The 144,179-nt window shown below is 48.0% G+C and overlaps 2 protein-coding genes across 4 annotated transcripts in view; both read right to left on the reverse strand.

Annotated features, from left to right (window-relative positions):
• Positions 1-22,233: 22,233 nt before the first annotated feature.
• stt3a (STT3 oligosaccharyltransferase complex catalytic subunit A) lies at positions 22,234-92,874 on the reverse strand. The gene is made up of 18 exons (XM_038778967.1): positions 92,709-92,874; positions 84,703-84,826; positions 75,438-75,498; positions 72,932-73,053; positions 71,589-71,734; positions 68,737-68,827; positions 66,982-67,088; positions 59,108-59,272; positions 57,727-57,907; positions 56,373-56,528; positions 54,534-54,625; positions 49,598-49,753; positions 43,389-43,577; positions 41,759-41,875; positions 38,859-38,961; positions 34,877-35,065; positions 32,110-32,225; positions 22,234-22,533 (listed from the first exon to the last, which is right to left on the reverse strand). The coding sequence occupies exons 2-18, from the start codon at positions 84,788-84,790 to the stop codon at positions 22,495-22,497; spliced, it is 2,118 nt and encodes a 705-aa protein (XP_038634895.1). The 5' UTR covers positions 84,791-84,826; positions 92,709-92,874; the 3' UTR covers positions 22,234-22,494.
• A 15,910-nt stretch (positions 92,875-108,784) lies between these two features.
• Positions 108,785-144,179, reverse strand: part of ei24 (EI24 autophagy associated transmembrane protein) — a 59,283-nt gene continuing 23,888 nt past the window's right edge. Inside the window, exons 7-11 of one of the 3 annotated variants that reach the window (XR_005458137.1) lie at positions 138,635-138,746; positions 133,406-133,517; positions 117,444-117,518; positions 116,263-116,506; positions 108,785-109,064 (exon numbers count right to left, since the gene is read on the reverse strand). Coding sequence is in view for 2 of the 3 variants with exons in the window: in XM_038778564.1 (XP_038634492.1) it covers positions 116,344-116,506; positions 117,444-117,518; positions 133,406-133,517; positions 138,635-138,746 (462 nt within the window). In the remaining variant the exon portion in view is untranslated. Of the gene's footprint in view, positions 109,065-115,449; positions 116,507-117,443; positions 117,519-133,405; positions 133,518-138,634; positions 138,747-144,179 lie in introns of those variants that run through there. The other 2 variants (XM_038778565.1, XM_038778564.1) reach the window with 2 other exon arrangements.

A 144,179-nucleotide genomic window follows, 5' to 3' on the forward strand; every position in this document is an offset into this window, starting at 1 on the left:
ATTGGAGGTGTTACATGACAAGAGTTGGTGGAGCAGAATGAAAGAGAGTGGTAAATCCCACTTGGAATTCCCTTGCTTGCAATTGTCCAGCAGAACTGGCTCACTAGATGGCACTCAGAGAGAAGGCGGGATAGGTAAAGGTGGGGGAGGCTTGGGGAATTCGAGAGAGCTGGGGTGGAAGCCCGAACTGATTGTCGGTCTCTCCACATCTCCAATTCCTTACGGATAGCAGAAACAGGGTGGCCCGTCTCGCCTCCACAGCGTCCAGTAGCCTGGCCAGGGTGGCATCCCCGGATCATGGTGCAGGTCTATGTGGTGCTATGGTTGTGTGCTCCCTGGAAGTTAGAGGGAGCGTTTATGAGCTGCTCGCCCTTGTTAGCAGGGAGTTGCCAGGTGCGGTTCCAGCGAATCAGCTGGCAGGACAGTCAGTTCCACCATGAAGCTCATGGGCGATAATATCTGGCACTAAGTGCCGTTAACCATGGGCCGTGGTCTCGCCGGTTCGGCCATCGGGAAGCACCCAGGAAGTCGCACCCAATATGAAACATAGAACTTGCCCATTAAATAGCGCCCCACAGAGAGAAATCTCTCATCATTCACCAAATCAACAAAAGGTAACTCATTTCACATTGTGGAAATTCCTATTCTCTGCAAACAATATAAATCCTGTTCCAGATACCGTGAGAAAAAAATGGCTGAGAATTCTTGCTAGTTATACACGTGTGGTATCTTAGAATTTGTCGGGTGTGATTTTAAAAACAAATATGACAGAATTCTGTCATTCATCAAGTATCTCTTTTTTTTTTTTAAATTTAGATTACCCAATTATTTTTTCCAATTAAGGGGCAATTTAGCGTGGCCAATCCACCTACTCTGCACATTTTTGGGTTGTGGGGGCGAAACCCACGCAGACACGGGGAGAATGTGCAAACTCCACACAGACAGTGACCCAGAGCCGGGATCGAACCTGGGACCTCAGCGCCGTGAGGCGGTTGCGCTAACCACTAGGCCACCGTGCTGCCCTTCATCGAGTATCTCTATTGGAAGATCAAAAAAGAAAGGTTTGGGGCAGCACAGTGGTGCAGTGGTTAGCACTGTTGCCTCACGGCGCCGAGGTCCCAGGTTTGATTCCCGGCTTAGGTCACTGCCTGTGCACAGTCTGCACGTTCTCCCCATGTCTGCGTGGGTTTTCTCCGGGTGCTCCAGTTTCCTCCCACATGTCCCGAAAGACGTGCTGTTAGGTGATTTGGACATTCTGAATTCTCCCTCGGTGTACCCGAACAGGCGCTGGAGTGTGGCGACTAGGAGCTTTTCATAGTAACTTCATTGCAGTGTTAATGTAAGCCTACTTGTGACAATAATAAAGATTAGTATTATTAATAATAGAAGCCGGTCGGCTGTTTCCACTGGTGAGTGAAACTGGAACTAGTGAGCATAGCCTCAAAATAAGGGCGAGCAGATTTTGGACTGAGTTGAGGAGGAACTTCTCAGTGAAGCAGTTGAGGCTACCTTGTTAAATGTTTTTAAGGCAAAGATAGATAGATTTTTGAACAGCAAAGGAATTATGGTGAGCGGGCGGGTAAGTGTAGATGAGTCCACAAAAAAGATCAGCCATGATCTTATTGAATGGCGGAGCAGGCTTGAGAGGCCAGATGGCCTACTCCTGCTCCTAATTCTTATGTTCTTATAATGTCTGCCTCCTGGCCATTAAAGCGGGCTAAGGGAAAGGAAGAATTCTCAGCACAAGACCACAGTAAAGGTACAACTTGGGTTTTTTGTGTATCCAGAGTCTGGAATCGGAAGTCTAATGGGATGTTCCTTCAGAGGAGAGGTTGACTGTTGCAGGGTGACCCATCTTTCCAGAAATTAGACCTCTACAAAGAAATAATGCCCATAGAGGTAATTTAATCTTGAAGATACCAGATCAACTGTTCCAGTAATTCACAGTTTAGATAACGACCAGGCATTTGTACCTGAACAGAGCTCTGTTCAATGTAAAGGTGGTGGATAGCAACAGTCTGTTGCCTGGAGTTACACTTTTGGAGGTCAAACAGCGACTCGGGGTAACTTCCAAAGGCTTTGTAATTAAAGAAATTCAAATAGCTCATAGAAGAATCACTACAGCGCAGAAAGAGGCCATTCGGGGGGGGGGGGGGGGGGGGGGGATGTGATACATGCGTCGATACGGTCTGGAGGTGTTACAGTTATTATGGGTTATTTTGTTGCATTTCATTGTTTGTCATTATGTTTTATATTTTCTGTAAAAAATTCCAATAAAAATTATATTTAAAAAAAAAGAAAGAGGCCATTCAGACCATCAAGTCTGCACTGACCCTCTGAAAGAGCCCCATGGCCTCACCCTATCCCAGTAACCCCACCTAACCTTTTTGGACACTAAGGGCCAATTTAGCATGGCAATCCACCTAACCTGCACATCTTTAGACTCTGGGAGGAAACTGGAGTACCTGGAGGAAACCACCGCAGACACGGGGAGAAAATGCAATCTCCACACAGTCACCCGCACGGCCAGAATTGAACCCGGGTCCCTGGCGCTGTGAAGCAGCAATGTTAGCCACTGTATCACCATGCCACCACCACTGTGCCACCATGCCGCCTCAAGTCTCGATCATGTGATACTGGTTTCAGGTTGACTACAATGGGATAATTTCAAACAATAAAACAGACAACAAGAACGTCACCTAGAAATACACTTAACTACCTTAATGGCTTCATACCATGGGCGGATTCTCCTTCCCACCAGCCCGGTTTGTCGGCGCGGCACGCCCCCACCAGTAGCGGGATTCTCCATTCCTGCAGCCGGCCATTGGTGTTCCCATTATGGCCACCCCATGCCATCGGGAAACCTGCGGGCATGTGTACGCTGCCAGCAAAACGGAGAATCCAGCCGACAGAGAATCCCACAGGCTATCTTTAAATTTATCCAGTTTCAAAAACTTTATTTTCCTACCTTCAGAGCTAAACCTCCCCAAACAACATCCCATAGGTTTTAAAACTACAGGCAAAATCCAGCAAGAGCTATCATACTAGGTCCTTATATCTTTAGGGATTGATTCTGACTTAGCATCAAACAACTGGCTTTTTAAACAGGTTTTGTTTTCACCAAGCACAGTTTGTTGGGAGTTGACAGGCTGATGGTTGTGGTTGTTGGAGGTCAATCATCTCAGCTGCAGAACATCGCTGTAGGTGTTCCTCAAGGTAGTGTTCTAAGTCCAGCCATCTTCAACTGCTTCATTAATGACCTCCCATCCATCATAAGACATAGGAGCAGAATGAGGCCACTCGGCCCATCGAGTCTGCTCCGCCATTCAATCATTGCTGATATTTTCTCATCCCCATTTTCCTGCCTTCTCCCCATAACCCCTGATCCCCTTATTAATCAAGAACCTATCCATCTCTGTCTTAAAGACACTCAGTGATTTGGCCTCCAGTCTTCTGCGGCAAAGAGTTCCACAGATTCACCACCCTCTGGCTGAAGAAATTCCTCCTCACCTCGGTTTTAAAGAATCGTTCCTATAAGGTCAGAAGTGGGGATGTTTACTTTGGTGGCGGCCATGGAGTGAGTGGTCGCACATTTGGTGGCTCTTGTTCGAGGTGGAATTGTTTGGTCTTTTTCACCCATTATAGGGGGTGTTTGCTTGTGCAAAGTGCATGAACAGCGAGGGATAGAAATTCTCCCCTGGTAGGGCCTGTTTATGGCTTATCAAATGAGGAGTGTAACGAGCAAGGGGCAGCAATCTGGCCAGGAGGACCTTTTAAATGCGACAGAGGGAAAGATGGCGAAGAGCTTTGAACACCAAGTTCCAACAGCAGAGGCTAGAGGCCTCGGAGGACCCGGCTAAGGTGGGGGAGCCGATCCGGACATCTGTTGAGAAAGTGAAGCAAAGGCTGGAGACACAGAGTTCAGCCCTCGAGAAAGTAGAGGAAGTGGTGGTGGACCATGAGGCCCAGTTGATGTCGTTGGAAGCAGAGATTGTGTGCCTAGCGGAGGGCCTATGCTTGTGGAATTGTGGGTAAGCGGTGGTGGGGGGGAAAGGGGTAGGCACGTTGCTAGCAGGTAGGCTAGTTGACAGGAGTGAAGTGGGGGTTCGATTCGTGAGAGGAGTAGAGTGGGGTGGGTTGGTTTTCTTTTTCTTTGTTTATGGGGGGGAGTGCAGTGGGGGGGGGGGAATGCTGACGTGCATGGAGTTGGTGTGGCACAATTGGTTAAGGGGAAATTACGGTGGACATCTAGGGGAGGCACCGAGGGTGAATGAGGCATAGTTCTGGGGGAGCTGGTAAAAGAGAGGCTCTGGCTGAATGGAGAATGTGCAAACTCCACACAGAGAATAACCCAGAGCCAGGATCGAACCTGGGACCTCGGCACCATGAGGCAGCAGTGCTAACTACTGTGCCACCGTGCTGCCTAGGGGTAGCAATGTTGATCAATAGAACGGTGGCTTTTGAGGTGGGGAGTATAGTGACAGACCCTGCGGGTAGATTTGTGATGGTGAGTGGGAGGTTGGTGGGGACGCCTGTGAATGTATATGCACAAATTGGGACGATGTAGAGTTTTTAAGTCGGGTTTTGGCAAATTTCCCAGACCTGGACATGCACCGGCTGATTATGGAGGGAAATTTTAATACTCTGCTGAACCCTAGGTTGGACCAGTCATGTCTCAAGTCCCTGAAGGTGTCGGCCATGGCAAAGGACGCATGGGAGGGGCAGACCTGTAGCGGTTTGAGAGGCTGGGGGCGAAGGAATTTTCATACTTCTGGCACATTCAATCGGTGTACTCCCAGATTAATTTCTTTGTCCTGGACAAGGTGCTGTTGGTGGGGATGGATGGATCGGAGTATTTGGCGATCATGGTGTCTGACCATGTCCACATTGGATGGAATTGCGGGCGTCCAACAGCCGCAGCGAAGGTTGGATGTGGGGTTATTGGTGGATAAGGAGATTTGCGGAAAGATAGGGGTGGCTACCCAGAACTACACAGAGCAGAATAAGGTGGGGAAGGTCTCTGCCTCCACCTTGTGGGAGACGCTGAAAGCAGTGGTAAGGGCGCACAAAGAGAAGGGTGGGGTGGGCTGAGAGGTTGAGGTTGGTGGAGACAATTCTGACAGTTGACCAGATACTTGGCGGCGCCTGAGAAGGTGCTGTTTATGAAGAGACAACCTCCAGGTGGAGTTTAGACTTCTGTCCATGGGAAAGGCAATGGGGCAATTGCGCAGGGCCAGAGGGGCAGTATATGAATATGTGGAGAAAGCCAGCAGCATGTTTGCACATCAGCTGAGGAGGCGGGTGGCGGCGAAGGAAATTGGGAGGATGAGAGATGGTGGGGGTACGGTGGTAGCGGAGGTGAATGGGGTGTTTGAGGTTTTTTACCGTAGATTGCATAGCTTGGAGACTCCGGTGACGGATGAGGGTATGGGGCAGTTTTTGGATGGGCTGGAGTCCCAGAGGGTGGCGGAGGCGAAGGTGCAGGGATTAGGGGCCCCGATCGGACTAAGGGAGATAATGGATTATGTGGGGACGATGCAGACAGTGAAGGCCCCAGGTCTGGATGGGTTCCCAGCCGCGTTCTACAAGAGTTCCGGGTTGGCGCTGGTTGAGATGTATAATGAGTCGGTGGAGAGGGGACAGCTCCTCCCACAGTGTCTCAGGGCCTCGATACCCCTCATTTTAAAGAAAGACTAGGACCTGGAGAAGTGTGGGCCGTACCTCCCGAATTTTGCTGTTGAATGTAGATTTGAAGCTATTGGTGAAGGTACTGGCGATGCAGATAGAGTACTGTGTGCCAGGGGTGATAGGTGAGGAGTAGACGGGCTTTGTGAAGGGGCGGCAGCTGTAGACGAATGTCTAGAGGTTACTGAATGTAATTACGATGCCCTCAGAGGGCCGAAGGAGCAAATGGTCATAATGAAGGATGCAGAGAAAGCTTTCGATTGGGTTGAGTGGGTGTACTGATTCAAGGTGCTGGGGCGGTTTGGGTTTGGGTCAGGATTTGTGGACTGGGTTTGGCTGTTCTATAAGGTGCCTCAAGTGAGTGTTCAGACTAACAAGGTCAGCTTGGAGTATTTTGGGTTACATTGGGGGACAAGGCAGGGGTGGCTGCCTGCTCTCCCACTGCTCTTTGCCCCAGCGAATGAGCTGCTGGCCATGGTACTTAGGGTCTCAAGGCAGTGGAGGGGTATTGAGCTGGGGGGGGGGGGGGGGGGGGGCACTGGAGCACTGAGATTCTCTGAACGCAGATGATCCAAAATCGTATATTTCAGACCCAGTCGGGAGCTTCAACAGGATCATGCGGAGTTTGGGGGAGTTTGGTCTCTTTTCGGGGTATAAACTTCAACATGGAGAAAAGTGAGATATTCCCAATTAATGCCCGGGACAGGGGAGGAGTTTGGGGGGGGGGGTGGGGGAGGGGGGTGCTGCTGCTTTGGCTGGTAGGGGTGAGTTTCCGTTATCTCGGGATACAAGTGGTCCAGCTGCATAAGTTAAATTTGGCGCGGTTGGTGGAGAGAATGAAGACCATAAGACAGAGGAGCAGAATTAGGCCACTTGGCTCATCGAGTCTGCTCCGCCATTCAATCATGGCTGATATTTTTCTCATCTCCATTCTCCTGCCTTCTCCCCATAACCCCTGATCCCCTTAGTTATCACGAACCTATCTATCTCTGCCTTAAAGACACTCAGTGAATTGGCCTCCGCAGCCTTCTGCGGCCAAGAGTTCCACAGATTCACTACCTTCTGGCTGAAAAAATTCCTCCACATCACTGTTTTAAAGGTTTGTCCCTTTAATCTGAGATGGTGTCCTCTCTAGTTCTAGTTTTTCCTACAAGTGGAAACATCCTCTCCACGTCCACTCTATCCAGGCCTCGCAGTATCTTGTACCTTTCAATAAGATCCCCTCTCATCCTTCTAAACTCCAACAAGTACAGACCCAGAGTCCTCAACCGTTCCTCATACGACAAGTTCTTCATTCCAGGGATCATTCTTGTCAACCTCCTCTGGACCCTTTCCAAGGCCAGCACATCCTTCCTTAAACATAGGGCCCAAAAACTGCTCACAATACTCCAAATGGGGTCTGACCAGAGCCTTATACAGCCTCAGAAGTACATCCCTGCTCTTGTATTCTGAAGGTAGGCTTTAAGAGGTGGGATGTGCTGCCATGGTTGTTGGCTGGTCGGGTCCAGACGGTAAAATGACGATGCTGCCAAAGTTTTTGTTTGCATTTCAGAACTTCCTGATCTTTGTGCCTGAATCGTTTTCAGGAATGTTAATGAGATGATTTTGAGGTTTGTGTGGACGGGTAAGGCTCCGTGAGCTAGAAGGGTATTCTTGGAGAGGGATCGGCGGGGGGCAGGGGTGAGAGGGTTTAGCATTGCCGAACTTACAAAACTATTATTGGGCAGCAAACATTGCAATGGTTAAGAAATGGCCGGAGGAGGGGCGGTCGGTGTGGGGCAGATGGAGGAGGCCTTGTGTAAAGGGACCAATTTGAGGGCACTATTGCTGGCGCCACTTCCATTCTCAGTGGCCAGTTACTTCATAAGCCCAGTGGTGGAGGTGTAGAACCAGTGCCGGTCGCATTTTAGAAAGGCAGGTATGTCGCTATGGGCGCCGATTTGCGACAATCATAGGTTTTCCCCGGCAGGGTTAGATGTGAGGATCTGGGAGTGGTGGAAGGTGGAAATTTTATGGATTTGTTTGTTGGACAGGATTTGTAGATATGGGGTGGGATTCTCCCATTCGGCGGCAGAGTGTCCACGCCGTTGGAAACACCGCCGCGTTTCATGACGGCGTGAACGGGCCGCTAGGAGTACCGATTCTGGCCCCTATGGGGGGCCAGCACGGTGCTGGAGCGGTTCACGCTGCACCAGCCTCCCATCGCAAACTGTGCCGATCCACGCATGCGCAGTGGCACCAGCGTGGAAGTTCAGGGGCCGGCGCGGAATAAAATAGGCCCAGGGAGCGAGTGGCCGGCCCGCCGATCAGTGGGCCCTGATCTCGTGGGCCAGGCCCCATCGGAGCCCCCCCCCCCCCTCCACAGACCACCCCCTCGATCCATCCCGGGCCGTGACCGGCTCCATGCCAAACGCATCTGGGGGCATGGCCCGGTTGTGGGGACTCTCCGGCTCGGCCCCGGAGAATCCCGCCCATGATTTTTGAAGATTTTGGGAGTAACAGTAGCTCCGAGTCAGGAGGTGACAATATTTGGAATGTGGAAGGCTTCAGGCATACAGATGGGGCAAGAGCCTGATCTGTTGGCCTTTGCCTCCCTGATAGCCTGGAGTCGGATTTTGTTGTGCTGGTGGGACTCGGAGCTGCCGAGCGTAGGGGTATGGGTGAGGGATTTGGCAAAGTCCCTGCACCTAGAGTTTGCCATCAGAGGTGCGGAGAAGGGTTCACCTCGAGGTGGACGCTGTTTATCAGCTCCTTTAAGGAGTACTCAGTGATTGAGGGGAGGGGGGGGGTTCTGTTTTTGTTTGGGCCAAGGGTTTGGGTTAAAAGTTTAAAATGGGGGCGGGGCAGTTGCCGGAGTGGCAGTGGGTAGAGCGGGGGGGGGGGGGGGGGGGGGGGGGGGGGGGGGAGAGTTTTGGCGGTTGTGTAAGGATGTTGTAGCTGTTGGTCCTGCTGGGTTGGTTTTTGTATTTTCTTCTTTGTTATGTATTTATTTGAAAATGCCTCCAATAAAATATTTTTCAAAAAAGAAGTGGGGATGTTCGGAGATGAGTGCACAATATTCCTCGCCATTCGTGTCTCCTCAAGCAGTCCATGTCCAAATGCAGCAAGCCCTGGACAATATTCAAGCCTGAGGTAAACACCGGTTTACAGTTTTGCTGGGCTTATCCACATATCGGAACACAAGGGCCGGGATTCTCCATTGCGGGTCAACCTCACTACCCCTGTGAGCCAGGACGGAGAATTTGGCGCTCAGCCAAATCTCCCTTTCACTGCAGCGGGACTGGAGACAAATGGCTCGATTCTCCCCCACCTCGCCTGCAGCAAGGACGCCACAGGCAAGCCGTGGAGAACTCCATTGACCTCGGGTGGGATTCTCCAGTTGCCGGCGGACGCGGGCGGAGAATGCCGCCCAGAAAATCACCCCCGAGTTCTACCAACTCAGCCAACCTGTCTACTACAGTTTCCGATTTTAAATAGTTTGTTCTTTTAAACATGCAACCAACAGAACACATTCCCAATTCCCAGATTTCCTTGTTTTTCATTTTATCACAATTTCCTAACAATGGTTACTGCACAAGAAGGAGACCATTCATTCCGATTCTAGCTTTGGGGAGACAGTGTGCGGGGGGGGGGGGGGGGAGACAGTGTGCGGGGGGGGAGACAGTGTGCGGGGGGGGAGACAGTGTGCGGGGGGGGGAGACAGTGTGCGGGGGGGGGGAGACAGTGTGCGGGGGGGGGGGGGAGACAGTGTGCGGGGGGTCAGAACCCAAAATCTTCTGTACCACATGACCCCCACCATCCTTTTTTCAATCAGGCATACAACAGTGGACTAGTGGTAATGTCGTTAGGCTAGTAATCCAGAGGCCCAGGCTAATGTCCTAAGGACAAGGGTTCAAATCCCACCACTGCAACTCGGGAATTTGAAATCAATTAATAATCTGGAATTGGAAAAGTTAGTCTCAGTAATGGTGTTGATTGTTGTAAAAACCGATCTTGTGTGCTAATGCCTCTTTAGGGAAGGAAATCTGTTGTCCTGGTCTGGCCTCCAACAATGTGGTTGACTCTCAACTGTCCCCTGAAATGGTGTCATTTGGTTCAAGGGCAACTTGGGATGGGCCTTGGCAGTGATGGAACCATCAATTCACCAGACACGTGTTTCCGATGTGAATCTAGGCTTTAATCGACTTACTTCAGAGCCAGCCTGTTACCTGTCGATGAACTCAGGCTGACTCTGGACACGGGTATTTATACAGCTGCAGTAGGGGGAGGAGTCATGGGCGGAGCCAAGGGTGGAGGCCAGTACAAGTTCCTGAGTGCTCCCAGCGCTACTCCCCCTGGTGGTAGGATAGCGCTACTGCGCTTACAAAGACAGTGTGAATTAACATATATACATCTATATTACATTTCCCACAATAAGTAACAAAAAGACTACTCTGAGCAGTGCTGCATTATCAGTGGTGCAGATGAAATGTGAAGCTTGTACAATTGGAAGGCAATGTTTTCTGGTCACCATCCAAAGTTCTCCTGATGTCTCATCCAGAAACACCACCGGAAATGGATCATACCTTTTCTGCTTGCGAGATCTTGCTCTATGCCATTAATTGAGCGCAAAGGGGTTCAGGATATCCCAAGGATGTGAATGGCACTATACAAATGCAAATTTGAGCTTACCACTCATTGAAGGACTGCTCAAGATCAACAAGAAACAAGTGAAAATTAATATAAAATTATATTTTATTTTAATCACCTTAAAGAAGAATAAGTCTTGGGTGGCATGGTGGCGCAGTGATTAGCACTGCTGCCTACGGCGCTGAGGACCCGGGTTCAACCCCGTCCCCGGGTCACTGTCTATGTGGAGTTTGCACATTCTCCCCGTGCCTGCGTGGGTCTCACCCAACAACCCAAAGATGCGCAGGGTGGCTGGATTGGCCACGCTAAATTGCCCCTTAATTGGAAAAAAACAGGAAGAGTCCAGACGATCAAAATGAACGTATTGCCCAGGTTCCTCTTCCTGTTTAGATCCATTCCGATCTACATCCCCAAGGCCTTCTTCATAGCGCTGGACAAACTTATCATGGCATTCGTATGGGGGGGTAAAAATGCTAGGATCCCAAAGAAGGTCCTACAGAAAACAAAATCCAGGGGGGGCTAGCCCTCCCGAATCTACAATTCTACCACTGGGCGGCAACAGCCGAGCGAGTAAGGGGATGGATCCAGGAGCCAGAAGCCGAGTGGGTGCGTGCGGAGGAGGCCTCCTGCATGGGGACCTCCCTCCGGGCCCTCGCCACGGCAGCACTCCCATCCCCACCCAAAAAACACTCCAGCAGCCCAGTGGTGACAGCCACCCTCCAATCCTGGAACCAACTGCGGCAGCAATTTGGCCTGAACAAAATGTCGGACAAGGCTCCCATCTGCAACAACCATAGGTTCAAACCAGCACTGACTGACGCCACCTTCAAAAGGTGGAGACAGGACGGGGGGACACTGACAGTCAGGGACCTATACACGGACGACAGGATCGCAACACTGGTCGAACTGACAGAGAAATTTCAGCTAGCTGGGGGGAACGAGCTACGGTACCTGCAGCTCAAAAACTTCCTACGAAAGGAGACAAGGACGTACCCACAACCGCCACGACAGACACTACTGGAAGACCTACTGGACGCAAGTATCCTAGAGAAAGGGAACTGTAGCGACATGTATGACCGACTGGTAGAAAGGGACGACACCGTACTGGACGCAACAAGAAGGAAATGGGAGGACGACCTGGGGATGGAGATAGGGTGGGGACTCTGGAGCGAAGCACTGCATAGGGTCAACTCCACCTCCACGTGCGCAAGGCTCAGCCTGACGCAACTAAAAGTGGTACATAGAGCCCACTTAACGGGAAACCGTATGAGTAGGTTCTTCCCGGAGGTGGAGGACAGATGTGAGCGGTGCCAAAGAGGCCCGGCCAACCATGCCCACATGTTCTGGTCTTGCCCCAGACTTGTGGAGTACTGGACAGCCTTCTTCGAGGCTATGTCCAAAGTGGTGGGGGTGAGGGTGGAGCCATGCCCGATAGTAGCGGTCTTCGGGGTTTCAGACCAGCCAGATCTATTCCTGGGGAGGAGGGCGGACGCCCTTGCCTTTGCCTCCCTGATCGCCCGCCGTAGAATCCTGTTTGGCTGGCGGTCAGCAGCACCGCCCAGAGCTGCAGACTGGCTGTCCGACCTCTCGGATTCTCTCCAAATGGAGAAAATCAAATTCGCCATCCGAGGGTCGGACGACGGCTTCCACAGAACGTGGGAGCCATTCATGCAATTGTTCCGGGACCTGTTTGTGGCCAACGGACAAGAGGAAGAATTGTCGGGGGAAGGTAGCCGGCGGGGAGGGGGGGGGGGGGGGGGGGGGGGGGGGGGGGGGGCTACGGGCTCGTTACGGGGGTTTGATGGCTAGCTAAGGCCCAAAACCAAACTAAATAAATGCCAATAAACATGTTGGGGAATGTAAAATATGTATGCCGGCGAAAAGGGGGCGGCCACAGTTATTACTACGAAGATGCTCACCTGTAAATATATATGTTAATTTTTGCGTGTTCTTTTTTTTTCCTCTCTCTCTAACAATTTGTAATTTGTTCAATATAAAACATGAAAACTGAATAAAAAACATTTATAATTGGAAAAAAAAAATTGTGTGCTCTTAATTTATTAAAGAAAAGAAGGATAGGGCAGCATGGTAGCGCAGTGGTTAGCACCGCTGTCTCACGGTGCCGAGGTGCCAGGCTCGATCCCGGCTCTGGGTCATTGTCCGTGTGGAGTTTGCACATTCTCCCCGTGTTTGCGTGGGTTCCGCCCCCACAACCCAAAGATGTGCAGGGTAGGTGGATTGGCCACGCAAAATTGCCCTTTGGAAAAAAAACAATTGACTACTCTAAATTTATTTTAAAAAAGGATAAGGTCTCATTACAGTCACCGTTAAATGGTAACTTTTTAAAACAAGTTTGAAGCAGCATTTATTCGAATAGCATAAAAGTGGGTTTTTGACAAAGGCAGCATTTAAGTTGCATAAAATGTTCGTAACTTGACCCCGCAGATGCATCCTGCCAGTCTCCTGTAGCATTCAGTTCTGACTTCATTTTGTCGTGGCTGTGCCAAGATTCTGATGACGCAGCCAGCAAGAGAGAGAGAGAGAGAGCTGGAAGCACGGCAAGAGGAGGATCGTGGGGCATGGTTAAAGTGAGTTCATTGCCTGACTTCACCAGGGTGAAGGGAGTTCATTCCCTCAGTCGAACCCAGCACAGCACCGCCGAGCGCTTCTGTCACTCGCAGCAGGGGAGGCCGAGCGAGTTCAAGAGGAAGTGCTGCATTCTGGGGAACGAGTTCCTTGAGTGCAACCACTTGTCAGAAGGGGGTGAAGTGAGTTCATCTCGTTTTACTGAGATGCTGTTTGCTGAGCCAGGCCAGAGAAAGCCAAGCAGAGCTGGTGAAATTGGCAGAGAGCCGGCGACGGAATTTGACACCACGCACAGCCCCCGACTGTAAAACAATTTTGAGAGTGTTACACAAAATACGTCAGCAAAAGTTGCCTGAACATTTCATTTACATTTTTCCACTAAGATCAACGGATCTTTAATCTTCTTAATAGATAGTTCGCAATCTGAGTGGCTGATTGATCCTTTCCCTGAGTGAGCCCAGCATTGGTGAACTTTACCCAGTGACAGAACCTTCCGACAGTGTATTTACCGCCACGTCTCAACAACTGCAACTTGCATTTATTTAATGCCTTTAACATTATAAAATATTCCAGGACTCTTCACCAGGGCGTTGTGAAAGGTTGACAAGTCACAGGAGGAGATATTTAGACAGGTGGCGGGGTTGATTTTAGCACAGTAGCACAGTGGTTAGCACTGTTGCTTCACAGCTCCAGGGACCTGGGTTCGATTCCCGGCCTGGGACACTGTGCAGAGTCTGCACGTTCTCCCCGTGTCTGCGTGGGTTTCCTCCGGGTGCTCCAGTTTCCTCCCACAAGTCCCGAAAGACGTGCTGTTAGGTAATTTGGACATTCTGAATTCTCCTTCCGTGTACCCCAACAGGCGCCGGAATGTGCCGACTAGGGGATTTTCAGAGTAACTTCATTGCAGTGTTAATGTAAGCCTACTTGTGACACTAGTAAAGATTAGTATTAAAAGGGGAGAGATGCAGAGAGGCTGTAAAGAGGGAATTGCGGAGCATAGGGCGTGGTTTAAGGCAATAGTGGAGCGATCAAAGTTAAGCATGCTCAAAATAATAATAATATTCTTTATTGTCACAAGTGTAGCGTTGTAGCAGGCACGTGTTTCCATCTGGTTGTTGATGGGGTTTACTCTGCATTTGGTCAATCCTGTAACTATCTGACAGAGCGCTGTAGTGGGATCTTTCACTTCTATCTGACACAATCCTGTCAAAGATAAAACTTTTCCAATGGTAATACCGACATACGTAATTTATTCACATTATGGGCGGCTGTGTGGTGCAGTGATTAGCACTGCTGCCTCACGGCGCTGAGGACCCGGGTTTGATCCCAGCCCTGGGTCACTGTCCGTGTGGAGTTTGCACATTCTCCCCGTGTCTGCGTGGGTCTCACCCCCACAGCTCAAAAGATGTGCAGGATAGGTGAACTGGCCACGCTAAATTGTCCCTTAATTGGAAAAAAAAATGAATTGGTACTTTTAAATTTAAAAAACTGTTCCACCTCCTTAGGTCCTGCACAAGAAAAACATGAGGAGCCAAGATCGTAAATGGCACATCTCCTCACTTACAAGAAAAATGAACACAGGAATGGCATAACAGTGATTGGGTTTTCCTTGCTGCTGCTTGCCATCCATTTAAAATGAGTTAATTCCCTCGCTCCACCCCCTGACACTCACACTATCCGGAGTGTCACTGAGTTTATGAGGATCCCCACTGCATTCTGGGATGAGTTCGGCTGGTTCATCTAGTGCAGCTGACAGCAGGGGAGAAAGTGAATTGAGTTCATGCTCCATCTGATACACAAGTCACGGATATTAGAATGTGGGCTGTGAATGAGAGGCAGGAACAAGAATCCCCCTGACTCCCTCTTAATGACAAAAACAGTTTATGGCTGAGCGCTGTCGGCTCTTAGGTTTGGAGTACGACACCGTAACTGATATTTAAAGCAGAGAGTTGTTAAAGTGCAGTCATGAAGGATGTTGAACATACCACAAACACAAAGCGGTAATGATCTTATTCTGATGAGTACTCTCCATTAATAGGCATGTTTGTCTTTTCTCAAGATTATTAATGATCAAAATAGTCATTTTGAACCTCCCGTTGAATCTTGTCTGGTGACTGCATATGGGTCGCTTGATTCCTGATTGACAGCTGAGAATTACCCAGCAAGGCTTTTCTATGAATTAATTCTCAGGGTGTGAGTGTTGCTGGAAAGACGATCATTTATGAGCTGTCTGCAATGGAGAAAATGGTGGTTTGCCTTGTGCCTACTGAATGGATAAACATCAAAGCACCAACCACACAAAAAACACTTGGGTTCATTTATTAAGGATTTGATAGCGGTATTACACAGTTGGAGGACTTGAACACACATTGGAATTGGGAGCTTCCTGGGAACAAACAGTCTGAATCACATCATAGGGCAGCACGGTAGCATTGTGGGTAGCACAATTGCTTCACAGCTCCAGGGTCCCAGGTTCGATTCCGGCTTGGGTCACTGTCTGTGCGGAGTCTGCACATTCTCCCAGTGTGTGCGTGGGTTTCCTCCGGGTGCTCTGGTTTCCTCCCACAGTCCAAAGATATGCAGGTTAGGTGGATTGGCCATGATAAATTGCCCTTAGTGTCCAAAATTGCCCTTAGTGTTGGGTGGGGTTCCTGGATTATGGGGATAGGGTGGCGGTATTGACCCTGGGTAGGGTGCTCTTTCCAAGAGCCGGTGCAGACTCGATGGACCGAATGGCCTCCTTCTGCACTGTAAATTCTATGATAATCATTTCCCCTCTTGCAATGTAAACAGAAAGCATAACCGTAATCACTGAAAGGTGTACCACATCATCAGATCACTTAAAGGTGTACCACAACAATGGTGAGCCGCCCTCTTGAACTGCTATTTGTGGTGAAGGTAGGCCCACAATGTAGTTAGGCAAACAGGCCATCCCAGATAGATACTTTTTACACGCCAAGAGTCTCATCCCATCTGCACACTGCCCTCGAGGTGACTGGTGGGGAAGAGACTGTTGTCCACATCCTCATGGAATGTGCCTTTGCGCAGAAGGTGTGGACAGAGACGAGATAGTTTTTGTCGAGATTTGTCCCGAGCAGCTCTGTGATGCAGGACTCTGCGCTCTATGGTCTATTCCCAGGGACACACATCAAGACAAACACCTGGAGGATCATCAACTCAGTGAAATACGCTCTTTGGTCTGCCTGAAGCCTGTTGGTCTTCCAGCACAAAGAGTCATCCCTGATTGAGTGTTGCAGATGGGCACATTCCAAAGCCTAGGCCTACGAGGGATGCATTAAAGGTTGGGCAGCTGCCGCAGAGGCGCAATGGCAGAAGGTCGCTGTCTCTGTAGACAACTTAAATATCTTTGCACCATTATTAAGACCACTTTGAAATGTCTCTAATGTTTCTCTGACTGTATTGAAGCACCTCAGAGTGCAACATGATGAATGTAGAAAACCTGAATATTATTGCACTTTGTGTGATGGCCATTTTGAAATGTCTGTAATGTTCTTTCAGATGTTTTACAACTAAAGTATATTTTTGTAAAAAACAGTTCCAGGATTTTGATCCAGCGATGACAAAGGAATGACCACACATTTCCAACAAACTGTAAGGGTGTCCCCAGGCCAATCCCAACTCATGTAAGGGTGTCCCCGGGACCCCCTCCCCTCACCCCCCACACCCATCCAAGGCCCCCCCACCAATCACTGCCACACAAAAGTGCCAGTTTGACACCTTTGCAGTGCCAGACTGGCACCCTGGCAGTGCTCCTGTCAGCTGGCAGTGCCACCTCGTCACCTTAGTGTGTCAGGTTGGCACGCTGTGGCACTGCCAGGGTGCCAGGGTGTTCAGGTGGCACTAGCAGTGCCAGGGTACACCTTGCCCAAGGGCATGCACCTGGTGGCCTTTGATCCCCTGGGTGCTGTTTCGCCTGGTCCCTGTTTGTGGAGACCTGCACTGAACGGCGTTCTCCCGAGGTCTCCATGGGGAAGGGGATGGATCCCAATCAGGGAATTGTATCCCAATCAGGGAAATGTATGTTAAAGTGAGACTAGCTGTCTCGTTCTAATATGCAGATTTGCCAAAAAGTGACCCCACCCACAATGGGCGGGCTTCACATCTCGATGTCTTGCAAGCTCGCATTAGATCATGTGAGGCGTGGCGAGCTGGGTAGATCCCGAGAGCGGGTCTTCTGTCCCTTACCAGCCATGTTGCACCATGGCATGCTGCTTTTTGGGCACAGTGTGGCCAATAGATTGCACCCTTTATGTCTGCTAAAGCTGAGATTAAGGCATTAAGAGCTAGGCAGGCTGTGATGTCACTCATGTGAGGGACTGGTTTTTAGTTTCATTTTCAGCCCTGCCCTGTGTCTGTTGTTTTTAGTTTCATTTTGAGAGTTCTGAGGAAAGGAGATGTGTTTCCAAGTCTGACTTCTGAAAGATTCTCTCCCAAGAGCTTTGTGAATAAATCTGTAAGCCACTGAGTGTTAACTTTATTAATAAGCAAGGCAGCACGGTGGCATAGTGGGTTAGCTCTGCTGCCTCATGGTGCCGAGGTCCCAGGTTCAATCCCGGCTCTGGGTCACTGTCTGTGTGGAGTTTGCACATTCTCTCTGTGTCTGTGTGGGTTTCACCCCCACAATCCAAAAATGTGCAGGCGAAGTGGATTGCCTATGCTAAATTGCCCCTTAATTGGAAAAAATGAATTGGGTACTCTCAATTTATATTAAAAAACTTTATTAATAAGTGGCATTTGGCCTGTGTGTGAAGTTTGCTTTATTGAAATTTTAGCAGCAGATAGGAAAGCTAAAGGACCTTTATTTTTTTTAGAACTACTTAACTGTTAATTGAAAAGCCATTTTTCTTTGACGTTAATGGGATGAATCCTGCGTTTCTTTTTTAAATTTAGAGTACCCAATTATTTTTTTTCCAATTAAGGGGCAATTTAGCATGGCCAATCCACCTAACCTGCACATCTTTGGGTTGTGGGGGTGAAACCCACGGAGACACGGGGAGAATGTGCACACAGTGACCCAGGGCTGGGATTCGAACCCGGGTCCTCAGCGCCGTAGTCTCAATCCTATGCTGCCCCCCTGGATGAATCCTCTGTTAATAATAAAGTCTGTTCAAATATACACAATCCCTATTTGTCAGTGGGATCACACCTCGAGCGAAGTATCATTTCCTCAGTTTACAAATTGAAAAATTGTTGGGGTCTCGTCTCGTTTACTCATATAAATTGGGGTCTGATCCAGGTACCGTCACAAGTTCACACTGTACATAAAGTGACTACAGTACACCAGTGATGGAGGAAGTGGATGATTCAGCTAGTGGATGAAGTGAGTTCTTTGCTCTGGATGGTGAAAGGCTGAGAATGGTTATTGTTCGACGACTCTGGTAGGGGTAGCTATGGTGTTAGCATTTTTGTCTCTGATTCAGAAGGTGTGTGTTCACGTCCCTCTCCAGGAACTTGAGCAGCTGTGTCGGGGGAGTGTAGCATGATTTAAAAAAAATATGTTTCTGAAAAAGTTCACAATAATCACTACAAACCAGAACAAAAGAATAAAAAAGAAAAACACGCCACAGTCAAATATAAAGGGGAAACACATAATCCATAATTAACTTGAATATTAAACCTAACCTAAAGCCACTAACTGGCCGTGACTGACTCCTTAAAAAAGGAAATAAATAGTTGCCATCTTAGGTAGAACCTCTCTGCCGACCCCCTGATGGTGAATTTGACCTTCTCCAAATGCAGAAATGACATCAAGTCACCCAACCAAAGAGAGGCACTGGGCAGAGTGGGAGACCTCCAACCAAGCAATAGCCTTTGGGCTATCAGCGAGGCAAAGGCGACAACATCCGCCTCTACCCCGGACTGAGTCATCGGCGAATCCAACACCCCAAATATGGCCACCAGGAGACACGAGTCCAAATCCACTTGGAGTATCTCCAACATGGCATTAAAGAACAAAGTCCAGAAACCTACGAATTTGGGGTAGGACCAGAACATATGCATGTGGATAGCTGAGCCAAGAGAACAGTGATCACCCCTATCCTCAACTTTTGGGAAAAAAGACACTCATCCTTGCCCTGTGCGTCCTGTTAAACTGAATCAGACTCAGCTGGGCACATGATGACGTGGAGTTAACCCTGTGAAGGACCTCACTCCAGATCCCATCAGTAAGAATGGGGCCCAATTCACTTTTCCATTCTGCCCTCAAACTGCTTAGCAGAGCAGAATCCGATTAAATCTAAAAATACCAAAACCGGCTGCAGTTGGGCAGCTGGAATTTATCAGCGAACGCCCAAGAACTGGCAAACCTCCCCTCCACTTACCAAGATTTAAATGTTGGGTCCAATCCAGACGGTAGGAAAAGGTGATTGTTGCAAATAGGGCTAATGAAGAAAGGGAAAGAGCTTAAAATGCTGTCAAAACTGTTTCCAAATCCTAACCCCCCTCGTCTTCATGTCCAGACCCGAATGGAACACCCCCCCCCACCCATCCTTTCCTCTATTTGGTCATTACCATATACTGTTTGTATGACCTTGCTGTGGGTAATTTTGCTCCTGTATTTCCTATGTTGCAAGTGATGACACTTCAAAAACATTTCTGATAAGAGACATGCAGTCAAAGCTTATTGTCTTGCATTCATCAGGACAAATGCAGTAATGCCAAATTTCAAAGGTGTGATGGTGTGCCCCTTGTTGGGGGTGGAATTATCAGATCACATGACCCATCAGGCCAATCCGGGGAAGGGGGAGGGAGGGGGTTGTTTAACAGTTGGGAGTCCACGAGACGTTGAGTTAACAAACTTTCTTATCCTGGCCCTATGTGTCCAGTTGTTTGTTCCCAAATAAACCTCTTGTTAATTTACCTGCCTTGTTGGTTAAGAATCACACGGACAACCAATTTAAGATTAACAATGGAACTCACAATGGGGCCCACTTAAAACTTGCTGAAAGCTACATTCATATGCAGGATCCTGTCATATGCAGGATCCTGCCCTCTGCAGGCAAATTGAATATGCCCAGACATTAAATAAACCCAAGCTGATAGGTGAGTTAGTTACAAAATTGTAACAATGATGCCGCTGGACTAGACCTCCGATTTGAGAATTTAAAAAAAATCTGTAAATAAATCAGTAAAGTGACAAATTAGCTACTGGATTACTGTAAAGATCGGTCAGTGAGAATGCTATTGGCAGACAAATTGTTGGAAATATGCCCTTCTTTGTTTTTTCTCCCAACTTCATTGATGTATTAGAAATCTGGGTCAGGGGTTCACCCCCACAACCCAAAGATGTGCAGTGTAGGTGGATTGGCCACGCTAAATTGTCCCTTCATTGGAAAAATGCATTGGGTACTTTAAATTTATTAAAAAGAGAAAAGAAATCTGGTCCAGAATATTCTGTTCCGGAGTTTAGGTTCAGTGGGCGAGAGAATGGGAATGATTTCCTAGAGTTATAGGACAGCTGGCCATGCACGATCTTGTGTCTATTTGGAGGTACAGAGCAGTTAGACACCATGCCCCAGCCTGGTTACTGGCAGAGACTCCCTCCTCTTTTATTCGCAGATTATTTTTCTTATTTGTCTCAAGTGCAGCTGAAACGTTCCTGCATGGTGGCTGCTTGAACGACCAGGTGTCTTGCTTCACATCCCTGTTGCTCCTCCAATCATGGACTCGGTCTCTTGAAGAGCATCAAAAATGGGAAAGCCAAGAGGGAGAGAGAGAAATGAGAGAACACGCAGCAGTGACCAAAGCAGATGGCAAGGGTTTGGAGGGGGAGGGGGTGGGGAGGAGAAAGCTAGAAGACAGGTGGAAAAGAGGGGGAGGGGTGGGTGGGAAAGAGAGCGGTGGGCAGGGGGGGCAAGGAGGAAAGGGAGAGATGGGCAGAGAGAGGGTAAAAGGGAGAGAGGTGGGGAAAGAGAAGGTGCAAGAGGAGAAGAGAGAGATGAAAAGAGGGGGGAAGACATGCGGAGTCTGTACATGCACCCGGTGGCTTGTGTGGGTTTCCTCCAGGTGCTCCGCTTTCTTCCCACAAGTCCCAAAAGGCGTGCTTGTTAGGTGAATTCTTCCTCAGTGTACCTGAAGAGGCGCCAGAATGTGGCAACGAGGGGATTTTCACAGTAACTTCATTGCACTGTTAATGTAAGCCTACTTGCAACACTAATAAAGATAATTTATTATTAAGAGAAAGGGGTGAAAGAGGTGAGGGAAGAGAAGGGGGATAAGAGGTGGGAAGACAGCAGAGCGGGAGATAGGGAAGGAGAGGGGGGAGGAGGGAAGAGACAGCGAGGGGAAGGTGGAAGAAAAGGGGAGAAAGAAAGAAGAGGGAGAGAAAGAGGGAAGGGAGAGAGAGATAGTACAGGTGAGAGGGGGGAGCTAGGAGGGAGGCGGCGACAGTAAGAGAATAAGGGAGAGGTGAAGGTGGAAGAAAGGGAGGGGGATGGGGAGAGAGAGGTGAGAGAGGAGAAGCTGAGAGGAGGCGGCGACAGAGGAAGAGAACGAGGGAGAGAGGGAGAGAGATGAAGGTGGAAGAAAGGGAGAGGGGGAAGAGAGCAAAAGCCAAAGCGAACGAGATAGAGAGGGGAGAAACACACATTTACTTGGACAGCTATACTAGTTTTAAAGACTCAAATGTCTTTATCCAACAGGAAATTGAAGCTCTTAACCTGAACTGAAAACATTTCCCTGAAGTTAATCCAAAGTTTCTGCTCGTAATGAACGGGAAACTGATTTAATTGCCAAACATTAAACATTTCCTGTCGTAAAACCAAAGTTTAAAAAAGCAAAACAAGATTATTAAAGAATAACTCTGTGTAATTGCATTTCTCCATGTGTAGCAGTGAGTCAGAGATGGGGGGCCTCAAGCTTGATCTCTGTTAATGCAGGCAACTGTGATGTGGGTGGTATTAGCAGTGTTACATCCCTGGGCTGGAGTTAGCGGACAGACCAAGGATTTATAAAATAGAACGATACAAACAGGAGTAGGCCAATTTGGTTACTGTGCCTGTGGCAGTTCCATAGTGGGAAATCTTGGTGTCTGATTCAGTGACCCTCCACAGGGGAGGACGGGATCAAACTTAGTTGTGATGCCCTCTGTGGCCAAATAGGTTATGGTTATTCACTAAATACACATGAAAAATGACCACTTGAGCACAGATAACACCAATTAAACTATGCCAGCGAATTGCAAGCTTTGCGTGGGGCAGGAGTAAAGAAGATATTTTGATAAGAGGACGACATTAGAATCCACACCCCTCAGAACCAAGCTTCATACAGTGCATCGCAGCCACCTTTGAAAGAGAATCACACCAGTCCACATCATTCTTCGGTGTCCATTTGAACCCTTTATTTGACCAGGGTAGAACATTAAGCCCAGCATAATAATGTTTTGGTCACTTGCCACGAATCATTCATCAACCAGTTGGACATTTCAGACAGATTGCCGGAGATAGGACACAACATGTAAACAAACTCCCGTCAGCTCTTCCTTTATTCCCAAACTAGTGTGTATAAAAAAAATACAGCTCTTCTTCACAGGACAAGGCCTCAGTACTGCTATCAATTGTAGCTGCTGTGTGTCTTTTACGTTCGTGAGAGCCCTCGGTTATCCAAATCTTTCACCTGTGGAGATATAACAGAATGTGGAAGAGTCTGAATGTTAATCAATCTTTAACGTTTAACAAAAAAAAACCAGCTCAGTTCCGCAGAAGATGAAGTGGACAAATCTCAAATACTGAACTGGACTGTTAACTTAATATGAGTAGACACTGCCCATCGAGTCTTTTCTCTCAGTGGAGAAATTTCTCCTACTCTCAACCCTAAACGTTCGGCCCCTTACCCAGAGACTACGTCAGAAGATTTCATTGCCCGTGTAACAACCTCTCAGCAGCTGTATGCCTGAATGCGATCACATCTCACTCTCTGGAGTTTGGAATTCAAGGAATCCTCATTCAAAGTTGTGTTTGCGTTTCTGAAAATTGCGGCTAAGTGGAACAGGCGATTGTCCCAAAGGAATCCATGTGTAAACCGGAGTTCGATTCCTTCGGACATTTCTAGCCTGGGAAAACTGATGGAAACTGTAGTTGAAGCACTACACCACACATGTGCAAGCAATGTATCTGAAACAACTTGCAAGATAAAGTATATTACTAAATATAAACAAATATAATATACAAAACAATATTTTAAAAATGCATTCACTGATAATACAGGTTTTAGCACTTTTAGCTTGATGAGGCTCCATCCTGTGGCTTGAATCGGCCAGTACAGGTAGCCAGCAGTTCATGTCTCAGCCCTACCTGCACCAAACAACTCTGCCACTAGATGGAGGCGTTCAGAGCAAGTTCAGAATGGGAGACAGGGAAGGAATACTGGGAGGCAAGGGTGGCAGCTGAGGGAAAGAGGGGTGACTGAGGTTGCGGGCAGAGGCATTGCGAGAAAGGTCCTGTGCACAGGTAGGGAACAGAAGATGAAGTCTGTAGCAAACTACGTTAAGTGAAACAATGTTAAATGGGTCAAGGTTAAGCAGGGACTTACCATATAAGCCCAAATTACTCAGCCTTTCATTATTTCTTCCCCCCCCCCCAATTCAGGGGCAATTTAGCATGGACAATCCACCTACCCTGCACATAATTGAGTTTTGGGGGCAAGACCCAGCAGACACGGAACAATGTGGAAAATCCACATGGACAGTGACCAAGGGCCGGGATCAAACCCGGGTTCTCGATGCCCCGAGGCAACAGTGCTAACCACTGTGTCACCGTGTAGCCCTTAGCCTTTCATCATCGGACAACATTTTCAGATCCAAGAGAGTATATCCTTCAAGATGGAGACCAAAACTGCCCAGTGTTCCAGATGTGGTCTCAACAAAGCCCCTTACAATTTCAGCAAGACTTATTCCTGCACTCCAATCCCCATGCAATAAAAACTAATCATAGAATCACAGAATTCCCACAACCCTATCAAAGGCCTTCTCCGCATCCAATGCCACCACAATCTCCGCCTCTCCTTCTGCCGCCGGCATCATTATCACATTTAACAGCCTTCGCACGTTAGTGTTCAGCTGCCTCCCCATCACAAAATCCATCTGATCTTCATGTATCACCCCCGGCACACAGTCCTCTATTCTAGTGGCCAAGATCTTTGCCAACAACTTGGCGTCCACATTCAGCAGTGAAATTGGTCTATATGATCCACTCTGCAAGGGGTCCTTATCTCGCTTCAGGATCAGGAAAATCAGCGCCCGTGACATGGGGGCAAAACACCCCCTCCCATGCCTCGTTAAAGGTCTGAACCAACAGGGGGCCCAACAGGTCTGCGTATTTCTTATAAAATTCAACCGGGAACCCATCCGGTCCCGGCGCCTTCCCCGACTGCATGTGGCCAATCCCTCTGACCAGCTCCTCCAACTCGATCGGCGCCCCCAGTCCCTCCACCTGCTCCTCCTGCACCCTTGGAAATCGCAGCCTGTCCAAAAAGCTCTCCATTCCCCCTCCAACCACCGACGGCTCCGACCGGTACAGTTCCCTGTAGAAGTCCCTAAAGACCCCATTGACCTCTGCCCCCTGCCGCACCACATTCCCACCCCTATCCTTCACTCCACCAATCTCCCTAGCCGCGTCCCGCTTGCGAAGCTGATGCGCCAGCATCCTGCTCGCCTTCTCTCCATACTCGTAGACCGCTCCCTGCGCCTTCCTCCACTGTGTCTCCGCCTTTCTGGTGGTCAATAAATCAAACTTGGCCTGCAGGCTACGCCGCTCCCCCAACAATCCCTCCTCCGGGGCCTCCGCATACCTCCTATCTACACTCAGCAGCTCCTCCACCAGTCTCCCTCTTCCTCCTCTCCCCATGGGCTCGGATGGAGATCAGGTCCCCCCGAATCACTGCCTTCAGAGCCTCCCACACCATCCCAACCCAGACCTCCCCAGTATCAGTGACCTCGAGGTACCTGTCGATACATCCCCGGACCCTCCTACACACCTCCTCATCAGCCAACAACCCCACGTCCAAACGCCAAACCGGCGCTGGTCCCGCACCTCCCCCATCTCCAGATCCACCCAATGCGGAGCATGATCCGAAATCACTATAGCCGAATATTCGGCCTCCTCCACCCTCGGGACCAGTCCCCCACTCAGGACAAAGAAATCAGTACGGGAGAAAAAAAAAAAAGTACTCCCGAGCCCTCGGCCTCCCAAACCTCCAGGGATCCACTCCTCCCACCTGGTCCATAAACCCCCTCAACACCTTGGCCGCCGCAGGCCTCCTGCCTGTCCTTGAACTAGAACGATCCAGTAGGGGATCCAGCACCGTATTGGTGTCTCTCTCCCCCCCCCCCCCCCCCCCCCCCAATGATCAGGCCCCCCACCTCCAGGTCAGGAATGCGGCCCAACATACGCCTCATGAAACCACCCTCATCCCAATTTGGGGCGTACACATTTACCAACACCACCCTCTCCCCCTGCAGCTTACCGCTCACCATCACATATCTGCCGCCACTATCAGCCACCACCTCAGACGCCACCCTCTTCCCCACCAGGATCGCCACCCCCCGGTTCTTCGCGTCGAGCCCCGAATGGAAAACCTGCCCCACCCACCCCTTCCTCAGACGGAGTGTCTCCTGGAGCATGGCCACGTCCACCTTCAGCCCCTTCAGATGCGAAAACACCCGGGCCCGCTTAACCGGCCCATTCAACCCCCTCATGTTCCACGTGATCAGCCGGATCAGGGGGCACCCCGCGCCCCTCGACTAGCCATAGCCCATCGACTGCTCGCCCCTGGCCAGCACCCATTCGGCCCGTTTCCCACGTCGATAGAACCTTACCCCGGACCCGACCCACACCAGCTCCCCCGACCCACACCAGCCACTCCCTGGCCAATCCAGCAGCAACCCGGTATCTCCCCCCCCCTTCCAGGCTAGAACCCCTCCTAGCCGCGATGCTCCCTCCATAGTACTCCCGTGAGCCAGCTGACTTCTGCTGACCCCGGCAGCTCCCGCCCTAACTCCGACCCCTCCCGATATGGGGTCACCCCTCCCCCCCCCTGCATCAGCTCCTTGGCACCGCTTAAGCGCGGGAAAACGGATCTGATATCCACGCCCCTTGCCATCAGCTCCACCCCCCTCGTCCCGCAGCGCGGGAAACCAGAGGAAAGCCCGCGCTTTCACACTGCCCCACCCCCCCAATGCAGCTCCCAAATAGCAGTCCCAACCCATCCACCAACCCCGTACAAACAAAAACAGATCAACCACAAACCCTGATACCCCCCTTAAGACACAAAACCATAACCAATATCATCCGAAAGCGAGAGAAAAAAAACCAAACAGAATAACCAGCAACAGAATAAATAGTGATACAAAAAAAAACTCCCATAGTCCCCAATCCCTAGTTCGAGTCCAACTTTTCAGCCTGCACAAAGGCCCACGCCTCCTCCGAGGACTCAAAATAGTAATGTCGGTCCTTGTAGGTGACCCACAGGCGCGCAGGCGGCAGCATGCCGAACTTCACCTGCTTGCCGTGGAGCACCGCTTTCGTCTGGTTGAACCCGGCCCTCCACTGAGCCACCTCTGCACTCCAGTCCTGGTGGACGTGCACTACCGAATTCTCCCACTTGCTGCTCCTCACCTTCTTGGCCCATCGCAGCACACACTCCCGGTCACTGAACCGATGGAACCGCACCAGCACCGCCCGCGGGGGTTCATTCGCCTTAAGCCGCCTGGCCAATACTCTGTGGGCCCCCTCCAGCTCCAGGGGCAGATGGAAGGATCCTGCCCCCACCAGCGAGTTCAGCATCACGGCCACATAGGCCGGCAGGTCCGACCCCTGCGCGAGGCCCAGGATCCGCAAGTTCTTCCTCCTTGATCGAAACTCCATCTCCTCGAAACGATCTTGCCACTTTTTGTGGAGCGCCTCGTGCATCTCCACCTTCCCCACGAGGGCCGAAACCTCATCCTCGCGCTCAGAGGCCTGCTGCTGCAACTCAAGTATCGCTGCACCCAGAGTTGTCTGGGTCTCCAGCAGCTTACTTGTCGTTACCTTCAGGGATTCCAGCAACTCTCCTTTCAGCTCCGTAAAATAGCGCAGAAGGGCCGCCTGCTGCTCTTCCGCCCACTGCCTCCACTCCTCAGGGGCTCCACCGGCTGCCATTTTGTCCACCTTCCCCTGCTTTTCCAGGGGAGCTGCCGCCGTTTTTCTCCTCGCCCCACTCCGGGTCCGCACCATAAATCCCGGGAGGTTTTGCTCCAGACCCCTTTATCCACCGGGAATCGTTGCATCAGTGCCGTTTGGGGCCCTTAAAAGAGCCCACAAGTCCTATTTAAAGCAGGAGCTGCCGAACGTGCAGCTTAGCTCCGCATAGCCGCAACCGAAAGTCCGCTTTTTTATTCCTACATGCAGAGTGAGTAACCTCCCGCTTCCTTACATTCTACTACTCCACCTGCCAGTTTGTTACCGATTCACTTGACCTGTCTATCTCTTTGCAACCTGTGTCCTCCTCACATCTTACATCTCCACCTGTATCATGTGTATTCCCACTTTGTGTTCTCTGCAAACTTGGATCATATTACTTGAAATCTGTTTGTCCAAGTCATGAATATAGATTGTAAATAGCTGAGGGCCCAACACCAACCCTTGCGACACTTCACCAGTCACAGCCTGCCAACCTGAAGATGCCCTGTCTACCACGACTCTTTACTTCCTGTTCATTAGCCAATCCATGCTAATATATCACTCCCAACACCATGCGCCCTAATCTTGCCTATTAACCTATAATGCGGAATCTTATTGAATAAGTTTTGGAAATCTGAGGATACAGTACCTACTGGTTCCCCTTTATCTATGCTACTAGTTACATCCTGAAAAAACTCAAATAAATATGTCAAACATGATTTCCCTTTTGTAACATCAGATTGACTTTGTATGATTTTATAAGTGCTTTATTGGACTTATCAGATTCCATCATTTTTCCGATGCCTAATGTCGGGTCAACTGGCCTGTAATTCTCCTTTTGGGAGAACGGAATTCCATTTGCTCACCTCCCATCAGCTTGGACTATTCTAATATCTAGGAAGTTTTGGAAAATCATAGCTAGTTCATCCATTATCTGTGGCTACCCCCCTTTAGAACTGTAGGAAGTAGGGCATATGGTCCTGGGGATTTTTCAGATTTTAGCCGCATGTGTTGCTCCAGTACTTTTACTCTGCTGATACTTAACTCTAATCTACTCAATCTTGTCAGCACCTAAGTTACCTTTTCACGTTCTGTGAATTGTCTCTTCTAATGTGGAGAATAATGTTGAATACCTCTGCCAATTCCCCATTGATAATTGCTGCTTTATCAGCCTCTAAGGGACCAATATTAATTTTAGCTGTCCAATTGTCCTCATTTGCCACTCCACAGCTATTTTCTCCAACTCCAACATGTTGCCACCACAAAACACATCTTCCCCTCATTCCAACACCACCATCCCACCCCCCTCCCCTCCAGAGACTGTTCCCCGTGAGACATTCTGGTCCACTCCTCTATCACCCCCAATTCCTCATCCCCTTTGCACAGCGCCTTCCCAGGAGGTGTAACCCTGTTACCTCCTCCTCCTCCTTCACTGTCCAAGGTCCCAAATGATCCTTCCAGGCGAAGCAGTGATTTACTTGCACTTCTTTCAATTTAGTCCAATGTTCTTGTTGCTCACAGTGTGGTTTCCTCTACACAGGGGAGACCTAATGTAGACTGGATGATCACTTTGCAGAACACATTCACTAATCCTGAAAGCGCGAATCTGACCTTCTGGTCACTTGCCAGTTCAATTCACCATATCTTGCTCTCATGCTCACATTTCTGTCCTCGGCCTGCTGCAATGTTCCAAAGAAGCCCATTGCAAGCTGGCAGAACAGCACTTCATCTTCGGATTGGGCATTTTACAGTCCCTAATGGATCAAAGAAGGAATTCATAAGAAACTTTACCCAGAAAGCAGAACTTGCTACAAATGGTCAGGTGAATAGTACACATGCTTTTTAGCAGGAGCTAGGTATGTACATGAGGAGAAAGGAATAAGACACACTGAAAGGGTGAGAGGAGGCTCTCATTGAGCACAAACACTGGACTAACCTGTTGAACATAATGGCCTGAATATGTGTCCTGAATTTATTTGTAATTATCTTTTTATCCAAGTTTGGTTTATACTTGAAGAGGACATTCTGAGCTGCATAACACTAGGCATGAAGTATTCATCATTCATGGCTGGTGACAGCGATGGAAAGAGCATGAAATGTTAAGACGCAGTGTACCTACAGCGCTACAATGTACTAGTCAAGTTTGATTCTTTCAACTGAATGATCCCAATCTTAAAATAACTCAGCTATTCAGATAAACTAATTGACATGGTACTGTTTACTTTAGAGCGCGTCACGTGAGAGCCCCTTTAAGAAAAGTATGTCTTCTCAAGGAGCTGCAGTGATGTCATTGTGTGAGTGGAGCTGAGCTCCGTTTCTGCTGTTTACTTTTGTTTTGAGCTGGAAGCTCTTTTTGGCTCTGTGTTTAAGTTTTGCTTGCAGTTGGAGAGCTGCATTCAAACCAAGCAGATGTATGTTTGGTCTCTCTCTCTCTGCATGCTAAAGAATGACTCCAGATCACTTGATGACCTGTTTATGTAAGGAATGCAAACCTACTATCGTTGTTAAAAAGTGTTTTGGCTTATGGATGTTGTTAGGGAAGTTACTGAGGGTTACCTATAGAGTACTGTATCTTTTGGCAGGTTATCAGGGTTTGTAGTTGATAAGATGTTTACTGTGTGTTTATAAAATGTTAACTGGATTCATAGGATAAACATTGGTAGCACGGTGGCACAGTGGGTTAGTCCTGCTGCCTCAAGGCGCCAAGGTCCCAGGTTCGATCCTGGCTCTGGGTCACTGTCTGTGTGGAGTTTGCACATTCTCCCCGTGTTTGTGTGGGTTTCGCCCCACAACCCAAAAAGATGTGCAGGTTAGGTGGATTGGCCGCGCTAAATAGCCCCTTAATTGGAAAAAAATAATTGGGTACTCTAAAATTAAAAAAAAAAATATATATATATTATATATATATATATATATATATATATATATATAAAAGAATAAACATTGGTTTTGTTTAAAAATACTTTTAAGATCTCTGTTACATCACACCTGGAGAGTGGGCCCTTGTGCTCCCCATACCCACAATCTATTAAAAGTTGTGGGTCAGGTGAACTCCATTATATACTTTGGTGTTCTCAAAACCATGGCCCATAATAAGCTTCATAGACTTAAGAGGTCAAAACCATGGATGCTGTAAATATTCCAACTCTGGTAGTATCTGTGACGAGAGAAACAGAGTTCACGTTTCAGGTTGATGACCTTTCATCAGTATTTCCAGTCTTTTCTGTTTTTGTTTCAGATTTCAGGCATCCATAGCATTTTGCTTTTTGCAATAGATTTTGAGATGACTACAAAATAGAACAGTACAGCACAGAACAGGCCCTTCAGCCCTCGATGTTGTGCCGAGCAATGATCACCCTACTTAAACCCACGTAACCCGTAACCCAACAATCCCCCCATTAACCTTACACTACGGGCAATTTAGCATGGCCAATCCACCTAACCCGCACATCTTTGGACTGTGGGAGGAAACCGGAGCACCCGGAGGAAACCCACGCACACACGGGGAGGACGTGCAGACTCCACACAGACAGTGACCCAGCCGGGAATCGAACCTGGGACCCTTGAGCTGTGAAGCATTGATGCTAACCACCATGCTACCGTGAGGCAAAATGATGAAACAGAAGGAAAATAATGAAACTGCTAGTGTCCTTTGATAGATTATTCCAGTTCAACAGACTGGGGAAGCCTAGAAGACTATGTGGAAACGGACTGGACGTCAGGCAGTTCTTCTCACAGGGTGTAGTGAGCCTCTGGAATGCAGTGTCGACGGATGAGTTAAGTCCTGACTTTCTGCCTTCACAAGAGGGACGGACTGGTTCCTAACTGGGGCAGAAATCACACTGTATAAAAGCTAAGTGTCTTTATAGATAACACTTGGGCAACGCGGTTAGCCGAGGGGGTCAGAGAGGAATTTTCCAGAATAATAATAATTGCTTATTGTCACAAGTAGGCTTCAATGAAGTTACTGTGAAAAGCCCCTAGTCGCCACATTCCGGTGCCTGTTTGGGGAGGCCAGTACAAGAATTGAACCCGCGCTGCTGGCTTGGTTCTACATTACAAGCCAGCTGTTTAGCCCACTGTGCTAAACCAGCCCCTATGCCCCTTTAAAGGGTGAGGAGATTACACAACTGATGGAAGTGTGGGGAGGGAGGGAATGCTTCGTCATGAAGCTCCAGCCACCGGGGAAGCTGCACTTCTTCTGCCTGCAAACTCTATGTCTATCCCCATAAACCCAGCAACAGGAGAACACAGATGCAACATTGCACGAGGATCACTGCATCCCTTTTCTACCACTCCTGGGCAAAATGTCTTGTGTATAATTGACAATTAGATTTTGATAGTATTTAGTGATCCGTTTGGCAACACCTCGCCAAACTGAACACATTGCCCTGAAACAGTCATCACAAGGTGATACCTACCTGCTTGAAACATACAAATCCATCTACACGAGACTGCTTTTGGAAGGATAAACCCTTCTCTACTGAGCCAGTAGAGAAGTACAAAAATGTCAGTAGCCCATAAATGTTTGAGCATGCTGTATTTGAAAAGTAATCCTCCTATACAAATTAAACTGGGATTATATTCGCACAGCAGCCAAATGTTCTCTCGCATTGCAGTCTATCGCTCATCACTGTCAGCAGGCCCCGTAACAGCGGACGGCACTACACCCAACTTGCCCTCATTTTGACATCCGCCTACACAGACTTCCCTGCAGGCGCTGCCGAACAGCTACGATGAGGGGAAACTCTGGAAGGTTTTTCACATTCAAACTTGGAAGATTATAGCCCCGGGGCCTTGAGCAAGATGAGTGAATTCAGCAGAGACTAGGAACTGAACCTGCTGATGCCTGGGAAGTGGTGATATGCTGCTGCTTGGCAGACTGGCTTAACCCACTTGGCTACTGTTACACTCTTTATTTTACTGATGATGCCAAATCCTACAAGCTGAAACCACCAGAACGGTCAGTGAGGCCACCTTGCAACAAGACAGCCATTGCACCCCGACGTAGTATACAGTTGTTTTCAGCACTTACCTTGTATATACGGACCAGCCAGTGCTCGGTGGTGTAAGCCTCTTCAAGGACATCAAGCTCAAAGTCTTTGTTACCAATCTCAGCATTCCTTACTCTATCATATCCAGGCGGGCGTTCTGTATGGATAAACAATGGCACTGTTAATATCACCTTGTCAACTCTTTCCTCTACTCATTCCTTGGTTAAGACTATATGCAATGCCAGTCCCGAGTTATCATTCAGGGGCACAGAGCAACCAACATATTGTGAAACCAAAATATCAGAATGATGCATCTTTGGGGTTGTTTGGGGTGGGTTACAAGGCAAGAAAGAGGGGCTCCTCGGAGGGGAGATTGTGGGCACATTGAGTAAAGTGCAGGGAGATAACATTTATCGCTGAACAATTGATCTTACTCGGACATACTTGATAAGGTTGTGTTGAGGCAATTTGACATTACCTCTTATCTGTACCTGACATTGACTTTATTGAATCAGCGCTCTGCAATATCAGACCAAAAATCCTTGGTGTGGAAGTGAATGCAAAAAGTGGAGAAATATTTAATTCCCAAAACTGACAGATGAGGTTTTTATCCTGATGGTCTGTATGTATCACTTTAAAGTTATGGGAATTATTTGCTTTATTCGTTCAGGGTATATAGATGTCGCAGGCTCGGCCAGAATTTATTACTCGCCCCTGAGGGAAATTAACAACCGAATTGCTGTGGGTCTGGAGTCACATGGAGGCCAGACCAGGTAAGGACAGCAGATTTCCTTCCCGAAAAGGACATTAGTGAATCAGATTTTTTTTTTTACGACAATCAACAATAGTTTCACGGTCTTCATTACTTTTAATTCCAGATTTTTATTGAATTCAAACTCCACCATCTGCTGTGGTGGGATTCAAACCCGGGTCCCCAGAGCACTATCCAGGGTCTCTGGATTGCTAGTCCAATGACAATTCCACTAAACTGCTGCCTCCAATAATCTTAAGAGCAAAATTAAAACAATTTGTCAGGAGGCAATAATGACTGCCTCCAGATATGATTCATCTGGGGATTCATTAAACTTTGGATTCAGACTTGATGAAGTGCTCTGTTCTTTCGAAGGAGAAGGGCATTTTCTGTGCTTTACAGCAGGAGCAAGCTGCTGGGTATTAAAGCTGGAATAGAACAGCGATTCTGAATGCACTATGTGATCCGAGTGAACTTGCGTTTCAGTCCCACTCCCCATTAATTCCGTGTTATATTCAGAGTAATGGAGGAATCTGGAGCCAGTCTTTCCTTCAAAGGTTTATTCACGAAACCCAAAGACACAGGCACAGTCTCCCTTTCCTCCCCCACATAAATGGTGACCGGTTCTTGTATATACTTTAGGTATAGTTCCCTAACTTTCCCCCATTAGTAACAGGTACTCGCACTTACAACTCGAGCATACATTTCATTGACACGGTTGCAACATTTAATATTCCAGGCTTCCCTATTATTAGCAGCAGGTTTCAGGATTACATCCAGGTCCACTGGTTATTTCCACCGTAGTACATGGTAAGTGGAGTGCTTACCAGGGAAAGAACAGCTGAATTTTCAATCCTGCACTGAACCCAGTCAGTTTAAAAGCCCAGTGTGGGTATGAATCTCACCTTTCAACATCTTTTGGAATATATTTATAGCTCCACCATAGCATATTAAGGGCACAATTCCTCATATCCATATGTGCGTGCAAAATGATGTTGAGTGAAGATCAGCAATGGGTGACTCATTTTAGGATGTGCCAGTTTTTAGAATGTTATATATATATATTATATATATATATATATATATTGTGCCTGGGTGCGCCACTCTCCAACATCCTCAACACACACTGATCATCGATACTAAATGATTTGTGTTCAATGCAGGTGTCAAAGCATTGACTCTGCTAAAGAAAAAACAAGACCACTTCCTCTTCAATGGGAGTCTCACTCCTATTTGCAGATGCCAGTCTAGATCAGTGAGCATCTCTGCCATCTCCAGGTCAAAGTCGCAGGTTCAATCCTCATTAAACAGACTTAAGCACAGAATCTAAGATGACACTCCAGCTCAGCACTGAGGGAGTGCTGCCCTGTTGGAAGTGCAGTCTTTAGTACAGGACATTAAACCAAGGTCTGACTGTCCTCTTGGGTGGATGTCAAAAAAAATCCCACAACACTATTTTGAAGCAGCAGCAAATTCATCCCAGTGCCGAACCAAAATGTATCCCTCAACTGCCATCACTAAAACAGATAATCTGGTCATTATCTCATTGCTTTTGGGATCTTGCTGTGTCCAAACTGGTTGCCGTATTCCAACGTCACAATAGTGACTGCACCTGAGCAGTTTTTTTTAATGGCTGCAAAGATGGCAGGCATGCAAAGAACTATATAAACACAAGCCTTTCTCCCTTGAGACATGGAATCAAGGCCCCTACTCCTGATTCAGGTTGCGATTCCACTATGATGGCAAAGCTGTTTAATATTAGTCATCGTGGGCTTCGCTGGTTAGGCCAGCATTTCTTGCCCAAATCTAATTGCCCTCGAGAAGATGAGTGGTGTGCTGTTTTCTTGAGCTGCTGCGGTCCATGTGGTGCAGGTACACCCAGAGTGCTGTTAGGGAGGGAGTTCCAGGAGTTTAACCCAGCGATAACCGGTACATTTCTAAGTTAGGATAGTGAGTAGCTTGGAGGGAAACATGCAGGTGGTGGTGTGAACTCTGCACTGATGCTACAGTTAAACCATGTCAACGCACATTAAAGGGCACACATCTTTGGCACTCACTTGCTTCGGTGTAGACTTGGCCAAAACGATAGTAACACATTTTGTACATCATACAGTTGAGCAGGACTGGGGAGCCCTCCCTGTCGACACGGAACTCTCCTGTCGGGGTGTAGTAATCATGCTCCTTGATGTGTCTGCCCGTGTCCGTGCTTCCCCCGATTCTCACCATCCACAAGAACTTGTTTATATCTAAGGAAAAAAAGATAAATGAAAAAGATAGGCGGCACGGTGGCACAGTGGCAAGCACTGCTGTCCCACAGCGCCTAGGACCCAGATTCTGGCCTCGGCTCACTGTCTGTGTGAAGTTTGTACATTCTCCCCGTGTCTGCATGGGTTTCCACCGGGTGCTCCAGTTTCCTCCCATAATCCAAAAATGCGCAGATTAGGTGGATTGGCCATGCTAAATTGCCCCTTAGTGTCCAGGAATGTGCAGGTTAGGGTATAGAGCAGGGTGGCATGGGTACAGTGCTCATTCGAAGGGTCAGTGCAGACTCAATGGACCGAATGGCCTCCTTCTTCACTTTAGGGATTCTATGAAGTTTAAAAATAAAAGACCTGTCGAGTATTACGGATCCCTTGAATTCCACAGCCCACTAGGTAAATGGAACTGTTTGAAGCTAACTTGGAATCCATATATTTAGAACTCCAAAATTTCAATTTCTATTCTTGATGCCTGGCTCAAGCCTGGCATCAACCAGCCTGGGCAGCACGGTAGCATTGTGGTTAGCACAATTGCTTCCAGCTCCAGGGTCCCAGGTTCGATTCCCGGCTTGGGTCACTGTCTGTGCGGAGTCTGCACGTTCTCCCCGTGTGTGCGTGGGTTTCCTCCGGGTGCTCCGGTTTCCTCCCACAGTCCAAAGGTGTGCAGGTTAGGTGGATTGGCCATGCTAAATTTCCCTTAGTGTCCAAAATTGCCCTTAGTGTTGGGTGGGGTTACTGGGTTATGGGGATAGGGTGGAGGTGTGGTGCAGACTCGATGGGCCGAATGGCCTCCTTCTGCAATGTAAATTCTATGAAGCCAAGTGAAAAGCTGCGTAAAATCTCATTTATAGAACTTATAGAATTTATAGAACAGTACAGCACAGAACAGGCCCTTCGGCCCTCGATGTTGTGCCGAGCAATGATCACCCTACTTAAACCCACGTAACCCGTATACCCGTAACCCAACAATCCCCCCATTAACCTTACACTACGGGCAATTTAACATGGCCAATCCACCTAACCTGCACAACTTTGGACTGTGGGAGGAAACCGGAGCACCCGGAGGTGCTTCTTCACTTCCTTTCTTTTTCCAACACTATACAGGCTGCAGGCAAGTGGGAGAGGTTTGCCTTTCTGGACAAGTGGACCAAGATTGTAAGAATTACAATGGATTTGAGACAGTATCGTTTTGGAGTTTAAAATGCTGGTGAGTAATCAAGGATCGATGACTGTACCCATTCTGCTGATTAATCCCTTTTACTAGTTACTCTGTCTCTTAATAGCTATCAAGAGTTACAACATGACAAAGAGAAAACTGGAAAAGGCAGAGTATTATATGAGAAAAGGGAAAGGATTAGAATAAGATGCTCCAGGCAGGGAGCTAGCACTGGCACAAAGGGCTGAACGGCCTCCTTTTCTGCTCCTTTAATAATGATTCAGTGTCAAATGGGGCTTCCATGTAATAATGCATTTATAAATTCAGGTTTTTCTTATTTTTTATAATTCATGCAGTAAAGTCAACCTTCTGAAACAAAAATATTATGCACTTAAAACGGCACAAGAGATTAATTCACTCCCCGTGCAATACTGAGGCATACTGGAACAAGCACTTGCCTACAAAATAGAGAGCACATTTCAAAAACAATTCAGTAAATTGGGACCGCCCCAAGATGAGGTACCAACGAGAAGTGCTTTACATTTAAAGTTCCTTCCTCCTTTACAATGGTTGCTTCCCCAACCTGCGCTGAGTCCATTAACTTTAACCTGATCGATAGTTGGGCGGCACGGTGGTACAGTGACTAGCACTGCTGCCTCCCAGTGCCAGGGACGCGGGTTCAATTCCGGCCTTGGGTGAAGTGTGCACATTCTCCTCTTGTCTGCTTGGGTTCTCTCCGGATGCTCGAGTTTCCTCCAAATGTTCAAAGATGTGCAGGTTAGGTGGATTGGCCATTCTAAATTGCTCCTTAGTAACCAAAGGTTAGGTGGAGTTATGGGGATAGGGCGTAGAGTTAGGACGAGGTAGGGTGCTCTTTTGAAGGTCAGTGCAGATCCTATGGGCTAAATGACCTCCTTCTGCACTGTAGGGATTCTAAATAAATTTTAAAAATTACAATTGACACATTATTGCTAAAGACTGGAAGAAAATAGCTGATTTCCTATTCCTGATTCAACCGATCTTCCTGAAATATGAACATCAAGCAAGGACGGAGCTGCAATATCTCTCTTTGGTTAGAAAGTCGACAAAAGCCCACTGCCTGGTTTAATACAAAAAAGAGGGTCCAGGACTCCCAGAACATTCAGTGTTAACCGTGATTAAACATCAGCTGTAATTTTGAAGAGGGACCTCCATTAGCAGGCGTTCATTTCTAGACTCCCAGGCCGAATGGTCTCAGTTGAAGTTTTCGCAGCTCATGATACTGAGAGAAATACAGCAGCATTGGCTAACTAACAAGCAAGAGAGTCAGGATAACTAGATCATTTTAAGGTTGGCAAGTTGTAGCAAGTGGGGTGCTTCAGAGATCAGTGATGACTCCTCAACTATTTACAATCAAAATCAATGACCTGGATGAAAGAACAATGCTGATGATACAAATACAAGTAGGAAAGCAAGTTGGGAGGACATAAAGTCTGTAAGGGGTACTGGATAAGTTAAGCAAATGGGCAAAAAGAGCAGAAAAGTTAAATATTATTTAATTGGAGAGAGACTACAGAATGCTGCGTAACTGAGGGGTCTGGATGTCCTCATGCACAAGTCATAAAGCAGAAGTTACAACAAGCAATTAGGAATGTTGGCCTTTATTGGAAGTTCGCTGGAGCATAAACAGAAAAGTCTTGCTATAACTGTACGGTGTGAGACCACACATAGCTACTTTTCACTGTACCTCGGTACACGTGACGATAAATCAAATCCAATCCAAGTGTACGGTGTACTTTTATGGTCTTATTGGAATATTTGCATTATAGGCAGTTCAGAGAAGGTTCACGAGTTTTATTCCTGGAATGAAGGGATTACCTTGAGGAAAAGTTAAGCAGCTTGGGCACTACGGAGTTTTAAAAAAAAGATGATCTTATTGAAACATAAGGTTTTGAGGGGGTGGGGGTAGGCGGTTGGCAGGGTAGATGCCGAGAGGATTCCTCATGGTGTGATCTAGAACCGGGGGCACAGTTTCAAATAAGATGTTGCCCATTTAAGTCAGAGATGAGGAGGAATTTCTTCGCACGTAAGGTCATCCGTTTTTGGAACTGTCTCACTGAGAGCAGTGGAAGCTAGGTCATTAAATACATTCAAGTCAGATTTTTGATCTATCGGATAGTCCAGAATTATGGGAGGTGGGAAAGTGGAGTTAAGGCCACATCTCAACAGCGGCACGGTGGCACAGTGGTTAGCACTGCTGCCTCACGGCGCCAAGGATCTGGGTGCATTCCGGGCCCCGGGTCACTGTCTGTGTGGAGTTTGCACATTCCCCCCATGTCTGCGTGGGTCTCACCCCCACTATCTAAAAAGATCTGCAAGGTAGGTGGATTGGCCACACTAAATTGCCCCTTAATTGGAAAAAAAACAATTGGATACTCTAAATTTATATTTAAAGAAAACTGGCCACATCACAGATCAGCCACAATCTTATTGAATGGTGGACAGGCACAGGGTGCCAGATGCCCTGCTCCTTATGTTCTTATGCTCTTATGCTTTATGTTCTTATGCTTTCAAAGTGTGAAGTCGGCATCTGTGTAATTATTTAAACACTTAGTCATGGAATGTAGAAACACAAAGATACTTTACCGTCAGAGGAATATCCTGTGAGACCTCCAAAAATGACCAGTACGTAGCTAACATCCAGCTCTCTCATGATCTCGTAGGCCTTCTCCTCTGGAGAAGCCATTGCCTAGTAGTGGATAAATAAACTCAGCGTTAATGACATTTGGATGGAATGTCAATAAACTTTTCATTAATTCTGTCTGCCCTTCTCTGGCCAGAATTCTTTTTAAAAACTTTATTTTCCTCCTTTCTCACATTTTCGCCTAAATTTACACCCAACAATAAACAATAATCAGTAATGAATGCAATGTCAATCCCCATATCTTTTTTTTATTTATAAATTTAGTGTACCCAATTCATTTTCTTCCAATTAAGGGGCAATTTAGTGTGTTCAATCCACCTAGCTTGCACATCTTTGGGTTGTGGGGGCGAAACCCACGCAAACACGGGGAGAATGTGCAAACTCCACACGGACAGTGACCCAGAGCCTGGACCGAACCTGGGACCTCGGCGCTGTGAGGCAGCAGTGATAACCACTGTGCCGCCATGCTGCCCGAGTTTTTAGAAGAGTTAAGCTTAGATGCCAGGGAGTTGGAAAGATTCAATTTGGGGATCTAGTTTCATCAATGGAATAGCCAACCCATGCAAAAACAGTATCCAGCTTATTCCATTGTTACAATGCAAATGCCAATAAAGAGCTTAACATCCTAATGAATGAGGGCACGTTAAAGTACCACCCAACTCCAACATACTTTGTAGTGACCTTAGATGGCACACTGACCCTCCGGGGATATCTAAAAACAACTGCAGGCAAGGTCAATCTAACCGTCACGCGCGTGCACAAGACACACGCACACACTTCACGCTGATCTATGGTACAACTCCCATCAAGAAGGAATGAATTCGCTAAATAAATAAATGGAATAGGGCAAGGTAGGGATAGAAAAATGCAACGTTATAGAGAGGGGGAAACCTAGGAGTTTACATAGTTTTCCAAAAACATCGATTGCACTGAACCACAGAACCTGATAGAAATTTTCAAGAGGCAAGATTATTTTAGATACATGTCAAATTTTTCAGCTTCACCATCAGTTATGGTTAATTTGTCAAATAAAAATCGGAAATATGGCAATACAGCAAACTATTCCGCATCTTCTGGCTTTTCAGGCATTGAAAGGCCAGAGGATCAAATGCAGAATCTTGCATTTACTCATGAATACTGTACATGAAATCTTACTAGTTGTGAAACTTCTGCATGAGTGGCAGATTCTAATGTTAAAAAAAAACTTTGCATTTATGCAGCATCTTTCACTACCAATAGACCCACCTAAGGCATTTACAGCATGTTGCAATGTAGGAAATGTGGCAGCCAAAACAAAACCACAATTGTCACACCAAAATGAATGACTAAATTGTCTATTTCAAGTGTGGGTTGAGGGATAAATGTTGACAAGATTTCCAGGTAGAACTAACTTGCTCTTCTTTAAATATAGCCGTGCACTCTCACATCACCACCAGAGGGGGCAGACGTTCAATAATTCAACTGGAAGACAGCACCTCCAACAATGTAGCACTCCCTCAGTGCTTAACTCGAGTGCAAACCTAGATTAAGCCCTCAAGCCTAGAGGAGAATTTGAGGCCACAGCCTCCTGACTCAAGGGCAAGAATGCCACTTCCTAGACATGGTGTTTTGGGCCCAGGGTACTGGATGGCTGACAAATAGGAAGATAGTGTAAGGGTAAAGGAGATGGTAATGGCACAGGTAAAGGAACAAACAATGCATTCTAGAGAAGGGGTAAATGGCAAAAGCGGCATCATTATTAAAGTCTGCTTGAAGCAAATAGCAGTGGTGGTTATGATCTGAAATAGTTGACCTCAATGTTGAGGTTTGGAAGGCTCCAAAAGTGCCTAATCAAAAGATGAGGTGTTATTCCTAAAGCTTCCACTGACCTTCATAGAAACAGTGTAGGAGGCCAATAAGAGAAGTCAGAATTGGAGTGAGGCAGAAATTAAAACTGACAGGCAATAAGAAGTTTGGGATCACGCTTGCAGATTGAATGGCGATGTCTGCAAAGTGATTTTGGCTTCTCAGAGAGGCAGTGAAGTGTTGATGGGCTTCCTCAGCACTGTAAAGATTCTGTGATGTAGTGGACACTGCGTCGAGAGAAGCATGAAATGAAATGAAAATCGCTTATTGTCACGAGTAGGCTTCAATGAAGTTACTGTGAAAAGCCCCTAGTCGCCATATTCCGGCGCCTGTCCGGGGAGGCTGGTACGGGAATGATCCCATCTGCTGAATTTATAGGCTGGAGGGTGGAAGTGGCCACAGGTAATCCTAATCATAGTTCTGGGTGGGAGGGGAAAAAGTGAGAGCTGAGCTGCGGAGACTGGGATGAATATAGTTGCTGTCCTGTCAATTGGGATGCAGGGCAATCTTCATAAATGTTGGAAGGTAGGGGTGGCACAGTGGTTAGCACTACTGCATCACGGGACCGAGGACCCGGGTTCAGACCTGGCCCTGGGTCACTGTCTGTGCGGAGTTTGCACATTCTCCCCGTGTCTGTGTGGGTCTCAACCCCACACCTCAAAAGATGTGCGGGGTAGGTGGATTGGCTGCGCTAAATTGTCCCTTAATTGGAAAAATAAATGAAAAATGCAATTAGAGACAAACTAACGGTTGGAGGACGCAGGACACCATGAATGGGTTGGATGCTCTTTTAATTTCAGCTCGAGAGTGAGACTTCGTGTTGCATCGCTCGCTCAGGATGAGGAGGAAAAATGCATCACTATCAGACAAATTGTGAAAGTCCAGGGGTTTCACACAATCTGAAACTTGGCCTCAACAATATGCTTTTCATAGTCTCTAGTCAGTGGATGCATGATGTGGTTTCTGCTATACAACTATATTTGCTGAAGATACATACCTGCCCAACTCTGGAGATGTGAGTGTTATTCCAGGTGTTATTGTCTACTAGGATGGTTCGATTGGCCATTGCTGTAATTTGATAACCGTAATCCCACCATGACATCACCTTGGCATCCTGAAAACAGGCAGGGTCAATTTAATACAAGGCAGCACTGAAGGGAAATGGACTATTCCATTAACTCTCTTCACCAACTTTCCTGAAGCAGCACAAGATCTATCATAGTAGAAACATGAACATGTAAACAATAATGGATGGGACAATACCCACTGGTCCGTCCAGCCAGTTTCACACAAATGCAATAGCCTATTGCACAACATAGACACGCCCTACTCCAACCGGAGCTGTTTTATGCTCTGGGAAGGCAAATGCCCAGACAATTAGAGGAAATAAAATCTGGAAAATTCTGACCAGAATGAAAAAAAAGCTCTTTTAAAAATGGCTTGTTTTGTGTTCTACTTGTTAGACTAGTAAAATAATACTTAATGATCTGTATTTGCCCAGAAGACATTCGGTACCAGCCACGTCGTGGGTCTGGAGTCATTAGTAGGCCAGGCCACGATGGGCTGGCAGGTTCTGATACACAGTAACAGGTTCTAAAACAGCTTCTTCCCCGCTGTTACCAGACTCCTGAATGATCCTCTTATGGACTGGACTGATCTCGCCACACATCTTCTCTACTGCGTAGTACTACACACCGTATCCATCACCCGATGTCTGTGTCTATCTATTTACATTGTATGTCCTATGTTTTTTTCATGTATAGAATGATCTGTCTGGACAATACTTTTCACTGTACTTTGGTACACGTGACAATAAACCCAAATCCAAACTCATCCTTGAAGAATATTGATTTTTAAACAACTTGGCAGGTTACATGGTACCGGATCGTTCATTCCCAGATTCATTGAATTCAGTTTCATAACTTTCCCAAGGGGGGATCTGAACTGATAACCTCTGGGTTACGAGGCCAACACTATAATCACTGGACTACTGCACATTTGTTTTAAATTACGTTGTTTTTAAATTGCAAAAGTAAACAGGGGATAGGTATTTCTATATACTGATTCTGTATCCCTTGTCAGTGATATCACAGGAAGAGTAAAATGGGGAAGTTAGAATAAACATTGGCACAGAGGATTACTGAAACATGAAATGGTTTAGCAAAAATATCTGGCATTAAACACTATTATTCAAAGAACTCAAGCTTGGCAGATACAAATTAGATAAAGTACTAGTCCATGAGCTTGTAAAAGAAGGTGAATTGTTCTTCATTCCTACACTACAACATACAAGTTACATTTTACCCAAAGCACAATTCTGTTAAACAGGAGGGGATTCAAAGGCAGCAGGCATTTGAAAGGCAAAAGGCTGTCACAATTCACTAAGCCTCAGCCCCAGAGGAAACTCTACTGCATTTGCTTGTTCTGGAAGCATCATCGCCCACAGCATCTAGTACACAAAGACTTCAGATTTGTTTTGTGAAAGCATGAAATACCAAGCAGCTACCTGTCACACAGACAAAACATAAATGGTTTTCTCTCTTTCATTCTGCTGTTTCCCCTGCTTCACACCAGGAGAGATGTGCTTTCTGGCTTCTGCCAAGCCCAGCTGATCGGCATGCCCTTACCTCTGGGGTGTTGTGCCTGAGCCAGTAGTAAGCCTCCCTGAAGTCGTCAAAGATGATCCTGCTACCATCCCCTCCACGAGCAGACAGCACAATGGAGGGAGAGGAGTATGCCTCGCTGGTCACCCAGGTGGAATGGAATGTGTAGGTGATCAGAAAGAAGGTCATTACAAGCACCATTCCGCTCGCTACCTAAATGAGAACAGATAATATTGTGACCTGTGACAACATGATACTTCCCAGAACAAAAAGCAACAAACCGTAGATGCTGGAAATCTGAAATATAAACAGAAAATGCTGGAAATACTCAGCAGGTCAGGCGGCATCTGTAGAGAGGAAAAACAGAGTTAATTAACATTGCAGGTTGATGAACTTTCAGCAGAATCTTTCATCAGGGAAATGTTAGAAATGTTTTAAGCGAGTGAAAAGGAATTGGAGGCGGGAGGTGTGTGAGATAAAGAACAAAAGGTGTCTGATAAGGTGGAGGGAAGGAAAGATTAAATGACAAAAGGTTCATGTGGCAAGAGTAAAAGGAGTGGTAATGGGACAAGTAAATAACAAAAGGTGTGTCTACAGGATGCATACAGGATCATGTAAAGCTGTCGCTTGAAAGTAAAAATGCAAGGAGGGAAATAGAAGAGGAAAAATAAATCAAAGCAGGAATTTCTGAATCACTGCTAATCTGCACACTTCCATTTTCTCCCTTGTCCCCTATAGGTGCTATAAATGAAGTATTGCCCAATAGGTGTCGACAGCTCAGCTTTACCACCTTCAGTAGCTGTTCTCCATAGGCAGTCATAAATATTCATTGTTGGCAAGTTGCTTAATCACAGGAGACATCTCAGCCAATACACACATGCACTTTCCAGAAATGGGGCAGGAGTCCTGGCTGGTTGTTCCCTCTCTGACTCAGGGATAAGAACATAAGAACTAGGAGGAGTAGGTAATTCAGCCCCTTGAGTCCGGACCACTATTCAATATGATCATGGCTGATCTCATCTCAGCCACAACTCCACTTTCCTGCCCGTTCTCCATAACCTTTCAACCCATTACCAATTAAAAACCTGTCAATCTCCTCCTTAAATTTAATCAACCAGCACCCCCACACTCTGGGGTACAACAGTATATAAAATGGTTGGAGTCTTGGGCGGAGAAATGGCAGATAAAGTTTAATCTGGACAAGTGTGAGGTAATGCACTTTGGAAAGTCCAATGCATGTAAGAATTACACAATAAATGCTAGAACTCTTGTGAGTACTGACAGGCAGAGAGATCTGGGCATGCATGTCCACCAATCACTGAAAGTGGCAACGCATGTGGATAAGGTGGTCAAGAAGGCATTTGGCCTGTTGGTGGCCTTCATCGGTCAGGGCATGAATATAAAAATTGGCAAGTCATGTTGCACCTGTACAGGACCTTAGTTAGGCCTCATTTGGAATATTGTGTACAATTCTGATCGCCACACTATCAGAAGGCTTTGGAGAAGGTACAGAAGCGGTTTACTAAGATGTCGCCTGGTATGGGGCGCATTAGCTATGAGGAGAGGTTAGATAAACTCGGTCTGGTCTCACTGGAATGACGGAGATTGAGAGGTGACCTGATAGAGGTCTACAAGATTATGAGTGGCATGGACAGAGTGCATAGTCAGCTGCTCTTTCCTAGGGTAGGAGAGTCAAGTACTCGGGGACATAGATTTAAAGTGCGGGGGGAAAAGTTTAGAACAGATGAGCAAGGTAAGTTTTTTTTTTTTTTTTTTACACAGAGGGTGGTAACGCGTTGCCTGGAGAGGTGTTGGGAGCAGGTATGAGTGGCATTTAAGGGACATCCAGGCAAATATATGAATAGGGTGGGAATGGAAGGATACGGACTCTAAGTGCAGACAGTTTTAGTTTAGGCAGATACCATGGTCGGCGCAGGCTTGCAGGGCCGAAGGGCCTGTTCCGTGCTGTATTGTTCTTTGTAGTGAATTCCACAGATTCATGACTCTTTGATAGAAATAATTTCTCTTGATCCCAGTTTTAAATCTGCTACCCCTTATCCTAAAACTATAACCTCTCGTTCTAAAGATTGCTCCACAAGAGGAAATATCCCCTCTACGTCTACTTTGTCAATACCTTTTATCATTGTATCTACCTCAATTAGATCTCCTCTCATTCTTCTAAACTTGAGCGAGTATAGGCCTAAACTGCTCAATCTTTCTTCATAAGACAAACTTCTCAGCTCCGGAATCAATCTAGTGAACCTCCGCTGAACTGCCTCGAGGGCAACAACTCAAATAAAGGGATCAAAACTGTACACAGTATGCTGGGTACGGTCTATCAATGTCACAGGGACGCAGTTGTTAATTACCGTGGCTTCAGACTGTACCAGAGAACTTTTGGTCAGTACCTGTTCCAAACCCATGAAGCAAAGGAGAAGATGCAATGATATGGAACAGGTGACAATAGAGCTGCACAGTAACTGAACCAGGAGAAGAACGCAAATTGTTTTGGTCACTTTGTCTACTCCTAACAGGAAAACATTATTGCAAGAAAATTCTGCGCTCATGTGTTCTTGGGAACATGACAATGGTTATGTAACTAAACTGCACCAGTATTAGAGTCATAAAGTTTTGCAACACAAAAAGTGGTCCATCGTGTCTGAGACGGCCATCAAGCACCTATCTATTCGAATCCCATTTTCTTCTTTCTATAAATTTAGAGTATCTAATTCATTTTTTTCCAATTAAGGGGCAATTTAGCATGGCCAGTCCACCTACCCTGCACATCTTTGGGTTGTGATGGCGAAATGCACGCAAACATGGGGAGAATGGGCAAAGAATCCCATTTTTCAGCACTTGATCCGGAGCCCTGTGCGCAATGGAGTGCTAATCTAAATAATTCTTCAATGTTGTGAGGGTTCCCATCTCTACCACCCTTTCAAAGAGTGAGTTCCAGATTCCCAACACCCTCTGGGTGAAAAGGTTTTTCCTTAAATACCCTCTAAATCACCTGCCCATAACCATAAACCTATGCCCCCTGGTTATCATCCCCTCAACTAAAACCATTACAGACTGAAAGCAAAGACATTCACTGGAGGCCTTGATTGAAGAAAAATATAACTGGAAGACATTCATCTGAAACAGAGACTTTTATCATCTTACTTTTAGTATTTTTTTTATAACCCCACCTAAACTTTTGGACATTAAGGGGCAATTTAGCATGGTCAATCCACCTGGGTCCCTGGAGCTGTGAGGCAGCAGTGGCTAACCACTGCTCCACCGTGCCACCCATACATCTCACCAGGGCCTGGGGATTTATCCACTTTTAAGCCTGTTAGAATCGCTAACACCTCCTCTCTCAATGCGAATCTGTTCAATATCAGAGTCTCCCTCCCTACTTTCTATACCAACAGCATCCTTCTCCATAGTGAACAGAGATACAAAAAACCCCATCTAAAATCTCGCCCATGTTTTGAGCTCCCTGAATCGGTCATCAGCCTCCCTTTTTTTCCTTGTCCAATCCTGTATATCCCTTGACATCCAGAGTTCTCTAGACTTGTTGGTCCTATCCTTTACCTTTACAAGAACATGCTGATCCTGTACTCCCTCCGTTTCCTTTTTGAATGACCCCCACTGTTCTGATGTGCATTTTCCTGCAAGTGGCTTCTCTCACTCCATTTTGGCCAAATTCCGTCTCATCCCATTAAAATCGGCTTTTACCAATTCAGAAACTTTATTTCCAGTCCATCTTTATCCTTTTTCATAACTACCTTAAATGTTACCAAGTTATGGTCATTATCACAAAGATGCTCCCCGACTGATACTTCCACAACCTGCTCGGCTTCATTCCCTAAAATTATTAGGTCCAGTACTGCCCCTCTCTTGTAGGATTCTATGTATTGGTTCAAAAAGCTGTCCTTGATACACTTTTAAGAATTCAATCCCCTCAAAGCTTTCACACTTTGGCTACTCCAATTAGTATGGGGAAGTTGAAATCCCTATTGATATTACTCTATTATTTCTACACTTTTGAGATTTGTCTACATATCTGTTCTTCCTGACTGTTTGGGGGCCTATAGTACATGCCCAGCAAAGTGATTGCTCCCTTTTTGTTTTAAATTCTATCCATATGGCCTCAACTGAGGAGCTTGCTAAAATATCAACCCTCCTTACTCAAGTTCCATACACACGTGTACGGCCTCAAACGGGACCTTGGATTCATGTCACATTACATTCACCCTCCACCATCTGGTCTGGACTTGCGGAATCCTACCAACTGTCCTAGTTTGAGACAATTCACACCTCTTTAACCTGGGATTACCCCTCTCTCTGGGATCTGTCAAGACTTAATTACCTCCAAATGCTCACATTCAAAGCATCGTCTTGCATCATTGACTTTGTCTATATACATGTTTCTGGAACCTACCTCTTCATTTACCCGAGGAAGGAGCAGTGCTCCGAAAGCTAGTGATTTGAAACAAACCTGTTGGGCTTTAATCTGGTGTTGTAAGACTTCTTACTGTGCTCCTTACTGCAGTTAATTGACTCCTTGGTCAATAATGCAACACCACCTCGTCTTTTACACTCCCTGGTCTCGCCTGAAGATTCTATAGCCTGGATTATTGAGCTGTTAGTATTGCCCTCCCCTGAACCATTTCTCTGATGGCAACAATATCATCGCCCAATGTAATAATCAACACCTTCAGTTCATTGGTCTTACCCATAAGACTCTTTGCATTAAAATAAACACCATCCAGCTTTGCCATATTCACTTGTGCCTCAACATGTCTATCTTTGCGTTGTCTTCCAGACTGACATGGTTTTTCTTCTATATTTGGCTGTGCATTGTCCCCTACTGTGCCTCCATTCCTGGGGCGGCACGGTGGCACAATGGTTAACACTGCTGCCTCAGTGCTAGGTAACCAGGTTCATATCTGGCCTTGGCTGACTGTGTGTGGAGTTTGCACTTTCTCCATATCTGTGGGGGTTTCCTCTGGATGCTCCGGTTTCCACCACAGTCCAAAGATGCGTAGTTTAGGTGCATTGGCCCCTTAAGTGTCCAAAGGTCAGATGGAGTTGAGGGGGGAGTGGGCCTAGGTGGGAGGCTCTTTCGGGAGGTAAGTGCAGGCGCGATGGGCCATCTTCTGTATTATAGAGATTGTGTCCATCCACCTGCCAAATTAGTTTTCTCTTTAAAAAAAAAAGCTGCAGGTGTTGATTAATGGCAATTGAGCACTCAGCTCCAGAATGCCCATTTAAACGAGTGGGCATCACTTGGGTTTGGACAGCAGCAACTCTAGTAATGCACAAAGTACTGCTCTTGAATATGGTTAAATGATGCTGTAAGGCTCATACTCACTGACCCAGATCCACAATTACAGAGGACTGAACAAGCTAATTGCCTGGATGGTGCAAGCTTGAAGTGTTAAAAAGACTTTCTGGAATTTATACACAATCTTTCACCAAATTATATTTGTCGTATTTGGTACCTTGTTGCATTAAAAGCCAACCATCAAATTCTTTGTTACACATATCATCTGAGTCATCTAAATCATGCTGGCACTGTGTTCAGGAAGGTGGGTATGGAACTGGCAAAGCAGGTTTATGGAACTGGCAAAGCGGGTTCTTGCACCTAATTACATCACCAATCTAATAAAATAAATTTTAATTGTTAAAAAATTTAAGAGTGCCCAATTAATTTTTTCCAATTAAGGGGCAATTTTAGCGTGGCCAATCAACCTACCCTGCACATCTTTGTAGGCTGGAGGACATAGAGGGGAGTTACAAATACTATTACTGCTATCCTGCTCGATACCAGCCAACTCAGTATTGAGGTTTTGAACTAGGTACGCTTCTGATCAGTATGGTCCAGTGCAGTTAGCCACTGAATGATGCGGGTACCATGAGTTTTGCGAGTCACAACTAGCTATACTGCGCAAGTAGCTACCCTTAATGTGTGAGCCTAGACAGTGAAGACCACAGGACATCATTGTTCACTCTATCCTCAACCCATGTCACAGTTTGCAGGCATCAATGCCAGCCAGTTGCAATGCTCCACCCTGCTGCCTTGGCCAAGATCAGGTAACTCAGTGCAACCGTTGAACACGGCGCAGCAGACAATGCTTCACCCACTCGGTCATCAGAACAGTTTCTTAGTGTGACTTTAACAACACAGTTAGTGCAGCAAATGGCTCACAACCCACACAGTAGGTGAGTCCGCGAGAGGGTCATACCTCATTCTTAATCGGATAAGTGGAATCCTGCTGCTTTTTTAACTTCTTATCTGGACGGCTGATATCCAAATTCTTTATATAAGTTGACAGCACCTGAGAAACACCGATTCCAGAGAGTATACACATCACTGGGGCCAGGACCAGCATCAGCCGAACCTGTGGGGGCAAGAGAAACATGCAAATGAAACACAGAGATAAAAGATTGGCTGATACATTTCCCAGAACACTTATTCTTGGATCTGAATCCAAGATTGTTATGATGAGGATGCAGTTATGTCCTGTGTAGGTTGTTAGGATACCGGACCAGGCACTAACATTTATTTTATTTTATTTTATTTTTTTTTAAATTTAGAGTACCCAATTCATCTTTCCAATTAAGGGGCAATTTAGCGTGGCCAATCCACGTACCCTGCACATCTTTGGGTTGTGGGGGCGAAACCCACGCAAACACGGGGAGAATGTGCAAACTCCACACGGACAGTGACCCAGGGCCGGGATTCGAACCCAGGTCCTCAGCGCCGTAGGCAGCAATGCTAACCACTGTGCCACCGTGCTGCCGGCACTAACATTTATTAGGATACCAGACAAGAACTCAAAAAAATATTTTTTAATTTGTAAAACTGTGAGGAAAGGATACTTCACCCCAGGAGTAATGCCTCTGACCAATAGATATCTTTTTATGTTTAAAAAAGACTTTAATTTAAACACATAATTAACCACATTAACATCAAAGAAAATAGCTTTACAATTATCAATTGAACAGTTCTTAAAACACAAGGAAAAACTTAAAACTTGCTTTCTGTACATGCTATTAACTCCAATTAAGCACCCCAATACAGTTTAACTGCCACTTATAAATAAAGTTGACAAACAGATTGCTTGCTTAGCTGTGTAGAGGCTTTTGGAGAGAGATCCCCTTTCAGGAGCAGAACTAGTACACTTCTGCTCAACCTAGTGGCATTTGGCACAACTACTGTTCAATTTAAAATCCTATATTAAACTGCAAAGCTACAGACCTAACTCCTCCCATTAATGCCATCATCTATATCCCACAAAGTTCCATGACCTGCCCAGCTAGGACTAGACACCATTCTACCATAAATTATGTACTTTCCAGGAAATCTCCAGCAATCAGAATAATGTTCCATTAGCCCTCTATATGTAAACAAGTAAATGGCTAGAAACTATGGTTACTTTACTTTTACGACTTCTTAATTACAGCTTTAGCACACACACAGTCTGGATACCGTAACATAGGTTCTTTAATAATATCACTGAAACAAATATATACCTTAACCCTTTTAAGAATCTGGCTGCAACAGATATAGAATATAATGGGGTGAATTCTCCGCCTCCCCAGCCATGTGTTCCTCGGCAGCGCAGTCATTGGCAGCGTGATTCTCCATTCCCGCCACTGGCGAATGTGATTTCTTATTGTGGCCATCCCACGCTGCTGGGAAACTTGTGGATGGGGGTGTGCTGCCAGTGTAATGGAGATTCCCGCCGGTGGAGAATTCACCCCGCTGCCAGTGTAATGGAGATTCCCGCCGGTGGAGAATTCACCCCAATATAGAAATATATATATAGAAATATATATAGAACATAGAACAGTACAGCACAGAACAGGCCCTTCGGCCCTCAATGTTGTGCCGAGCCATGATCACCCTACTCAAACCCACGTATCCACCCTATACCCGTAACCCAACAACCCCCCCCCCCCCTTAACCTTACTTTTATTAGGACACTACGGGCAATTTAGCATGGCCAATCCACCTAACCCGCACATCTTTGGACTGTGGGAGGAAACCGGAGCACCCGGAGGAAACCCACGCACACAGGGGGAGGACGTGCAGACTCCACACAGACAGTGACCCAGCCGGGAATCGAACCTGGGACTCTGGAGCTGTGAAGCATTTATGCTAACCACCATGCTACCCTGCTGCAATATAATATATATATATATATAATATAAATATATATTGTGTATATATATATATATATATATATATATATATATATATATATATATAATATATATATTTATTTATTTCTATATACACACATACATTATGTGCCATTAGGGCAGGGCTGGATAGTCTCATTAAGAGGAATATTTGGCAGCAAGACTGTAGTTTCTATTCAATGTACTCCCTCACTTTACAGAATAAATCAGACCCACCCAGAATTTTATTCTGTAAACTGAGGTGAATAGAAACAAGGAGCATCTTAAGTCCTTCCCCATTGGTATGATTCGGTGAGATCGCTGCCACAATATTTCAAAGTACCGACACTGGTGTGGGTTGCTACTGTGGAAGAAGAAAAGTGCTGCTTTATTCCAGGATGCTGCCTATTTACTGGAGAATCAGATTGTATGTCCTCGGCTGTTTTCAAAAAGATCCTTTGGACAAAATGTAAATGAGATTTTAAAAATATATATTTCTCAGGATGTGAGCATCACTGCCCAGGCCAGCAATTTGTTGCCTTCTTCCCCTTAAGACGATGGTGAGCTGCCTTCTTGAACCACTACAATCCATGTGGTGTAGGTTCACCCACTCACCCTCTGCGTGATGTTGGGTGGCCCACCTGGTTTAATTCCTTTTTGATTCTGTAGTGATTTGGAACAACTGAGAATCTGGCTGGGCCATTTCTGAGAATAGTTAAGAGTCAATTACATTGCTGTGAGTCTGACGTCACACATGGGCCAGGCCAGGTAAGGACAGCAGCTTTCCTTCCTTAATAAAGGATGGTACTAAAGCAGATGGACTTTTATGACAAACCGATGATGGTTTCGTGGTCACCATTAGTGGGACTAACTTTTAATTCCAGAATTTAAATCCCACCAGCTGCGGTGGGGGGATTTGAACTGGTGTCCAAGAGCATTATCCTGGACCTCTGGATCACAAGCCCAGTGACATTACCACTACACTATTGCCTGCCTAAATGTTTAAAGGCATAGAGCTGAGAGACACTTGGCTGATGGCGCTACTTGGAAGAAAACCAATAGTTTCATAGGAATGTCAAACAAAATTCTTAAAAAGTGCCCAATTCATTTTTTCCAATTAAGGGGCAATTTAGTGTGGCCAATCCACCTACCCTGCACATCTTTGGGTTGTGGGGGCGAAACCCACGCAAACACGAGAGATGCGCAAACTCCACAGACAGATACCCAAAGCTGGGATCGAACCTGTGACCTCGGCACAGTGAGGCAGCAGTGCTAACGTCAAACAAAATTCTGGTGAAGCAATAATTTTACTTTGTTCAAAGAGGGGAAGAGGGCCAAAATGTGCCCCTCTAAACATTGCTGAACTGTGAAATATTCCACGTGAATGCTTTTTTGACACCTAAATCCAGCTCTGCATTATTGCTCTCTAACAATGCACTCTAAATTGCAAAAAGTGCATACACATAGACGAATTTGGAGCAGAAATGCATTTTCGACAATAAGTAGACATTTCAGCCAAATAGAGGCACACAGTACATTTTACTTGCAACTCATGGGGCTGGTTTAGCACAGTGGGCTTAATAGTTTGCTTGTAATGCAGAACAATGTCAGCAGCGCGGGTTCAATTCCCGTACCGGCCTCCCCAAAGTCACCTCCTCAAAGAATTCAATCAGACTTGTGAGGCAAGACCTACCCCTCACAAATCCGTGCTGACTATCCCTAATCAAGCAGCGTCTTTCCAGATGCTCAGAAATCCTATCCCTCAGTACCCTTTCCATTACTTTGCCTACCACCGAAGTAAGACTAACTGATGTAAGATAAATAAGTAAGAGGAACAGGGATGAATATTGGAAGACGTCAGAGAAACCCCTACCCTGGAATCCACAGCAGAGTTTTGCTTTGCCGTCTCCCCTTCTCTTTAGAAAACTAAATGAATCTACACAAAACACATCACAGGATTGAGGGAACTGTGCGACAGAGTTTGACGCAAAGAGATGCCCTTTTCAAAGCGGTTCATAGAAAACCTTGTTTTACCTTCATCTTTTAAAGTGTTTACCAAACACACAACACATCAGGGATTTACCATCTCATTAGAGTTAAGAAAACAAAACCAACTGGGAAAACAAGGGCCTCAGCGGAGAGGACACGGTGGCACAGTGGTTAGCACTGCTGCCTCACAGCTCCAGGGACCCAGTTCAATTCCGATCTTGGGTTACTGAGTGTGCACATTCTCCCCATGTCTGCGTGGGTTTCCTCCGGGTTCTCCAATTTCCTTCCACAGTCCAAAGAGTTCGTAGAATTTACAGTGCAGAAGGAAGCCATTCGGCCCATTGAGTCTGCCCGGCCCCATGCCTCCGCCCTATCCCCTTTATTCCCGTTACCTGACCTAACCATTTTGGGTACTAAGGGCAATTTAGAATAGCCAATCCACCTAACCTGCACATCTTTGGACTGCGGGAGAAAACCGGAGCACCCGGAGGAAACCGGGTGTGGATTAGGTGGATTGATCATGCTAAATTACCTCTTAATGTCCAGGGATGTGCAGGTTAGGTTATGGGGATAGGGCGGGATGGACAGGGCAATGTAAATGGGTAGCTCATTCGAAGGGTTGGTGTAGACATGATGGGCCGAATGACCTCCTTCCGCACTGTATGGGTTCTATGGTTGTGAAGAATTGTTGGGCTTCATTGACATGCTGATCAATATAGTACAGAAGGAGGAAATGCTCTTAAATCATGTGCTGTTTGAATGTTAGGCAGTACACCATGTGTAATCATATAATCCACCACTTCAGACTGCTTCATCGGTGGCAAATTCTGCAGTTACCAGAACATGTGGTAACAGCATCTTGCTGTTTATTTATTTTTTGGTAAAGTGCTTAATAAGAGGACAGGAACTTCAATCTGGATTCAGGTGCCTCAGTTCGTAGTGCAAACATTTCACCATTGAATCTTACTGGCAACACTGCACATCCTGGCTCCGAAACATTCTTACCATCACAGCCGAGAAGTACATGCTGGTGACACCGTACATGATGATGAAAATCCTGGCATCCGACAAGTTGTTGAAACAATAGTACAAACCAACTGCAGGAGGAAAGCACAAGAAAATATTGCAGTCAGACACAAACTAAGCCACCCAACATTTCCAAACTGCTGCTAATTTGCAGATAGATGTTACTACTTACACAGAAAATCAGAAGGAAACAGAAGATAATTAAAATACCAAATTCCGTCACCTCAAGATGACCCAAAGTGCATCGCAACCATTAAAGTAATCCAGAGGTCTGGCCAGTACTCCCGAGAACACCGGACAAAATCACACCGTGACAGTCTTAGAATTTGAAATCCGTTCAAAAAACAAAATCTGTAAATAAAAGTACCATGTCTAAAAGTGGTCCCCCCCCCCCCCCAATGATGTTGATGCCTTTAAAACCAACAGGCTTACAAATCTATTTTGAGGAATGGAACAAGCTAACTTTGCTCAATTTGGCCTATATGTAACTCTAATCCCACTACTATGGGTTTGACTTTTAATTAGTGGCTGAAGTGGTTCAGTGAGCAACTCCGCTATATCAAAATGAAACCCAAGAAATGAGGAAGCAAAACATTTGATTGGCAGTGGTAGGGCGTCCGATTAGTTACCTGTTTCTTTTTTTTTATAAATTTAGAGTACCCAATTATTTTTTCCAATTAAGGGGCAATTTAGTGTGGCCAATTCACCTAACCTGCACATCTTTTGGGTTGTGGGGGCGAAACCCACGCAGACACGGGGAGAATGTGCAAACTCCACACGAACAGTGACCCAGGGCCGGGATTCGAACCCGGGTCCTCAGCGCCGTAGGCAGCAATGCTAACTAGTTACCTGTTTCGACGCTTGAACGCTGATCTATTCCTATGCTACAAGCGACCCCTGACCCCAATCGGCTTGGCCTCCAAGCCACCCGTGGCCCGAAGTGAAATCTGGCAAGTTTCCGCCCCGAGGTTGTCAGTTTTGAGACACTGCACTTGTACTACTTTAGTCTTTAAGATGCGAACATAATTACACCAACTGACCATTTAGTCCCTTGACTCAAAAGGCCAATTACTGACCTGGTTAGAAAATCGACTGAGTGGCAGGAGACAGAAAATAAGAATATGGGCAGGTATTAATTTTTAGGATGTGACTAGTGGTGGCCCCACAAAGATCTGTGTTAATTCATTTCACTTATTAATGACTTGGGTGGCGAAATAGAAAGGCACATACCCAAATTTGCCGACGGCACTAAGATACGTGGCATTGTAAGCACCATAGATGAAAGAATAGCGTTATAGAAAGATATGGAGCAGAATTTTACTCACTCCTGCTGGTGGGCTTGTAGGGGTGGGGGTAAATGTAACATTTCTCGAATGCCCTTGCCGGTGGGTTCCTGCCCACCCTAACTGCTTTGCAATCTGACACTTGAATGGGTGAGTGAGGCCTAGGCTGGCCTACCCACACCCTATTTGAAGCCATTAAGTGGCCAATTTATTGACCACTTAAAGAGCCATTTTCCACTCAACCTAAATTTTCAGGCTGGCCCAAAAATAAACCGGATTCAGGAATGAGATGGTGGGGAGTTGGGTGCCACCATCAGCAGCCTCCTTCTAACATCTGAATATTTTAAATCGCCAACAAACAGTGTTAAAGGGTAATCATTCCTCTTAAATCTCTCGTTTGAAAAGGTCTTTGCTCAACATGGTCTGTTAACACCTCAGGAAAGCTTTCAGATGGCATGTTGCAGAAATCCACATGCCTAATGCAGGTTGAGTGTGTACGTGCATTGCTTCCTCATTCCCTTGTAAACACGCTTACCTGGAAACATGAAGACGAGGAGCTGCAGGTCAAAGTAATATGACGACCAAGTGGTGGGCTGATGTTCAGAGACCGAGGCAATGATGGGAATGTTGTTCTTTGCATAAGAAGGGTCCAGTAAAGAGTAAAAACGGCCAGTCCACGGGGAAATTTTGCCTGCAATCAAATAACACCTAGTTATATTCAGAAAACAGAACAAGTATATTAGCTGCCACAATCTGTTGATTCATCGTGAATAGAATATAAAAGCCTTCTTTTTTCATATCAGAGGTCTGAGTCAGGAGGAAAGGTTATTGAAGCAAAGGTTACTCAACCTTAAGGAGAAGCAACAATGAGGGGCCCGACAAGTGGTATCCAAATTCGCAACTAGCTTAGAAAAAGGCAAATCTAGGTAGAACACTACCTTAAATTCAACCCAAAGCAGGCCAAGATGGTACAGGGCTAATCTTAGCATGATAACATTGACTTCTGGTAGTATTCATAAGCAGTTATGTAGCTTAACGGAGGTCCTTGGAGCTATTTCAGGACAGGCAAGCTAGGATGGCCATCTCTATCTGCACCTATCTTATGAGCAAACAGCATTCCTAGTATTTCACAGTGATAGCAGCCAGTATGCCAATCCAGGAAGGAATACTGGGAAAGTTAATAAGCAATAGGGAGAACACAGTACAGGAAGCTCATTAAGGAAACAGGAATAGGTTACAATCTTCAGGAAATACTTGACCACGATCGTGGAATATGACAGTTATAAACGATAATAGAGAATCACTTTTCCTGCTAGAACAGAGACAACCAACCAAAAATGATAGGGAGTACATTAACCGTACCCCTCAGTTTGTACACAAGCAGGAATCAGCACCCAGAAACATCTGCAGAGGTGGAGAGGGTCAACAATATGGACTTGACTGGCTGTGTTTAAATTCTATGTCATTCTATGCAACATACAGCAAGAGAAACGTCTGATCATAATACAAGACTACTGAATGAAAAGCATCGTCCTACAGGGGAGGAAATCTACTGTCCTCAACTGGTCTGGCCTACATGTGTCTCTAGATCCACAACAATGTGTTTGCCTCTTAAGGCATTAACTGCTGGCCTTACCAGCGGCACTCGTATCCCAATAACGAAGAACAAAGAAAATTCAGATCATCAGTGATCTCACACACACACCCCTTTTCTCTCTGGTATTAGGTAGTGCTTCTACTGTCGTTAGGATGTGATAAAATGGACCACTCTTCTGGCTGTGAGTGGAGGAGATTGATTGGGAGAGCGGCAGGGGTAGGAAAGGGGCAGTAATGAAAGGCAGGAAGAGGAAGAAGTAATAGAACAAGTAAAACAAGCAGTAACATGGTACCTGTCAGCATCAGCACTGTTCCTGCAGACAGAACCACCAACCCCACCAGGGAGATGACACTTTTGAAAAGGATCTCAAACTGTTGAGGGTTTAACTTGCTGCGTAGATAGTCAACAAACGCATGGATTTGGCACAGACCAAAAACGCCCAGAGCAGCCATGTGCTCTGAAGACTGGACGGGCTGAGGGGTGGAAGAAAACCAGGTAATTAAAATACTTAATCGCACAACCCAGATTGCTCACAGGGCATTACGTATTCCGTATCCAAACATTATAATATTATGGTTACTTTTGAAAAAAGGAATAATTTATTGACATGCACAATATAACAGATGAAGTTAAATCAAATCAGTGCAACAAATTTCGGAGCCTATGTACCAGGATCCAGCTAACTTGAGCGTTAAAAGCTAAATGATAGAGAACAAAGAATTCCAACTTAGTTGACCTGAAACTGCTGCATAAATGCTTCAGGTAAGGAGTCACTGCATCTGCTGCTTACTCAAATGGGCAGTCTGGTCTGAAACTGACTGCATTTACTTTGCAAAAGGATTACAGTTCCCAGTTGTTTAAGGGCTTGACAGGGTCATTACAGAGAAACAATTCTTCTGGTGGAACAATCCAGAACACAAGGCAGCAGTTAAGAGTCTTGTCATTTGGGGCAGCACGGTGGCACACGGTAGCATTGTCGCCTACGGTGCTCAGAACCCGGGTTCGAATCCCGGCCCTGGGTCACTGTCCGTGTGGAGTTTGCACATTCTCCCCATGTCTGCGTGGTTTCACCCCCACAACCCAAAAGATGTGCAGGTTAGGTGGATTGGCCACACTAAATTGCCCCTTAATTGGAAAAAATAATTGGGTACTCTAAAATTTAAAAAAAGAGTCTTGTCATTTAGATGTGAAATCAGGAAGTACTTTTTAACCACACAAAAGATAGTGGAAATCTGGAATTCACTCTCAGCAGGTTGTGGGTCCTGGGAGTTAATTGAATATTTTCAATATGAGAGGGTGATAGCTTTTTTTTAATGGAAGAGAATTTAAAGATATGGACCAAGGCATTCAGAGCTGAGGTACAGATCAGCCATTATCTAAGTTAACAGTCGACATGATAACGGAGCTGAATAGTCTGCATCTCTTCCTGCCTAAGGAACATCAAAACTTAAAAAGGATAATTGTAAGATATAGTTATAGGTCAGCAGGCTGGACATTATAGCCTTGCCCCACACTGTGCTATACAGTCTTATAAAAAAGGCCTTCTCCATTAAGATCTGGCTTGGTCTGATGTCCTCATCACCGAGACTCATACATTGTGAGGGGCTGCCAACACATGTGGAACTGTACAGCAGCATGATCCAGAGGACAGGAAAGAAAGGAAATAGCTTTACCTGGAATCCCACAAAGGAAATCTGCATTGAGAGGATGGTTCCAAGGCTGTACACCGTACAGTATGCAACGTAGATCCGGTGGGAAAATCGGCCAGTCAGCATAAGGACGAGTACGTGAAGAGGGATCAGATTAATCAGAAACACGTAACCACCCCATGACGAAACCTGAAAGGAATAAAACGCATTAATATCAATTGAATGCTAATATTAATAAATGCAATGATAGGAAATATCTATTTTAACAAGGGCATGTATCCATTTAAACAAGTCAGAAAATGGGGTTTTTCTATATGCCTGCTGCCTTTGTTCGGTCAGGTGGTAGTGAGTGTGTTTGGGTGGCGCTGTCAAAGCAGCCTAGGAAAGTTGCTGCAGTGCATCTGGGTTGATGGTGGAGGGACTGAATGTTTCAGTGGTGGATGGGGTATCAATCAGTCAAGCAGCTTTGTCCTGGATGCACAGTAAGAAGTCTTACAACACCAGGTTAAAGTCCAACAGGTTTGTTTCAAACACAAGCTTTCGGAGCACTGCTCCTTCCTCAGGTGAATGATGGTGCAGAGTTCAGAGTGTTGATGAGCTGCACTCATCCAGAAAAATGGAGAGTATTCCAGCACACTTCTGACTTGTGTTTTCTGGATGGTGAAAAGGCTTTAGGAAGTCAGGAGAGGGGTTACTCACCACCGAATTCCCAGCCTGACATGCTCTTGCATTCACAGTATGTGTGTGACTGGCCAAGTTAAGATTTGATCAGAGACCCAGATGTTGGTGTTGGGGGAATTCAATGACAGTAATGCCACTGGATAGAAATATCGCTCAAGCCCATGCCTGAAGTATTGCCGCATGCTGGCACGGATCGTCTCAGTACCTGAGAAGTTGTGAATGGAACTGAACACTGTGCACTCATTAGTGAACACCCCCAATTCTGACCTTACCATGGAGGGAAGGTCAATGATATAGCAGCTAACAATGCTCACGCCTAGGACACCTCCCTGGGTAATTCCTGCATTGATTTCCGGAATCATTAATTTGGGTATGTGTCTTTCTATTTCGCCACCCAAGTCATTATCTCCAGCAATCTACAATCTTCCTTTGTTTCAGAAAGCGGGAAACTCTTTCTCCCCCCCCCCCCTCCCCATCTATTCCCATTGCCTTTAAATGCCAGGGCTCCTTGATACTACACACAGTTCAGTGCTGTAGTCACTCTCACATCACATCAGGTATTCAGCAACTTGGCCACATTTGGACCAAAGCTGCAATGAGTTCTGGAGCGAAGTAGTTCTGGCGACTCCAATCGAAGCAACGAGGTTACAGGGGAGTACGTACCATTGATAGTATTGCTGCAAGACCATCTGTCACTTCTCTGATGGGATGAGAATTTCTCAAATTAGGTTTGTCTTGGATTTTGTGTATAGGACAAAGTGGTAAATTTTCCACTGTTAGGTAGATATCAGTATTTTCTCTGCACAGGGACAGCTTGGCTAGGTGAGCAACCTACTCAGCAGCACAAGTATACTATCACCAAGCACATGATCCCAAATTTGTGTAATAAACATTTGTGGCTCATTTTGGATCACTCAACTGCCAGGAGAGAATCTGACCATTCCCCCATGACATTCAATGGCATTGCCAGTGCTAAACCCCTCACTAACACTACCAGGCAGTTACCATTGATTAGAAACTGAACTGGGCCAGCCATATAAATACTGTGGCTACAAGAAGCAGGTCAGAGGCTAGGAATTCTGAAATGAGTAACTTACCTCCCGATTGCCCAAAATACTGGTCATCACCTAAAAAGGTGCAAGCCTAGAATGTGATGGAATACTCTCCACTTGCCTGAATGAGTGCAGCTCTAACACTCAAGAAACTTGACACAGGACAAAGCAGCCTGCTTGACTGGCACTCCGTCCACCACCATTGACATTTGCTCCCCCACCACCAACACACAGTGCAACAGTCCGTGTGATCTAAAACAGTGTTTTTCAAACTTTCTTTCCCAGCACCCTCTTTTACCAACCAGCCAATCTTCGCGACATTCAATTTTCGCTTTCCTTTATGGAACAGGTGAGTCTGTTTGGTTCTCAGGATCTCACTCCAATCGGCCGGGGGGGGGGGGGGGGGGGGGGGGGGGGGGGGGGGGGGGGGGGGGGGGGAGGGGAGGAGAGAGAGAGAGAGAGAGAGAGAGAGAGAGAGAGAGAGAGAGAGAGAGAGAGAGAATGAGAGAGAGAGAGAGAATGAGAGAGAATGAGAGAGAATGAGAGAGAATGAGAGAGAATGAGAGAGAATGAGAGAGAATGAGAGAGAGAGAGAGAGAGAGAGAGAGAGAGAGAGAGAGAGAGAGAGAGGGGGGAAGAAGAGAGAGAGAGAGAGAGAGAGAGACTAATGCGCATATAAATTGCTGGTTCCTTTGTATTGCCGTCATCTTCGTGAGGATGTTAAATCCAACCTCGCACATGTAGATCGTTGTGAAGGGCTACAGCAACAAAATGGTTATTTTAGTCAGCACTGGATACTCCCGACAGCCTCATGGACTTGTAGCGTTGTTTTTAATGTGCTGTCACAGGTGAAGCGCAGAAGTTCAGTCTCTTCACTTGGAATCTGCTGTAAGTTAATAATTGACCCTGGGAAATAATTTTTCACCCACTTCTTCTCTTTGAGAATCTGAAACTTCTCTGGAAGCAGCGACAAAAACTGTTGATCAGGGCAGCCAGATGCAACTGAATAAGGCTTGCCAGACTGTTGACATCCCTTACTAACACGGTTTTCTTTGATGAGGCGTAGCAATGTGGGGAGCATGTTTTGGCTCGCACTTGCCAAACTTCCAATGACTTTTGGAAAACTTCAATTACTTCACAGCGCCAAAGGCAATCATCCTTCCCATGCAATGAGGTTCAGTTTGTTTAGAATTGAAAAGATGTTTGCAAGTTAAGACATAGTTAGCACCCAAGTTTCAGCATCGAACGAATCAGCCGGGGGCGGGGGGCCGGGGGGGGTGTTTCTCAAGGAGGAAAGAGTGGATTTCAAACCTCAGTTCGTAAACTCTGACAAACATTCGACCCCCTGATAGCCAATGGAGCTCCATGTGGAACAAGAATTCTGTGCGCTCAGCCCCCGTATCGGAACACAGAGCCTCAAAAAGCCTGGTAAGAGTGTGCTGCGTTTAATTAAATTTGCATCTTTCACAATTCCTTTCAATACCACTTCAAGATCAGATGGAGTTCCTTTTGATTCCAATGCCTCACGGTGAATAAAAAATGATTCTAAACAATGTCCTGACCAGCTGTCTCCTTAATCTCTATTATAAGTCCTCTGTTTTTCCCAGTCATGTTGGCTGCCCCATCGCTTGCGATTCCTCTGCAATGAACCCAGTCCAGCCCGCACTTTCCAACCATGTTAACTATTCAATGCTTCAAAAATCTGTACCAGTCGTGTTGGTTGGTAATGTCAGGCAGCACAGCAAATCCTCAACAAATTCATTGTGCCAAACATACCTAATGTAAACAAGCAAGGTTGCACAATCTGAAACGTCTGTGCTTTCATCCAGTTGTGTTGAGAACTCCTTTGCTGACTTTAAACGAGAAATAAGCTGGGCTTCTAAATTCGCAGCAATATTCAACTGACTTCTTATCTCGGACGGTACGAGCCATGGCTAATGCTGCAGGGAGAAATAATCTCTCTGGGGCATTTTCTCTTTAGCTACACGGTCAGCTTCCAAAAAAATCAAGAGGCTTGTCCTCAAACTCATCGTTATACTGCTTTGTTCCTGATTTCAGTTTCTTCTTCGTAGACTGTTCATCAGAGGCCCTAGAGTTCTGAATACAGCTCACAATAGCACTGCTTTAGAGCATAAATTTGTTCTGATGTGGACTCTCCTGAACAGCTCACACTAGTACTGCTGTGTCCTGCCGTGGATTCTCCTGTGTAGCTCTCTCCAGCAGATACAGTTGTGAGATTCTAGCCTGTTTGTGCCTCTGGCCCCGTCTTCCTTATAACAAAATGATCCATCTTCAGTTCTTCACAGTCGTGTTAGCTTACTTGCTTGCAGCTAGAAAATGGAGGAATCTCTCCTCTGTGATTTTGGGCCAAATGTATGGATGCACGTGACGTCAGTGCACGTGACGTCAGTGCACGTGACGTCAGTGCACGTGATGTCAGTGTACCTGTCGAGCACGCGACCTACTCTCTGCTGCCACTTCTGGTGGGAAGACGGCCTCACTCGTATTTAAAAGCCAGTTGCAGCCAGCATTCTCAACTTAAAAGCCGGCAAGGGCAACAGGGTGGCGCAGTGGATAGCACTGGTGCCTCATGGCGCGAGGTCCCAGGATTGATCCTGGCTCTGGGTCACTGTCCATGTGGAGTTTGCACATTCTCCCCGTGTTTGCGTGGGTTTCGCCCCCATAACTCAAAGATGTGCAGGTTAGGTGGATTGGCCAAGCTAAAATTGTCCCACAATTGGAAAAAATTAATTGGGTACTCTAAATTTATCATTTAGCAAGAAAAACTTAAAAAGCCGGCCCTGGCTGGCATACGTAAAGGCCAATCGCGACCAATTGTTCTACGACCCTCCCGATACCCGCCTGTGACCCACCCGTGACTCGCAGTTTGAAAAATCCTGATCTACAAGATGCACTGCAGCAACTCACCAAGGCTCCTTCTACAGCACCTTTCAAACCCTCTGCTACCTGAAAGGACTAAAGCAGCATGGGAACACAACCGCCTGCAGGTTCCTTTCCAAGCCACTCACCATCCTGACTTGGAACTACATTGTTGCTTCTTCACCATCACTGGGTCAAAATCCTGGAACTCAGGTGGCACGGTGGCACAGTGGTTAGCATTGCTGCCTCACGGCGCTGAGGACCCGGGTTCGAATCCCGGCCCAGGGTCACTGTCCATGAGGAGTTTGCACATTCTCCCCGTGTCTGTGTGGGTTTCACCCCCACAACCCAAAGATGTGCAGGTTAGGTGGATTGGCTACGCTAAATTGCCCCTTAATTGGAAAAAATAATTGGGTACTCTAAATAAAAAAATAAATAAATAAATCCTGGAACTCCCTCCCCACCAGCACCTGCACCACATGGACTGCAGTGATGCAATAAGATAACTCACCAGCATATTGTCAAAAGCTATTAGGGATGGGCAATAATTGCTGGCTTAGCCAACAACACCCATATCTCATGAAACAAATAAAAATAAAAACTTTTAAGTGAATATGCTTTACAAAATCTAAATACACCACATTCACAGTTCCTTCATCATCTATCCTGCAAGTTTGAACCTAAAAAGCTGTAACTGATTTGTCAAACATGGATTATATGATGAGGCAATGTGCTTTGTTTGTGCCTCCCTAATAATATTCTATCACTTTCTCCACTACTGATGTCAAGCTCACAGGCCTATAATTCCCTGCTTTCTATTTCTTAAATAGGAGGGTTATGTTTGCTATCTTCTAATCCACGTTCTAGAATCTAGGAAATTCTAGAAAATCAAAACCAATGCCCCCGTTATTCTGTAGCTACCTATTAAAATTCAATGATGCTGATCATCAGGTCCAGGGAATTGGTCAACTTTTCGTCCTATTAATTTTTCCACCACTATCTCTTTACTAATAACAATATCCCCAAGTCAATTCCACTATTTTTAGATTATTTTTAGTGTCTTCTACTGTGAAAACAGATGCAGGTATTTCCTTAATGTCTCTGTCATTTTCGCATTCACCGTTATCATTTCAATTGTCTCTGCCTCGAAGGGATCCACATTAACAAAATCCTTCCCTTTTTCATTCCTACAGAAGCTTTTACAATATGTTTTTCTAATGTCTTTAGCTAGTTTACCCTATTCTCTATCAATTTCTTGGTCGACCTTTGTTGAATTCTAAAACATGTCCATTCCTCAGGATTTAATCTTATACTATTTAGAACTTCTATTCTTAACCTCCATTTGACCATTTCCCCACAGTCTTTTAATTCTTTAAAGGGAATGTATGTTTGTTGCAATTATGGATAATTTCACTTTAAATATTCATCATTATTTATTGTCAAATCTTTTGATCTAATTTGCCCAACTTAGCTTGGTCAACTTGCCCCTCATACCTATATAGTTTGCTTTATTCAGATTTAAGACTGCAGTTTTGAACACTCAAATTCAACATAAAATTCTATCATATTATGATCATTATCCCCTAGAGGCTCCTTTACAACAAGGTAATTAAGTAATATTTTCTCATTGCACAATACTAGCTCTAAAATAACACATTTCTTATTTGCTTCCTCGCCATACTGACTTTAAAAAAGTCCATAAATGCATCATCTGTATTATTACTGGACATAACGTTTGTACAATGCTAGGATCCCAGATGTTATAACCGGACGGGAAGATCACAGAATGGAACCCTGGTTCAAAAGATCGTAACTTGTATTTTTAAAAAATAAAACGTGGAGGAACAGGGTCACAGGACCACTAATTAGTTTAAACATTAAGAAAAAAAAATTAAACATGAAAAAACTGGATGATAGAATACCCATTTACTCCCCCCTTAACTTAACAATTACACACACATTTTCGCACGGATTACAAAGTACATCTTAAATACAATGGTCTCATTGACACACAAAGGCCCTTTAAAATTTTTTATTTTTTTTATAAAGAGTACCCAATTTTATTTTCCAATTAAGAGGCAATTTAGCGTGGCCAATCCACCTAACCTGCACATCTTTGGGCTGTGGAGGTGAAACCCAAGCAGACATGGGGAGAATGTGCAAACTCCACACAGACAGTGACCTAGGGCTGGGATTCGAACCCGGGTCCTCAGCGCCACAGTCCCAGTGACAACCACTGCGCCACATACCACCCTCACAAAGTCCCTTTAAAGCACAGACGACTGTAGCAAGACACACTCCTCTTTGAACCCAAGTAATGCCTGTGGATTTCTTCAAATCCTCCCAAATGATTCTTATATCACGATCCACCTCGTCTCCGGCTTCCACACGAGAGATTTCAAATTCTGCTTTCAACAATCACACTTTCAAATCGTGCTTTCCCTCTTCCCAGATTTCACTTTCAGGATTCACACCTCTCCGTTCAGGTTTCTTTTGCCTTAAAGGCTTTTACACAAATTACTGAGGTCCAGCCACCGATTTACACAATTATTTCAAATAATGTCTCCCAAACTGTAGTAATTTTTCACAAATCTTAGTTGCAGTCTTTCTGGCCTCTCATAATCAAATGCTTTTTCAACACTCTGTGACTTTACTGTACAGTAATCGGTTCTGGTTCCCAGTTTCCTCTGTTCCGTTAACTCCAGACTTCCGGTAAACTTCTCTTAATTTCTCTAGTTTCCTTAACTAGCTGGACTTTAGGTTTCCAGCATCTCTTTTCTTCACCGTCACTCCACAGTATGGCTTATCTTCTAGCAAGGCCTTCTAAAACCAACTGCTTCAACATAGCTGTGAAAGCTCCCTTCACTCTCACTACCATTCTCCAACTGCCAACAAATTCAGCTAAAACGGAAAAACTTTATCCTTTGTCCTTACAATGGCCTCCAGTTGCTAAGCAATCCCTGCTAGTTCTATTTATTCTTCATGACGTAACCCTCTCTAAGCACAATAGAATTACAGTGGGATTTGAAACCAACACATATACTTTTGTCCAGCATGAATCTAGCTATAGGGTTTTATCCTTCCAGACACAGAAACATTAAATTAAACCCACTTAAAACTACCCTTTATTTCTAATGTTTACCAATATAAATATAAATCCCTTAAAAATATTTTTGTTTTCCTAACAACAATCTACATGAAAATTACCATTCCCTGTGATTACTTGATTATCCTTGTTACATGCCCCTCTAATTTCATGATTTATACACTAAAATTAGTACTTACCATGTAGAAGTAGGCCAGTGCACACATAGCGGACCAGTAGATGGAGCCAGACTTTACCGACTTAATCCACAAGTAGTATGTGAGCAACATGCAGAAGATAGCAATACCTGCACAGATGCACAGTAAATGTTACCAAAACAAAAGGCAGCAAACTAATTAACAAATAACAAACAAAATCACTTCCATCCAACTTATTGTCACCATTCTTTTTTCAGAAAATGATTATTCCAGGTCACCTCTAGGATTCAGTCAAGCACTGGGCAATCAATAAGCTTGAGGTTCCAGTGGTCTGGAACGGAACCTTCTGATCCTTATGAAGGCATTTCTATACCCAGATGAGATATAATCCAAACTGAAACTCCAGCAGAATACTGAGAAGGGCTGTCTTCTAAATGGGAAGTTAAACCAAAACTGTGTGTCTGTTTTGGTGATTCAGACAGTTATTAAAGTACCCATGACACTAAGCAGAGAGCTGTGTCAATGTCCCGGCTAACTTTGTTAACTCAAACATCACCGTGCAAGAAAACAAACAGTACCGATTCCCTTGTAGCTTTCTGGAGAATGTCCACAAATCACATTCCCTGGAACCTAAAGTAAACTGCGGGCATTTATATTACAACTACAAGATTGGAACTGGCTTCCACTAAAATTTTAAAGTGAACGCAGCCTGAATCTGGAGTCAGTGAACCAACTTAACTCTGCAGCAAAACAGAATGGAAGAACCTGGAAGAGGAGGATTCACCCCAGCTTGTCACCAGTTTGGGCATTCAAATATGTATTGAGTTTATTACCAGTACAAAAGTAAAACCAACTTTCACAGTGACTTGGCATAACTTAAGAGCATTTTAACATAGATTACTGCTTTAAAATACAATTATTTAGACAACAAAAATGTGCATGCATATAGAGCCGTTAGCATTTCAAGGTGTTTCACAGAAATGTTACCAAACAAAACTTGACATAAATTTGGGTAGGTGGCCAAATGCTTGGTTAAAGAGGTAGTTCCAAAGTCTCATTTTTTTTTAAGGTACATGCAGGTTTGTAATTTTGCCAGGAAGCAGCATGCTTCCTTTCCTTCTCTATCATCTGACAGTCCCATTGATCTCGGTTTAGGTGCTAATCTAATTTTAAAGGGCTCTGTTTCACGCATTTATAACATTATTCATAAACTCCGTCATTCGCTAAAATTAAGACAGCTTGGGAGCGGGACTTTAATACGGAGCTTTCTGGCAATCTGCGCAGTCAATTCTTTTTAAGAGTGCACTCTCCATTGCTATGTATTAGACGCTGCCATCTTCAATGTAATGTTCTTCATGGAGCTAATCTTTCTAGACCTAGACTCAAGATGTGTGTGTGCGTGTGTGTGTATATATTATATATTATATATATATACACACACACACACATATATATATATAATATATATTATATAATATACACACACACACAGACAGTGGGGTAGTCAGAAAGTGGGGACGGGGGCTTGGCAATCAGATATAGATAGCCAGCTATATTTTTTGTCGCCACTGAGTTGAATAATTCTGTCTACTCTATTTTTCCTGTGTGTCTTTTTCCACCCCCTTATTCTTCTCACTTTTAGCAAGTCTGTATTTTATGATGTGCCTTGTTGTATCTTTTGTAAAACCTATTAAGTCTGAAAAAAGAATGCCATTTGCATTACTGAAATAGCTGCAGCTACAGAAGACTAATTACGTTGATTTATCCAACACAAGGATGCTTGGGTTGGGTACTCACCTTCATTATCATAGGAGCCAGCTACAGAACGAGAGATATAACCAGGGACAACAGCAATCATGGCAGCAGCTAACAAGCCTGCGCCAGCATCCTGAAAAAGAACGTTAACATTATCATAAGCATCACAGACAGGGAATTATTTAAAAAATAAACAGTTGCCAAATGTTCAAAATATGAACATACTAAATTGTAGCATATTCAGCCCCTCAAGCCTGCCCTGCCATTCAATAAAATAATGGCTGACCTGTTTGTATTTCGTGTTCTAAATCCCCATCTACTCCCAATAACCTTTGATTCCATTACCTAACAAGAATCGATCGACCTCTGCCTTATAATTATTCAATGACCCTCCTTCCACTGCCTTCTGAGGCAGAGTCCCAAAGTCTCTCAGCCTGAAGAGAAAAAAACATCTGCTCATTTCTGTCCTAAAAGGGTGACTCCTTATGTTAAAAACAATGTCACCTGGTTCTGGACTCACCCACAAGAGGAAACATTGGACGGAATTCTCCCACCTGGGGGACTAAATCCCGTGGCAGGGGCGGGAATGTGCCGTGTCTCCCGCTGTGGAGGCCAGCGGGAAAACACGCAAAATCGTTCTGCCCTAACCTCGTTAATTATGCAACCGAGTGATTTGTGCCATATTCTGCGGCAGGTCAGGCCTGCTGTGTGTTCCTGGCGCCATCTTGAAAAAGCACCCAACACCCTGCCCTATACTGAGGAAAGGTGGACCTCCAATAAAATCAAGACGGATCTCTGGGTGAACTCGGAGACCGGAAGGTTGACTTCCTGAGAAAGAAGATGAATCAGCAAGAACATTCTGAGGCTGAAAGATGGACCTCCTCCTGGACAATGAATCTGGAAGGCCCATCTGCACAAATCCCCCTCCCCTGCACACAATGTTGTGGTGTTTTGGGCCCAAGGTTGCCAGTAGCCTCCTTCCTGAACTCCAGAAGCAGCCCCACACATTGTTCAGGTGAGTCTCAACGTCTGCACACCTTGTTGCTCCATTGATGTGTGCGCCTGCTGGTTTCGCAGAGAATCAGGTGTGGTTGGTTGGGCCTTAATCTGCGTCCCATTATCGAGACACAAATGAGTTATCGCCAGGCTCCAGTGGTTTCCCGATCCGCCATGGAGGGCACCAGAACATAGAACATACAGTGCAGAAGGAGGCCATTCGTCCCATCGAGTCTGCATCGACCCACTTAAGCCCTCACTTCCACCCTATCCTCGTAACCCAAAAACCCCATCTAACCTTTTTAGTCACCAAGGGCAATTTATCATGGCCAATCCACCTAACCTGCACGTCTTTGGACTGTGGGAGGAAATCAGAGCACCAGGAGGAAACCCACGCAGACACGGGGAGAACGTGCAGACTCCGCACAGACAGTGACCCAGCAGGGAATCGAACCTGGGACCCTGGAGCTGTGAAGCCACAGTGCTATCCACTTGTGCTACCGTGCTGCTAGTGGAAGATCCTGCTGTAAATTCACACCAAAGTAAAACCGACTTTTGGGCCTCCCTCCAAATCCTCCCCACTGGCGGGGGCTTGGGAGAATTCCGCCCATCCTTTCCAAGCCCACCTTGTGATGACCATTCAGGATCTTATAAACTTCAAATCAAGTCACCCCTCACTCTTCTAAACTCCAGTGGAAACAAGCCCAGTTTGCCTAACCTTTCCTCATGAACCAACCCGCTCATCCCATGAATACAAGTTGAACCCAAAATCAAAGCTTTATGGGCAGTGATGGGGTGCCAATTTACTTTCAGGTTAGGTTTTATTTTCAGTTGTGAAAATGTAGGATCACAAATCACCTTTGATGAAACAATGCTGAGGTTTTCATCATTGAGACAGGTCAAACAATGTACATTGTGCTGATCAGATAATATTATGGCCTCTGTGATAGTGGCTCCTCATTTCAGTTGCAGCTCCAATATAAAAGAGTCTGTCAGTGAAGCAAAAAACCTCGTGGCCCTTAAATACTTGTCGAAAAAACACTTGGGTCACCAATTGTAAATGCATGTAATCAATTAATTTTTTCCCTTTAAAAGAGTACCCAATTCTTTTTTTTTCCAATTAAGAGGCAATTTATTGTGGCCAATTCACCTACCCTGCACATCTTTTTGGGTTGTGGGGATGAGACCCACTCAGAAATGGGGAGAATGTGCAAACTCCACATGGACAGTGACCCAGGGCTGGGATCGAACCGGGTCCTAACCACTGTGCCACCGTGCTGCCCGCATGTAATCAATTCTGATTGCACTGCCTACCACTTCCTTCTTGACATCAGGAGGCAAAATGTTCAACCTGCCCCACAACTGGTTAACACCACAATTTATCATCTAGAAAAGGAAAGTGCAATGTAAATGAGCTAAAATTAAACGAAAACAGGAGAGAAACAGAGTTTTTGAAAAAATAAATTTAGTGTACCCAATTCATTTTTTCCAATTCGGGGCAATTTAGCATGCCAAACCAACTACCCTGCACATGTTTGGGTTGTGGGGGTGAAGCCCACGCAAACATGGGAAGAATGTGCAAACTCCACACAGACAGCGACCCAGAGCCGGGATCGAACCTGGGACCTCGGCGCCGTGAGGCAGCAGTGCTAACCCACTGCGCCACCGTGCTGCCCTGAGAGAAACAGAGTTAGCATTCAAGTTGTTCGGCAGAACTGAGGAAGCATCACGGACCAGAAACATTAACTCCGTTTCTCTTTCTAGCATTTTCCATTTTTCCTTCAATTTCCAGCATCTAACATTCCAGTTACAAAAGCTGGCCAGCGGCAGTTTGAATGGGCCTCTTACTCCATAGGTGTGCAGTTCCTGGTTTATAGTGACCGCTGTTCATTACCTACCTTCAGTTCCTTTGTTAAGTGATAAGTGACAATTGTGGTGAAAGATGAGAAGAGGGGAGCCAGGAACACACAGACATTCCTGATATCGACTGTGATGTGGAAGAAGTGCAGCACGTGGTAGAGAGCAGCAGAAGTTATCATAAGACCTGTAAATAAATAATTGACTTATGCAGGCTTCTCTCAAACAAATAACGAAAATATCAGCATTATCATCCAAAAAAAAACTCTGCTACACAATTTGCACAGGCAGTATTGCACATCCGTTTCAAACTCATGGCAGTTCAGGTTACGCTGCAGTAATAATTCCCGTGCGTGAATGCAATACAAAGAGAATGAAATATTTAAAGATGTGGGCTATATCCTGGCTGATTGGACTGTGTACCCTGTAATATACTGGCTGTGTACATGCAACAAGGTTGGGGAATATTTGTTCAAAACAACCAATTTCCTCGACTCACTCAGCAAAGGTGTCTATCTGGTAAGTTAGTTTCTGGCTCCACCCTGGAATATAATTGATCTTAACCCTAACACCATCATCAAGTTCAGGCTTTGTTCAATCTCTCATTTTCCCAACAAACTCTAATATCACAGTAATAATGCTACTCAGGATTAGTACTGTTATAGCATTACCACCACCAATAAAACTATTGCATAAACTTTATTCTGATCCCCTCTCCTTCCTCCCACCTCTCGTTTCCCAATCTCTCTCATTCTAATTCCCATTCTAAACCTTCTTTCAGGAAAAAAAAAGACACAATTTTCTTGCATTTCTCTGCTTCCTCCCTTCAGGTTGCACTGTTTTCCTCCCTTCAGGTTGTACTGAAGGCAAGAGCTATCATTTAAAAAAAAATTTGGAGTACCCAATTCTTTTTTTTTCCTATTAAGGGCATGGCCAATCCACCTACTCTGCACATCTTTTTGGGTTGTGGGGGTGAGACCCACACAGATACTGGGAGAATGTGAAAACTGCACTCTGTCAATGACCTAGGGCCGAGATCGAATCCCGGGTCCTCGTGCCGTGAGGCAGTGCTAACCACTGTGCCACCATGCTGCCCAGGCAAGATCTATCATTAAAAATTGAACAACTGATTTCCCCCAATGAAAATCTTGAGGTTACAAAGGACGCATAAGTTTAAAGATCGACAGGACAGCTTCAGATAATTTATGACTCTGTTTCCAAGCTTCAAGCCAGAAGATGCTGCTACTACTGGGTGAACCTCCAAAGTTTTACTGGATAACAGCCACAACACTCAATAGGTGTATCAAATAAAACTAAACATCTACACTGACGTATTAAATAAGTCAGTAATATGACTGCTTGGGAGTACTTAAACTATACTGACCTGGGTAGATTGTTCCTCCAATAATCCTGCCTAGAGGATACCAGGCTCGATCATCAAACCAGTTATGGAACTTGTAGAAACCCTCTTCAGTGAGGAAACGAGTGGTCCGGTAATTAAAGTACCTACAGGTATTTTGAAGCATCAGATGGGAAATTGAACAGAATATTCCTCAATAAATACTTCTAAATATTTACACATTGCAAAAATGTAGAAAAACCTCCCAAGACTGTAGCAGTTCCAGAAGGCAACTTATTGCAGACAATAAATGCTGATCATGCCACTGACATCCACATCACAAGGATAAGAAAAAAAATCACGAGAGGTATAATCTAACAATAATGGGCTCCAAAACAGATACCTTGAAAGCTAATCCAGTGTTGGGTTGAGTTGTGCTTTCAGGGGCTCATAAGAAGTTGCAATACGTATTCTCTGTCATAACCACTGGGGCTTTTCACAGTAACTTCATTGAAGCCTACTCGTGACAATAAGCGATTTTCATTTCATTTCATTTTCATATTCTTTTGCATCCGTCAGTAAATTGTGATAGGAAACCAACTACCCATCAACCATACCCCACCTGAAAAAATTGGACTAGGATAAGAAACCACTGCATTCATACAGAATAACTGTATTACGTTCAGTTAAGTGGGGAGATTTTAGTCCTTAGAGCAGTGAAGGAGTGAAGATTTAACAGAGAAATTACGTGAGTTTAACAGTAGGCTTGGAGTAATTGTTTGCACCGGCAGCAGGACATGTCACAGATTTAAGATAATTGGCAAAGAAGCAGAGGGAAATTGAGAAATACATTTTACTGAATGAGTTACAATGATCTGGAATGCACTGGGTTTTGGAAGCAAATTCTCAGTGACTTACAAAGGAGGACAAATTAGCATGGGGCAGCGCAGTAAGACTAATTGATTAGTTCTTCCAAAGAGGTGGCGTAGTGTGATGGGCTAAACATGGTACTCCTGTGTTGTCTGATTTTATGGCACTCAATCAAATATGTTTGTGTCTGAGCTGGTATGAATAACTTACTGAAGCCCTTCTCCCCTTTATGCATTACTTTCACAAAACACATCCCAAACATTCATAATCCTGTTATGTAGTTGCAAAGATTATGCAATACTGCAATGAAGCTTCAACGCCCATTGAAAATAACCCTGAACCATCAAGTTTGGCTGCTTATGCTTTCCAGGCGCTGGGTTTTTCAAATTAATGACCACTGCCCCAATTCCACCAATGACCAGAATTATTTGCCAAAAGGACAGGTGACTTTGATCACCGCCGTCTAAATTTTTTTTGAAAGCTCAATTGGTAGAGATGCACAAACATTAAATTCTGTTGCACACACAAGAACAGGCAAGGGACAGGAGTAGGAACAGACCTGGTAGCCCACTGATCCTGTTTCATCATTCAACATGATCCTGGCTTAACTTGAGCTTCAGCACCACTTTCCTGCCCGCTTCCCACATTCCTTGATTTCCCAAGACAACAAAAGTCTGTCTATTCCACCCGTAAGCATATTCAACAACGGAACATCCACAACCCTCTGGGGTAGAGAATTCCAAAGATTCACGATCCTTTGAGTGAAGTAATTTCTCCTCATCTCAGTCCTAAATTATCACTCCCTTATCCTGAGGCTCTGCCCTTTGCTTTAGATTTCCCAGCCAGGGGAGTCAACCACTCAGTGCTTACCCTGTCAACCCCTGCAGAATCTTGGATGCTACAATGTGATTGTCACTTGTTCTTCTAAACCCCAGAAAATATGGACCCAATTTACTCTGCCTCCAAATTAAAGGAAAGTCCTCTCATCCCAAAGTGAACCTTCCCTGCACTGCCTCCAATACAAGTATATCCTAAAGCTGCACCAGAGTTCCAGTTGTGGTCTCAACAAAGCCCTGCACAATTGTACCCAGACTATTCCTGTACTCCAATCTCATTGTATTAAAGGAAAAATGCTATTTTCCTTCCTAATTGCTTGCTGTATCTGTACAATCACAAAAGGTCTATATGAACAGCAACAATTGCAAGTTTCACACCTTTAAAAAATATTCTTCTTTTCTAACCTCACAACCAAGCAAAAATCTTTACACCATCCCACATTAAAGTCCACGTGGCATCTTTCTGCCCACTCAACCTGACTATATCTCTTTGCAACTCATGCCCTCCTCTCTATTTCTGGAGTCAACTTGTGTCTTCTACTGTGAACGCAGACATAAAATATTTGTTCATCGTCTCGGTCGTATCCTCATTCCCCATCTCTGCTTCTAAGGGACTAACATTTACTTTAGCTACTCACTTCCTTTTCACATACCTGCAAAAACTCTTACAATCTATTTTTATATTTCTGGCTAGTTAACCCTCCTATTTTATTCCCTTTTTATCAACTCAATAAGTTTGCTAGGTGCAAAACTAAAATACCTCAAAAGTGTATTAATTGAAGACTACCAAATTGTGATGTATTTTAGTACATAAAAAAGCAAAAGGACTTTGCAACAGTACTTACGGATCAAACTCATGGATCACGCTCTCAAACCTCAATACAGAAAACAATCTGGTGGAAAATGCTGAGGAACAAAGCACAAAATTTGTATAACAATTAAATCCTGATAATTGTTTTTAAAAAATATCTTAACACTAACCTCAAACACAAGTATTCAAATATATAACACAAATCAAAGATTGAAGTTACCTGTTTTTGTGAAACAACTTCATCTCTGGCTTCCGATAACCAGTCACCAGTTTAAGTTGCTGTAAAATTCCTCCTGTCCATTACATCAACTGGTGGGTTGGGGCTGACAGCTTTAAGTGATAGTCTCACAGAACTACAGTCCTGACCTGGACTTTTAATGTTTTTCGATTGCGTTTACTTAAATGATTGTGGGTTGAGCAGAAGCTCAGAGGGTGCACAATTTGAAAGTAATGAGAGATGGCCACACATAAACGCAATCTACATACCTCTTGGCTTTCAGTGGGCAAAAAGAGAGGAAATTAGGGCAGCACGGTGGCGCAGTGGGTTAGCTCTGCAGCCTCACGGCGCCGAGGTCCCAGGTTTGATCCCGGCTCAGGGTCACTGTCCGTGTGGCGTTCACACATTCTCCCCATGTTTGTGTGGGTATCGCCTCCACAACCCAAATATGTGCAGACTAGGTGTATTGGTCACGCTAAATTGCCCCTTAATTGGAAAAAATTAATTGGGTACACTAAAAAAAGAAAATAGAGGAAATTTAAGGAAAAGGAATGGATAGAAGATGCAATGGCTCCATTCTCAAGTTAATACAGATTATGTTGATAGCACACATCTACTCCTTTAACAATTGTAGTAGAAAAAAAAACTATCTAGGCACACCTCAATATCTGACCAGAGAACACTGTTCAGATTGACTAACAAGATATATCTGGCTGCCCTGCTATTTTGTTTTATTATTTTTTGGGATATGGGGAGCGCTGACAAAGTTAGTGTTTTTATCCATTCATTGCTACAATTGAGATGGAGGGCTACTTTCTTGAATTATTGCAGTCCAAGATGCTCCCAGTGGTATGAAGGTAGGGAGCCTGGATTTTTACCCACTAATGACGAATAAATGGTGATATATACCAAAGTCAGGATGATTTTTGGTTTAACGAATGTACCAAATCTACAATTGGCACAGCATGAAAGATAGTCACCATGAAATCCAATAAGGAAGTCAGAAGAAACTGCTTTATTACAAGAGTGGCAAGAACATGGAATTTGCCACGACAGGGAGTGGTTGAAACAACTACAGATGCATTTAAAGGGAAGGTGAACAAGGGATGGGGGTGGAGGGAATGGCGTGGTGGGAGAGGGGAGGGGGGGGGGGGCTATGGGCGGCACTGTAGCACAGTGTTTAGCACTGTTGCTTCACAGCGCCAGGGACCTGGGTTTGATTCCCGACTTGGGTCACTGTGCGGAGTCTGCACGTTCTCCCCATGTCTGTGTGTTTTTCCTCCGGGTGCTCCGGTTTCCTCCCACAAGTGAAAATGAAAAATGAAAATCGCTTATTGTCATGAGTAGGTTTCAATGAAGCTACTGTGAAAAGCCCCTAGTCGCCACATTCCGGCACCTGTCCGGGGAGGCTGGTACGGGAATTGAACCGTGCTGCTGGCCTGCTTGGTCTGCTTTAAAAGCCAGCGATTTAGCCCAGTGAGCTAAACCAACCCCTTAAATGTTTTTGCAATAGAAAATATGGGATTCTTGCTTGTTAGGTGAATTGGACATTCTAAATTCTCCCTCAGGCACTGTAGTGTGGTGACTAGGGGATTTTCACAGTAACTTCATTGCAGTGTAAGCCTACTTGTGACATTAATAAAGATTATTATGAAAGCTTTAGATGAGAACAGATTGGAGATGGCTTGAATGGAGCATAAACACTGGTCAGAATAGGCTATCGGTAAGGTAATGTTGTCATAGTCCCAGATGACCATAGGCTGCTTTCCCCTTTGAGGGGGAGAGAGACCGGACTGGTGGTAATTTAACCTGAATTTCAGCACACCTCAGACGAGGGGCAAAGTTGGGGCCTTCATGAATAACCTAGGCTATATGAATAATAGGTCATATAGTCTGTTCCTGTGCTGTGCATGATAACTGGCAAGCACAAAACAATAGAAGAGTGAGCCCTAACACATTGGCCAACTCAGTGCCGCATACATATGGGCACGAGGGTGGTTTAATCAAATTTCTAGTATCCTGCACAATGTTTCAAATTGGCACCAAGCCACTCTACAGGAAGTGTAATGCTGGATGGCAGCGACATATTAGGAAAAATTAACATTTCAGGGCCAGAAGCTTAATTCTCTCAGTCATAGATAAATCCTAAAATGTTATCTATATAGGCAACTACATTACTGAAAAAAAATTTTCAAAGTTGCAAACGAATTAAACAAAAAACAATTTGCCGTGATTGTTACTCTCGCAACTCAAGATCTGCTCAGGCACCTAGAGCTCAGCCCACTAAAGCTGAATGAGGTACAGTGGCAGTGCCTGAAATAAATACGATCAGAAAGAGCCTCCACCCACAGTTTAGGGAATACAATATGAACTAGCACCATCAATCCTTGGTAGAAATTATAGACGTGTTCACCACCAAAGCTCTTCCATGGAGAATGTGTTTTTAATTGTGACATTCTCTGCATGAAGAGTTCTGCTCACAGGGAGAAGCTCCTTCCTGTGGGGAACACCGATGTGCATGAATACTCCTCGGCCTTCACAGAAGCACAGTTCTAACACAGTGTCATTGAAGGTCAGAGAGTGGGATACCTGCCTACCCTCTCAGCCAGTGGACAATTTGGGGCCAGTTTTATGAAGTAGAAGCGCAACATATGATGGTGTATGAGTGAATGGAAACATCAGCCGTTTATTGAAAATTGCTCCTTGAAAGGAATTGGCACACTTGCTCTGCTTGTAGCATCATAAACCTGGTGCTTTACTTCACAATTTTAACTTTGCATTTTAACTGAGAAGTTAACGGGTTTTGACTCCTGCACTTTCATAATGGAAGATGCATGAAGGAGGTGGTTGGGGGCAGGGTTAAACCAGCAACCTATCTTTACTTCCTGCTCCTGTCTGCCCCAGACCTGCACTTAATAGGAGCAGGAATAGGCAATTTGGCCCCTTGAGCAAACTATGCCTTTCAATACAATCATGGATGATCTTCTTTTTCAACCCTCAGCCTCCCATTCCATCCCTAAATCCCTTAGTTCCTTTATCTATCTCTCTCTTGAATATCTTGAGGATGGAGTGCCCACAGCTCACTGCAGCAGAGAATTCCAAAATTCACGTACCTCGGAGTGAAGACATCTTCTCATGTCAGTCCCTTATCCTGCTCCCCACACCCTATCCCCGTAACCCTGCATTTTGGAAGGAAGCTAGAGCACCCAGTGAAAATCCACACACACACGGGGAGAACGTGCAAATTCCAGACAGACAGACACCCAAGGCCGGAATTGAATGCGGGCATTTGGTTCGATGAGGCAATAGTGCTAACTACTGTATCCCCGTGCCACCTCTTTCGGTAGAGACCAAAATTGTACACAATACTCCTGGTGTGATGTCACCAAGGCTCTGTAAGATTGCTGCAAGACATATTCATGCTCGTGTTCCAATCTCTTCAGAATAAAGGCCAATATATCATTTGCTTTCAAAATTGTTTGCTGTACTTGCATGTTAATGTTTGTGGAATATCCTCTCTTTTGTGGCACCCTATCAAATACATTTCAAAAATACAAATACACAATTCACCAGTGTGCAAGGATACCCACATCCCTTTTGAATTCCAAAATTTCTCAGTCTCCCACCGTTCAAAACATTATTTTGCTTTTCTACTCTTTCTTTCAGATTGGATGACTCCACATTTTCCCACATTATATTCCACTTTCTATCTTATCGTCAACTCATTTTACCTGTCCATATTCCTTTGCAAACTCTGCATGCGCTTCTCAGTTTAGTTGAATTTACATGCATTTCACTTGATCCCACATTTAAATCATTGATATAGATTATAGAGATCCAAACACATCCTTGTGGTAACTGGCAAGTTACAACGTGCCAACCTAAAAATGATCTGTTCATTCCTATTGTTTCCTGTCCATTAACCAATCCTTAATCCATGCTTATAGAACAGTACAGCACAGAACAGGCCCTTCGGCCCTCAATGTTGTGCCGAGCCATGATCACCCTACTCAAACCCACGTATCCACCCTATACCCGTAACCCAACAACCCCCCCCTTAACCTTACTTTTTATTAGGACACTACGGGCAATTTAGCATGGCCAATCCACCTAACCCGCACATCTTTGGACTGTGGGAGGAAACCGGAGCACCCGGAGGAAACCCACGCACACAGGGGGAGGATGTGCAGACTCCACACAGACAGTGACCCAGCCGGGAATCGAACCTGGGACCCTGGAGCTGTGAAGCATTTATGCTAACCACCATGCTACCCTGCTGCCCCTCATATATTTATATATATATTTATTTATTTATATATATATATATATATTTTTTTTTTTCCAATTCAGGGCAGCACGGTGGCGCAGTGGTTAGCACTGCTGCCTCACGGCACCAGATACCGGCTCTGGGCAAATGTCCATGTGGAGTTTGCACATTTTCCCCGTGTTTGGGTGGGTTTTGCTCCCAAAACCCAAAGAGTGGAGGGTACTCTTGGGTACTCTAAATTTATTTTAAAAAATATATATTATTCCCAATTCTATGAGTCTAATTTTGCGTAATATCCTCTTTTTGTGGCACCCTATCAAACTCATTTTGAAAATCCAAGTTCACATTCACCAGTTTGCCCTCATCTACCCTGCTAGGTAAAACCTCAAGAAACACAACAGATTTGTCAAACGCAGCTCTCTTTCAAAAATTAGAGACTGCCTATTCATTGCATGCTTCAGTATTTGATCACCAAAAATAGAATCTCACGTTTTCCCTACTATAGGTGTCAGACTGTTTAATAGTTTCCTGCTTTCTCACTTCCTTTTTTGAATAGCGAGGTTACACCTGTTATCTTCCAATCCATGCGGACTGTGCCAGAATCCAATAAATTCTAAATGATCAAAACCGATGTATCCACTATCTCTGTAGCTATCTCTTCAAACTTCGGAGAATGGCTGGCCATCAAGTCCAGAGGATATGTTGAATTTAAACACTCCAGCACTATTTAATCGCTACTAATAAAGTTGCTAATTTTCACTAGACCCTTGGTTCGCCACTGATTTTTGTTATCTTTCAGCACAAAGTCAGCTACAAAGTATTTCTTTAGTCTGTTCACCAATTCTGTATTATACTCTTTTTGGCCTCTATTCTTAGGGGACTCATGTTTACTCTCACTAAAGTCTTCCTATTGAATATTCCTCCTATCAATCCGATTTTATGTATCTTGCTAACTTATTCTTGGATTCTATTTTCTCTATCAATTTCTTGGTCATCTTTTTGTTGGACTTGGAAATCCTCCCAATCCTGAGACATACAATTCTTCTGTCAACATTATAAGACTTTTCCTTTAACCTGATACTATTGATGGCATCTTAGCTAAATGATTGGAAGAGCTGACTGAAGGGACTGGCGGTGTTTTTACTCGCTTCAGTGGTAAATTGGACGATGCCAAGTCCGAGAAGGGAACAGGCATGTGGAGAAAAATAACTTGACATGGCAGACGGCGGTGACCTTTGAATGAAAATTTCCGCACGCAGAGGTTTTAATCATCTTTTAACAATTTTGTTTTAGTGTGAACATACATGACTGCAGCATTGGTGTGAAGCTGCTTCACTCCTCATGATACTTGCAGCTTTAGGTCGCACATAGCCTAAATCCGGAGTTCAACCTGAAACCGAAGCAACGCAGAGCAAACGTTCATAGGATAAAGAATCCCCCTCCCGCCTCTTTTTGAGTCAGGTAGCACCTTAAACACCCAATATACAGGACAAGCTGAGAGTCAGTACAAAACTGGTAACGTTTTATATCAAGGCAAATATGTAGTGAAACTACACTCGCAGAAACCTGCATGAAAATTATAAGAATCTTTTCAGTAAAGTCATACACAGATTACATTTAACAAAATATTTTACTGTAGAAATTCCAGAGCCATTGGAAAAGGGCCAGGCCCATAGTGATAAAATAGAGTAAACATGTTCCCACAAAGAAAACCGGGTGGGATGGCCAAACCCACAGCACCTGATGTCAAGGAGCTTACAAGGTAAGATAAGGTCAAAACCAAAAGCTTATGTCAGACACTGAGAACTCAATATGGCTGAAAGCCGAGAGGAGCATAGAAAGTGGAGAGGTGAAATAAGGAAAGGAAGGGCATGAATATTGGCAAGTAAAATTCAGAAGAACTAGATGTTTTATCAATACATTTAAGAGCAAGAGGGTAACTAAGGATGAGTTAGGCTCATAGAATACCAAAAAGGTAACCTACATGTAGAGGTGGAAGATATTGATAGGATTCCTTTTTAAAAAAAAATTTAGATTGCCCGATAATTTTTTTTTTGAATTAAGGACAATTTAGTGTGGCCAATCCATCTAACCTGCACATCTTTGGGTTGTGGGGGTGAAACCCATGCAGACATGGGGAGAACGTGCAAACTCCACACGGACAGTGACCCTGGGCCAGGATTCGTACCCGAGTCCTCAGCGGCGTAGTCCCAGTGCTAGCCACTGCGCCGCGTGCCGCCCCACTGATATGGTTCCTAATTATATCTTCACAAAAGTGGAGAATGATGCACATACTGCAGTTAAGGAGGCGTGTGAAGTGTTGAATGTAATAAGCATAATGAGGTGGGAAATATTAATGGGATGAGTATGGGAAATATTAATGGGATGAGTATCTTTGAAAGTTGATAAATAACCAGGGCCAGATGAAATGGTCCCCAGGCTGATAAAAGCCGCCAGAGTGGAAATAGTGCAGGTCTGACCCGCTCTTTTCAACCATCACTGGATACAGATGTGGTGCCGGAAGATTGGAGGTCTACTAACATCATACCTTTGCTTAAAAAGGAAACGACAGGTAAACCAAATAATTACTGATAATGAGGAGCATAGCCGTAGACTGCAGGTAGATATTAACAGACTACTCAGATGTGCAGGAAAATGGCAAATGGAATTCAACCAAGTGTGAGGTGATGCATTAGGGGAGGTCAAACAAGACAAAGGAAAACACAATAAATTGGAGAATACTGAGAGGTGCAGGGGGAATGAGGAACCTTGGAATGAATGACCACAGATCCTGAAAAATTGCTGGACAGGTTGTTAAATTGCAGAAGGCGGCATACGGAATCATTTTAATTATCAGCTGAGGTATAGAATAAAAGGGCAGGAAGATTGTGTTGGAACTGCAGAAATCATTAGTTAAGCCACAACTATTTTGAAAATAGTCTTTATTGTCACACGTAGACTTACATTAACACTGCAATGAAGTTACTGTGAAAAGCCCCAAGTCGCCACATTCCGGTGACTGTTCGGGTACAAGGAAGGAGAATTCAGAATATCCAATTCACCTAACAGCACATTTTTCGGGACTTGTGAGAGGAAACTGGAGCACCCAGAGGCAACCCACGCAGACACAGGGAGAACGTGCAGACTCCACGCAGACAGTGACCCCAGCCGGGAATCGACCCTGGGACTCTGGAGCTGTGAAGCAACAGTGCTACCCACTGTGCCACCCTTGAGAGGGGTGACCATTTTCGACCACATCATTACAGAAAGGATGTAATTGGGCGCAAGAAGGTACAGAGGGGATTTACAAGGATGTTGCCAGGACTGGAAAATCTCAGCTATGAGGAAAGATTGATAGGTAGGGGTTATTCTCCTTGGAGCAGAGAAAGCTGAAGAGACAGAATTGTGAGGGGCCCGGATAGAGTGGATGGGTTGGCCTTATTTACCTTAGTTGAGAGGTCAGTGACTAGAGGCATAGATTTAAAGAGATTTGTAGAAAGATAAGTGGGGAGGTGAGCAAAATGTTTTTCACCCACAAGGTTGTGAAGGTTTGAAACTCAGGAGGTAGAAACCCTCAACTCATTTAAAAGGTGTTGGGGTATGCAGCCAGGGCCGGCTCAAGGTACTGGCAACTCGGGCAGTTGCACGGGGCGCCATGTGCTAGGGGGCGCCATCATGAGACAAAAACCTAACTTGTTTGAAGAGAAAAGGAACTAGAAGAAGGAAAGAGAGAGAGAGACTAAACAAATCGTGAGTTAAACCCTCACAATCTTCGTTTGGGCTACAATAAGCTGAACAGCCACAAGTGGGCTGAAAGCAAACTTTCGGAGAATAATGCCTCACACTCAGACTGGCTCGGAATTTTTCCTACTCGGAGCATTGCAGTTTCTGAGCTGCTATTTAGCCCCCTTGGAATGCGAAGCTTAGGTCAGCGAGAGTCAGGTATTTTAGATTAACTGGGTCTAATTGCAAGCTTCCCGAAATTTCATTATACTTCTGGTGCTCTCGAAGTGTTGTTTAAAAAAACACACACACACAAGGAAGGCAGATTTTGCCGCCGTAAATAGCATTGGAGGGAGTTTCTGGGCACTCCTTGCCGAGTTAACCTTGATTAAAAAAGATGTGGGTTGTATGCTGACAAACCCTTTGAACTTCTCACTAAGTGGCAATGAAGAAGCAGACAATTGGTGTCTGAGGTCCTGAATCTAAAAAGAGGTAGGTCAAGGTTCTTGGCTATTTGTTCTCTTTAATTTTTCTCTTATGAACCAATATCTGGTGTCATGTTTTGTAAGTAAATTCTCACAAGTATTCACTGTTCAAAATTACTGCTGGAGAGGTAATATTGTACCTGGGCAGCTCCTGCTGCGATGTCAGGGGCCAAATTATACTTGTAAGGGCGCCGAAATTCAGCTTGCCCGGGGCGCCAGCAACCCTAGGGCCGTTTCTGTATGCAGCTCATCTGCTTTAACCTGTAGGGCTACAGGCCAAACACTGGAAAATTAGATTAGACTGGGTGGCATGTTTATCAGCTGGCAGAAACACAATGGGCCAAATGGACTCTGAGTTGTAAATTTTCTATGATTCTAAGACCACTTAAAGCCCCAGGGAGAGGAGAAAAAGTCAGGAAAGAAGTGGAAAAAAGCTTGGATTTTAAAAGAAGGAAAGATGGAGACACAATTTTTTCACAGCTTCTAGTTCTGAGGAATGATGGAGACAGTCAGAGATGATTTAACAGGGATGGATCCTAAACTGTAGGGGTACAAGTTGTGCTTTTAGCCTTACAATATAATAAGCTAAGCCCCATTCAAAACTTACAGAGTATTGCTGCCATGGACAGAATGAGCAGCTTCAGCAGGGTGTCCTGCTTCTCATAGGACAACCGCAGGAATCCCAACTTCGTCATCTTTGGCCTGGTGTTTGCAGCTGACAAACCATTAACCTGGAATATAGAATATAATAATTGTAATAATTACACAAGCACCAGAGTCATTCAATGCTAGCAAGAAATACACCATGATCAAAATTACATCAGGTATTAGAGGGATAAGACAATTTTCTTTTTGTGGATTTCTGATGACCTCCCCAGGTTGAACAAGCTGAAGGAATACGCTCACTTGGAGCACCCCCATGAAGGAGGGCAGACTCAGTAAAGCTCCCTCCATTGTTCTCAATCATCTCCTAAACCCAGTAGCCTGTGCTACTGCAGCACAGATTTCCATTTCACCCTCCAATCAGTCTATGGCCTCCAAACCGAGAATTCTAACCACCGTTAAAAGCTCACATCTACGTCGAAATACTGCCAATGCACAAATTCATTTCTACAAGACTGCCTTCTTTCACTGTGGCATTGCCCATCTCTTACCCGGGTGACAAATAGTCCGTATTTCCAGAGATGGGAAGACCGTTAAGCCACTGCAGCTGTCCTCTATTTCTTCAATTTAACTCAAAATGTGGATGATGCAAATAACTAGAAAAGGTTTGTTTTTCACATGTGTAACAGGAATTACTCACATGAACTGACATCCAGGTTTGATGCCAATAGGCCATGCTGAAATTTTCACAAGTCAGGACTGAGCAGTTCCAGTGATGGACAACAAACCTCAGTGTAAAGCTCAAGGAACGGAAAAAACCTACCAATTCTCTCAGAGGATTCCATTTCACACTAAGTGTAGATTAGTTCAGAGTGAAGTCAAGACATTCCAGTGGAAGATATTTCTTGCAAGGTTAATGCATGGTACGAGCATGCATCAGCTTATCTGCATTATATTTTTCACTTTCTATCCACCCGAGCAAAGACTAAAAATACATCAAGATTTCGGCTTTCAGCCAAGGTGATAAGCAGCCAGGTAACCTCGGCCAATGTCATACAGCAATGAATACTTTGTTGATGCCTTGAAGTCTGTCTGCCATTTGCAAGGCAAAGGTCAGGAGTGTGATGGAATACTCTCCAACAACACCACTCAAGAAGTTCAACAAGTTTCAGAACTAAGTAGCATATTTGATTGGGAACCATCCATCACTTGAGCATTAACTCCCTCCACCACCAGTTCACCACAGCAGCAGAGTGTACCATATACAAGATGCACTTAAGCAACTGGAAAAGGCTCCTTCAAAATCACTTTTCAAACCCAGACCTCGACCAACTAGAACAAAGGCATCAGGCACATGAAACACCACCACCAGGTTCCCCCTCTATACCATAGAGCCATTATTCCTTCACTGTCACTGATCAAAATTCTGAAACTCCCACTCTAACAGCAGTGCTGGTGTTTTGACATCACATGAACTGCAGCAGTTCAAGGCTCACCACCACCTTCTCAAGTGCAATTAGGGATGGCCAATAAATGTAGGGCTAGTCAGCGACGCCACACATCCCTGGAATGAATGAACCAAAAGACAAAATATTCGAGCACGCTCTTCTTGAACTGAATGAGGATGACTCGTCCACTTCTGAGGAAAAGCAGTGTTGTTGGAGATCTTTCCAATGAGACAAAAGTGAGGTTTTATATGCTTGCTTTACTGGACATTAATAATCCAATGGCACAATTCAAAGCAAAGGTGAAACTTATTCTAACATTCCCCTCTGAACTGATGTCTACCAACAAGATTTGTTCATCTCAATGCTGTGTTATAACTTGTCGATGCAGAATGACCATTCTATTTTCCCGTTCTACTGTCACCGCATATCGAAAAAAAAAAATCCAAAGTTTGAAGGCTTGTATGTTTTGATAACTCAAGTAATTTCTTGAAACTTTTATTGGATACGTTTCTTGAACAATATGTTAGAAGGAACAGAACATACAAAAGACAAAAAAAACAACCAAGCTGCGTGCAATTAGCACTTTTGCATTTGTTAAGACTGTTAACCACAGCCAAGGGAAAATCAACAGGAAGTGCATTGGGTGGACTAGTCTGAACACTAAAGATGGGATAATAAGGGGAAACGCATGAAGTGTGGTTATTAAAAAAATTGCAGAACAGAAAGTGAAATTATCCAACATATTTCCGCAACAAATACCAAGCAAGTCAACATCCTTTTTGGAAAAACTGTTCACGGAATGAGTGTCGCTGGCATGGCCAGTATCCCTTGTCCATTGCCACATGCCCCCCAGAAGGCAATGGTCAGCCATAATGGACTAACGTTGCCAAACAAGTTTCGATCAGGATTTATTTCTTACTAAGATTTCTGGGACTTGATATAAAGATAAAGTCCAAAGATCCACGACTGCCAGCACTCTGGTGCACTTTAAAAAAAAAAATAGGTATAGAGTCCTGAATAACTAGTAATGTTTGTCAACTGTTCTGGGAAAAAAGCACCCAAATGAGAGAGAGAACGCTTTTACTGTTTTCCCCCCTCCCCACAGCTCATTCCCTGCTTAGTGTACAATGCCTAAAGGTTAGGAAGAGACTTGCAATTATATAGCACTTTTCATGACATCAAGAATATCTCAAAATGGTTTATAGCCAAAGAAGTGCTTTTTAGGTATCTTCACAGCTTTAATGAGTAGTCACTTTGTGCATGGCTAGCTCCCACAAACATCAAGGAGCTGTGAAGGCTGGATAATCTGTTTCAGTGGTGTTAGAGGACAAATCAGGAATGGTGGACAATTTCCTTGTGCTTCTTTGAAGTGCCAAAGGATCTTTTAATTCTACCCAGAGTCAGAGTTTTAAGGCATAGAAAGAGGTCTTTGGCCTATGGTGTCTGCCCCGGTCATCAAGCACCTATTTATTTTAATCCCATTTTCCAGCACTGGGGCTGTTGCCTTGTATGCTATGGCATTTTAAGTGCTCATCCAAATGCTTCTTAAATGTTGAGAGGGTTTCCACTTTACCACCCTTTCAATAGTTCCAGATTCCCACCACCATCTGGGTGAAAACTTTTTTCCCTCAAACCCCCTCTCAATCTCCTGAACCTTAACTTAAATTTATGCCCCCTGGTTGTTGACCCATCTACGAAGGGGAAAAGTAACTTCCCATCTCCCCGATGTCTCTCAATTCTGTACAGGTCAAACATATTCAACCTTAGCCTTCTCTCTTGATGGAAAACACCAACATCGCCAGCCTCTCTTTAAAGCTGAAATGCCCAGGCAACATCCTGGTAAATCTCCTCTGTACCCATTAATCACATCCTTCCTATAATGTGGATTCCAGAACTGCACACACTATTCCAGCTGTAACCTAATGAGCATTTTATTCAGCTACATCATAACCACCCTGATCTGGCAAACAGTCTTTGTATAACTATTAATCTAAGACAGCATCTCTAAGATGGTAGATTCTTTCTCAGTATTGCAGTGTCAGCCAGAATTTGTACTCAAGTTGGAGTGAAACTCCCACCCATTGGAGTTGGGAGGGAGAGCGGGCAAAGGGCGGGGGAGGGAGAGCGGGCAAGTGGGGGGGAGGGAGAGCCGGCAAGTGGGGGGGGGGGGGGGGGGGGGGGGGGGGGGGGAGGGGGAGGGGGGGAGGGGGGGAGGGGGGCAAGTGGGGGGGGGGGGGGAGGTAGAGCCGGCACGTGGAGGGGAGGGGGGGGGGGAGTGACTTGAGAGGGGCAAGCGGGGGGAGGGGGGGGGGGAGAGTGAGAGCGGGCAAGGGGGGAGTGAGAGCGGGCAAGGGGGGGGGGAGAGCGGGCAAGGGGGGGGGAGAGTGAGAGCGGGCAAGGGGGGGGGGAGAGTGAGAGCGGGCAAGGGGGGGGGGAGTGAGAGCGGGCAAGGGGGGGGGAGTGAGAGCGGGCAAGGGGGTGAGAGGGGGCAAGGGGGGAGTGAGAGCGGGCAAGGGGGGGGGAGTGAGAGCGGGCAAGGGGGGAGTGAGAGCGGGCAAGGGGGGAGTGAGAGCGGGCAAGGGGGGGAGTGAGAGCGGGCAAGGGGGGAGTGAGAGCGGGCAAGGGGGGAGTGAGAGCGGGCAAGGGGGGAGTGAGAGCGGGCAAGGGGGGAGTGAGAGCGGGCAAGGGGGGAGTGAGAGAGCGGGCAAGGGGGGAGTGAGAGCGGGCAAGGGGGGAGTGAGAGGGGCAAGGGGGGAGTGAGAGCGGGCAAGGGGGGAGTGAGAGCGGGCAAGGGGGGAGTGAGAGCGGGCAAGGGGGGAGTGAGAGCGGGCAAGGGGGGAGTGAGAGCGGGCAAGGGGGGAGTGAGAGCGGGCAAGGGGGGAGTGAGAGCGGGCAAGGGGGGGAGTGAGAGCGGGCAAGGGGGGAGTGAGAGAGGGCAAGGGGGGGAGTGAGAGCGGGCAAGGGGGGAGTGAGAGCGGGCAAGGGGGGAGTGAGAGCGGGCAGGGGGGAGTGAGAGCGGGCAAGGGGGGAGTGAGAGCGGGCAAGGGGGGGGGGGGTGAGAGCGGGCAAGGGGGGAGTGAGAGGGGGCAGAGCGGGCAAGGGGGGGGAGTGAGAGCGGGCAAGGGGGGAGTGAGAGCGGGCCAAGGGGGGAGTGAGAGCGGGGCAAGGGGGGAGTGAGAGCGGGCAAGGGGGAGTGAGAGGGGCAAGGGGGGGTGAGAGAGGGCAAGGGGGGAGTGAGAGCGGGGCAGGGGGGAGTGAGAGCGGGCAAGGGGGGAGTGAGAGCGGGCAAGGGGGGAGTGAGAGCGGGCAAGGGGGGAGTGAGGAGCGGGGCCAAGGGGGGAGTGAGAGCGGGCAAGGGGGGAGTGAGAGCGGGCAAGGGGGGTGGAGAGTGAGAGAGGGCAAGGGGGGGTGAGAGCGGGCAAGGGGGGAGTGAGAGCGGGCAAGGGGGGAGTGAGAGCGGGCAAGGGGGGAGTGAGAGCGGGCAAGGGGGGAGTGAGAGCGGGCAAGGGGGGAGTGAGAGCGGGCAAGGGGGGAGTGAGAGCGGGCAAGGGGGGAGTGAGAGCGGGCAAGGGGGGAGTGAGAGCGGGCAAGGGGGGAGTGAGAGCGGGCAAGGGGGGAGTGAGAGCGGGCAGTGGGGTGAGTGAGAGCGGGCAAGGGGGGAGTGAGAGCGGGCAAGGGGGGGAGTGAGAGCGGGCAAGGGGGGAGTGAGAGCGGGCAAGGGGGGAGTGAGAGCGGGCGCAAGGGGGGAGTGAGAGCGTGGCAAGGGGGGAGTGAGAGCGGGCAAGTGGGAGTGAGCGCGGGCAAGGGGGGAGTGAGAGCGGGCAAGGGGGAGTGGGAGGCGGGCAAGGGGGAGTGAGAGCGGGCAAGGGGGGAGTGAGAGCGGGCAAGGGGGGAGGGAGAGGGGCAAGGGGGGAGGGTGAGAGCGGGCAAGGGGGGAGTGAGAGCGGGCAAGGGGGGAGTGAGAGCGGGCAAGGGGGGAGTGCGAGCGGGCAAGGGGGGATGTGAGAGCGGGCAAGGGGGGAGTGAGAGCGGGCAAGGGGGGAGTGAGAGCGGGCAAGGGGGGAGTGAGAGCGGGCAAGGGGGATGTGAGAGCGGGCAAGGGGGGAGTGAGAGCGGGCAAGGGGGGAGTGAGAGCGGGCAAGGGGGGAGTGAGAGCGGGCAAGGGGGGAGTGAGAGCGGGCAAGGGGGGGAGTGAGAGCGGGCAAGGGGGGAGTGAGAGCGGGCAAGGGGGGAGTGAGAGCGGGCAAGGGGGGAGTGAGAGCGGGCAAGGGGGGAGTGAGAGCGGGCAAGGGGGGAGTGAGAGCGGGCAAGGGGGGAGTGAGAGCGGGCAAGGGGGGAGTGAGAGCGGGCAAGGGGGGAGTGAGAGCGGGCAAGGGGGGAGTGAGAGCGGGCAAGGGGGGAGTGAGAGCGGGCAAGGGGGGAGTGAGAGCGGGCAAGGGGGAGTGGGAGCGGGCAAGGGGGGAGTGAGAGCGGGCAAGGGGGAGTGAGAGCGGGCAAGGGGGGAGTGGGAGCGGGCAAGGGGGGGAGTGGGAGCGGGCAAGGGGGGAGGGGAGCGGGCAAGGGGGAGTGGGAGCGGGCAAGGGGGGAGTGGGAGCGGGCAAGGGGGGAGTGGGAGCGGGCAAGGGGGGAGTGGGAGCGGGCAAGGGGGAGTGGGAGCGGGCAAGGGGGGAGTGGGAGCGGGCAAGGGGGGAGTGGGAGCGGGCAAGGGGGGATGGGAGCGGGCAAGGGGGAGTGGGAGCGGGCAAGGGGGGAGTGGGGCGGGCAAGGGGGGAGTGGGGAGCGGGCAAGGTGGGAGTGGGAGCGGGCAAGGGGGGGGAGCGGGCAAGGGGGGAGTGGGAGCGGGCAAGGGGGAGTGAGAGCGGGCAAGTGGGGAGTGAGAGCGGCAAGGGGGGATGTGAGGAGCGGGCAAGGGGGGAGCGGGCAAGGGGGAGTGAGAGCGGGCAAGGGGGGAGTGAGAGCGGGCAAGGGGGGAGTGAGGAGCGGGCAAGGGGGGAGTGAGAGCGGGCAAGGGGGGAGTGAGAGCGGGCAAGGGGGGAGTGAGAGCGGGCAAGGGGGGATGTGAGAGCGGGCAAGGGGGGAGTGAGAGCGGGCAAGGGGGGAGTGGAGAGCGGGCAAGGGGGGAGTGAGAGCGGGCACAGGGGGGAGTGAGAGCGGGCAAGGGGGAGTGAGAGCGGGCAAGGGGGGAGTGAGAGCGGGCAAGGGGGGAGTGAGAGCGGGCAAGGGGGGAGTGAGAGCGGGCAAGGGGGGAGTGAGAGCGGGCAAGGGGGGAGTGAGAGCGGGCAAGGGGGGAGTGAGAGCGGGCAAGGGGGGAGGTGAGAGCGGGCAAGGGGGAGTGAGAGCGGGCAAGGGGGGAGTGAGAGCGGGCAAGGGGGGGAGTGATGAGACGGGGCAAGGGGGGAGTGAGAGCGGGCAAGGGGGAGTGAGAGCGGGCAAGGGGGAGTGAGAGCGGGCAAGGGGGGAGTGAGAGCGGGCAAGGGGGGAGTGAGATGCGGGCAAGGGGGGAGTGAGAGCGGGGGCAAGGGGGGAGTGAGAGCGGGCAAGGGGGGAGTGAGAGCGGGGCAAGGGGGGATGTGAGGAGCGGGCAAGGGGGGAGTGAGAGCGGGCAAGGGGGGAGTGAGAGCGGGCAAGGGGGGAGTGAGAGAGGGCAAGGGGGGAGTGAGGAGCGGGCAAGGGGGGTGGAGTGAGAGCAGGCAAGGGGGGAGTGAGAGCGGGCAAGGGGGGAGTGAGAGCAGGCAAGGGGGGAGTGAGAGCGGGCAAGGGGGGAGTGAGAGCGGGCAAGGGGGAGTGAGAGCGGGCAAGGGGGGAGTGAGAGCGGGCAAGGGGGGAGTGAGAGCTGGGCAAGGGGGGAGTGAGAGCGGGCAAGGGGGGAGTGATGAGCGGGGCAAGGGGGGAGTGAGAGCGGGCAAGGGGGAGTGAGAGCGGGCAAGGGGGGAGTGAGAGCGGGCAAGGGGGAGTGAGAGCAGGCAAAGGGGAGTGCGAGGGGCAAGGGGGGAGTGAGAGCGGGCAAAGGGGGAGTGAGAGCGGGCAAAGGGGGAGTGAGAGCGGGCAAAGGGGGAGTGAGAGCGGGCAAAGGGGGGGCGGGGAGTGACAGCGGGCAAAGGGGGGAGTGAGAGCAGGCAAGGGGGAGTGAGAGCAGGCAAGGGGGGTGAGAGCAGGCAAAGGGGGGGATGAGAGCAGGCAAAGGGGGGGGGGTGAGAGCAGGCAAAGGGGGGGGGGTGAGAGCAGGCAAAGGGGGGGGTGAGAGCAGGCAAAGGGGGGGTGGGGAGTGAGAGCAGGCAAAGGGGGGGGAGTGAGAGCAGGCAAAGGGGGGGAGTGAGAGCAGGCAAAGGGGGGGGGGGGGAGTGAGAGCAGGCAAAGGGGGGAGTGAGAGCAGGCAAAGGGGGGGGAGTGAGAGCAGGCAAGGGGGGGGGAGTGAGAGCGGGTAAAGTGGGGGAGGGGAAGAGTGAGAGCGGGTAAAGTGGGGGGGGCGAGAGAGAGTGAGAGCGGGTAAAGGGGGAAGAGAGAGCAGGTAAGGGGGCCTGTGTCGGTCCCAGACGCGCTCTCCTCTCCGCCGCCACTTTACCTGAGGAAGGGAGCTCACTCCATCCGAAGTCCGGCTCCGAGCACACGTCGGTGAACCCTACCCTGATAGCGGAAGCGGCCTCCCTCAGCCACTGGGGGACTCGAGCTCCTCGAGCCCCGCCTGTTGATTGGTCCCTCCAGCCGTCAGTCACCGCCCGCCATTCCGGCATCAAGCTCGGTTGAATGCGCAAAGAGGACGTGTCATTCCCGCGGGAACGCGCACCAGCCGCGTCCACTCCCCGGCACTGAGGAGTCTGCGAGCAGGCAAGAGGGGCTGTGGACAGCAGTGCCTGATGGGATCGAGGAGGGTTCAAGCAGGGCACCTGTCAATCAAAGTCTCAGGTGCAGTGCCTGAGGGCGCAATAGAAACTCTGGACATATCGGGGAGGTCGAATAGCAATAGGTAAACTTACCAACCTTCCAGGATTCACCTGGAGTCTCCCGGAATTGAGGATCAATCTCCAAGACGGAGCTGTGTGGAACCCTGAAAACAATCATTTTCTTTTGATCAGACATAAAAGTATTGAAAATTGGGGGAAAAAGTTGTTTGGCTGAGTCAATTGAGTCCACTATGGTTTGCCATTGTCGAATTGGACTGAGAACATGCTTAATAAGGAAGTTCTCCAGGACATATTTCTGAAATTCTAACCCTCCTTTAATTTTTGGTTTAACCTTATCCCAATTGATTTGAGGAAGGTAAATTTTGCAGAAATTGGAAGGAACTTGGCTGAGGTGGACTGGCCAGCACTACTAGAGGATAAATGAGTGGAAAATCAGTGGGAAGTGTTACAACATATACCGGGGCAGCACAGTGCTCACAGTGCCAGGGACCCGGGTTAGATTCCAATGTCGGGTGACTGGAGTTTGCCCATTCATTCCATATCTGCGTGGGTTTCTTCCGGGTCCTCCAATTTCCTACCACAGTCCAAAGGTGTGCAGGTTAGGTGCATTAACTATGCTAAATTGCCCCCAGGTGGTGTTACGGGGGATAGGGTGGGGGTTTGGGCCTAGGTGAGATGCTCTTTCAGAGGGCTGGTGCAGACATGATGGGCTGAATGGCCTCCTGCACTTTTGGGATTTTATTAGTGTCACAAGTAGGCTTACATAATGCTGCAATTAAGTTACTGTGAAAATTCCCTAGTCGCCACACTCCAGTATCTGTTCGGTTACACCGAATGTCCAATTCACCAAACAAGCACATCTTTCAGGACTTGTGGGAGGAAACCGGAGCACCCGGAGGAAACTCACACATAGGGAGAACGTGCAGACTCCACGTAGACAGTGCCCCAAGCCGGGAATCAAACCCAGGTCCCGCGTCGTGAAGCAACAGTGCTAACCACTGCGCCGCTTGATTCTATTACTCTTTTTCAGACTCTTCCAGTTCCAAAGAGTCACATTGGACCCTATTTCTCTACCCACAGATGCTGCCAGATCTGATTAGTTTTTCCAATGTTTTAATTTCAGGTCTCCAGAATGTTGCTTTTGTTTTGGGTAATGAGCCTTTTTGCTTTCCAATTGGGAGAGGGAGGTGGTACACCACAAGGGTGGATGTGTTGGCCCAATATGGCTGGAGTATGAGGGTAAAGTCATGTGAAGAAATTTCTAGGTCCACATTTCATCACAATTGACATCCCTGGCAGTGGCACTGAACATTCTGAAAAGGGTTGAAATTCAATTTTCCTGGATTCTGTCTCAGAATCCTCCAAATACTGCCAGATTCTGTGGATGGGATTTCCCATTCCCCCGGGGAGTGTTTTCCAGCAGTGTGTCGTTGGCCAGCGGCAAGATCTTCCGGTCCCGCCAATATCTTTAAAATCCCACCCTGCATCTCAAATGGTAGAATGATAGAATTCCTACAGTGCAGAAGGAGGCCATTTGGCCCATTGAGTCTGCACCAACCTTCTGAAAGAGCATCTTACCAAGGCCCACTCCCCCTCCACATTTAACCAAGGGGCAATTTTAGCATGACCAATCCACCTAATCTGCACATCTTTGGACTCTGGGAGGAAACTGGAGCACCCGGAGGAAATCCACGTAGACATGGGGCGAAAGTGCAAACTCCACACAGTTACCCAGGGTTGTAAATTAACCTGGGTCCCTGGCGCTATGAGGCAACAGTGCTAACCACTGTACCACCATGCTGCCCCAAACCCACCAACCAGTTGGACTTCAGGGCCTACTTCAGCCCCTTCAGAGGCTGGTTTAGCTCACTGGGCTAAATCGCTGGCTTTTAAAGCAGGCCAGCAGCACGGTTCGATTCCCGTACCAGCCTCCCCTGACAGGCGCCGGAATGTGGCGGCTAGGGGCTTTTCACAGTAACTTCACAGTAACCTAATCGTGACAATAAGCGATTTTCATTTCCTTTCACCTATCCAATTCCCACACCACCCCAACATAAATACTTGGGACTATTTTCTCATCCCTAAATTGCCCCATTGTTCCCACATTAAACATTGAGCACAACTGAAAGGAACTTCATTGACTGTAAAGTACTTTGGGACATTTTAAATTTATGAATGATACTATTGAAATGCAAACTTTTCTTTCAAACTCACTGAACATCTCCAATGTTTCCAGGTTCCAGAACTTGCCCCAATTTTCCCAAGACCATTCCTTTTTTTTAAAAATATAATTTTTATTGGAATTTTTTACAGAAAATATAAAACATAACGACAAACAATGAAATGCAACAAAATAACCCATAATAACCGTACCACCCCAGACCGTATCGACGCATGTATCACATCCCCCCACCCCCCCAACCCCAATGAACAACAAAAGAACTTCAAAATAAATTTAAATTAAATAAACAAACATAGTCATCGTCTCCCCCCCCCCCCCACCCCGGGTTGCTGCTGCTACTGTCCCCGTACCCTATCGTTGAGCCAGAAAGTCGAGAAAAGGTTGCCACCGCCTAAAGAACCCTTGTACCGACCCTCTCAGGGCGAATTTGACCTTCTCTAGCTTAATGAAACCCGCCATGTCATTGATCCAGGTCTCCACGCTTGGGGGCCTCGCATCCTTCCGTTGTAGGTGCTTCCCCGAAAGCACCCTGTCGCTCACCCCCCTCGCGGGAAGCGAAGGGAATCCCTCCACCTGCCGCCTAGCAAATGCCTTTACCTGCAGATACCTGAACATGTTTCCCGGCGGGAGCCCAAATTTCTCCTCCAACTCCCCCAGGCTCGCAAACCTCCCATCAATAAACAGGTCCCTCAGCTGTCTGATGCCTGCTCTGTGCCAACCCAGAAATCCCCCATCAATGTTCCCGGGGACGAACCTATGGTTCCCCCTTAACGGAGCCTCCATCGAGCCCCCCACTTCTCCCCTATGTCGCCTCCACTGCCCCCAAATCTTGAGGGTAGCCGCCACCACCGGACTTGTGGTATACCTCGTAGGAGGGAGCGGCCACGGCGCCGTTACCAGGGCCTCCAGGCTTGTATCTCCACAGGACGCCCTCTCCATCCGTTTCCATGCTGCCCCCTCCCCCTCCATTACCCACTTGCGCACCATCGACACATTGGCCGCCCAATAATACCCCGAGAGATTGGGTAACGCCAGCCCCCCCCCCCCCCCCCCCCCCCCCCCCCCCCACATCTCTACCCCGCTCCAAGAAGACCCTCTTCACCCTCGGGGTCCCATGCGTCCAAACAAAGCTCATGATGCTGCTCGTAACCCTTCTAAAAAAGGCCCTAGGGATAAAGATGGGCAAACACTGAAAAAGGAACAAGAACCTCGGGAGAACCGTCATTTTGATGGACTGCACTCTACCCGCCAACGATAACGGCACCATGTCCCACCTTTTAAATTCCTCTTCCATCTGCTCCACCAGCCTGGTAAAATTAAGCTTATGGAGAGTCCCCCAACTCCTGGCCACCTGCACCCCCAGGTATCTGAAACTCTTCACTGCCCTCTTAAATGGGAGTCTCCCAATTCCCTCCTCCTGATCACCCGGGTGTACTACAAATACCTCACTCTTGCCTAAATTTAACTTATAGCCCGAGAAGCCCCCAAATTCCGCTAACAGCTCCATCACCCCCGGCATTCCCCCTTCTGGATCCGCCACATACAACAGCAGGTCGTCCGCATACAGCGATACACGATGTTCCTCCCCACCCCGCACCAGACCCCTCCATCTCCCTGACTCCCTCAACGCCATAGCCAAAGGTTCAATCGCCAGTGCAAAGAGCAAGGGGGACAGGGGGCACCCCTGCCTGGTCCCACGGTAGAGCCTAAAGTACTCCGATCTCCTTCCATTTGTAACTACACTCGCCATCGGAGCCGCGTAGAGCAGCCTCACCCATTTGATGAATCCCTCCCCGAATCCGAACCCCTCCAGCACCTCCCACAGGTACCCCCACTCAACTCTATCAAACGCTTTCTCCGCATCCAGCGCCACCACTATCTCCGCCTCCCCCTCCACTGCCGGCATCATAATAACATTTAGCAGTCTCCGCACATTCGTGTTGAGCTGCCGTCCCTTGACAAATCCTGTCTGATCCTCATGTATCACCCCTGGCACACAGTCCTCTATCCTGGTGGCCAGGATCTTCGCCAGCAACTTAGCGTCACCATTGAGGAGCGAGATAGGCCTGTATGATCCACACTGCAAGGGGTCCTTATCCCGCTTTAGGATCAGAGAGATCAGTGCCCGCGACATCGTCGGGGGCAAAGCCCCCCCCTCCCATGCCTCATTGAAAGCTCGCACCAACAGGGGGCCCACCAGATCCGCATACTTTTTATAAAATTCCACCGGGAACCCGTCCGGCCCCGGTGCCTTACCTGACTGCATTTGTCCAATCCCCCTGACTAGCTCCTCCAACTCTATCGGCGCCCCCAGCCCCTCTACCAGCTCCTTTTGAACCCTTGGGAAACATAGCCTGTTCATGAAGCTCTCCTTCCCCCCTCTCCCCATCGGAGGTTCTGACCGGTACAGTTCCTCGTAGAAGTCCCTAAAGACCCCATTTACTTCTGTCCCCTTCTGCACTACATTCCCACCCCTATCCGTCACTTCACCAATTTCCCTAGCCGCATCTCGCCTGCGGAGCTGATGCGCCAACATCCTGCTCGCCTTCTCCCCATACTCATATACCGTGCCCTGCGACCTCCTCCACTGTGTCGCCGCCTTTCTGGTGGTCAACAAGTCAAATTTGGCCTGAACACTGCACCGTTCCCCCAGCAACCCCTCCTCCGGTGCCTCCGCGTATCTCCTGTCCACATCCAGGAGCTCTCCCACCAGTCTCTCCCTCCTTTCCCTATGGGCCCGGATGGAGATCAGCTCCCCCCGGATCACTGCTTTCAGAGCCTCCCAGACCATCCCCACCCGGACCTCCCCCGTATCATTGGTATCAAGATACCCCTCAATACTTCCCCGGACCCTCCTACACACTTCCTCATCAGCCAGCAGCCCCACATCCAGGCGCCAGAGCGGGCGCTGGTCCCGCGCCTCCCCTATCTCCAGATCAACCCAGTGCGGAGCATGGTCTGAGATCGCTATGGCCGAATACTCTGCATCCTGCACCTTCGGGATCAATCCCCTGCTCAGGATGAAAAAATCTATTCGGGAATAGACCCTATGGACATGGGAGAAAAAGGAATACTCCCGCGCTCTCGGTCTCCCAAACCTCCAGGGATCCACCCCTCCCATCTGGTCCATGTATCCCCTCAGCACTTTGGCCGCCGCCGGTCTCCTACCCGTCCTTGAACTGGACTGGTCCAGTGGGGGATCCAGCACTGTGTTAAAGTCTCCCCCCATGATCAGGCCCCCTGCCTCCAGGTCCGGAATGCGGCCCAACAAGCGCCTCATGAAGCCGGCATCATGCCAATTCGGGACATATACATTAACCAGCACCACCTTCTCTCCCTGCAGCCTACCCTTCACCATAATATATCTGCCCTCCTTGTCCGACACCACCTCAGCCGCCTCGAACGCCACCCTCTTCCCCACCACGATCGCCACCCCCCCGGTTCTTCGCGTCCAATCCTGAGTGAAAAACCTGCCCCACCCACCCCTTCCTCAGACGAACCTGGTCCGCCACCTTCAAGTGGGTCTCCTGGAGCATAGCCACGTCCGCCTTCAGCCCCTTCAGATGAGAAAATACCCTGGTTCTCTTAACCGGCCCATTCAGCCCCCTCACGTTCCAGGTAATCAGCCGAATCAGAGAGCAACCTGTCCCTCTCCCCCGCCGGCTAGCCATAGCTTATCGACTGCTCGCCCCGCCTGACCCGTTCCCCATGGCGATAACGCCTCTCCTCTACCCCCCCCCGGCCCACGCCAGCTCCTTCCTGGCCATTCCAGCAGCAACCCGGTATCCCCCCCCCCACCCCCCCAGGCTAGGACCCCACCTAGCCGCGACGCACCCTCCATGGTACTTCCGTGAGTCAGCTGACTTCTGCTGACCCGGCAGCTCCTGCCAAAACCCATCTCCTCCCGGCATGGGGTCATCCCCCTCTTTCCACACCTCCTTGGCACCGCTTCAGCGCGGGAAAGAAAACCAGTAGAGGCCACGCCCCCACCTCCAGCTCCGCCCCCCCCCTGCCCCGCAGCGCGGACAACCAGAGGAAAGCCCGCGCTTTCACACTGCCACACCCCACCCTTCCGACGCAGCTACTCAAAATCCAATTTCACCCCAACCCCCGGCCCCGTACAGAAGAGAACATATAAAGCACATACCCCCAACGTTCCCCACATACCCCACACCCATACCCAACAGACAGACCTACCCGGAAACAGAGCAAAAAGAAAAGCAGCATAAAAAAAACACGTGTCAAAATTGAAGAACAGCAACAGCGAAAACAGCAACGGCCATAGTGTGTCCCCAGATCCTAGTTCGAGTCCAGTTTCTCCGCCTGTACAAAGGCCCACGCCTCCTCCGGGGACTCGAAGTAGTGGTGCCGGTCCTTATATGTCACCCACAGACGCGCAGGCTGCAGCATTCCAAATCTGACCTGCTTGGCATGCAGCACAGCCTTCGTCCGGTTGAACCCGGCCCTCCGCTTTGCCACCTCCGCACTCCAGTCCTGGTAGCTTCGTACTACCGAATTCTCCCACTTGCTGCTCCTCTCTTTCTTGGCCCAGCGCAGCACACACTCCCGGTCACTAAATCGATGGAACCGCACCAGCACCGCCCGCGGGGGTTCATTTGCCTTAGGCCTCCTGGCCAGCACTCTGTGAGCTCCCTCAAGCTCCAGGGGCAAATGGAAGGACCCCGCTCCCATCAACGAGCTCAACATCATGGTCACGTACCCCGGGAGATCCGACCCCTCCAGCCCCTCCGCCAGCCCCAGGATCCTCAAATTCTTTCGCCTCGTGCGAACGTCCAGCTCCTCCAAGCGGTCTTGCCACTTTTTGTGAAGTGCCTCGTGCATCTCCACTTTCCCCACGAGGACCACGGCCTCCTCCTCCCGCTCAGCGGCCTGCTGCTGCAACTCCCGGATAGACACCTCCTGGGCCGCCTGAGCTCCAAGCAGCTTGTTGGTAGTCGCATTCAGTGAGTCCAGCAACTCAGCCTTCAGCTCCGCAAAACAGCGCAGAAGAGCAGCTTGCTGCTCCTGCGCCCACTTCCACCAGTCCTCGGGTGTTCCGCCGGCCGCCATTTTGTCCTTCTTCCCCCGCTTTTCTTGTGGAGCTGCTGCAGCCTTTTCCTTTGCCCCACCCCGGGTGAGCACCATAAATTATGGGGAATGCTCCTCTAGACACCTTCCCCCACCGGGATTCGTCGAGACAGCGCCGTTTGGGGCCCTCAAATCGGCCCAAAAGTCCTTAAGTAGCGGGAGCTGCGGTGCGGCTTAGCCGCACCTGCAAAGCCGGTTTTCTGACCGCTCCACACCTAGTCCAGGCCATCCACCGGTGGAGAATCTGAGAAGGAGTGTTCCCACACGGGGAAAATTCCAAACAGCACCGCTACGAGCCCTTAAAAGAGCCCCAAAGTCCGAAAATAGTGGGAGCCACTGAACGTGCGGCTTAGCTCCGCATCACCGCTACCGGAAGATTCTTCAATGGCCTTGGTGAGATCTCTTCACAGTTCTTCCCTCTGCTGCTAGAATTCAGCTTTCATAAAGGCCCTCAGGTCAGCTTGAGACCTATAAGCTGGCCCTTCCCCCGCTAGCATGCTTGCAGAGGCTTTTGTTTGTTGCTGTTCAGACAAACCTTGCACTGTTTCTGAGGGTCTGATAACCAAGAAACATCCTATTCCTGGGGGAAAATACTCCTTGAACATTCACCCACGCCTTTTCATCGAAATTCCAACCCGTGCTGCCCAAAAAAGAGCTCTTTTCTGCAACCTTAGGCAGGAGCTGCCTCTGTGTGCTCACTCACTTCATGATGCACACCGGAAGTCCCCCAAGGCCATTCCTAGAACCCTTCGAGACTCTGGGAACTCTCCCTCAGAGTGCTGTTAGTTTGTGAAACCATACCCAGTTCTATCAGACTCCACCCTCAATTTTCCAGTGCTCCCAGAGCTGCCACAAGAGCCAGATTCCCTGGTGTAAATACTTGACACAACATCCTGTTCTTATGAAATTATCATAAGTACTGCCATCACTTACCATTTTGTTGTGTATATCATTCCTTTGCTTACACCCTGCAACATTTATTCAATCGCTTTGATAACATCCCTATTTTTATAAGACATCGTACAGGTTCGATTCCCGGCTTGGGTCACTGTCTATGCGGAGTCTGCACATTCTCCCCATTTGGCATGGGAAATCTGTTGATAAGATATAAAACTACGCACTGCTGCCGAGGTCCCAGGTTTGATCCCGGTTCTGGGTCACTGTACCTGTGGAGTTTGCACATTCTCCCCGTGTTTGCTTGGGTTTCGCCCCTGCAACCCAAAGTATGAGGGTAAAGTCATGTGAAGAAATCTATAGGGCCACATTTAATCACAGTTGACAACGCTGGCAGTGGCACTGAACATTCTGAAAATGGTTGAAATTCAATATTCCTGGATTCTGTCTCAGAATCCTCCAAATGGGTTGGGTGGGGTTGCTGAGTTACAGGTGTGGGGTGGAGTTGTGGGCTTAAGTGGGGTGCTCTTTCCAAGGGCTGCTGCAGACTCGATGAGCCGAACTGCCTCCTTCTGCACTGTAAATTCTACGTTCCATGTGCAGAGTAGCTAAGTTGCCCCTTAATTGGGAAAAATGAATTGGGTACTCTAAAATTTAAAAAAAAGATATAAAACTACAAGTGCTGGAATTGTGCAACAAAATATTGTTTGGCAGTTGTGAAAGGTAGGTGAAGCTTTCAAGTGGGAATTGAGTTCTGAATTGTTAAACTCAGTGACTTGACTCTTTCAAATGCCGACGGACCTGTTGCAATTCCAGAATTTTTCAATGTTATGCTGCTGCGACCTAGAATATTTTAAGTGCAGTGATTTCCAGTCAGTGTTGTGGCTTAAAATTATTGCCTCTACATACAGTTTGCCTTTATCATTCACATTTCAATAAGGGCAATTTGATGGGTGTGAGTATTGCCACAGTGCCGGTCAAAGTTTTAATCTAAGTGTAGTTTAATTAAAATATTGAAGCAAGTACAAGTTTCACCATCAAGCCTGACACCACTTAATACTGTAGTGACAGGGACTTCCGGTTGCGGCTATGCGGAGCTAAGCCGCACGTTCGGCAGCTCCCGCCAGGAATGGACCTTTGGGCTCTTTTTAGGGCCCCCAGCGGCACTTTTTCGACGGCTCCCAACGTGGGAAGGTGATAACAACATTCCCCCAGCGGTATATGGCCTGGACCAGGAGTGGGGCGAGTAAAATAGTGGTGGCAGCACCAAAGCAAAAGCGGGGAAGAGGCACAAGATGGTGGCCGGCAGAGACCTGGAGGTAGTGGGCGCAGGAGCAGCAGGAGACTCTCCAGCGCTGCTTCCGGGAGCTCAAAGCGGAGCTGTTAGAGCCGTTGAAGGCTTCCATCAATAAGCTGATGGAGACTCAGACTGCCCAGGGGGTGGCAATTCGGGAGATCCGAAAACAGGCCTCTGAAAGAGAGGATGAGGCCTCAGCCTTCGTGGCAAAGGTGGAGATGCACGAGACGCTCCATAAAAAGTGGCAGGAGCGGTTAGAGGAGCTGGAGAACCTGTTGAGGCGGAAAATTTTGCGGATCTTGGTCCTCCCGGAGGGGCTGGAGGGGTCAGACTTGGAGGCCTACGTGGTCGTCATGCTGAACTCGCTGATGGGAGCTGGGTCCTTCCAGGGGCCCCTGGAGCTGGAGGGGGCACACAGAATTCTGGCAAGGCGGCCCAAGCCAAATGAGCCGCCACGGGCAGTGCTGGTGTGGTTTCATCGGTTCGCTGACCAGGAGCGTGTGCTCAGGTGGGCCAAGAAGGAGCGGAGCAGCAGGTGGGAGAATGCGGTGGTACGGATCTACCAGGACTGGAGTGCGGAGGTGGCTAAGCGGAGGGCCGGGTACAACCGGACGAAGGTGGTGCTACATCGAAAAGGAGTAAAGTTCGGCATGCTGCAGCCGGCGCTTTTGTGGGTCACCTACAGGGACCGGCACTTCTACTTTGAGTCCCCGGAGGAGGCGTGGGCCTTTGTTCAGGCTGAGAAGTTGGACTCAAACTGAGGGTTGGGTGCGGGAGGCTCTGTGGAGTGGAGGAGTGGTGGGAGTTGCCGGGGTCAGCAGGAGTCAGCTGGCTTATGGGAGTACTATGGAGGGAGTAACGCAGCTGGGGGGGGGGGGGGGGTCCCTAGCTTGGGGGGGGCGCCCTAGCTTGAGGGGGGGGGGGCAGTACCGGGCTGCTGCTGGAATGGCCAGGGAGGAGCTGAAGTATGCAGAGGGGGTCGAGTTGGGGGTTTGCCGCCCTGGGATACGGGCCGAGTGGGAGGCGCGGGCCTGTGGCGGGCAGAGGAAGGGTTATGGCTAGTCGACGGGGGAGGGGGGCAGGGAGCCCCCTGATCCGGCTGATCACCTGGAATGTGAGGGGACTGAATGGGCTGGTCAAACGGGCCGCGTGTTCGCGCACCTGAAGGTGGACGTGGCTATGCTTCAGAAGACGCACCTGAAGGTGGCAGACCAGGTTAGATTGAGGAAGGGATGGGTAGGCCAAGTGTTTCATTCAGGGCTGGATGCAAAAAATCGAGGGGTGGCGATCCTGGTGGGAAAGAGGGTGTCGTTTGAGGCGTTGAATGTGGTGGCGGACAGTGGCGGGAGGTATGTGATGGTGAGCGGCAAGCTGAAGGGGGAGCTGGTGGTGTTGGTCAACGTGTATGCCCCGAACTGGGATGATGCGGGTTTTATGCAGCGCATGTTGGGCTGCATTCCAGATCTGGAGACCGGGGGCTTGATAATGGGGGGGCGATTTTAATACAGTGTTGGACCCGCCCCTGGATCGATCCAGGTCCAGGACGGGTAGGAGGCCAGCGGCAGCCCAGGTGTTGAGGGGGTTCATGGATCAGATGGGAGGGGTGGATCCTTGGAGGTTTGCGAGGCCAAGGGCCAGGGAGTTTTCATGCTTCTCACATGTGCACAAGGCTTATACCCGGATCGACTTTTTCATTATGAGTAGGGCGCTGATTCCGAGGGTGGAGGAGGCCGAATATTCGGCGATAGTCATTTCAGATCATGTCCCGCATTGGGTGGACCTCGAGCTGGGGGAGGAGAGAGACCAGCGCCTGCTCTGGCGCTTGGAGGTGGGGCTGTTGGCAGATGAGGAGGTGAGCGGGCGGGTTCGAGGAGGTATCATGAGGTACCTGGAGGCTAATGATAATGGGGAGGTCCGAGTGGGGACGGTCTGGGAGGCACTTAAGGCAGTGGTCAGAGGGGAGTTGATCTCCAGGGAGAGGAGGGAGCGGAGAGAGAGGGAGAGGTTGGTGGGGGAGCTGGAGAGGGTGGACAGGAGATATGCAGAGGCTCCGGAGGAGGGTTTGCTGAGGGAGCGGTGTAATCTTCAGGCCAAGTTTGACCTGCTGACCACTAGAAAGGCGGAGGCTCAGTGGAGGAAGGCACAGGAAGCGGTGTAATAATATGGGGAGAAGGCGAGTTAGATGCTGGCGCATCAGCTCCGCAAGCGGGGTGCGGCTAGGGAGATTGGTGGAGTTAAGGATAGGGGAGGAAATGTGGTACAAAGGCGGTAGATATCAATGGGGTCTTCAGGGACTTCTATGAGGAACTGTATCGGTCTGAGACCCCGGCGGAGGGGGGGGTGGGGGGGAAATGGGGCGCTTCTTGGACCGGCTGCGGTTCCCGAGGGTGGAGGAGGGACAGGTGGAGGGATTGGGGGCGCCGATTGAGCTCGAGGAGCTGGTCAAAGGGATTGGGAGCATGCAGTCGGGGAAGGCGCCGGGGCCGAATGGGTTCCCGGTCGAATTTTATAAGTATGCAGACCTGTTGGGTCCCTGTTGGTTAGGACCTTCAACGTGGCATTGGGGAGGGGGGGGGGGGGGGTGGCTCTGCCCCCGACTATGTCCCGGGCGATGATTTCCCTGATCCTTAAGCGGGACAAGGACCCCCTGCAGTGTGGGTCATACAGGCCGATCTCGCTGTTAAATGTAGACGCCAAACTGATGGCGAAGATCTTGGCCACGAGGATAGAGGACTGTGTGCCACGGGTCATTCATGAGGATCAGACGGGGTTCGTGAAGGGGCAACAGTTTTTTAAAAAATTAATTTTTATTCAAATTTTTGCATAATATCAACAACAAAAAGAGAGAATTTTTTTTTTTAACAAAGAACAGAAAGAACAGTCCCCCCCATACACAGCGGAAGAGATAAACTAACACCCATCATTCCCCCAAAACATCTGCCCATCCCTTCAATAGACAGGCCAAACACCCCCCCCCCCCCCCCCCCCCCCCCGCGTATACACAGAAGAGGAAATGAATTAATGCCCGACATTGGCACAGAACAACTATGCCCGTCCCTTTAGTACAAAACAAAACACCCCCCCCCCCCCGGGTTGCTGCTGCTGCTGGCCTGTTTCTATCGTTCTGCCAGAAAGTCCAGGAATGGCTGCCACCTCCTGAAAAACCCCTGCACTGATCCCCTTAGGGCAAATTTCACCTTCTCTAGCTTGAGACACCCTGCCATGTCGTTGACCCAGGCCTCCACGCTTTGGGGCATCGCGTCCTTCCACTGAAGAAGAATCCTCCGCCGGGCTATCAGGGACGCAAAGGCCAGAACACCGGACTCTTTCGCCTCCTGCATTCCTGGCTCCTCCACAACCCCAAATACTGCGAGCCCCCAGCCCGGATTGACCTTGGATCCTACCACCCTCTACAACGTCCCTGCCACACCCTTCCAAAATTCCCCCAATGCTGGACATGACCAGAACATATGGGCATGATTTACTGGGCTCCCAGAGCACCCAATACACCTGTCCTCACTCCCAAAGAACCGGCTCATCCTTGTCCCGGTCATGTGAGCTCTGTGCAGCACCTTAAACTGTATGAGGCCAAGCCTCGCACAAGAAGAGTTTACTCTCCCCAGGGCATCCGCCCACGTCCCCTCCTCAATCTCCTCACCCAGCTCCTCCTCCCATTTACCCTTCAACTCCTCAACCGAGGCCTCGTCCATCTCCTGCATCACTTGGCACGCCGCCGAGATCCTCCCCTCCCCAGCCCACACCCCCGAGACAACCCTGTCCTGCAGCAGCAGAGGAACCCCGCCACCTGACAAACGCCCTCACCTGCATGTACAGAAAGGCGTTCCCCGGGAGGAGCCCGAACTTCCTCTCCAGCTCACCCCGGTTCGCAAATTTCCCAAGGGGCGGCAGTTGAACACCAACATACAGAGGCTCTTGAATGTTATAATGATGCCGGCGGTAGCGGGGGAAGCGGAGATAGTGGTGGCGCTGGACGCGGAGAAGGCCTTTGATAGGGTTGAGTGGGAGTACTTGTGGGAGGTGCTGGAAAGGTTTGGGGAGGGGTTTGTCAGATGGGTGAGGCTATTATATGAGGCCCCGATGGCGAGCGTGACCACGAATAGGAGGAGATCGGAGTATTTTTGATTATATCGAGGGACGAGGCAGGGGTGTCCCCTGTCCCCCCTGCTCGTTGGTTAGCAATTGAACCCCTGGCCATGGCGTTGAGGGAGTCGAGAAACTGGAGGGGACTGGCGCGAGGAGCACCGTGTGTCGCTCTATGCCGATGATTTATTGTTGTATGTGGCGGACACAGTGGGGGGAATGCCGGAGGTGATGAAGATCCTTAGGGAATTTGGGGAGTTTTCAGGATACAAGCTCAACCTGGGAAGAGCGAGCTGTTTGTCGTGCATCCAGGGACCAACAGGAGGGGATTGGTAGGCTCCCACTGAAAAGGGCAGAGAGGAGCTTTAGGTATCTGGGAGTCCAGGTGGCCAGGAGCTGGGGGGCCCTACACAAACTCAACTTTACAAGGCTGGTGGAGCAAATGGAGGAGGAGTTTAAAAGATGGGACATGTTGCCGCTGTCGCTGGCGGGCAGGGTGCAGTCCGTCAAGATGACGGTGCTCCCGAGGTTTTTGTTTCTGTTCCAGTGCCTTCCCATCCTTATCCCGAAGGCTTTTTTCAGGAGTATTACGGGGTTTGTGTGGGCGCATGGGACCCCGAGGGTGAGAAGGGTGTTCTTGGAGCGGGGCAGGGATAGGGGGGGTGCTGGCGCTGCCCAACCTCTGTGGGTACTATTGGGCTGCTAACGCAGCGATGGTGCGTAATGGACGGGGAGGGGGAAGCATGGAAGAGGATGGAGATGGCGTCCTGTGTGGGCACGAGCCTGGAGGCGCTGGTGACGGTGCCGCTGACACTCCCTCCTACGAGATATACCACGAGTCCGGTGGTGGCGGCTGCCCTCAAAATTTGGGGGCATGGAGGCGACACGGGGGAGGTGGAGGCCTCGATGAGGTCCCTGATACGGGGGAACCATCGGTTTGTCCTGGGGAATATTGACGGTGGGTTCCTGGGTTGGCACAGGGTGGGTATTAGGAGGTTGGAGGATCTGTTTTTAGATGGGAGGTTTGCTGGCCTGGGTAAGCTAGAGGGGAGGTTCGGGCTCACCCGGGGAACATTTTCAGATACATGCAGGTCAGGGCGTTTGCCAGGCGGCAGGTGACGGGGTTCCCGCTGTTTCCCCCGCGTGGGGTCCAGGACAGGGTGCTCTCGGGGGTGTGGGTTGGAGAGGGGAAGATTTCGGATATATACCAAGTGATGCAGGAGATGGACGAGACCTCGGTGGAGGAGCTAAAGGGTAAATGGGAAGAGGAGCTAGGTGAGGAGATTGAGGAGGGGACGTGGGCAAATGCTCTAGGAAGGGTGAACTCCTCCTCTTCTTGTGCGAGGCTCAGCCTCATACAGTTTAAGGTGCTGCATAGGGCTCATATGACCGGGACGAGGATGAGTCGGTTCTTTGGGGAAGAGGATAGGTGCAATAGGTGCTCAGCGAGCCCAGCGAATCATGCCCATATGTTCTGGGCATGTCCAGCGCTGAGGGAATTTTGGAATACGGTAGCGGGCACGGTGTCGAGGTTGGTAGGGTCCAGGGTCAAGCCAGGCTGGGGACTCGCAATTTTTGGGGTTGCGGTGGAGCCGGGAGTGCAGGAGGCAAAAAAGGCCGGTGTGCTGGCCTTTGCGTCCCTAGTAGCCCGGCGGAGGATTCTTCTTTAGTGGAAGGATGCGAGGGCCCCCAAGCGTGGAGGCCTGGATCAATTATATGGCGGGGTATCTCAATTGGAAAGGATGAAATTTGCCCTAAGGGGATCAGTTCAGAGGTTTTTCAAGGCGGGTGGCAGCCTTTTCTAGATTTCCTAGCAGAACGATAGGGAAAGAGGCCAACAGCAGCAGCCCGGGGGGGGGGGGGGGGGGTCGTCTTGATGGTTAGGGTTGAAGGGACGTGTACATATGTTCTTTGTTTAGAACGGGCGTTAATTTATTTTTTCTGTTTTGTATTTACCGGGGGGGGGGGGGGGGGGGGGGGGGGGGGTTCTCTTTGATTTTTCTCAGTTGTTAATATACAATTTGTTGTTATTAATATTTTGTAAAAATTTGAATAAAATTATTTCAAAAAAAAAAAAAATTAATACTGTAGTGACAGCACTGCAATTCAGCTTCCGCATCGAGTTGGACAAACATACTCGTTTCTCAGTGCCTCATTCAGAAAACGTCACCCCAACTTGTACAAGTGCTTTTATTTTCACGTTTAGTGGTGTATACACTGACAAATATCAAATACATTTTGAGCTCCTTTTTTTGTAGTCTTCAGTCCATGACAGGGGCTGAAGACCAAGTCCTTGTTACAAAAGCATACAATGTGTCAAACACGACTTTTAAAATTAATTTGTACAAGTTCACAAAACATAGCACGTTAAGTATGACGTTGTTCCTTCTAAAAAGTGAAAGTTGAACAGCTCAAGCTTGCTTCAGTTTGAAACCAACATGCTTCATGTGAAATCTGAAAATGCACATTACAATAAAGTTGAATATTGTCCTTCATACAAAGGATTAAAAGCAGCTTGAATTGAAACCTCAGGACACTGTCCGTTAGCACCCTCTAACTACAAAATAATATTTACATCCCTTTTTTTTGGTTTATAGGAAGTGCGTTACCATTTAGAATATTTGGAGAAGAGGGCAGTCCCCTGAATAATCAATGAGGTTAATACTGCGTGTAGTGCAATAGACACAGACCAACCAGGGAGGTCCCAGGTCCACAGTCCAAATTGTGTTGAGTTAGCTGATATCAGCCTGAGCAAATGTTGGAGCATAATGGTTAATGTTCAGTGATCCCTGCCGCATGTGATGAATGTTGGCATCATTTTGGAAGTGATACTCTCACAGTTAAAACATCCTGCTGATAATCAGCATCTAAGCTCACACTGAACAGTGCCACTTGGGACCGTTCCTGCCTGACCTAACCTTCAGGGGAGAAGAAATAGCTTTTAGCCCTGTCCATCTCTCAATAATTCGGTTGCTCAGAGACCTCAGCAGCCAGGGAGGCAACATTTTCGGTAATCAAGGGCAGTTGCAATCTGTCCTCATTACAGACCAGTAAAATATAATGGTACATCACACAGCAGAGCACTCCGAACGTTTGAGGAACTCTGTGGATGCTGTCTGCAAGTATGAAAGAGAGCCTTGCTATCTAAATAGGGCATTGCACATGGGATCCCAGTGAATGTAATGTCACATTACACAAGGGAATGCTGGAAACCTAGTAATTACAATGCTACTGTCAGGAGAGTGGAAACCAAATCCTAGATTCAACTGAACATAAAATGGCTAGTGAGTTCGGCACAGGTGCACGTGCATGGGCGGGGGTGGGGGGGATTGCCTGCTCCGTTCGCGTCTCTCCTGGTGAATTGCCTGAAAAGCTGCATTTAATAAAGTTATGTCTACAGGCTGCATTCTCCTAATCTGAATTCATAGTTGGGGGTAACTTCATGGACTGAATCATGCCTCACAGTGGGGGGAGCTCTATGGATGAGTTAAAGTATACATTTAAAAAAGCACAGAAAAAGAGCCAGAGAGATATTAATAACTCATCGATGGCTGAAGCCTAACAGACACAGGTTAACAATTCACTTACACCACAATATTCAGAGTCCACAACAAGTCTCCCAAAATATAATCAAAACAAAGAGTACTAACGTGCAATTTACCATGGTACAGATGGTGTTCTGTTAGGCAAACACAACACAGCCTGGGACTAACTCAAATCAAAGCAGCATTCACCGTCATTGGAGCAATACATACTACTATAACCCGTGAGTCCGGGTGAGCTCCCTGAACGGTATATTGAAGTGAACACAGCTACGATTGCCACGGTTGTGAATTCTTTAAATAAAAGAAAGGTTTTCCAGCAGAGGCAAATGCCTTCCAACTGAGCCGGGAGGATCGCATCTGACGGCATTTAAGATTCTTCAGTTTGTAATTGGTTCAAACTGTGCCAATTGCGGGCAAATTTCACAATTCCATATTTTCAAAAGCTCCAGTGAACCTTTTTCTCTGTCATCATGCAATGAGTTTAAACATTTTTATTTTTTTTTATAAAAGAGCACCCAATTCTTTTTTTTTCCAATTACGGGGCAATTTAGTCGTGGCCAATCCACTTACCCTGCACATCTTTGGGTTGTGGGGGTGAAACCCACGCAACACGGGTAGAACGTGTAAACTCCACACGGGGCCGAGATCGAACCTGGGTCCTTAACGTGGTGAGACAGCAGTGCTAACCACTGTGCCACCTGCTGCCGATCATGCAATGAGTTAATAAGTTTGAAGATTGTGGGTGTGGAAATCCATGGTACGTTTTAAAGTAGGTATGTGTGTCATCAAATTCTATGTCGGTGGACCATGCACAGCATAACTGGAGTATCCAGAGCTTCTTTTAAAATGAATTTGAGTGTTTAATTAAATTGTTAACTATCTTTTTTTGAAATAAATCCAGAAGCACTGAAAAACCAAAATAAACTTGGGTAAAACAGATGTGAAACAATATATATAAAAACATTTAAAATATAGATTAACAGTCAGATATAGGACTCACCTTTTCTCTTGCTTGTATTGAAACAAACCTCAAACGTTCCATTTGGTGTTTTATAGCTTTAATTTAAAGCAAGAACGTTGTATATTAATTTGAGCTGACAGGGCAGGATCTATACATTTATTTTTAAAAAGCTTTTCTGGAAAGTTGATAAAACCTAGTGTAGGGGGAGCTTGGGAGTAGCAGATTACAAGTAGGTATAATTTGTATGCAATAGGGTATATGCGATATTTGGCATGATACACAGACCGAGGGAGGGGGGCGAGAGAATCCCCAGGGTCAACAATACCTATTCATTTGCTGAATGATCAGGTGGCAATGGGAATACTACAACTGGCTTCAGCACAAGGTTATGAATTGGAGGTGGCCACGTGGAGGGTGATGGGGTTAAAATCAGCAGGGATTCATACTCCTGATTGTCAGTGATTCCTGCTCACAGCAAGCATGCATGGAGGCATCAGACTTTACAGCTTCATCCAGGTAGTATTCTGAGGAATTTTATGCTCTAGCCAACATGATGGCTGGCACAAACATGATGGGCCGAACTGCCTCGTTTTTGCTGTAAAACTCCGATGACTTTAACATGCAAATAGTAGGAGTGAGCTGAATTTCAACCCTTTGGTCTTAATGTACTTGCTGTGCTAGGCACAATGCCAACCGCTCTTGTTTTGCTCTTATCACATTGTTCCAGGCTTGATTTGAAAATATGAATTTCCTTCTGAATGGCTTTTTCACTTAACCTGGCACACTCCATTAACAGTGAACATCCATCATTACCTGTTAAAATGATATCACATCTGTCTTTACTGGATAATGACTTTGGCAAGAATGCCCACGAAACCTGCCTTGTTTATTGCTCCCTATTGTAAATTAAAATTCCTTAGTTGCATCTCACTCCTTAAATGACAGAACTTTTAAATGCAAAGTGGTTAACTACAGCCTGCAGTCTCCTTGTGGATACCTATCCACGAGCATTATTGACTAAATATTAAGCTTCAGGCAGCATCTCTTCAATTACTGTGGAAATAACTTGATGCAAGCAACAGCTTCACAGCATTAAAGCAACACATTAAAACAACCTATGATTTTAGTTCTTGGTTGGATGTAGATGCTCTCTGCTAACAACCCATTTACAATACATTGCAGATCATACTTGTGAACCAAAACCTGTCTGTTGCTGGGGTACCGTTGGTAATCAAAGATATATTAACCACAACCTTCTTTTGGATTAGATTTCCTTTGTTACAGAATATCGAATAATAAAGGATGCCAAAGAATGAGTTACAGGCTGGAATCTAAGTGAGGAACTCAGATAGCTTACAGAAAGAATAATTAATCCGGGGATCAAATCATAGGGGAATTTATTGAAGGCTTTTCAGAGAGGTCCCATTGTGTTGGCTGAAAAGGAAAATCAGTGTGACAACTGAGGAAAATAACAGAGACAGAAAGACTGGGGATTTGGGGGGCAGAGACGCAGGGGGAGAGGAAGAGAAGGGGAGGGAGAGAGGGGGAGAGAGAGAGAGAGAGAGAGGGGAAATGTTTTTAATGAGAAACAGACGCAAACAAGGGGGTCCTTGTTTTCATGCCTGGCCTGGATAAAGTGGATTTACAGCAGCCTAAAATTAGAGACTCAACAGATCAATTCTACACAACACACTTTCAAAGAGATGATATACCCTTTTCTCAGGCAGGATCAAGCAGTTCTAAATGGAAATGGCAACTCATTATTAAAAAAAATAAATTTAGAGTACCAATTAATTTTATTTTCAATTAACGGGCAATTTAGCATGGCCAATCCACTTACACTGCACACATTTGGGTTGTGGGGGTGAGACCCACTCAAACATGGGGAGATTGTGCAAACTCCACCACGGACAGTGACCCGGAGCGGGGATCAAACCCGGGTCATCGGCGCCGTGAGGCAGAAGTGCTAACCACTGTGCCATCATGCCGCTCTGGAAATGGCAACTTCTGCAGAACATTAACAATTAGTTCACTTCAACGTTTCATGGGCTGTGTACCCTCAAAACAAAGTGTCATATGAGACTCCGGAAATACTTCCTGAATAGTGCAATAATTTCTGGATGGTTCAGCATCCTGTTAGTAGGTGTGTGGAACCTGTGGAATCATCATGTCCTTTAGCAGAGGATCTAGTTCTATATATTCAGGGTTAAGAATCTTGCTAAGATCCACTTTCAATGCTGACTAATCAGTTTGGTGCAACAATAAGGCTCAGATCAGCACAATGCAAAATAACTGTTGGTAAGTAATGCACAATAGTGGATGCTATTCTAGTGCTGGCTACACTGGTTTCTCTTCGCGAGGTTTTTAAAAGCTTGCTTTAAAGAAGTAATTTCTTTGTTATCTATACATTGACATTCAGACACATGGTAACTTAAGTTCTCAATTACAAGCACCATCTGGTATCTCAGGTGGACAAAAAGACAAATCTCTCCCCCCCACATTGGTCTCCCCTTTTTTGGTGCATGTACTTTTCGCAGCAGAATTGCTTGCTGCTTGTGGTATTGGCGAATTCAGGGCAGAGGGAAGGAACTCGCCGCCTATCAATACACTGTGCAATACACTGCTAGTCATACTTGTGAACCAAAACCTGTCTGTTAGCACTAATCAAATATATTCTAACCACAACAGGTCAGTTGGAAAGGGGTCATTATTCTCCACATTTGTTGGTGACAGGGAGGCACTGGCTAAAGGAAGGTATCGTGAACTTGATGACAGGAGTTTTGTGAACCTAGAGAATGGTGCTGACTATAGTAGATCATAAAACCGGTCATTTTGTTTCTTTAGAGACACATAAAATGGTTGATGATTTTAAAAATTAGAATGCATTAAACACATTCAACAATGGAAGAATTTTAAACACCTTTCATCAACCAGTTGAAATTAGGTGAAACTCTCCTTACACCACCAGACCATGGGTTATTTGCCTAGACAGTTGCTTTAACTTGTCCCGGTCACCAAGAAACACAGTAAACACTGCAGCCCCAGACTCAGTCTAGAAAGGAGTGGACTTCATCAGTGATCTTACAGAAATACACAGGAAAGCACAGAGAAATCTGGAACACAATTTCAAACTAAAAAAGTGACAGCAGGACAAGGCAGTATAGGTACAAAGGCAAACTTAGGACTTGTTTCAAGAATTTCAGGTGAAGTGGCAGAATGGGTTTAAGGATAGGACAGTGAAGATGAAAACCCTGGAATGGTTTTCATGGTGCGATGGTCTTGTAAGCTTTCTCAATGGGACAATTACCTTATTTGCATGTGTTGTGATCTCTATTGCTAGGTAAGGAGTTAGATGCTACCTGTGAACCAGCACCTCATCAAGGAGTCATTGGTTTTGGGGAGACAAGACAAGAAAATTGGTGAAAGAAACAATAGAAAAGTGAATACATCAATTCAAAGATGTTGTGAAACTGGAGTGGGGGGGGGGGGGGGGGGGGATTTATGGTTGGATCAACGCACGTAAAGCTAATTTTGCAATGGACTTTAAGCAGCTGTCAGTAAGAATAGAATTGTGCATCCACTCACCCCTTGCCCAGCCCCTCCTCCATCCACACATATTCAACATCAAATCCTAAACATGAAAGGAAAATAGTCTGCTCCATTGTCTGTCATCAGTTTCTAATCGTTCCTTACTAACTGACACAGAAACTGCCAAGATAAACCGGCGTATTTTCAAATGTCCCTTTTCTCACCATAAACATGCTTTCTGTCCTTTCTCCCATTTCTGCAGGCCACCTGCATTTCCCCCACAGATGCCATTCTGCACAGAAGGAAGCAACAATCAATTCCCTCTCTTCACCCTGCGTGCCTTCTTCCCCCAGCGCTTCCAATTGTACAGGCAACTCGATACCCAGACCTGTCGGAACTCAATACATTTGCAGTGGACTTGATTGCTGACTCATTCTGTGTGGCTACGTTTTCATTACAGTAGCAACTTGCAACACATGTCAAAGTGTTTGATATAACTTGAGGCTTAGCCAAAGGAAAAGTATTGTCGACAATGAAATGAACGCCAACTAAGAATATCTTGAAATGGCCAGATTCAAGCATAAAAAACTTTGGGGTGGAAGAGCAGTGGGCACTAAACAGTAACTAATTCAGTAAATATGTCAGCAAATGTTACAAAATAAAGAACTGAAACAAACCACAAAGTTTGGACAGCACTAATGCATGATCTTACCAAATGGGAAGATGAACAGATTTTGACCATTTTCTTTCAGTCATTCTGCCCATCTACAATTTGCTTGAACAGTTTTCACACTAGTCAATGATGTTACTTAACTAACTTTTATTCAGCAAGAGTGTCAAAGACAGTCTGAAATTTAGCCACATACCTAAACGTTAGAGGTATGAACACTATGAATTCTGCCTCACAGCGCTTCCTGACTAAAACATCTGGGGCTTAGGGCAGTTTAAACAGAGCACAATTTTGTATGAGAATGCTTCATCTGTCAGTCTCTAAGGAACAAGATTTTGTAAACTCAACCGCAGAGTACTCCATCCCTCCTCTTCGAAAAGAATCACTGAATTTTCAAAGAAAAAACAAATCAGGCTTCTTCATTAAATAATGGGATCACAAATACACTGACCATAATTATTACTGGCTTAATATTGAACCAGAACACAAGTTCCTGTTTTCATTATGAAATCCCTGATGGTTATCTGGACTGAGACTAATACTGACACAAGCACGGTTACATTTGAACAACTTCACACACCATTCCTCTTCCACCCCCTCCCCCCCCAAACAACAAAAAGAAACGCACTATGTTCTGTAAGTCACATACTTGGCACAAATGTGTACAAAAAGTAACATTCAGGCACAAGTCAGCTAGTATTTCAGCTGTGAATTCTCTTTCACTCACATTCTATAAAATGCTTTGTACATAAAGGTGTACCACTTTAGAATCAGATGGAAGTTTAAGTCTTCTACTTCCCAGCTTGGTAACACGTGGGTGAATTCTACACAGGTTCAGAGAGGAGGGCCGGACAGGTGGATGGCAGGTTTGGAGTACCAGGTACAATCCATATTTACAACAGAGACAAATGGTGGCTACTCTTCAATTAAGTCCCCAGTCGAACCAACCTGCCTTCTTGGGAAATGAATTTTTGAGTATGCCGTGTGCAAAGGGAGGGGACCAAGAAATGGTTTTCCCTCAACCTGAGTTTACTGCTGCGTTGTAGGTCTCTGTTTGGCAGGGGACGGATGAGGAGATGGCAGATGCTCAGATGACCCTGTTGTTGTCATGGCAGACTGAATACGAACCGTCTTGTGAAAGAGTTTATTGCTGAGCATGATCACGAAGGAGAAGAGATGTAGCTGGAAATAACTGGAAGAGAAGGAGAACATTTATAGTTATACCTGTGCATTCGTAATGTCCCTTAGCTGCAGTTCTCATCTTAACACAACCATTTTTAAAGTCCCATTCCCCTTTGTCTTGACCAGCTGTGGAAGTTTGTATTATTGTGAATCGATTGATTGGAGTTGCTGTGATGCAGTAATTCCAATTAGCAAGGGTTTTGAGTATTTTTCTGCAATACTTAAGATGTTATACCCTCTCATGTTTTAGGATGTTGTATTAATTCTTGGTTGTATTTTAAAATATTTCCAACGTGAACATTTTTATTTTTAAAGATTTTTCACTGTATTCACCCTGTTGTAAGGTGTATGAAATGTAGGCAGCACGGTGGCGCAGTGGGTTAGCCCTGCAGCCTCACGGTGCCGAGGTCCCAGGTTCGATCCCGGCTCTGGGTCACTGTCCGTGTGGGGTTTGCACATTCTCCCCGTGTTTGCGTGGGTTTCGCCCCCACAACCCAAAGATGTGCAGGCTAGGTGGATTGGCCACACTAAAATTGCCCCTTAATTAGAAAAATTAATTGGGTACACTAAATTTTAAAAAAAAAGGTGTATGAAATTTAGGCAAATAAATGTGGTTATGCAACAGATAAATTGAAATAGCAACATTGAAGTTGCTGGACCATCCCGGTCTCTTCACACTTTTACATTCTTCTAGTTTGCAAAAGGACTGAAACATCAAAGCTGAAGGAAAATATCACCCACCCTGAGGGATGTTATGGATAAAGCTGCTGGTCACAATGTGACATCAACAACCTCAGTCCTACTTGGTACACAGTGTTATGTTACTACGCCTGTGAGATGGCACCATCAAACCTCAACCCACTCTCCCCATTCCCCAAACACAATTCACCAGCACATTCGAGTCTCTTCCCTCGCAGTATGAGAGATAGGAACTAAACTGTACTTACAACGATCTCATCGGGGTCTTTGCTTCATTTGCACTTATTATAAATAGAGGAAAGAGAATGGAGAACAAACAGCCACTGTAAAACAAAAAGTGACATTTCTTGTTACAAAGCGATAGTATTAGTACCCAGCTCCAGGCAGTACACTTCTACCACAGGAAGTACACCAGTAGAACATTTTATATTAAGTTCGGGCCTCTGGACTCATTGATAAAACCCAATTGGTTTAACTTTTCTGACACAATTTTAATCCAAAACTGGTCAATTTTTCATGCCAGATACAAATGTTTCACTTTCTGTAACTTTTTCTCTGCCCACTGGTGAATCTTCACATCTTAATTTCCCTGTCTCTCTTTCATTCTTTCTGTCTGTCCCCTCCCTCTATCTGTCCAATTCGCACACACTTTGTTATACCTAGAATCCAGTTCTGGTCACCACACTTTAGGACATATTTCAGGGTCTTTGAGATGTTGCTGAGGACAGAATGGTTCCATGGATAAGGGAACTTAGTTACAAGATTAGGTTAGAGAAGCTGGAATTCTTCTCCTTGGAGCAAAGCAGATTGAGGAGTGATCTGATAGAGGTGTACAAGATTGTGACAGGTTTGCATAATCATAGAATTTACGGTGCGCAAAGAGGCCATTCGGCACATCAGGTCTGCACCGGCCCCTACAAAGAGCACCCTACTGAAGCCCACGTATCTACCCCATGCCCGTAAGCACTACTCAACATTTTTTGGACACTTGGGGAAATTTAGCATGGCCATTCCACCTAACCTGCACATCTTTGGACTGTGGGAGGAAACCGGAGCACCCGGAGGAAACCCACGCAGACATGGGGAGAACGTGCAGACTCCACACAGACAGTGACCTAGCTGGGAATAAGGTAGACAAAAGCAGCAGTTCAAGTTGACAAAGTTGTAAAGAGAGCATATGGAATGCTTTCCTTCATTGGCAGAGGTATAGAATATAAAATATATAGAATATAGGATGGGCAGCATGGTAGCACAAGTGGCTGTTTAGCACAGGGCTAAATCGCTGGCTTTGAAAGCAGACCAAGCAGGCCAGCAGCAGGGTTCGATTCCCGTAACAGCCTCCCCGAACAGGCGCCGGAATGTGGCGACTAGGGGCTTTTCACAGTAACTTCATTGAAGCCTACTCGTGACAATAAGCGATTTTCATTTCATTTTCATTTCAAGCGGCTAGCACTGTGGCTTCACAGCGCCAGGGTCCCAGGTTCGATTCCCCACTGGGTCACTGTCTGTGCGGAGTTTGCACGTTCTCCCCGTGTCTGCATGGGTTTCCTCCGGGTGCTCCGTTTTCCTCCCACAGTCCAAAGATGTCCTCCAAAGATGGAGGGGTCCATGCCCTTAGTGTCCAAAAAGGTCAGGAGGGGTTATTGGGTTATGGGGATAGGGTGGAAGTGAGGGCTTAAGTGGGTCGGTGCAGATTCAATGGGCCGAATGACCTCCTTCTGCACTGTACGTTCTATCTTCTATAAATGTAAGGATATAATGTTGGAATTGTATAAAACACTGGTGAGGCCACAACTGGAGTACCGTGCGCAGTTCTGGTCACCATATTACAGGAAGGACATAATTGTTCTGGAAAGAGTGCAGAAGAGGTTTACAAAAATCTTGCCAGGGCTAGAAAAGTGTAGCTATCAGGAGTGATTGGATAGTTTGGGATTATTTTCCTTGGAAAAAAGAAGGCTGAAGGGTGACTTAACTGAAGTGTACAGATTTATGAGGGGAAGATATAGAGTAGCAGGATAAAACTGTTTTCCTTGGTGGAGGATTCTAGAACCAGGGGACATAGATTCAAGTAAGTGGCAGAAGGTGTAGAGGGGTTATGAGGAAGAACCTTTTTACACAGAGGGTAGTGGGAGTCTGGAATTCACTGTCCCAGTTGGTGGCGGAGGCAGAGACCTTAAACTCTTATAAAAGGTACCTGGATGTGCACCTTATGTGCTAAAGCTACAGGGCTAGGGACTGGGTGCAGGAAGGTGGGGTTAGAAAGGATACCTGGGTGTCCTTAGGCTGGCATGGACAAGGTGGGCCAAATGGCCTCCTTCTGTGTTGTAAGCTTTCTATGGTTCTAAGAATGTGTTGTCAAATAGACAGGGAGAGCATTGATGATTCTGAAGCGATTTAAACAGAAGAATTGGGTACTGGGAGCTGATGTAGGTCATGAGGGCAGGGATGATAAGTGAGCAGGAATTGGTCTGGGATAGGATATGGGTAGCAGAGTTTTGGGTGATCTGAAGTTTACAGGATAGCAGGACAACCAGGAGACCACTGAATAGCCATGTATGGAGGTCAAAAAGGCGTGAGAATTTATGACGAAGATGGGTTTAAGTGGGGAAAGTGGACAATGTTACGAAGGTGTACGGTGGAGAGCTTTCTTATGAAGAAATGGGTGTGCAGAAATGCCAAGATCCCATGCTTGCCCTCAGGAAATGGTCAGGAAGGGGGATAGAACCAGAGGCAAGGATACAAGTGTCGAGGTGGAATGTAGAAAATGGCTTCGGTTTTACCAATGTTTTAAAAAAAATTATTTTTATTCAGATTTTCACAAAATATCAATAACAGAAAATATTGCTTCCGGTGGCGGCAATGCGGAGCTAAGCCGCACGTTCGGCAGCTCCCGCTTTTGTAGGACTTGTGGGCTCTTTTAAGGGCCCCAAACGGCGCTGATTCGACGATTCCCGGTGTGTAAAGGGGTCTGGAGCAATACCCCCCGAGATTTATGGTGCGGTCCCGGAGTGGGGCGAGGAAAAAAAACGGCAGTAGCTCCCCTGGAAAAGCGGGGGAAGGTGGACAAAATGGCGGCTGGTGGAGCCCCCGAGGAGTGGAGGCAGTGGGCGGAGAAGCAGCAGGCAGCCCTTCTGCGCTACTTTACGGAGCTGAAAGTGGAGTTGCTGGACTCTCTGAAGGTTACGACAAGTAAGCTGCTGGAGACCCAGACAACCCAGGGCGCAACGATCCTAGAGTTACAGCAGCAGGCCTCTGAGCGCGAGGATGAGGTCTCGGCCCTCGTGGGGAAGGTGGAGATGCACGAGGCGCTCCACAAAAAGTGGCAAGATCGTTTTGAGGAGATGGGAGTTTCGGTGAAGGAGGAAGAACTTGCGGATCCTGGACCTCGTGGAGGGGCCAGACCTGCCGGCTTATGTGGCCGTGATGCTGAACTCGCTGGTGGGGGCAGGATCCTTCCATCTGCCCCTGGAGCTGGAGGGGCCCCACAGAGTACTGGCCAGGATGCCTAAGGCGAATGAACCCCCGCGGGCGGTGCTGGTGCGGTTCCATCGTTTCAGTGACCGGAAGTGTGTGCTGCGATGGGCCAAGAAGGTGAGGAGCAGCAAGTGGGAGAATTCGGTAGTGCGCATCTACCAGGAGGTGGCAAAGCGGAGGGCCGGGTTCAACCGGACGAAGGCGGTGCTCCACAGCAGGCAGGTGAAATTCGGCATGCTGCCGCCTGCGCGCTTGTGGGTCACCTACAAGGATCGGCATCACTATTTTGAGTCCCCAGAGGAGGTGTGGGCCTTTGTGCAGGCTGAAAAGTTGGACTCGAACTAGGGATTGGGGACTGTGGGGTTTTTTTGTATCACTGTTTATGCTGTTGCTGGCTATTCTGTTTTTGTTTCTGCTTTCGGATAGTGTTGGTTATGGTTTTGTGTTTTTTGGGGTCTGTGGTTGTTTTCTTGTTTGTACGGGGTTGGTGGATGGGTTGGGACTGCTACTTGGGAGCTGCGTTGAGGGGGCGGGGTGGGGCAGTGGGAAAGCGCGGGCTTTCCTCTGGTTTCCCGCGCTGCGGGATGAGGGCGGTGGAGCTGGAGGCAAGGGGTGGGGAATACAGTTCCGTTTTCCCGCACTGGAGCGGTGCCAAGGAGCTGCTGCGGGGGGGTGACCCCATATCGGGAGGGGTCGGAGTTAGGGCAGGAGCTGCCGGGGTCAGCAGAAGTCAGCTGGCTCACGGGAGTACTATGGAGGGAGCGTCGGGGCTAGGAGGGGTCCTAGCCTTGGGGGGGGGGGAATACCGGGTTGCTGCTGGATTTGCCAGGGAGGAGTTGGTGCGGGTCGGGGTGAGGTTCTATCGCCATGAGAAACGGGCCGAGTGGGGGGTGCTGGCCAGGGGCGAGCAGTCGATGGGCTATGGCTAGTCGGCGGGGGAGGGGGGCAGGGTGCCCCCTGATCCGGCTGATCACGTGGAACGCGAGGGGGTTGAATGGGCCGGTTAAGCGGGCCTGGGTGTTTTCGCATCTGAAGGGGCTGAAGGCGGATGTAGCCATGCTTCAGGAGACTCACCTGAAGGTGGCGGACCAGGTTCGTCTGAGGAAGGGGTGGGTGGGGCAAGTTTTCCATTCAGGGCTCGACGTGAAGAACCGGGGGGTGGCGATCCTGGTGGGGAAGAGGGTGGCGTTTGAGGCGTCTGAGGTGGTGGCTGATAGTGGCGGCAGATATGTGATGGTGAGCGGTAAGCTGCAGGGGGAGAGGGTGGTGTTGGTAAATGTATATGCCCCAAATTGGGATGATGCTGGTTTCATGAGGCGTATGTTGGGCCGCATTCCTGGCCTGGAGGCGGGGGGTCTGATCATTGGGGGGGGGGGGGGGGGGGGGAGACTTCAATACGGTGCTGGATCCCCCACTGGATCGTTCTAGTTCTAGGACAGGCAGGAGGCCGGCGGGGGCCAAGGTGTTGAGGGGGTTTATGGACCAGATGGGAGGGGTGGATCCCTGGAGGTTTGGGAGGCCGAGGGCTCGGGAGTACTCTTTTTTTCTCCCACGTGCACAGGGTTTATTCCCGTATTGATTATTTTGTCCTGAGTAGGGGGCTGGTCCTGAGGGTGCCGAATATTCGGCTATAGCGATTTCGGACCATGCTCCGCATTGGGTGGATCTGGAGATGGGGGAGGTGCGGGACCAGCGCCCGCTTTGACGTCTGGACGTGGGGTTGTTGGCTGATGAGGAGGTGTGCAGGAGGGTCCAGGGATGTATTGAGAGGTACCTCGAGGTCAATGATACTGGGGAGGTCCGGGTGGGGATGGTGTGGGAGTCTCTGAAGGCAGTGATTAGGGGGGAGCTGATCTCCATCCGAGCCCATAGGGAGAGGGGGGGGAAGAGGGAGAGACTGGTGGGGGAGCTGCTGAGTGTAGATAGGAGGTATGCGGAGGCCCCGGAGGAGGGATTGTTGGGGGAGCGGCGTAGCCTGCAAGCCAAGTTTGATTTATTGACCACCAGAAAGGCGGAGACACAGTGGAGGAAGGCGCAGGGAGCGGTCTACGAATATGGAGAGAAGGCGAGCAGGATGCTGGCGCATCAGCTCCGCAAGCGGGCGCGGCTAGGGAGATTGGTGAAGGATGGGGGGGGGGGAAATGTGGTGCGGAAGGGGGTAGAGTCAATGGGGTGTTCAGGGACTTCTACAGGGAACTGTACCGGTCGGAGCCGCCGGTGGTGGTGGGGGGAATGGAGAGCTTTTTGAACAGGCTACGATTTCCAAGGGTGCAGGAGGAGCAGGTGGAGGGACTGGGGGCGCCGATCGAGTTGGAGTAGCTGGTTAGAGGGATTGGCCACATGCAGTCGGGGAAAGGCGCCGGGACCGGATGGGTTCTCGGTTGAATTTTATAAAAAATATGCGGGCCTGTTGGGCCCCTGCTGGTTCAGACCTTGAACGAGGCACGGGAGGGGGGAGTTTTGCCACCGACGATGTCACGGGCGCTGATTTCCCTGATCCTGAAGCGAGATAAGGACCCTTTGCAGTGTGGATCATATAGGCCAATTTCACTGTTAAATGTGGACGCCAAGTTGCTGGCGAAGATCTTGGCCACTAGAATAGAGGACTGTGTGCCGGGGGTGATACATGAAGATCAGACGGGTTTTGTGAAGGGGAGGCAGCTGAACACTAACGTGCGAAGGCTGCTAAATGTGATAATGATGCCGGCAGCAGAAGGAGAGGCGGAGATTGTGGTGGCATTAGATGTGGAGAAGGCCTTTGATAGGGTTGAGTGGGGGTACTTGTGGGAGGTGTTAGAGAGGTTCGGGTTTGGGGAGGGGTTTATTAAATGGGTGAGGTTGCTGTACGAGGCCCCGATGGCAAGTGTAGCGACAAATGGGAGGAGGCCCGAGTACTTCAGGCTCTACCGTGGGACGAGGCAGGGGTGCCCCCTGTCCCCCTTGCTTTTTGCGTTGGCAATTGAGCTTCTGGCCATGGCGCTCAGGGAGTCGGGGAGGTGGAGGGGTCTGGTGCGGGGTGGGGAGGAGCACCGAGTGTCACTTTATGCAGATGACTTGCTGCTGTATGTAGCAGACCCGGTGGGGGGAATGCCAGAGGTGATGGAGATTCTTGCTGAGTTTGGGAATTTCTCGGGCTACAAGTTGAACCTGGGCAAGAGCGAGCTGTTTGTTGTACACCCGGGAGATCAGGAGGAGGGGATTGGTAGGCTCCCGCTAAAAAGGGCAGTGAGGAGTTTTAGGTACCTGGGGGTTCAGGTGGCTAGGAGTTGGGGGACTTTGCATAGGCTTCATTTTACTAGGTTGGTGGAGCAGGAGTTTAAAAGGTGGGAGATGCTGCCGCTGTCGTTGGCGGGTAGAGTACAGTCCGTTAAAATGACGGTGCTCCCGAGGTTTTTGTTTTTGTTCCAGTGCCTCCCCATTTTTATTCCGAGGGCCTTTTTTAGGAGGGTGAACAACAGCATCACGGGATTTGTTTGGGCGCACGGGATTCCAAGGGTCTTTTTGGAGCGGGGCAGGGATAGAGGGGGGCTGGTGCTGCTCAACCTCTCTGGGTACTATTAGGCGGCTAATGTCTCGATGGTACGCAAGTGGGTAATGGATGGGGAGGGGGCAGCATGGAAACGGATGGAGATGGCGTCCTGTGGAGGCACGAGCCTGAAGGCACTGGTAACGGCGCCGTTGCCGCTCCCTCCAACGAGGTACACTACGAGCCCGTGGTGGCGGCTACCCTCAATATTTGGGGGCAGTGGAGGCGACATAGGGGGGAAGTGGAGGGCTCGGTGGAGGCCCCGCTGCGGGGGAACCACCGGTTTGTCCCAGGGAACATTGATGGCGGGTTCCTGGGGTGGCACAGGGTGGGCATAAGGAAATTGGGAGACCTGTTCATTGACGGGAGGTTTGCGAGCCTGGGTGAGCTGGAGGAGAAGTTTGAGCTCCCCCCGGGCAATATGTTCAGGTACCTTCAGGCCAAGGCATATGCTAGGTGGCAGGTGGAGGGGTTCCCTTTGCTGCCCCCGCGGGGGGTAAGGGATAGGGTGCTTTCGGGTGTGTGGGTCGGGGATGGGAAGGTGTCTGACATCTACCAGGTGATGCAGGAGGTGGAGGAGGCGTCGGTAGAGGAGCTGAAGGCTAAGTGGGAAGTGGAGCTGGGGGAGCAGATTGAGGAGGGGACATGGGCGAACGCCCTGGAGAGGGTGAACTCCTCCTCTTCATGTGCGAGGCTTAGCCTCATCCAGTTCAAGGTACTGCACAGGGCTCATTTGTCCGGGACGAGGATGAGCAGGTTTTTTGGGGGTGAGGACAGGTGCATTAGGTGTTCGGGGAGCCCAGCGAACCATGCCCATATGCTTTGGGCATGCCCGGCAGTGGGGGAATTATGGCAGGGGGTGGCGAGGACGGTGTCAAGGGTGGTAGGGGCCAGGGTCAAGCCAGGCAGGGGACTCGCGATATTTGGGGTTGGGATGGAGCCGGGAGTGCAGGAGGCGAAAGAGGCTGGTGTTTTGGCCTTTGCGTCCCTAGTAGCCCGGCGCCCTCAACCTCCTAACACCCGCCCTGTGCCAACTCAGGAACCCGCCATCGATTCTCCCTGGAACAAACTGGTGGTTCCCCCGTATCGGGGACCCTATCGAGGCCCCCACCTACCCCCTGTGCCGTCTCCATTGCCCCAAATTTTGAGGGTAGCCGCCACCATCGGGCTCGTGGTATACCTCGTTGGAGGGAGCGGCAACGGCGCCGTTACCAGCGCCTCCAGGCTCATGTCCACACAGGACGCTATCTCCATCCTCTTCCATGCTGCCCCTTCCCCGTCCATTACCCACTTACGCACCATCGCTGCGTTGGCAGCCCAATAGTACCCACAGAGGTTGGGCAGCGCCAGCCCCCCACCTATCCCTGCCCCGCTCCAAAAACACCCTTCTCACCCTCGGAGTCACATGCGCCCATACAAATCCCGTAATACTCCTGTTGACCCTCCTAAAAAAGGCCTTCGGGATAAGGAGGGGGAGGCACCGGAACAGGAACAAAAACCTCGGGAGCACCGTCATCTTGACTGACTGCACCCTGCCCGCCAGCGACAGCGGCAACATGTCCCATCTTTTAAATTCCTCCTCCATTTGCTCCACCAGCCTTGTACGGTTAAGTTTGTGTAGGTCCCCCCAGCTCCTGGCCACCTGGACTCACAGGTACCTAAAGCTCCTCTCCGCCCTTTTTAGTGGGAGCCTACCTATCCCCTCCTCCTGATCCCCCGGGTGCACGACGAACAGCTTGCTCTTACCCAGGTTGAGCTTGTACCCCGAGAAGTCCCCAAATTCCCTGAGAATCTTCATCACCTCCAGCATTCCCCCCACTGGGTCCGCTACATACAGCAATAAATCATCCGCATAAAGCGACACTCGGTGCCCCCCCCCCCCCCCCCCCCCCCCCCCCCCCGCACTAGTCCCCTCCAGTTCCTCGACTCCCTCAACACCATGGCCAGGGGTTCGACTGCCAACGCAAAGAGCAAGGGGGACAAGGGACACCCCTGTCTCGTCCCTCGGTATAACCGAAACTACTCCGATCTTCTCCTATTCGTGGCCACGCTCGCCATTGGGGCCTCATATAACCTCACCCATCTGACAAACCCCTCCCCAAACCCAAACCTTTCCAGCACCTCCCACCAGTACCCCCACTCAACCCTATCAAAGGCCTTCTCCGCGTCTAGCGCCACCACTATCTCCGCTTCCCCCGCTAACGCCGGCATCATTATAACATTCAAGAGCCTCTGTATGTTGGTGTTCAGCTGCCTTCCCTTCACAAACCCCGTCTGGTCCTCGTGGATGACCCACAGCACACAGTCCTCTATTCTTGTGGCCAAGATCTTCGCCAACAGCTTGGCGTCTACATTTAATAGCGAGATCGGCCTGTATGGCCCACACTGCAGGGGGCCCTTGTCCCGCTTAAGGATCAAGGAAATCAGCGCCCGGGACATAGTCGGGGGCAACCCCCCCCCTCCCCCTCCTTTGCCTTGTTAAAGGTCCTAACCAACAGGGGGCTAACTAGCTAACTAGCAGGTCTGCATATATTTTATAGAATTCGACCGGGAACCCATCCGGTCCCGGCGCCTTCACCGACTGCATGTTCCCTATCCCTTTGACTAGCTTCTCCAGCTCAACCGGCGCCCCCAGTCCCTCCACCTGCCCCTCCTCCACCTTCGGGAATCTCAGCCGGTCCAAGAAGCGCCCCATTCCTCCCCGCTCCGCTAGGGGTTCAGACCGATACAATTCCCCGTAGAAGTCCCTGAAGACCCCATTGATATCTACCCCCCTTCGCACCACATTCCCTCCCCATCCTTAACTCCACCAATCTCCCTGGCCGCATCCCGCTTACGGAGCTGATGCGCCAGCATCCTACTCGCCTTCTCCCCATATTCATAGACTGCTCCCTGTGCCTTCCTCCACTGAGCTTCCGCCTTTCTGGTAGTCAGTAAGTCGAACTTGACCTGAAGACTACGCCGCACCCCCAGCAATCCCTCCTCCGGAGCCTCCGCGTATCTCCTATCCACCCTCACCAACTCCCCCACCAGCCTCTCCTTCTCTCTCCTCTCCCTATGGGCTCGGATGGAGATCAACTCCTCTCTAATCACCGCCTTCAATGCCTCCCAGACCGTCCCCACTCGGACCTCCCCATCATCATTGGCCTCCAGGTACCTCTCGATACAACCTCGAACCCGCCCGCCCACCTCTTCACCTCCCAGCAGCCCCACCTCCAAGCGCCAGAGCGGGCACTGGTCTCTCTCCTCCCCCAGCTCGAGGTCCACCCAGTGCGGGGCATGGTCGGAAATGACTATCGCCGAATATTCGGCATCTTCCACCCTCGAAATCAACCCCATGCTCTTAATAAAAAAGTCGATCCGGGAATAGGCCTTATGCACATGGGAGAAGAATGAAAACTCCCTGGCCCTCGGCCTCGCAAACCTCCAAGGATCCACCCCTCCCATCTGATCCATAAACCCCCTTAACACCTTAGCCGCCACTGGCCTCCTACCCGTCCTGGACCTGGATCTATCCAATGGGGGATCCAGCACTGTATTGAAGTCCCCCTCCATTATCAGGTCCCCCGCCTCCAAATCTGGAATGCGGCCCAACATGCGCCGCATAAAACCTGCATTGTCCCAGTTTAGGGCGTATACGTTCACCAGCACCACCCGTTCCCCCTCCAGCTTGCCACTCACCATCACATACCTCCCGCCGCTGTCTGCCACCACATTTGACGCCTCAAACGACACCCTCTTTCCCACCAGGATCGCCACCCCTCGATTTTTTGCATCCAGCCCTGAATGAAACACTTGGCCTACCCATCCCTTCCTCAGTCTAACCTGGTCCGCCACCTTCAGGTGGTTCTCCTGAAGCATGACCACGTCCGCCTTCAGCCCCTTCAGGTGCGTAAACACACGGGCCCGTTTGACCGGCACGTTCAGTCCCCTCACATTCCAAGTTATCAGTCGGATCAGGGGGCTCCCTGCCCCCCTCCCCCGCCGACTAGCCATAACCCTTCCCCTGCCCGCCACTGGCCAGCGCCCCCCGCTCGGCCCGTTCCCCACGGCGGCAAACCCCTATCTCGACCCCCCCTGCATACTCCAGCTCCTCCCTGGCCATTCCAGCAACAACCCGGTACCCCCCCACCACACCCCCCCAAAGCTAGGACCCCTCCTAGCCACGTTACTCCCTCCATAGTACTCCCGTAAGCCAGCTGACTCTTGCTGACCCCGGCAATTCCCGCCACTCCTCCGACCCCTCCCATCGTGGGGCTACCCCTCCTCCCCAGTGTCCACCAGCAGGCTCTCCTCCTCCCCCTCTCACGTGGGAAACAAAAAGCCCGCGCTTCTCCGCTTTGACCCCATCAACCCTCAGCACGGGAAAAAGCCCGCGCTTTCCACCTATCTGACCCCACCTCCTCTAAGGCAGCTCCCAGTGTCGGCCCAAGCCCCTCTCGGGGCCCCAGCCCCCTTCCCACCATCAGCTCCCCACACTGCAAGTCTATCTCCCGCCTCGAGCCCATCCACCGAACCCACGCAAAAAGACACTGCCCCACCCGCCCTGAAAACACAGAACTAGCATTAAACAGAAAGCCCCCCCTCAGAAAAATAGCACAGTTACATACAGACCCCCGTACCCAACCCTCAGTTTGAGTCCAACTTCTCGGCCTGCACAAAGGCCCACACCTCCTCCGGGGACTCGAAGTAAAAGTGTCGGTCCTTGTAGGTGACCCACAAACGCGCCGGCTGCAACATGCCAAACTTCGCTCCTTTCCTGTGTTGCACCGCCTTCGTCCGGTTGTACCCGGCTCTCCGCTTAGCCACCTCCGCACTCCAGTCCTGGTAGATCCGCACCACCGCATCCCCCACCTGCTACTTCGCTCCTTCTTGGCCCACCTGAGCACACACTGTCGGTCAACGAACCGGTGAAACCGCACCAGCACCGCCCGTGGCGGCTCATTCGGCTTGGGCCTCCTTGCCAGTATTCTGTGGGTCCCCTCCAGCTCCAGGGGCCCCTGAAAGGACCCAGCTCTCATTAGCGAATTCAGCAGGACGACCACGTAGGCTCCCAGGTCTGACCCCTCCAGGAGGCCCAGGATCCGCAAATTTGTCCGCCTCGACCGGTTCTCCTCGAACCGCTCCTGCCACGTTTTATGGAGCGCCTCATGCATCTCCACCTTTACCGCGAGGGCTGAGGCCTCTTTCAGAGGCCTGCTGTCGGATCTCCGGATTGCCACCCCCTGGGCTGTCTGCGTCTCCAGTAGCTTGTCGATTGAAGCCTTCAACGGCTCTAGCAGCTCCGCTTTGAGCTCCCGAAAGCAGCGCTGGAGAGTCTCCTGCTGCTCCTGCGCCCACTGCCTCCATGTCTCTAGGTCACCGCCGGCCGCCATCTTGTGCTTCTTCCCTCGCTTTTTCTTTGGCGCTGCCACCGCTATCTTGCTCGCTCCGCTCCTGGTCCAGGCCATATACCGATGGGGAACTGCTGCTGACTCCTTCCCACGTCAGGAATCGTCGAATAAGTACCGCTGGGGGCCCTAAAAAGATCCCAAAAGTCCATTCCTGGCGGGAGCTGCCGAACGTGCGGCTTAGCTCCGCATAGCCGCAACCGGAAGTCCAATGTTTTTTTTTTAAACAAACAATTTTATTGAGGTATTTTTTGGCATTGTAAACAGTTACAGATTGCAGAAATGTGCAAACATCAACGGAAAATCAACACTTCAACCAAACCATAGTGCACATAACCGGTCCTCTCCCATATACACCACCCGCCTATTTATCCCTCCTGCTCTACTCTAATCTCCCCGCTGCTGACGTTCAATCTCCCGTGAAGAAGTTGATGAATGGTTGCTACCTTCGGGCGAACCCCAGTACAGATCCCCTCAAGGCGAACTTGATTTTTTCCAGACCCAGAAAACTCGACATGTCCGAAAGCCATAGTTCGGTCTTCAGGGGTTTCGAGTCCCTCCATGCCAGCAGTATTCGTCGCCGGGCTATCAGGGAAGCAAAGGCCAGAACATCGGCCTCTTTCTCCTTGTGGACTCCCAGACGGAGGTCTTCCGAAACCCCGAAAATTGCCACCTCTGGACTCATCACCACCCTTGTTTTCAGTACCCGGGACATGACACCAGCAAATCTCTCCCAGTACCCACTAAGCTTAGGGCATGCCCAAAACATGTGAACATGTTTCGCTGGTCCTCCCGCGCATCTAGCGCACTTGTCCTCTACCCCAAAGAATTTGCTCATCCGAGCACCGTCATGTTGGCCCGGTGAACGACCTTAAACTGAATCAGGCTGAGCCTGGCACATGTTGCGGTTGAGTTGACCCTTCTCAGAGCTTCCGCCCATACCCCGTTCTCCATCTCCCCGCCGAGTTCGTCCTCCCATTTGAGTTTCAGTTCCTCCGTCTGGGACTCTTCTCCCCTTCATGAGCACCTTGTAAATATCCGAGACGCTACCCTCTCCTCCTTCTCCTCTAGAGACTATTCTGTCCTGGATCTCTATTGGCGGGAGGCATGGGAAGGATGGGATCTGTCTATGTGTAAAGTCCTGCATTTGTAAGTACCTGAAGTAATTTCCCCATACCAGCCCAGATTTCTTCTCCAAAGCCCTCATGCTCGCAAAGCTCCCCTCCAGGAACATATCGCCTACCCTCCTCATCCCCGCCCGCCTCCATGTTCGAAACCCTCCATCAATGTTCCCGGGGGCGAATCGATGATTATCACATATTGGAGCCCAGACCAACTCACCCACCTCCCCAACGTGTTTCCTCCATTGGCCCCATATCCACAGGGCCGCCCCCAGTACCGGGCTGGTGGAGTACCTGGCAGGTGAAAACGGTAGGGGAGCCGTGACCAGGGCTGCCAGGCTGGTGCCCCTGCACGAAGCTGCCTCCACCCGCTCCCAAATAGACCCCATACCCACCATCCATTTCCTTATCATGGCTATGTTAGCCGCCCGGTAATAGTTGATCAGATTCGGCAACGCCAGTCCCCCCTCGCTGCAGTTCCTTTCCAGCATCGCTTTCCTCACCCGCGGGGATTTTCCTGCCCAGACAAAGCTCATAATAATTTTGCTGGTCCTTTTGAAGAAGGACTGTGGAATGAAGATCGGGAGATACTGAAAAATGAACAGGAATCTTGGAGGGATTGTCATCTTTACCGTCTGCACCCTTCCCGCAAGTGATAGCGGGAGTTCATCCCATCTCCGAAACTCCCTCTTCATTTGTTCCACCACTCTAGTCGAATTTAACTTATGTAACCTGCCCCAGTCTCGTGCCACCTGTATCCCCAAGTATCGGAAACTTTGCCCAACCAGCCTAAATGGCAGCTCCTTCAGCCTATTCTCCTGGCCCCTTGCCTGCACTACAAACATCTCACTCTTGGTCATATTTAATTTGTACCCTGAGAACCGGCCAAACTTTCTCAATGTTTCCAGTATATTGTCCATCCCGGCCAGTGGGTCCGACATGTACAGAAGCAGGCCATCCGCATAGAAAGAGACCTTGTGCTTCCCCCCCTCCCTCCCCAGTCATTTACCTTCCACCCCTTTGCAGGTCTCCGGGCAATCGGCAACAGTTTTATGACCAGCGCGAACAGCAACGGGGAGAGTGGGCATCCCTGTCTAGTCCCGTGATGTAGTCTGAAATAGTCTGACGTTGTCCTGTTCATCCTTATGCTAGCTTTTGGGGCCTGGTACAGTAGTCTGACCCAATTCGGTTTTACCAATGTTTAGCTGCAGAAGACTGCACTCATCCATGACCGGAGTCTGACAAGATGAGTTGAGGTGGAGGGATAGAGCTGGGTGTGGTCAGCAGAATCATGGAACATTATCCCAATTCTGCAGATGATGCCGCTAAGTATTGATTGTGGATGAGGAGGCCAAGGATGGGTGTTTGGGGGAACGTCAGAGGTAACAGTAGGGGAATGGGGAGATAAGTCATTGTTGGAGATGTTTTTGCTACAATTGGATAAGTGTGCAATTTTTAATCCTACTGATTTTAACAATGGAGGAGTGGGGTTGGAGGAGGAATTGTATGGACAAAAGTTACAGAAGCTAAGATGGATAATGCATCAAACACTGTGCCCATTATGGTGCTATGGTTAAATGTGGAAACCTGGGGTGGCAGTGTGGTGCAGTGGATAGTACTGCTGCCTCATGGTGCCGAGACCTGGTTCGATCCCGGCCCAGGTCACTGTCCGTGTGGAGTTTGCACATTCTCCCCATGTCTGCATGGGTCTCACCCCCACAACGCAAAGATGTGCAGGACTGGTGTGTTGGCCACACTAAATTGCCCCTTAATTGGGAAACAAAATTGATTGGGTACTCTAAATTTATTATTTTAAAAATGTGGAAACTTGACTGGAAAGATTCAAACAGGGTGCTGTGGCAAAGTTTACAAATTTAGGAGGCAACAAGACATTCAAGAACTTTGGAAAGGTAGGGAGAAGATGCTGCAGCAGAGTGCAAGGGCAGAAGAGTGCAGGATGTTTATCTGAGGAGTAGGTGATGACAATGGTTTTAGAAGGAAGGGGATGCTATACTAATACAGAATCATAGAATTTTATAGCACAAGAGGCCATTATGTCCATCATGTCAATGTCAACTCTTCGAAGAGCTGTCCCAATTAGATTGCAATCCCCAGCTATTTCCCCCACAGTATTACAATTTTGCTCCTGTTCAGGTATTTATCCAATTTCCTTCTGAAAGTTGCTGAATCTGCTACCACTGTTCTTTCGGGCAGTGCACTCCAGATCAGAATAGATCAGCAGTGCAAAGATGTTCTCACCTTACCTCCAGTTCTGTTCTGTTATCAATCACTTTCAATCCGTGTCTCCTAGTTACCCACCCTCTTCCCAAAGGAAACGGCTTCTCCTATTTTACTCCATCAAATCCAACATAATTTAAGACGTACATTAGATCTCTCCTTAATCTTCTCTGATCTAAGGAGACCAAATCCAGCATCTCCAGCCTTTCCACATAACTTTTCACTGATCCTGCTCAAGTTCATCTCCCCTGCATCCCCTCTCCACAATGACATCCTTCCTGAAGTGTGGCACCCAGTTAGGAACAATGTTTCAGCTGGGGCTTAACCAATGATTTATAAAGATTCAGCATAACTTCCTTGCCGTTATACTGTGTGCCTCTTTTAATAAAGCCAAGGCGCCTGTAGATTTTATTTAAAACAGCCATTACGTTATCGTGTGGCTGGTGCTGCATATGACGAACCTGATCACATAGGAAGATGGCAGAGCAGTGAGGATAGCCAGAGGCAAGCCAAAACCAAAATAATAAGGCCAATTCCTTTCAATGTTGGACAGGCGCTGATGCATCTCCACCCCTGTACATAGCAAAAAGAACAAAGTTAATAATGTGAATCTGGAGCAGCTTTCAGTCATCAGGTGGTGCTATACAATTCAACTAGCCCATTTGTGATAATCACACCAATCTGATCACGGTCATCTATATTACATATCGAGCAACTATGGAGCCTTGTAGGATACAGACTTTCATCCTCGAGCGCTGAAAGGTACATCTGAGGTGTGCTGCACCTAAGGCAAGAATGGCCAAATCCCCCTGCCCCAGCCACCTTGCTGGGCCTCATGCTGGGCTGCTGAGATGGCTAGTGGCATTCCCAGTGAGGAAGAAGGATTCTATGAAGAGGATAAATTAAACATGGTTAACCAAGGACGTGAGGGATAGTATTAAACTGAAAGAAAAAAACATAAATATGTGGCAAAGATTAGTGACAAGCTAGATGATTGGGAAAGTTTTAAAAACCAACAAAAGATGACCAAAAAATAATAAAGAGGGAGAAGATAAACTGTGGAGGGATAAACTAGTAAGTAATATAAAAATGTACAGAAAGTGTTTCTTTAAATATATAAAAAGGAAGAGAGAGGCCAAAGTGAACACAGGCCCTCTCGAGGATGAGAGTGGGGAAATAATAATGGGGATCCAGGAAATGGCAGAGGAGTTGAACAAATACTTTGCATCAGTCTTCATGGTGGAAGATACTAATAACATTCCAAAAATAAATAATCAGAAGGTGGGAGAAAATAAATACAATAACAATCATTAGGGAAACATATTAGAGATTAGTGGGTCTAAAGGCCAATAAGCCCCCTGGACCTAATGGGTTGTAGCCAGGATATCAAAGGAAGTAGCTGCAGAGATAGTGAATAAGCTGGTAGTAATCTTCCAAGAATTCTTACAATCTGGAAAAGTCCCCGTAAACTGCCAATGTAACACCTTTATTCAAAAAAGTAGGGAGATGAGGCAGCACGGTGGCACAGTGGTTAGCACTGCTGCCTCACTGCGCCGAGGTTCCAGGTTCAATCCCAGCTCTAGGTCACTGTCCGTGTGGAGTTTTCACATTCTCTCAGTGTTTGCTTGGGTCTCACATTCACAACCCAAAGATGTGCAGGTTAGGTGGGTGGGCCACACTAAATTGCCCCTTAATTGGAAAAAAATGAATTGGGTACGCTAAATGTATTTTAAAAAAAGAAGGGAGACAAAAAGCAAGTAACTGTAGGCAAGTTAGCTTAACCTCTGTCATTGGGAAAATGTTAGAGGCCATTATAAAGGCTGTAATTGCAGACCATTTAGAAATGCATAATATAATTAAACAGGGTCAGCGTGGCTTCGTGAAGGGAAAATCATGCCTGTCAAATTTATTCGAATTGTTTGAGGTGGTAATAAGCAGGATAGGTGAAGAGGAACTAGGAGATGTAATATGTTTGGATTTCCAAAAAGCATTTGCTAAGGTACTGCACAAAATGCTACTTGATAAGACCCATGGTGTTGGGGGTATATTAGCATGAACAGAGGGTTGGCTAACTGATAGAAGACAGAGTGGGATAAGAGGAGATTTTTCAGGATGGCAATCAATAACTAGTGGATTACCACAGGGTTCTGTGCTGAGGCCACAATTACTCACAATATATACTAATGACTTGGACGAGGGAAGTGAAAGTACTTTCGGCAAGTTTGCGGATCGCACAAAAATAGGCGGGAAGGCAAACTGTGAGGACAACACAGAGTCCACAGAAGGATACAGACAGATTAGGTAAGTGGGTAAAAACTTGGCAGATGGAATATAATGTAGGAAAGTATAAAGTTATGCACTTTGGTAGGAAGAATAAATGAGCTGAATATTATTTAAATAGAGAAAGACTGCAGAACACTACAGCACAGAGGGATTTGGGGGTCTTTGCACATTAATCACAAAAAGCTAGCACTTGGGAAGGCAAATGGAATGTTGTCCTTTATTTCAAAAGGAATGGAGTATAAAAATAGGAAAGTCCTGCTAAAACTATACAAGGCACTACTAGTTAGACCACACCTGGAATACGGTGAATAGTTTTATCCCCTTATCTAATGAAATATATACTGGCATTGGAGGCAGTCCATAGAAGGTTCAAGAGGTTGATCCCAATTATGGAAGGATTTTCTTATGAGGAGAGGTTGAGTAGATTGAACCTGTACTCACTGGAGTTTAGAAAAATAAGAGGTGGGCTTATTGAGACATATAGGATTCTCAGGACTGGGGGGATGCTGAGATGATGTTTCCTCTTGTGGGCGAGTCTAGGACCAGAGGACATAATCTCAGAGTAAGGGTTCATCCATTTATAAAAATAGAATCTAGAGTGCAGGAGGCCATTCGGTCCATCTTGTCTGCAATGGCTCTTGGAAAAAGCACCCTACTTAAGCCCACACCTCCACCCTATCCCTGTAATCCAACATAACCTTTCAGACACTAAGGGGCAATTTAGCATGGTCAATCCATCTAACCTGCACATCTTTGGACTGTGGGAGGAAATTGTACCCGGAGAAAACCCATGCAGACACGGGAGAATGTGCAGACTCCGCACAGACAGTCACCCGAGGACTGACCTGAACCCGAGACACGGTAGCTGTGAGGCAGCAGTGCTAACCACTGTGCCGCCCCAAGATGGATAGAGATGAGGAGGAATTTCTTCTCTCAGAGGGTAGTTAATCTGTAAAATTCTTTACCGCAGAGAGTTATAGTGGCTGGGCCATTGAATATGTTCATGGCTGAGAGAGACAGGTTTTTAATCAGCAAGGGAATCAAAGATTTTGGGGATACGGTTAGAAAGTGGAGTTGAGGATTATATCGGATCTCATTGAATGGCAGAGCAGACTCGATGGGCCAAGTGGCCTACTTCTGCTCCTACGTCATATGGTTTTATAATTTTTTTTTTAATAAACATTTTATTAAGGTATTTTTTGGTATTATAACAACAACAATGTACATGAAACTATAAACATAGTGCAAAAGCCTTCTCCCTCCCTTAGAGGTCCCACCTTTATTAACCCCCTACTCTAAGCTAAACGAACCCCCCCCCCCCCTTCTGCTGGCGATTAATTTTCCACGAAGAAATCGACAAACGGTTGCCACATCCGGGCGAACCCGAACAGTGACCCTTCTCAAGGCGAACGTGATTTTCTCCAAACAGAGAAAGCTAGCCACGTCCGATAGCCAGGTCTCTGACTTCAGGGGCTTTGGGTCCCTCCAAGCTAATAGTATCCGTTTCCGGGCTACCAGGGAAGCAAAGGCCAGAACATCTGCCTCTTTCTCTTCCTGGATTCCTGGGGTCTTCCGACACCCTGAAAATCGCCACCTCTGGGGTCAGCACCACCCTTGTTTTTAACACCGTGGGCATGACATCTGCCAAAATCCCCGAAGATTCGGACATGCCCAGGACATGTGGACATGGTTCTCTGGTCCTCCCACACATTTTGCACACCTGTCTTCCACCCCAAAGAATCTGCTCATCCGGGCCACTGTCATGTGAGCCCGGTGAACGACCTTAAATTGTATCAGGCCGAGTGTGGTACATGTTGCGGACGTGTTGACTCTACTCACGTGTCCGCCTATAGATCATCCTCCATCTCCTCCTCCCATTTGCGCTTCAGCTCCTTGGCTCTGTGTCTCCTCTGACCCCATAAGTTCCTTGTAAATGTCCGAGACGTTCCCTTCTCCTCCCCACCCTCTGGAAACTATCCTGTCCTGAATCCCACTAAGTGGTAGGAGCGGGAAGGTTGCCACCTGTTTACGTAGGAAGTCCCGCACCTGCAGATACCCGAATTTGATTCCCCTCGCCAACCCAAAATTCTCCTCCAGCGCCCTCATACTCGGAAAGATCTCCTCCATAAACATATCCCCCATCCTCTCAATCCCTGCTCTCCGTCATATCTGGAACCCCCATCCATACTTCCCGGGGCAAACAGGTGATTATTACAGATTGGGGACCAGACCGATGCTCCCTCTTCTCCCACATGTCTCCCCCAGACTCTCAGGGCTGCCACCACCACGGGGCTGGTGGAGTACCGTGCTGGCGGGAACGGCAGAGACGCAGTTACCAACGCCCCCAAACTGGTGCTCTTGCAGGAAGCCTCTTTATGCTCCCATGCCGACCCTTCCCCCACCACCCATTTCCTGATCATGGCTAGATTTGCCGCCCAATAATAGTTATTAAAATTTGGCAGCGGCAGCCCGCCCTCTCCCCTTCCTCACCTGCAAAGCCAGAGATCACTTTGTTGACACGTTTAAAAAAGGACCACGGAATAAAGATGGGGAGACATTGAAACACGAACAGGAATCTCCGGAGGATCGTCATCTTCAACGTATGCATATGGTTTTATAAGTTTATTATTTTTTTTTTCAATTTAAAATTTAATGTACCCAATTCAAATTTTCCCCCATTTATAGGGCAATTTAGTGTGGCCAATCCACCTTCCCTGTACATCTTTGGGTTGTGGGGGTGAAACCCACGCAGACACGGGGAGAATGTGCAAACTCCACGTGGACAGTGTTCTGGGCCCGGGATTGAACCCGGATCCTCAGTGCCATGAGGCAGCAGTGCTAACCATTGTGCTGCTATGCTTAAAATGCTTTAAAACGTTCAGCAGTTTGTGTTGCCAGTCCGAATTCAAGCGATCTCTCATGTTTCAGCAGTGAACGGAGGCCCTTTTCAGAGTAGTGGTCTTGTGGAGCAGGCACCAAGCTGACTCCAGGTGGACCAATCTACATTACCCCCTCAGAACAGAACTAGGTGAGATTAAAGGGTTTATTGCATGTTGCGAACTTCAACTGAGTGTTGATTTAATGCAGGCACCGTGGTCTCTTGGAAGTTACCTAAACTCTTTTGTGGGTCAGAGAGCAATTTTCCCCCAGAGTACTTTTTGTAAATTGACAAAGGCTTTTCCTTCTCCTGGTGAATTGCCTGATTAGTGGGGAAGAGGGGCTGTGTGGATGCGGGAGCAGGAAGGAGGCGGGTGAATGTAAGCATGCAAAAACTGCATCATCGCAGTGTGGAACAGGCTCGATGAGACAAGCTGTCCCTTCCTCATGCTTCAGGATTACGTGTGTTGAGGCACATTTTCACTCCTTTGTCTCATTCGGCAGGTGTCACTGGCACAGACTTTACTCACCATTGTTGAACCATTTGTACTCAAAGCAGTAGAGAGAGTACAGCATTGACATGTGGAACAGGCTGCCCAGCTGTCCGATGATTTCAATGGGAAAGTGACTCACGATCAGCCCCTGAGGAAAAGAAATGAAGTAAATGAGACAAGAGTTCCATGATAAGAATAGCATAGCTTGTCCAGTCCTTGCTGAATCACCACACTTGCATTTTCCAACAGAGGCTTTTGAATAGCAGTCAGCAGTAGGAACCCTGACTTAATTTTCCTCAGCCTAGTTCATGGGCATTTAATCTAACTGAACATCAGCTATACTCCATGATAGACTACTCATCTGAATCAGAAGGTTATGGGTTTGTGCTCCATCTCAGAGACAGATATCTTGGCTGACACTGCAGTAGAGGATTGAGGGAGTGTTGTCTTTCAATGAGATGTTAAACCAAAGCCTCGTCTGTCTTCTCAGGTGGATATGAATATTTCCACTGCACTATTTTGAAGAGGACCAAAGTTTCTCTGATGTCCTGGCAAATATTTATCATTCAACAGGGATCAATGCCAATTAAAAACAGATTAGCAAATTGGTGTTTGTGCGTATATTGGCTGCCGCAATTCCTACATTACAACAGTGCCTACACTTCAAGAATGCTTCACTAGTTTTCATGTACTTTGGGATGTTCCGAGGTGAAAACCACTGTATAAATGCCAGTCTTGCTTTCATGTCCCTTACACTGTTCCAGCTGAGATCAGCTGGGACTGAATCTGAAACTTCTGATGTTTCCCTACAATTTACTTTCACACTGGAGATTTTTATTAACTAACAGAACTATTTTTGTATTATATTTAAAAAATATATAATCCAACAAAGAAGTGGTGCTGTGAAGGAAAATTCCCTGGCCTGCTGAGGCAAAGAAGGATAAACACTTTTTGACTCATTACAGCATGGAAACAGGCTTTTCAGCTCAACTTGTCCATGCCACCCAGATTTTAACCACTAAACTAATCCCAATTGCCCGCATTTGGCCCATAGCCCTCTATACCCAGCTTTCTCATATAACTGTCCAAATGCTTTTTTAAAGACAAAATTGTACCCACCTCTCCTACTGCCTCTAGCAGCTCGTACCAGCCACTCACCACCCTGTGTGTCAAAACATTGCCCCTCTGGACCCTTTTGTATCTCTCCCCTCTTATCTTAAACCTATGCCCTCTAGTTTTAGACTCCCTAAACTTTGGGAAAAGATGTTGACTATCTACCTTCTCTATGCCCCTCATTATTTTATAGACCATCACTCCTAAACCTCCTACGCTCCAGCGAAAAACGTCCTAGTCTTTCCAGCCTCTCCTTATAACTCAAACCATCAAGTCCAGGTAGAATCCTGATAAATCTTTTCTGCACTCTTTCTAGTTTAATAATATTGTTTCTATTATAGGGTGACCAGAACTGGAAACAGTATTCAAAGTGTGGCCTTGCTAATGTCTTGTATAACTTCAACAAGACGTCCCAACTCCTGTATTCAATGTTCTGATCAATGAAACCAAGCGTGCTGAATGCCACCTTCACCACCCTGTCCACATGTGACTTCACTTTCAAGGAGCTATGAACCTGTACTCCTAGATCTCTTTGTTCTATAACTCTCCCCAACTCCCTGCCATTAACTGAGTAGGTTGTGCCCCGATTCGATCTACCAAAATGCATCACTTCACATTTATCTAAATTAAACTCCATCTGCCATTCATCGGCCCACTGGCCCAATTGGTCAAGATTCCATTGCAATCCGAGATAACCTTCTTCACTGTCCACCACGCCATCAATCGTGATGTCATCTGCAAACTTACTAACCATGCCTCCTAAATTCTCATTCAAATCATTAATATAAATAACAAATAACAGGGGATCCAGCTCTGATCCCTGAGGCACACTGCTGGTCACAGGCCTCCAGTTTGAAAAACAACCCTCTACAACCACCCTTTGTCTTCAGATGTCAAGTCAATTTTGTATCCAATTGGCTACCTCACCCTAAATCCCATGAGATTTAACATTATGCAACAACCTATTATGCGGTACTTTGTCAAAGACCTTGCTAAAGTCCATGTAGACAACATCAACTACACTGCCCTCATCTACCTTCTTGGTTACCCCCTCAATCAAATTTGTGAGACATGGTTTTCCACCACAAAGCCATACTGAGTGTCCCTAATCAGTCCTTGCCTCTCTAAACGCGGGTAGATCCTGTCTCTCAGAATACCTTCTAACAACTTACCCACCACAGACATTAGGCTCACTGGTCTGTAGTTCCCAGGTATTTCCCTGCAGCCCTTCTTAAACAAAGGCATAGCATTTGCTATGTTCCAATCTTCAGGCACCTCCCGGTGGCTGTCAACGATTCAAATATCTCTGCTAGGGGACCCACAATTTCCTCCCTAGCCTCCTACAACGCCCTGGGATACATTTCATCAGGTCCCGGGGATTTATCTACCTTGATGCGTTTTAAGACTTCCAGCACCTCCTTCTCTGTAATATATACACTCCTCAAGACATCACTATTGATTTCCCCAAGTTTCCTAACATCCATGCCTTTCTCAACAGTAAATACCGATGAGAAATATTAATTTAGGATCTCGCCCATCTCTTGTGGATTCGCACATGAGATGACCTTGTAGATCCTTAAGGGGCCCAACTCTCTCCCTTGTTACTCTTGCCCTTTATGTATTTGTAGAAGCTGTTTGGATTCTCCTTTGCCTTATCTGCCAAAGCAATCTCATGTCCCCTTTTTGCCCTCCTGATTTCTCTCTTAACTCCACGCCGACAAACTCTATACTCTTCAAGGGATCCACTTGATCCCAACTGCCGATGCATGTCATATGCCTCCTTTTTTTTGATATACAATTTTATTGTGGCTTTTTGGCATAGTAAACAACAATACAAAACAGTGTGCAAAAAACAATTAACATAGTGCAAAAACCAGCTCTGCTCCCACAAGGACCTGCCTAACTAACCCCCTAATCTCCGTTGCCCTAACCCCCCCCCCCCGAACGATTAATTTTCCGCAAGGAAGTCGATAAATGGTTGCCACCTCCAGGCGAACCCTGACAGTGACCCTCTCAGAGCGAACTTAATTTTCTCCAGACCGAGGAAGCTCGCCATGTCCGATAGCCAGGCCTCCGACTTCGGAGGCTTTGAGTCTCTCCATGCCAGCAGAATTTGTCGCCGAGCTACCAGGGAAGCAAAGACCAAAATATCAGCCTCTCTCTCCTCCTGGACTCCTGGGTCCTCTGAAACCCCAAAAATTGCAACCCCTGGACTCATCACCACCCTTGTTTTCAGTACCCGGGACATAACATCTGCGAATTCCTGCCAGTACCCCCTGAGTTTTGGACATGCCCAGAACATGTGGACATGGTTCGCTGGTGGCGCATCTGTCCTCCAGTCCAAAGAATTTACTCATCCTGGCCACTGTCATGTGGGCCCGGTGGACGCCTTGAATTGAATCAGGCTGAGCCTAGCGCATGTTGCGGTCGCGTTAACCCTGCTCACCGCCTCCGCCCATACGACCTCTTCTATCTCACCTCCGCAGGCGTGGGAAGGATGGAATCTGTCTGCGTAGAAAGTCCCGTACCTGCAAGTACCTGAAATCATTCCCTCTCGCCAGCCCAAATTTCTCCTCCAGCGCCCTCAAGCTTGGGAAGCTCCCTTCTAAGATCCCTATCCTCTCAATCCCAGCCCTCCGCCATGTTCGGAACCCACCGTCCATATTCCCCGGGGCAAAACCGTTGATTGTCGCAAATTGGGGACCAAACCGATGCTCCATCGGCCCCATATCCGCAAAGTCATCACCACTATAGGGCTGGTGGAGTAATGTGCCGGCGGGGGCAGCAGGGGCGCCGTAACCAGGGCTGCCAAACTGGTGCCCCTGCACAAAACGGCCTCCAACCACCCCCAAACCGACCCCGCACCCACCATCCACTTCCTTATCATTGCTATGTTGGCCACCCAGTAGTAATTACTACAGTTTGGCAGCGCCAGCCCCCCTTCCCCTCAGTTCCTCTCGAGCATCAATCTCCTCACCCGCGGGGACTTTCCCGCCCACACAAATCCCATAATAATTTTATTGACCTTCTTAAAAAAGAACTGCGGAATGAAAATGGGGAGACACTGGAATACGAACAGGAATCTTGGGAGGATCGTTATTTTAACCGTCTACACTCTCCCCGCTAGTGTCAGTGGGAGTGCATCCCACCTCCGGAACTCGGCCCTCATTTGCTCCACCAACCGAGATAAGTTCAACTTGTGCAGCCGGCCCCAGTCCCGCGCCACCTGTATCCCCAAGTATCTAAAACTGTACGGACGTTACTATGGAAGACCAAACCGGGTTCGTCAAGGGCAGGCAGTTGGTGGCCAACCTAAGAAGGCTGCTGACTGTGATCATGATGCCCACCGGAGAGTAGGGAGGTAGAGGTAGTTGTGGCTGTGGATGCCGAGACTGTTTTAGACTGTACTATCTAAAACTGTCCCCTACTAACCTAAACGGCAGCCCCCTCAGCCGACCCTCCCGGCCCCTCGCCTGGACTACAAACAACTCACTTTCTGCCAGTTTATACCCCGAGAACCAGCCAAATTCCCTCAGGATTCCCATGATTTCATCCATCCCATCCACTGGATCTGTGATGTATAAGAGCAGGTTGTCGGCGTATAACAAAACTCTGCCCCCCCCCCCCCCCCCCCCCCGTACCAGCCCTTCCAACCCCGAGAAGCTCTCAGGGCAATTGCCAGTGGCTCTATTGCTAGCACAAACAGCAGTGGGGATAGGGAGCGGCCCTTGCCTTGTCTCTCGGTACAGTCTAAAATAGTCAGACGTCGTCCTATTCGTCCCTACACTAGTCTCCGGAGCCTGGTACAGCAGCCTAGCCCAGGCGATAAAGCCCTCCCTGAACCCAAATCGTCCCAGCACCTCCCATGAATAGTCCCACTCAACTCGGTCGAAAGCCTTCTCGGCATCCATTGCCACAACTACCTCTACCTCCCTACTCTCCGGGGGGCATCATGATCACATTCAGCAGCCTTCTTAGGTTGGCCACCAACTGCCTGCCCTTGACGAACCCGGTTTGGTCTTCCATAGTAACGTCCGGCACACAGTCCTCAATCCTAGCAGCCAAGAGCTTGGCCAGTAATTTTGCATCTACATTGAGCAGAAAGATCGGCCTATAGGACCCACATGCCTCCGGGTCTTTGTCCCGTTTCAATATCAGGGAGATGGTGGCCTGTGACATCGTCAGGGGTAAGACCCCTCTGTCTCTTGCCTCATTAAAAACCCTAACCAGCACCGGCCCCACTATCTCAGAGAATGTTTTATAGAACTCCAATGGATACCCATCCGGCCACGAGGCTTTTCCCGATTGCATGGCCCCCAGCCCGCCTACCAACACTCTACCCACTTTTGGGAAGGTCAGTCCATCCAGAAAGCGCCTCATCCTCACCGGCCCCGCGGGGGGGTTCCGAGATATAAAGCTTACTGTAGAAGTCCCTGAACACCTTGTTCAGCCATGCCGGATCTCCTAC

The sequence above is a fragment of the Scyliorhinus canicula genome, chromosome 19, assembly GCF_902713615.1.
Source record: "Scyliorhinus canicula chromosome 19, sScyCan1.1, whole genome shotgun sequence".
Taxonomy (NCBI): Eukaryota; Metazoa; Chordata; class Chondrichthyes; order Carcharhiniformes; family Scyliorhinidae; genus Scyliorhinus; species Scyliorhinus canicula.

Excerpts from the sequence above, each read along its gene's own strand:
- stt3a (XM_038778967.1), bottom strand. The coding sequence starts at position 84,790 with ATGACGAAGTTGGGATTCCTGCGGTTGTCCTATGAGAAGCAGGACACC. Across the intron at positions 68,828-71,588 it reads ACTTAACAAAGGAACTGAAG|GATGCTGGCGCAGGCTTGTT; the intron begins GTAGGTAATGAA and ends GTTCTTTTTCAG. Across the intron at positions 57,908-59,107 it reads TTTCCTTTGTGGGATTCCAG|CCCGTCCAGTCTTCAGAGCA; the intron begins GTAAAGCTATTT and ends TCCACCCCTCAG.